Source organism: Sinohyriopsis cumingii, chromosome 9 (genome assembly GCF_028554795.1).
Source record: "Sinohyriopsis cumingii isolate HCF-2022 chromosome 9, ASM2855479v2, whole genome shotgun sequence".
NCBI classification, from domain to species: domain Eukaryota; kingdom Metazoa; phylum Mollusca; class Bivalvia; order Unionida; family Unionidae; genus Sinohyriopsis; species Sinohyriopsis cumingii.
Window position 1 is genome coordinate 102,292,902 of NC_142969.1, and position 144,179 is coordinate 102,437,080.

General features: G+C 36.9%; 1 protein-coding gene across 1 annotated transcript; it reads left to right on the top strand.

The window, feature by feature from the left end:
• The first annotated feature begins 8,164 nt into the window (after positions 1 to 8,164).
• On the top strand, positions 8,165 to 113,605 carry LOC149792355 (von Willebrand factor D and EGF domain-containing protein-like). Its single transcript, XM_089969563.1, has 25 exons — positions 8,165 to 8,204; positions 8,695 to 8,814; positions 19,529 to 19,648; positions 30,362 to 30,481; positions 41,195 to 41,314; positions 63,243 to 63,362; positions 74,093 to 74,212; positions 80,671 to 80,790; positions 81,435 to 81,554; positions 86,464 to 86,583; positions 88,578 to 88,831; positions 90,660 to 90,731; positions 91,251 to 91,604; positions 92,286 to 92,371; positions 93,137 to 93,200; positions 93,789 to 93,980; positions 94,360 to 94,559; positions 95,089 to 95,368; positions 96,630 to 96,779; positions 97,120 to 97,369; positions 99,190 to 99,380; positions 103,098 to 103,367; positions 105,169 to 105,235; positions 105,630 to 105,729; positions 112,611 to 113,605. The coding sequence occupies exons 1-25, from the start codon at positions 8,165 to 8,167 to the stop codon at positions 112,975 to 112,977; spliced, it is 4,017 nt and encodes a 1,338-aa protein (XP_089825689.1). The 3' UTR covers positions 112,978 to 113,605.
• The last annotated feature ends 30,574 nt before the right edge of the window (positions 113,606 to 144,179 follow it).

Consider the following 144,179-nt stretch of genomic DNA (forward strand, 5'->3'; position numbering starts at 1 on the left):
AATTTGTCGTTTCCTGTCAAGAAGAAAAGACTGTTCGTTAGTTCCCGCTCATTAGTTATGAATATGATATATTTTTGTATTCTTACAGGTGTTAATCGTGTTACCATTAATTAATTAAACGACGATAACATATTCCGGATACGTATATGCGTGTATTCTCGTATTTTATTAAGCTTTGTAACTCGGACAATATGAATATGGATAATTAAAGCAGAACCTTTATGTTACATAAGCCGAATAACATGTACATTTACTTCAGTTATTTTTACACTTAATATTTCATTGACCGTTCATATATGCCTTAAATTGTATTAAAACATAGTCTTGTAAGGCGGTTGGCCTTTATCTGTCAAGAAAAAAGTTTGTTCATCTTTATCTTCTCAATGTGCTATTAAAATGACAAAGTTTTATATTTCTAGATTATGGTCAGATAAAGGTGTGACTTGATTTCCATCTCCTTTGAACCTTTTGTACACATTGAGGATTTAAAAACACTGCTATATATTTAAAACCTTGTAAGATAATGTACAGTTAGGCTTAAGCGAAATCTAAATTGCATGGCGGCATGTTGAAATTATTTAAAGTAAGAATCAGATGCTATATTAATCTTCCTTCTGTCTCCAACATGCAACTGTGTGGTATATTGTAGGGAGATGGGGGTGAAGCGGAACCCACAGAGGATTGTTTTAAAATTATTATTCTTAGTCAAAGCCAAGCTGTAGAACTGATTGATTGATTGATTGATTTTATTTTTAACGGCGCATCAGCACTGTAAGGCTATTTAGCGCCAAACAAAATGTTATATGTATAATCTTTTAAAAATTTTGATAAGTCTCATATCGACCAGCGATATTAAAACACAAATAGTTGAAATTAAAACGGTAAGATGGTAACGGTGAAAAATAAAGCTTCCCGATCAACGGGGGATGTAAATGCTGTATGTTAATGAAAAATGATGAAACGGTATTAAAAAGGGACGGTATATATATTGCATAAAACTGCACAAGGTGACATCATAAAAGTTAAAGTTTAGAGTAAATATTTACTACTTTCAGGAACTCTATAATACGAGTGATATTTATAGTATCAAAAAGTTCTTTCATGTCATGCACTATGTAATAACGATCGCGCGTAGGTTGCAGATCAAAACACTCTATCATAAAGTGCTTGACTGATTGATTGATTGATTGTTTTTTAACGGCGCATCAGCACTTTTAGGCTATTTAGCGCCAAACAAAGTGTTATTTGTATAATCTTTTAAAACTTATAAAAGGTCCTATATCGACCAGCGATATAAAAGAACAAATGGTTGAAATTAAAAACGGTAAGATGATAACGGTGCAAAATAAAGAATCCCGATCAACGGGAGATGTAAAAAAGATGAATAGGTATTAAAATGGGACGGTATATATATTGCATAAAACTGCACAAGGTGATAGCATAAAAGTCAGAGTTTAGAGTAAATATTTACGGCTTTCAAGAACTCTATAATACGAGTGATGTTTATATTATCAAAAAGTTCTTTCATGTCATGCACAATGTAATAACGATCGCGCGTAGGTTGTAGGTCAAAGCACTCTATCATAAAGTGCTTGACAGTGAATGGTTCATTGCAAGAAACGCACTCTGGTGGGTCTTCACCTTTTAGTATGTGGGTGTGGGTGATATAAGTATGACCAATTCGGATTCTTGCAATGACTACCTCCTCCCTACGAATGCTTCTGTAGGAAGGAGTCCATTCTCCTAGAGTTGGCTTGATTGCATGAAGTTTGTTATTTACAGCATCATTCCATGATGCCTGCCACTTCTGACGTAAGAACTTTCTGATACAAGGTTTAAAATCAGTATATGGTATTTTAAAATCAGATGGTTCTTGAGAAAGGGCCATTTTAGCAGCGCGATCTGCTTTTTCGTTACCTTTAATACCAATGTGGCTAGGTAACCAACAGTATATTATATTGTGGGAGACACTCAGCTCGGTATATTTGACGAGTATGTTTTTCAATAATGGGTTCTCCAGTTTTCGATTGTGTAGTGACTGGAGTACTGATAGCGAGTCGGAGAAGATGATACAGTTTAAAATACAGTTCTTTTCTATATGTTGCAGAACAAGGTTTATTGCTCTGATTTCGGCTGTAAAAATTGATGCTCCATTTGGTAAGCGAACTTGCGTTGTGTGATTTCCACAAACAAAGGCTGCAGCAGCCTTTTCCTCATCCTTTGATCCATCAGTGTAAATTCTGGTGTAGTTTTTAAATTCGGTGAGGAGTTCATGGTAAGAGTTGTGGAAGATAGAAGGGTTTGTTTCGGATTTTTTTCCATCGTGTAGCGTAAAACGTACTTTTGGTTGTTTAATTAGCCAGGGTGGTGTTTCGGAGATGGATGTTTTCTGAATTTTAGAAAGATCTATATTTGTATTGTGAAGGCTGGATGATATTCTAATGCCAAAGGAAAGTATGACGTTTGGTTTATTTTCGTATAATGTTTTGTATTTGGGTTGAAAAACAGCCGAAAAAGCAGGATTCAGAGGGTTTGATTTTAATTTCAGAGCATACTGTGCGGAAAGCATTTCTCTACGATGCGATAACGGTGGTTCATTCGCCTCAGCTAGAATGCTTTCACACGGGGATGTTTTAAATGCTCCCAGAGCCAGTCTCATTCCCTGATGATGAATTGGATCAAGCATTTTAAGATACGATTTTCTGGCAGAACCATACACAACGCAACCATAGTCTAGTTTGGAGCGAATAAACGTTCTGTATAAATTTAGGATGACTTTTCTATCAGCACCCCAGTCAGTGTGCGCTACTACTTTAAGTAGGTTAAGTGCTTTTAAGCATTTAGCTTTTAAGTTCTTTAGGTGTGGAATAAAGGTCAGTTTTCTGTCAAAGATTATACCTAAAAATTTGGTTTCCTCAACAACTGGAATAAGTGTTCCATCCAGTGTGAGGTTCGGTTCATCGTGATGTTTTCGTAACTGACAGAAATGCATGCATACCGTTTTTGATTTCGAGAATTTGAAACCGTTTGCATTGGCCCAATTTTGAATTTTGTTTATATTTTGCTGCAGTTGTCTTTCAATTGTATGCATGTGCTTTGACCGATAACATATTAGAAAATCATCAACGTATAACGAGCAATCCACACCAGGAGTCAAACACTTGGTGATGCTATTAATTTTAATGTTAAAGAGCGTCACAGATAAAATACTGCCATGGGGCACACCCATCTCTTGCTCGTGCAGATCTGAGAGGGTAGAGCCGACTCTTACTTTGAATTCTCTGTCGGAGAGAAAGTTGGATATGAAAGAGGGCAGACGGCCTTTTAGACCTAGATCGTTCAGGTCATTTAGTATCCCGTACTTCCATGTCGTGTCATAGGCCTTTTCTAAATCAAAGAAAACCGCTACTAAATGTTCTTTCTTAATAAATGCATCGCGAATAAATGTTTCCAGTCTAACCAGATGATCACTGGTGCTCCGGCCATATCGAAAGCCACTTTGGGAAGGAGATATTAAATTGTTAGTTTCCAAATACCAGACAAGCCGAGAATTGATCATTCGTTCCATTGTTTTGCACACACAGCTTGTGAGTGCAATTGGTCGATAGCTGTTGGGGTCTTCGCTATCTTTACCGGGTTTGGGGACTGGTATTACAGTTGCCTCTTTCCAGATTTTTGGTACATTACCAGTAATCCATAAATCATTGAAGAGTTTCAAAAGAGATGTTAATGATGATTCTGGAAGGTGTTTCAGAAACTGGTAATGTCTCTCGTCAGGCCCAGCGGATGTATCATGGGCCTTATCTAAAGCCTCCCTAAGCTCCGATAGTGAGAACAATTGATTATAACTTTCCGAGTTGTTGGATGTGAATTTTAAACATGACTTTTCTTTTTGAGTTTTAAGTTTTCGGAAGGCTTCTGAATAATTAGATGATGAGGAATTTTTCGAGAAACTGTCAGCAAGAATATTTGCAATGTCACGTTTTGAACTAAAGTTGTTATTGTTCAGTGTCAGATGTCGGAGAGGGTTTTGCTTTCTCTTTCCGTTTATTTTGCGTATAGTGTCCCAAACTTTCTTAACAGAGGAACGAGAGTTTAAAGAAGAAACATACTTCTTCCATGATGCTCTTTTACTTTCTTTGATTATGCGGCGAGCTTTGGCCCGGGCAATGCGATATATATTTAAGTTTTCGGGCGTCGGTTGATTATTAAATTTCCTTAATGCTTCTCGGCGTAGTTTAATGGCTTCCTTACATTCCTTAGTGACCCAAGGTTTTTGGGTTCTTTTACAATATGGCGAGGACTTGGGAACGGATTCTTCTGCAATCTCTATTAAAATAGATGTAAAATGCTGAATGGTGTCGTCAACATTGAAAACTGTATCCTCATTCAGCCTAGTTTTACACAGTGTTTCAAACTTGGCCCAGTCGGCCTTCTTTAAATTCCATTGTGGAATTACTTCATCGACTGTAGAGTTAAGATTTACAAGAAAGATTGGGAAGTGATCGCTGCTGTGAAGGTCATCAGCGACCTTCCATTCATAGTCCAAAAGCAGAGAAGGAGAACAAATTGTCAAATCGATGCTTGTGTATGTACCCGTGCCTGGGTGTAAATATGTAGGGGTTTTGGTATTATATAGACACAGATCGTGTCTAGAAATAAAGTCTTCAACTTTGTGACCTCTGTCACTTATATGATTTGATCCCCATAAAATGTTATGGGCATTAAAATCCCCGAGTAAAACAAAGGGTGCGGGAAGCTGTTGAACAAGATTGTCGAGTTCGTTTGGTACTAGGTTAGTGTTTGGTGGTAAATAAATAGAGCAAAATGTAATCACTCGATGTAGAGTGACGCTTACAGCAATGGCTTGTAAATTGGTGTTTAAATGAATGAAGCTATGAGGAGCTCTGTTGTTTACAATAACAGAAACTCCTCCTGATGCCCTATCAACATTTGGAGAGCAGGTGTTAAACAGGGAGTAGTTTTTAAATGTGATATTGTCCGTATCTTTCAAGAATGTTTCTTGAAGGCATAGTACCGCAGGATCATGTTCGTTTAAAAGCAGGAGAATATCATTGTAATTTGCTTTAAGTCCTCGACAATTCCATTGTATGATAGTGTTTTTCATTATAAATTGAAATTAAAGATTGTGGAGCTAGGTTAGACCTTTCGCAGAGGGAATTTGTTTTGTTATTTCTCTGGAGGAAGTACGGGGGTGAATTTTTTGTTTGTAGGTCTGGAGTTCCCTTGGGCGCATGGAGCAGATTCTTCTGCATCCATGCTCTCGATGTCTCCAAACCTGTTATAAAGTTTGATGGGGTCATCTGACCCCTTTTGTTGCCTGTTTCCGTGAGATTTTTTACTCTTTGGTGATTTAGGTTGTTGGGTATTATTAAATGTAGTCTGAGTAGATGCCGTGTTTTTCTGTGCTTGGTAATGGGGGGTGTTTGAATTTGGTGTTGAATCGGGTGCTTCTGTTTGTGTTTGAGCGTCCTTCGTTGTTTTAGGATTGCTCTTCACTACAGTGGAGAAGGATGGGCCAGGATGGGCTGTTTTTGCCTGTACAATTTTTCTGGCTTCTGGATAGGGAATATTATTTGTGTATTTTACCCTCTGAATTTCCTTCTCCTGTTTCCAGGTATCGCAATCCTTGGAATTTGCGTGGTGCTCTTTTCCGCACTTGACACAATGCGGAGTTGCTCTACAATCAGATTCCTGATGAGCATTGTCTCCGCATCGGCCACATATTTGGCTCTTGGAGCAGCGGTCTTCGTGATGGCCGTATTTTTGACACTTATAACATCGAAGGGGGTTGGGAATGTAAATCTCTACCTTTACATGCAAAAAGCCAACTTTTACCACTTTGGGTACAGTTGGCCTGTTGAAGGTGAGTACAATGGTGTTGGTGTCCTGCAGATTGTTATTACGTTTAATACGTATTCGTCGGACTGCAGTGACACCTTCACCTTTCATTCCTTCGATGATGTCAGCATCGGTGACTCCAGCCAAGTCACGGCAGCGAATCACGCCTTTGGACGTATTCAGTGTGGTGTGAGCGAATGAGGTTACTGGGATATCAAAGAACGTTTTCATTTTCCTGATATTGTCTGATTGACCTCGTCGCTCACACTCAATAAGAAGACAACCCGATTTCAACTTTTTAACACTTTTGGGTGTGCCAATCGATCCTGTGATAGTCTTTTCGATGACAAATGGAGATAGTGCGGCAAGCGGTTTCGTGGCATCTTTTGACTGTATTACCATGAAGCGTGGAAATGACTCCACACTACATGGTTCATCGTCAGACTCTGATAAGGGTTTCGATCTTTTATTTTGAATTTTTTTTGGAATTATCCATGATGGCTAGATTAAAAATTCAGCACCCGTGCTCCCCACCCACCAAGGAGCCCAACAAGGGGACACTTTTCAAGTGCCAGGGATACACAAATGCCATGCTCAGTTGATAAAATTACCTTTGATTGATCAGTGAAGTCGCCAGTTTCTAAGGTCGGTAAAATTACCCCCCGATTGACCCGTTAAGCCACCGCCTTCTAGGAAGCCTTCTAAGACTTGGAAAAGGGAAATATAAAGGAATAGAATATAGGGGCAACGGTGGTATCAAGAGAGATACAAGGAGAAAGAGAAAGAAGGTGAGAAAGTTAATAAAGACCTCCTAGGGCTCGGCGTGACCAGCCGATTTGTCGGAACCGGGCCCATCCCGACCACCCGTCTAAGAGAAGTAGAGGCCAAAGTAGTGTATTGCAGGGAAAGCCTCTGCTCAACTACCAGGATCCTTTCCTCCCCCGACACGGGACGCAACCCACGGCAAACAGGTTGCCTCTACTTAGTCGCCTTTTACGACACGTAGCGAGGCACGTCGGGCCAATTCTACAACCCCGGACCCGCAGGGGGAAGCGATATGACTGAAAAATTGTTAAAGCTACGTTAAAAATCCTAATCACACACACACACACACACACACACACATTCCTTTCCAATTATTCGCGTGTACTGAATTCAACTTTTGCCTCAGATAAAGGTAGACTCTATGAAGCTTGCTTTCAATAATTAAAGTTCAAGACAGTGTTATCCATATTGTAAATCTAACTTTGAAATTGTAATGTAACATTGTTTGCTGGACTTGACCTTGTCCAAAATTGAGTTCATTTCTCCTTGACCTGATTGACTTGTTTCATTTTGTGTTTCATTTATGTAAACAACTAATAATAACCTCATTATTCTCTATGTGTATGAGCTTATTAACCGAATTATTATTTAGGTAAACATGTTAATATGAGTCAGCGTTTTGGTGATTCCAAATTGAATTTTATAGGCTATTGTGTTTTAAGTAAACAAGGTTCATTAGACCATTCTAGCTGATCATTTTCCATCAGGTAATGGTTGTGTTTAGAAAATGCTAATTTGTGACCTGAGGTCGAGCAGAGAACTATATTATCTTGTTAATGTGAGGACTGTATCATTCTCAAAAGATATGGTCTTTGAGAAACATATTTTTACAAAGATATATTGAGGATTCTTTAATTGCTTTTGAAGGATACAATAAGACGCAGAACATCAGTTTGGTGATGGAATTGCTTTTTTATATTTCAACCGAGTTAAGAAGTAACGTCTATGACATATAAAAAAGGTGGTACACATATTTATATCTATAATGACTTCCCTCACTAAATAAATACACACTTGTATTGTCAGTTAACCTTACACCTACCTCGCCTTCTACTTGGATGTACATTTTCGACACTGAAAATGAGCGTACCATTGCATGCGTAATTTGGAATGCATCATATTCATCCGCTTTAAGATGTTTGGAATAAAATATTATTTAATTGGAACGACTTGGTTATCTCCCATTGCATACCCCAACTTGTGATGAACCAACAATGGGAAATGAGGCGACATCTACTTTAACTGATCGCATTTGCAAAACACACCCGTAGTCCATACCCGAAACCGTTATACCCGAGAACGTTCTATGAGGACACTATCCTGTCTGCGTTTCGCGGAAATAAAATTGTCAGACCACGCTGAAATATTCATACAAATTGTATTCACAGATCATTCAATTAATTTGATAATAATGTGTTTCTTTATTAAATATACTCAGCATTCAAGATTCCATCATTCATATCACTCGATCGGGACCATGCGATTAATGCTTGGTCTGAGATGTCTTTTATCCTCACGTAATAAACATGCTCCACTTAAATCCAAACGGGTTTAGCTACACTAGGCCGAAATAGTCCACTTTCGATATAATAATAGCTATTAAATGGTCTGCCTTCTTTCATTAAATCAAGGATTAGTAGTATTAAACAACTTGGCGCAAAAGTATGATCTTTTTCATCAAGCAATGAAACAAACGTTTAAATGGAATCATTTTAAAGGCATTAGGATTTTGAATACTGTTGCAAGAAAGTACATTTTATTGGTTCTATCGTTAATTAATATGTATATTGTGCACAGTTCCCTCAATGAAGTCTTAATCAAGCCTGTGCGTATTGGGCTCACTGAAAAGTTTGCAATTTGATGGAAACTGAATAACCACATCTTCTGATCCAACGAATGAATGTGCGCATGTTTAATATACATAGATTTATCGATTTCAGTATATTGCATTCGGTCTAACGGCAAGGTTTGTAAACATAAACTTACTTAATGACTCATTTTCTTTAGACATCGATGAATGCAGTGTCCCAGATATTTGCCACGTCAATGCCGAGTGTCGTAACACAGCTGGCAGCTATAACTGTACCTGTAAAAATGGACTTGTTGGAAATGGAACTACCTGTACAGGTAAATATTTGGACCAGTATTTTAACTGCCACAGTTGAGTGATATTTGCCCAGACTATAATTGACTGAATGTTCTTAAATTGCTGTAGTTTTGTGTCGAACATGTTAAACACTGCTATCGCCAAATACACTGAGTAATGTAATCAGTAAGCAGATGTGAATTAAATGGCAGCATACTAAAATTAGTAAAGCTGAGAATTACATTGGAATTAGTTTACACCTCCGGTCAAGTTCATTTTCTGACGATCGTAATTATATAGTTTAAATTAATGTTTCCTTGGTGAGTGGGTGTGAGTGTACAAGGGGAACTCCACAAATACTGTTATACAATTATTTGAGTCTTTCCAAACTTGTAGAAGACGTATAATGGATGGAACATACATACAACATCACCTTCAAGATTTGTTTTATCTAGCTCGGAAATGTTGATCTGAATAGAGAAATACTACAAGTTTTTGTAACAGAGATGTTAGTAACAGACATTCAAATAAAGTACAACTCATACAGAGTTCAAATTATACAATTAATGATAGCAATGATATATTGACTGACAGGTGGTACGCCTGAGTTAATCAAGCTAAATCACATATCATGAACGGAAACGAGTCATAAAGCTTTCATTCTGAGTTTATATATGGTTGCCATGGTCTTGACTCACTCATGCACATTAATGCAGGTTAACAATGTATGTGCATGCATTGTATCCTATTCGAATGCACCGACTGTTTTACATCCACACGAAATCTAAAAAAATGATATTCTCCCTCTGTAAAACCATTCTTTACATTCTGCCTTTCAACTTCTGCCCCTGTAAGAAATATATTAAAAGGTTGCCGCGGATACATGTACACTCTATTAATCTCTCTCTTGATAGCTAAAGATCAAGATAATGTTTTCCATATGATAAGTCTAAATAGTATGATAGTCATCTTTGTCTTAAATACTGTAATTCCGATATATTAGTTGGTGATACAGGTAGCTCTACATCGGATATGAAGTATCATCTTAAGCTCGATAATAAATCATTTCAGGGGCGGTGCACGCAAAATATGATGCAAATATATCTATCAAAAACTTGTCTGAAGTCGGAAGTTCCCGCTTTCATACTTATACTCAATGACTTTGAACTTGCCTCTGAATTCTTGCTAAAATATTATATATCTTCATTGATAACACTTCATTGGGAAACAAAAGTTAATCAACTCATTTTTTTATGAGTAAACAGACTATATTTATGCAAATTATATAAAATTATACACATGCAAATATTCTTAACCTATATTATAATAACTATATTTACCAAATCTGAGATTATGATAGCAACAGTATAGTACCGGTTAACTGAACATATTACTAAATTTCAAATACAAGATGCTCGAATAACGAGTAAAACTGACATTTGCACACAATCGTCTGAAGTTTTTTTTGTGTTAAATTGGTTGTGATTTTTGTGAATGTGCTAAGTTGTACAAAGGCTGCGTGAAGTATAAAACAATCAATGGCCTTGGTTCTGATTATTTAAAAGTATCCTACCATATCTCTCTATCGGTAATGCTAAACATGATTAAATAATCCTTATTATTGTTATTATGATTATTATTATTGAAACTTTTGACACGCAACTATGCCATTGATGGGCAATGTTTAATGATCATGTTGTATAGTGTATTATGTTTGTAACACGTAATTATTCCATACTGGTTTGACATTCTGCTTTTCAGAGGGATAGTATCCGTTTGATCGTTGAAATAAATTACTCTTTACAATATTTTATTGTTGATAATGATAGTACGTTTGCGTTTGTTTCTAATGTAACTGTTGTAAAGTTGTGTTTATTCGTGTTGTCTTTGTCTACAGTGGTAACTTCATTCATTGATATATTATATCACCCATTCATTCATTTAATCATCCAGTACGCGTACTATAAACATTTTTATATAGTTCATGCAATCCAAAAACCTGCCAAACAGGCATTATTCGCTCCCAAATAGCACGTGCAAACTTTACCTGCATCACAATTTGTCGTTTCCTGTCAAGAAGAAAAGACTGTTCGTTAGTTCCCGCTCATTAGTTATGAATATGATATATTTTTGTATTCTTACAGGTGTTAATCGTGTTACCATTAATTAATTAAACGACGATAACATATTCCGGATACGTATATGCGTGTATTCTCGTATTTTATTAAGCTTTGTAACTCGGACAATATGAATATGGATAATTAAAGCAGAACCTTTATGTTACATAAGCCGAATAACATGTACATTTACTTCAGTTATTTTTACACTTAATATTTCATTGACCGTTCATATATGCCTTAAATTGTATTAAAACATAGTCTTGTAAGGCGGTTGGCCTTTATCTGTCAAGAAAAAAGTTTGTTCATCTTTATCTTCTCAATGTGCTATTAAAATGACAAAGTTTTATATTTCTAGATTATGGTCAGATAAAGGTGTGACTTGATTTCCATCTCCTTTGAACCTTTTGTACACATTGAGGATTTAAAAACACTGCTATATATTTAAAACCTTGTAAGATAATGTACAGTTAGGCTTAAGCGAAATCTAAATTGCATGGCGGCATGTTGAAATTATTTAAAGTAAGAATCAGATGCTATATTAATCTTCCTTCTGTCTCCAACATGCAACTGTGTGGTATATTGTAGGGAGATGGGGGTGAAGCGGAACCCACAGAGGATTGTTTTAAAATTATTATTCTTAGTCAAAGCCAAGCTGTAGAACTGATTGATTGATTGATTGATTGATTTTATTTTTAACGGCGCATCAGCACTGTAAGGCTATTTAGCGCCAAACAAAATGTTATATGTATAATCTTTTAAAAATTTTGATAAGTCTCATATCGACCAGCGATATTAAAACACAAATAGTTGAAATTAAAACGGTAAGATGGTAACGGTGAAAAATAAAGCTTCCCGATCAACGGGGGATGTAAATGCTGTATGTTAATGAAAAATGATGAAACGGTATTAAAAAGGGACGGTATATATATTGCATAAAACTGCACAAGGTGACATCATAAAAGTTAAAGTTTAGAGTAAATATTTACTACTTTCAGGAACTCTATAATACGAGTGATATTTATAGTATCAAAAAGTTCTTTCATGTCATGCACTATGTAATAACGATCGCGCGTAGGTTGCAGATCAAAACACTCTATCATAAAGTGCTTGACTGATTGATTGATTGATTGTTTTTTAACGGCGCATCAGCACTTTTAGGCTATTTAGCGCCAAACAAAGTGTTATTTGTATAATCTTTTAAAACTTATAAAAGGTCCTATATCGACCAGCGATATAAAAGAACAAATGGTTGAAATTAAAAACGGTAAGATGATAACGGTGCAAAATAAAGAATCCCGATCAACGGGAGATGTAAAAAAGATGAATAGGTATTAAAATGGGACGGTATATATATTGCATAAAACTGCACAAGGTGATAGCATAAAAGTCAGAGTTTAGAGTAAATATTTACGGCTTTCAAGAACTCTATAATACGAGTGATGTTTATATTATCAAAAAGTTCTTTCATGTCATGCACAATGTAATAACGATCGCGCGTAGGTTGTAGGTCAAAGCACTCTATCATAAAGTGCTTGACAGTGAATGGTTCATTGCAAGAAACGCACTCTGGTGGGTCTTCACCTTTTAGTATGTGGGTGTGGGTGATATAAGTATGACCAATTCGGATTCTTGCAATGACTACCTCCTCCCTACGAATGCTTCTGTAGGAAGGAGTCCATTCTCCTAGAGTTGGCTTGATTGCATGAAGTTTGTTATTTACAGCATCATTCCATGATGCCTGCCACTTCTGACGTAAGAACTTTCTGATACAAGGTTTAAAATCAGTATATGGTATTTTAAAATCAGATGGTTCTTGAGAAAGGGCCATTTTAGCAGCGCGATCTGCTTTTTCGTTACCTTTAATACCAATGTGGCTAGGTAACCAACAGTATATTATATTGTGGGAGACACTCAGCTCGGTATATTTGACGAGTATGTTTTTCAATAATGGGTTCTCCAGTTTTCGATTGTGTAGTGACTGGAGTACTGATAGCGAGTCGGAGAAGATGATACAGTTTAAAATACAGTTCTTTTCTATATGTTGCAGAACAAGGTTTATTGCTCTGATTTCGGCTGTAAAAATTGATGCTCCATTTGGTAAGCGAACTTGCGTTGTGTGATTTCCACAAACAAAGGCTGCAGCAGCCTTTTCCTCATCCTTTGATCCATCAGTGTAAATTCTGGTGTAGTTTTTAAATTCGGTGAGGAGTTCATGGTAAGAGTTGTGGAAGATAGAAGGGTTTGTTTCGGATTTTTTTCCATCGTGTAGCGTAAAACGTACTTTTGGTTGTTTAATTAGCCAGGGTGGTGTTTCGGAGATGGATGTTTTCTGAATTTTAGAAAGATCTATATTTGTATTGTGAAGGCTGGATGATATTCTAATGCCAAAGGAAAGTATGACGTTTGGTTTATTTTCGTATAATGTTTTGTATTTGGGTTGAAAAACAGCCGAAAAAGCAGGATTCAGAGGGTTTGATTTTAATTTCAGAGCATACTGTGCGGAAAGCATTTCTCTACGATGCGATAACGGTGGTTCATTCGCCTCAGCTAGAATGCTTTCACACGGGGATGTTTTAAATGCTCCCAGAGCCAGTCTCATTCCCTGATGATGAATTGGATCAAGCATTTTAAGATACGATTTTCTGGCAGAACCATACACAACGCAACCATAGTCTAGTTTGGAGCGAATAAACGTTCTGTATAAATTTAGGATGACTTTTCTATCAGCACCCCAGTCAGTGTGCGCTACTACTTTAAGTAGGTTAAGTGCTTTTAAGCATTTAGCTTTTAAGTTCTTTAGGTGTGGAATAAAGGTCAGTTTTCTGTCAAAGATTATACCTAAAAATTTGGTTTCCTCAACAACTGGAATAAGTGTTCCATCCAGTGTGAGGTTCGGTTCATCGTGATGTTTTCGTAGCTGACAGAAATGCATGCATACCGTTTTTGATTTCGAGAATTTGAAACCGTTTGCATTGGCCCAATTTTGAATTTTGTTTATATTTTGCTGCAGTTGTCTTTCAATTGTATGCATGTGCTTTGACCGATAACATATTAGAAAATCATCAACGTATAACGAGCAATCCACACCAGGAGTCAAACACTTGGTGATGCTATTAATTTTAATGTTAAAGAGCGTCACAGATAAAATACTGCCATGGGGCACACCCATCTCTTGCTCGTGCAGATCTGAGAGGGTAGAGCCGACTCTTACTTTGAATTCTCTGTCGGAGAGAAAGTTGGATATGAAAGAGGGCAGACGGCCTTTTAGACCTAGATCGTTCAGGTCATTTAGTATCCCGTACTTCCATGTCGTGTCATAGGCCTTTTCTAAATCAAAGAAAACCGCTACTAAATGTTCTTTCTTAATAAATGCATCGCGAATAAATGTTTCCAGTCTAACCAGATGATCACTGGTGCTCCGGCCATATCGAAAGCCACTTTGGGAAGGAGATATTAAATTGTTAGTTTCCAAATACCAGACAAGCCGAGAATTGATCATTCGTTCCATTGTTTTGCACACACAGCTTGTGAGTGCAATTGGTCGATAGCTGTTGGGGTCTTCGCTATCTTTACCGGGTTTGGGGACTGGTATTACAGTTGCCTCTTTCCAGATTTTTGGTACATTACCAGTAATCCATAAATCATTGAAGAGTTTCAAAAGAGATGTTAATGATGATTCTGGAAGGTGTTTCAGAAACTGGTAATGTCTCTCGTCAGGCCCAGCGGATGTATCATGGGCCTTATCTAAAGCCTCCCTAAGCTCCGATAGTGAGAACAATTGATTATAACTTTCCGAGTTGTTGGATGTGAATTTTAAACATGACTTTTCTTTTTGAGTTTTAAGTTTTCGGAAGGCTTCTGAATAATTAGATGATGAGGAATTTTTCGAGAAACTGTCAGCAAGAATATTTGCAATGTCACGTTTTGAACTAAAGTTGTTATTGTTCAGTGTCAGATGTCGGAGAGGGTTTTGCTTTCTCTTTCCGTTTATTTTGCGTATAGTGTCCCAAACTTTCTTAACAGAGGAACGAGAGTTTAAAGAAGAAACATACTTCTTCCATGATGCTCTTTTACTTTCTTTGATTATGCGGCGAGCTTTGGCCCGGGCAATGCGATATATATTTAAGTTTTCGGGCGTCGGTTGATTATTAAATTTCCTTAATGCTTCTCGGCGTAGTTTAATGGCTTCCTTACATTCCTTAGTGACCCAAGGTTTTTGGGTTCTTTTACAATATGGCGAGGACTTGGGAACGGATTCTTCTGCAATCTCTATTAAAATAGATGTAAAATGCTGAATGGTGTCGTCAACATTGAAAACTGTATCCTCATTCAGCCTAGTTTTACACAGTGTTTCAAACTTGGCCCAGTCGGCCTTCTTTAAATTCCATTGTGGAATTACTTCATCGACTGTAGAGTTAAGATTTACAAGAAAGATTGGGAAGTGATCGCTGCTGTGAAGGTCATCAGCGACCTTCCATTCATAGTCCAAAAGCAGAGAAGGAGAACAAATTGTCAAATCGATGCTTGTGTATGTACCCGTGCCTGGGTGTAAATATGTAGGGGTTTTGGTATTATATAGACACAGATCGTGTCTAGAAATAAAGTCTTCAACTTTGTGACCTCTGTCACTTATATGATTTGATCCCCATAAAATGTTATGGGCATTAAAATCCCCGAGTAAAACAAAGGGTGCGGGAAGCTGTTGAACAAGATTGTCGAGTTCGTTTGGTACTAGGTTAGTGTTTGGTGGTAAATAAATAGAGCAAAATGTAATCACTCGATGTAGAGTGACGCTTACAGCAATGGCTTGTAAATTGGTGTTTAAATGAATGAAGCTATGAGGAGCTCTGTTGTTTACAATAACAGAAACTCCTCCTGATGCCCTATCAACATTTGGAGAGCAGGTGTTAAACAGGGAGTAGTTTTTAAATGTGATATTGTCCGTATCTTTCAAGAATGTTTCTTGAAGGCATAGTACCGCAGGATCATGTTCGTTTAAAAGCAGGAGAATATCATTGTAATTTGCTTTAAGTCCTCGACAATTCCATTGTATGATAGTGTTTTTCATTATAAATTGAAATTAAAGATTGTGGAGCTAGGTTAGACCTTTCGCAGAGGGAATTTGTTTTGTTATTTCTCTGGAGGAAGTACGGGGGTGAATTTTTTGTTTGTAGGTCTGGAGTTCCCTTGGGCGCATGGAGCAGATTCTTCTGCATCCATGCTCTCGATGTCTCCAAACCTGTTATAAAGTTTGATGGGGTCATCTGACCCCTTTTGTTGCCTGTTTCCGTGAGATTTTTTACTCTTTGGTGATTTAGGTTGTTGGGTATTATTAAATGTAGTCTGAGTAGATGCCGTGTTTTTCTGTGCTTGGTAATGGGGGGGTGTTTGAATTTGGTGTTGAATCGGGTGCTTCTGTTTGTGTTTGAGCGTCCTTCGTTGTTTTAGGATTGCTCTTCACTACAGTGGAGAAGGATGGGCCAGGATGGGCTGTTTTTGCCTGTACAATTTTTCTGGCTTCTGGATAGGGAATATTATTTGTGTATTTTACCCTCTGAATTTCCTTCTCCTGTTTCCAGGTATCGCAATCCTTGGAATTTGCGTGGTGCTCTTTTCCGCACTTGACACAATGCGGAGTTGCTCTACAATCAGATTCCTGATGAGCATTGTCTCCGCATCGGCCACATATTTGGCTCTTGGAGCAGCGGTCTTCGTGATGGCCGTATTTTTGACACTTATAACATCGAAGGGGGTTGGGAATGTAAATCTCTACCTTTACATGCAAAAAGCCAACTTTTACCACTTTGGGTACAGTTGGCCTGTTGAAGGTGAGTACAATGGTGTTGGTGTCCTGCAGATTGTTATTACGTTTAATACGTATTCGTCGGACTGCAGTGACACCTTCACCTTTCATTCCTTCGATGATGTCAGCATCGGTGACTCCAGCCAAGTCACGGCAGCGAATCACGCCTTTGGACGTATTCAGTGTGGTGTGAGCGAATGAGGTTACTGGGATATCAAAGAACGTTTTCATTTTCCTGATATTGTCTGATTGACCTCGTCGCTCACACTCAATAAGAAGACAACCCGATTTCAACTTTTTAACACTTTTGGGTGTGCCAATCGATCCTGTGATAGTCTTTTCGATGACAAATGGAGATAGTGCGGCAAGCGGTTTCGTGGCATCTTTTGACTGTATTACCATGAAGCGTGGAAATGACTCCACACTACATGGTTCATCGTCAGACTCTAATAAGGGTTTCGATCTTTTATTTTGAATTTTTTTTGGAATTATCCATGATGGCTAGATTAAAAATTCAGCACCCGTGCTCCCCACCCACCAAGGAGCCCAACAAGGGGACACTTTTCAAGTGCCAGGGATACACAAATGCCATGCTCAGTTGATAAAATTACCTTTGATTGATCAGTGAAGTCGCCAGTTTCTAAGGTCGGTAAAATTACCCCCCGATTGACCCGTTAAGCCACCGCCTTCTAGGAAGCCTTCTAAGACTTGGAAAAGGGAAATATAAAGGAATAGAATATAGGGGCAACGGTGGTATCAAGAGAGATACAAGGAGAAAGAGAAAGAAGGTGAGAAAGTTAATAAAGACCTCCTAGGGCTCGGCGTGACCAGCCGATTTGTCGGAACCGGGCCCATCCCGACCACCCGTCTAAGAGAAGTAGAGGCCAAAGTAGTGTATTGCAGGGAAAGCCTCTGCTCAACTACCAGGATCCTTTCCTCCCCCGACACGGGACGCAACCCACGGCAAACAGGTTGCCTCTACTTAGTCGCCTTTTACGACACGTAGCGAGGCACGTCGGGCCAATTCTACAACCCCGGACCCGCAGGGGGAAGCGATATGACTGAAAAATTGTTAAAGCTACGTTAAAAATCCTAATCACACACACACACACACACACACACACATTCCTTTCCAATTATTCGCGTGTACTGAATTCAACTTTTGCCTCAGATAAAGGTAGACTCTATGAAGCTTGCTTTCAATAATTAAAGTTCAAGACAGTGTTATCCATATTGTAAATCTAACTTTGAAATTGTAATGTAACATTGTTTGCTGGACTTGACCTTGTCCAAAATTGAGTTCATTTCTCCTTGACCTGATTGACTTGTTTCATTTTGTGTTTCATTTATGTAAACAACTAATAATAACCTCATTATTCTCTATGTGTATGAGCTTATTAACCGAATTATTATTTAGGTAAACATGTTAATATGAGTCAGCGTTTTGGTGATTCCAAATTGAATTTTATAGGCTATTGTGTTTTAAGTAAACAAGGTTCATTAGACCATTCTAGCTGATCATTTTCCATCAGGTAATGGTTGTGTTTAGAAAATGCTAATTTGTGACCTGAGGTCGAGCAGAGAACTATATTATCTTGTTAATGTGAGGACTGTATCATTCTCAAAAGATATGGTCTTTGAGAAACATATTTTTACAAAGATATATTGAGGATTCTTTAATTGCTTTTGAAGGATACAATAAGACGCAGAACATCAGTTTGGTGATGGAATTGCTTTTTTATATTTCAACCGAGTTAAGAAGTAACGTCTATGACATATAAAAAAGGTGGTACACATATTTATATCTATAATGACTTCCCTCACTAAATAAATACACACTTGTATTGTCAGTTAACCTTACACCTACCTCGCCTTCTACTTGGATGTACATTTTCGACACTGAAAATGAGCGTACCATTGCATGCGTAATTTGGAATGCATCATATTCATCCGCTTTAAGATGTTTGGAATAAAATATTATTTAATTGGAACGACTTGGTTATCTCCCATTGCATACCCCAACTTGTGATGAACCAACAATGGGAAATGAGGCGACATCTACTTTAACTGATCGCATTTGCAAAACACACCCGTAGTCCATACCCGAAACCGTTATACCCGAGAACGTTCTATGAGGACACTATCCTGTCTGCGTTTCGCGGAAATAAAATTGTCAGACCACGCTGAAATATTCATACAAATTGTATTCACAGATCATTCAATTAATTTGATAATAATGTGTTTCTTTATTAAATATACTCAGCATTCAAGATTCCATCATTCATATCACTCGATCGGGACCATGCGATTAATGCTTGGTCTGAGATGTCTTTTATCCTCACGTAATAAACATGCTCCACTTAAATCCAAACGGGTTTAGCTACACTAGGCCGAAATAGTCCACTTTCGATATAATAATAGCTATTAAATGGTCTGCCTTCTTTCATTAAATCAAGGATTAGTAGTATTAAACAACTTGGCGCAAAAGTATGATCTTTTTCATCAAGCAATGAAACAAACGTTTAAATGGAATCATTTTAAAGGCATTAGGATTTTGAATACTGTTGCAAGAAAGTACATTTTATTGGTTCTATCGTTAATTAATATGTATATTGTGCACAGTTCCCTCAATGAAGTCTTAATCAAGCCTGTGCGTATTGGGCTCACTGAAAAGTTTGCAATTTGATGGAAACTGAATAACCACATCTTCTGATCCAACGAATGAATGTGCGCATGTTTAATATACATAGATTTATCGATTTCAGTATATTGCATTCGGTCTAACGGCAAGGTTTGTAAACATAAACTTACTTAATGACTCATTTTCTTTAGACATCGATGAATGCAGTGTCCCAGATATTTGCCACGTCAATGCCGAGTGTCGTAACACAGCTGGCAGCTATAACTGTACCTGTAAAAATGGACTTGTTGGAAATGGAACTACCTGTACAGGTAAATATTTGGACCAGTATTTTAACTGCCACAGTTGAGTGATATTTGCCCAGACTATAATTGACTGAATGTTCTTAAATTGCTGTAGTTTTGTGTCGAACATGTTAAACACTGCTATCGCCAAATACACTGAGTAATGTAATCAGTAAGCAGATGTGAATTAAATGGCAGCATACTAAAATTAGTAAAGCTGAGAATTACATTGGAATTAGTTTACACCTCCGGTCAAGTTCATTTTCTGACGATCGTAATTATATAGTTTAAATTAATGTTTCCTTGGTGAGTGGGTGTGAGTGTACAAGGGGAACTCCACAAATACTGTTATACAATTATTTGAGTCTTTCCAAACTTGTAGAAGACGTATAATGGATGGAACATACATACAACATCACCTTCAAGATTTGTTTTATCTAGCTCGGAAATGTTGATCTGAATAGAGAAATACTACAAGTTTTTGTAACAGAGATGTTAGTAACAGACATTCAAATAAAGTACAACTCATACAGAGTTCAAATTATACAATTAATGATAGCAATGATATATTGACTGACAGGTGGTACGCCTGAGTTAATCAAGCTAAATCACATATCATGAACGGAAACGAGTCATAAAGCTTTCATTCTGAGTTTATATATGGTTGCCATGGTCTTGACTCACTCATGCACATTAATGCAGGTTAACAATGTATGTGCATGCATTGTATCCTATTCGAATGCACCGACTGTTTTACATCCACACGAAATCTAAAAAAATGATATTCTCCCTCTGTAAAACCATTCTTTACATTCTGCCTTTCAACTTCTGCCCCTGTAAGAAATATATTAAAAGGTTGCCGCGGATACATGTACACTCTATTAATCTCTCTCTTGATAGCTAAAGATCAAGATAATGTTTTCCATATGACAAGTCTAAATAGTATGGTAGTCATCTTTGTCTTAAATACTGTAATTCCGATATATTAGTTGGTGATACAGGTAGCTCTACATCGGATATGAAGTATCATCTTAAGCTCGATAATAAATCATTTCAGGGGCGGTGCACGCAAAATATGATGCAAATATATCTATCAAAAACTTGTCTGAAGTCGGAAGTTCCCGCTTTCATACTTATACTTAATGACTTTGAACTTACCTCTGAATTCTTGCCAAAATATTATATATCTTCATTGATAACACTTCATTGGGAAACAAAAGTTAATCAACTCATTTTTTTTAATGAGTAAACAGACTATATTTATGCAAATTATATAAAATTATACACATGCAAATATTCTTAACCTATATTATAATAACTATATTTACCAAATCTGAGATTATGATAGCAACAGTATAGTACCGGTTAACTGAACATATTACTAAATTTCAAATACAAGATGCTCGAATAATGAGTAAAACTGACATTTGCACACAATCGTCTGAAGTTTTTTTTATGTTAAATTGGTTGTGATTTTTGTGAATGTGCTAAGTTGTACAAAGGCTGCGTGAAGTATAAAACAATCAATGGCCTTGGTTCTGATTATTTAAAAGTATCCTACCATATCTCTCTATCGGTAATGCTAAACATGATTAAATAATCCTTATTATTGTTATTATGATTATTATTATTGAAACTTTTGACACGCAACTATGCCATTGATGGGCAATGTTTAATGATCATGTTGTATAGTGTATTATGTTTGTAACACGTAATTATTCCATACTAGTTTGACATTCTGCTTTTCAGAGGGATAGTATCCGTTTGATCGTTGAAACAAATTACTCTTTACAATATTTTATTGTTGATAATGATAGTACGTTTGCGTTTGTTTCTAATGTAACTGTTGTAAAGTTGTGTTTATTCGTGTTGTCTTTGTCTACAGTGGTAACTTCATTCATTGATATATTATATCACCCATTCATTCATTTAATCATCCAGTACGCGTACTATAAACATTTTTATATAGTTCATGCAATCCAAAAACCTGCCAAACAGGCATTATTCGCTCCCAAATAGCACGTGCAAACTTTACCTGCATCACAATTTGTCGTTTCCTGTCAAGAAGAAAAGACTGTTCGTTAGTTCCCGCTCATTAGTTATGAATATGATATATTTTTGTATTCTTACAGGTGTTAATCGTGTTACCATTAATTAATTAAACGACGATAACATATTCCGGATACGTATATGCGTGTATTCTCGTATTTTATTAAGCTTTGTAACTCGGACAATATGAATATGGATAATTAAAGCAGAACCTTTATGTTACATAAGCCGAATAACATGTACATTTACTTCAGTTATTTTTACACTTAATATTTCATTGACCGTTCATATATGCCTTAAATTGTATTAAAACATAGTCTTGTAAGGCGGTTGGCCTTTATCTGTCAAGAAAAAAGTTTGTTCATCTTTATCTTCTCAATGTGCTATTAAAATGACAAAGTTTTATATTTCTAGATTATGGTCAGATAAAGGTGTGACTTGATTTCCATCTCCTTTGAACCTTTTGTACACATTGAGGATTTAAAAACACTGCCATATATTTAAAACCTTGTAAGATAATGTACAGTTAGGCTTAAGCGAAATCTAAATTGCATGGCGGCATGTTGAAATTATTTAAAGTAAGAATCAGATGCTATATTAATCTTCCTTCTGTCTCCAACATGCAACTGTGTGGTATATTGTAGGGAGATGGGGGTGAAGCGGAACCCACAGAGGATTGTTTTAAAATTATTATTCTTAGTCAAAGCCAAGCTGTAGAACTGATTGATTGATTGATTGATTGATTTTATTTTTAACGGCGCATCAGCACTGTAAGGCTATTTAGCGCCAAACAAAATGTTATATGTATAATCTTTTAAAAATTTTGATAAGTCTCATATCGACCAGCGATATTAAAACACAAATAGTTGAAATTAAAACGGTAAGATGGTAACGGTGAAAAATAAAGCTTCCCGATCAACGGGGGATGTAAATGCTGTATGTTAATGAAAAATGATGAAACGGTATTAAAAAGGGACGGTATATATATTGCATAAAACTGCACAAGGTGACATCATAAAAGTTAAAGTTTAGAGTAAATATTTACTACTTTCAGGAACTCTATAATACGAGTGATATTTATAGTATCAAAAAGTTCTTTCATGTCATGCACTATGTAATAACGATCGCGCGTAGGTTGCAGATCAAAACACTCTATCATAAAGTGCTTGACTGATTGATTGATTGATTGTTTTTTAACGGCGCATCAGCACTTTTAGGCTATTTAGCGCCAAACAAAGTGTTATTTGTATAATCTTTTAAAACTTATAAAAGGTCCTATATCGACCAGCGATATAAAAGAACAAATGGTTGAAATTAAAAACGGTAAGATGATAACGGTGCAAAATAAAGAATCCCGATCAACGGGAGATGTAAAAAAGATGAATAGGTATTAAAATGGGACGGTATATATATTGCATAAAACTGCACAAGGTGATAGCATAAAAGTCAGAGTTTAGAGTAAATATTTACGGCTTTCAAGAACTCTATAATACGAGTGATGTTTATATTATCAAAAAGTTCTTTCATGTCATGCACAATGTAATAACGATCGCGCGTAGGTTGTAGGTCAAAGCACTCTATCATAAAGTGCTTGACAGTGAATGGTTCATTGCAAGAAACGCACTCTGGTGGGTCTTCACCTTTTAGTATGTGGGTGTGGGTGATATAAGTATGACCAATTCGGATTCTTGCAATGACTACCTCCTCCCTACGAATGCTTCTGTAGGAAGGAGTCCATTCTCCTAGAGTTGGCTTGATTGCATGAAGTTTGTTATTTACAGCATCATTCCATGATGCCTGCCACTTCTGACGTAAGAACTTTCTGATACAAGGTTTAAAATCAGTATATGGTATTTTAAAATCAGATGGTTCTTGAGAAAGGGCCATTTTAGCAGCGCGATCTGCTTTTTCGTTACCTTTAATACCAATGTGGCTAGGTAACCAACAGTATATTATATTGTGGGAGACACTCAGCTCGGTATATTTGACGAGTATGTTTTTCAATAATGGGTTCTCCAGTTTTCGATTGTGTAGTGACTGGAGTACTGATAGCGAGTCGGAGAAGATGATACAGTTTAAAATACAGTTCTTTTCTATATGTTGCAGAACAAGGTTTATTGCTCTGATTTCGGCTGTAAAAATTGATGCTCCATTTGGTAAGCGAACTTGCGTTGTGTGATTTCCACAAACAAAGGCTGCAGCAGCCTTTTCCTCATCCTTTGATCCATCAGTGTAAATTCTGGTGTAGTTTTTAAATTCGGTGAGGAGTTCATGGTAAGAGTTGTGGAAGATAGAAGGGTTTGTTTCGGATTTTTTTCCATCGTGTAGCGTAAAACGTACTTTTGGTTGTTTAATTAGCCAGGGTGGTGTTTCGGAGATGGATGTTTTCTGAATTTTAGAAAGATCTATATTTGTATTGTGAAGGCTGGATGATATTCTAATGCCAAAGGAAAGTATGACGTTTGGTTTATTTTCGTATAATGTTTTGTATTTGGGTTGAAAAACAGCCGAAAAAGCAGGATTCAGAGGGTTTGATTTTAATTTCAGAGCATACTGTGCGGAAAGCATTTCTCTACGATGCGATAACGGTGGTTCATTCGCCTCAGCTAGAATGCTTTCACACGGGGATGTTTTAAATGCTCCCAGAGCCAGTCTCATTCCCTGATGATGAATTGGATCAAGCATTTTAAGATACGATTTTCTGGCAGAACCATACACAACGCAACCATAGTCTAGTTTGGAGCGAATAAACGTTCTGTATAAATTTAGGATGACTTTTCTATCAGCACCCCAGTCAGTGTGCGCTACTACTTTAAGTAGGTTAAGTGCTTTTAAGCATTTAGCTTTTAAGTTCTTTAGGTGTGGAATAAAGGTCAGTTTTCTGTCAAAGATTATACCTAAAAATTTGGTTTCCTCAACAACTGGAATAAGTGTTCCATCCAGTGTGAGGTTCGGTTCATCGTGATGTTTTCGTAACTGACAGAAATGCATGCATACCGTTTTTGATTTCGAGAATTTGAAACCGTTTGCATTGGCCCAATTTTGAATTTTGTTTATATTTTGCTGCAGTTGTCTTTCAATTGTATGCATGTGCTTTGACCGATAACATATTAGAAAATCATCAACGTATAACGAGCAATCCACACCAGGAGTCAAACACTTGGTGATGCTATTAATTTTAATGTTAAAGAGTGTCACAGATAAAATACTGCCATGGGGCACACCCATCTCTTGCTCGTGCAGATCTGAGAGGGTAGAGCCGACTCTTACTTTGAATTCTCTGTCGGAGAGAAAGTTGGATATGAAAGAGGGCAGACGGCCTTTTAGACCTAGATCGTTCAGGTCATTTAGTATCCCGTACTTCCATGTCGTGTCATAGGCCTTTTCTAAATCAAAGAAAACCGCTACTAAATGTTCTTTCTTAATAAATGCATCGCGAATAAATGTTTCCAGTCTAACCAGATGATCACTGGTGCTCCGGCCATATCGAAAGCCACTTTGGGAAGGAGATATTAAATTGTTAGTTTCCAAATACCAGACAAGCCGAGAATTGATCATTCGTTCCATTGTTTTGCACACACAGCTTGTGAGTGCAATTGGTCGATAGCTGTTGGGGTCTTCGCTATCTTTACCGGGTTTGGGGACTGGTATTACAGTTGCTTCTTTCCAGATTTTTGGTACATTACCAGTAATCCATAAATCATTGAAGAGTTTCAAAAGAGATGTTAATGATGATTCTGGAAGGTGTTTCAGAAACTGGTAATGTCTCTCGTCAGGCCCAGCGGATGTATCATGGGCCTTATCTAAAGCCTCCCTAAGCTCCGATAGTGAGAACAATTGATTATAACTTTCCGAGTTGTTGGATGTGAATTTTAAACATGACTTTTCTTTTTGAGTTTTAAGTTTTCGGAAGGCTTCTGAATAATTAGATGATGAGGAATTTTTCGAGAAACTGTCAGCAAGAATATTTGCAATGTCACGTTTTGAACTAAAGTTGTTATTGTTCAGTGTCAGATGTCGGAGAGGGTTTTGCTTTCTCTTTCCGTTTATTTTGCGTATAGTGTCCCAAACTTTCTTAACAGAGGAACGAGAGTTTAAAGAAGAAACATACTTCTTCCATGATGCTCTTTTACTTTCTTTGATTATGCGGCGAGCTTTGGCCCGGGCAATGCGATATATATTTAAGTTTTCGGGCGTCGGTTGATTATTAAATTTCCTTAATGCTTCTCGGCGTAGTTTAATGGCTTCCTTACATTCCTTAGTGACCCAAGGTTTTTGGGTTCTTTTACAATATGGCGAGGACTTGGGAACGGATTCTTCTGCAATCTCTATTAAAATAGATGTAAAATGCTGAATGGTGTCGTCAACATTGAAAACTATCCTCATTCAGCCTAGTTTTACACAGTGTTTCAAACTTGGCCCAGTCGGCCTTCTTTAAATTCCATTGTGGAATTACTTCATCGACTGTAGAGTTAAGATTTACAAGAAAGATTGGGAAGTGATCGCTGCTGTGAAGGTCATCAGCGACCTTCCATTCATAGTCCAAAAGCAGAGAAGGAGAACAAATTGTCAAATCGATGCTTGTGTATGTACCCGTGCCTGGGTGTAAATATGTAGGGGTTTTGGTATTATATAGACACAGATCGTGTCTAGAAATAAAGTCTTCAACTTTGTGACCTCTGTCACTTATATGATTTGATCCCCATAAAATGTTATGGGCATTAAAATCCCCGAGTAAAACAAAGGGTGCGGGAAGCTGTTGAACAAGATTGTCGAGTTCGTTTGGTACTAGGTTAGTGTTTGGTGGTAAATAAATAGAGCAAAATGTAATCACTCGATGTAGAGTGACGCTTACAGCAATGGCTTGTAAATTGGTGTTTAAATGAATGAAGCTATGAGGAGCTCTGTTGTTTACAATAACAGAAACTCCTCCTGATGCCCTATCAACATTTGGAGAGCAGGTGTTAAACAGGGAGTAGTTTTTAAATGTGATATTGTCCGTATCTTTCAAGAATGTTTCTTGAAGGCATAGTACCGCAGGATCATGTTCGTTTAAAAGCAGGAGAATATCATTGTAATTTGCTTTAAGTCCTCGACAATTCCATTGTATGATAGTGTTTTTCATTATAAATTGAAATTAAAGATTGTGGAGCTAGGTTAGACCTTTCGCAGAGGGAATTTGTTTTGTTATTTCTCTGGAGGAAGTACGGGGGTGAATTTTTTGTTTGTAGGTCTGGAGTTCCCTTGGGCGCATGGAGCAGATTCTTCTGCATCCATGCTCTCGATGTCTCCAAACCTGTTATAAAGTTTGATGGGGTCATCTGACCCCTTTTGTTGCCTGTTTCCGTGAGATTTTTTACTCTTTGGTGATTTAGGTTGTTGGGTATTATTAAATGTAGTCTGAGTAGATGCCGTGTTTTTCTGTGCTTGGTAATGGGGGGTGTTTGAATTTGGTGTTGAATCGGGTGCTTCTGTTTGTGTTTGAGCGTCCTTCGTTGTTTTAGGATTGCTCTTCACTACAGTGGAGAAGGATGGGCCAGGATGGGCTGTTTTTGCCTGTACAATTTTTCTGGCTTCTGGATAGGGAATATTATTTGTGTATTTTACCCTCTGAATTTCCTTCTCCTGTTTCCAGGTATCGCAATCCTTGGAATTTGCGTGGTGCTCTTTTCCGCACTTGACACAATGCGGAGTTGCTCTACAATCAGATTCCTGATGAGCATTGTCTCCGCATCGGCCACATATTTGGCTCTTGGAGCAGCGGTCTTCGTGATGGCCGTATTTTTGACACTTATAACATCGAAGGGGGTTGGGAATGTAAATCTCTACCTTTACATGCAAAAAGCCAACTTTTACCACTTTGGGTACAGTTGGCCTGTTGAAGGTGAGTACAATGGTGTTGGTGTCCTGCAGATTGTTATTACGTTTAATACGTATTCGTCGGACTGCAGTGACACCTTCACCTTTCATTCCTTCGATGATGTCAGCATCGGTGACTCCAGCCAAGTCACGGCAGCGAATCACGCCTTTGGACGTATTCAGTGTGGTGTGAGCGAATGAGGTTACTGGGATATCAAAGAACGTTTTCATTTTCCTGATATTGTCTGATTGACCTCGTCGCTCACACTCAATAAGAAGACAACCCGATTTCAACTTTTTAACACTTTTGGGTGTGCCAATCGATCCTGTGATAGTCTTTTCGATGACAAATGGAGATAGTGCGGCAAGCGGTTTCGTGGCATCTTTTGACTGTATTACCATGAAGCGTGGAAATGACTCCACACTACATGGTTCATCGTCAGACTCTGATAAGGGTTTCGATCTTTTATTTTGAATTTTTTTTGGAATTATCCATGATGGCTAGATTAAAAATTCAGCACCCGTGCTCCCCACCCACCAAGGAGCCCAACAAGGGGACACTTTTCAAGTGCCAGGGATACACAAATGCCATGCTCAGTTGATAAAATTACCTTTGATTGATCAGTGAAGTCGCCAGTTTCTAAGGTCGGTAAAATTACCCCCCGATTGACCCGTTAAGCCACCGCCTTCTAGGAAGCCTTCTAAGACTTGGAAAAGGGAAATATAAAGGAATAGAATATAGGGGCAACGGTGGTATCAAGAGAGATACAAGGAGAAAGAGAAAGAAGGTGAGAAAGTTAATAAAGACCTCCTAGGGCTCGGCGTGACCAGCCGATTTGTCGGAACCGGGCCCATCCCGACCACCCGTCTAAGAGAAGTAGAGGCCAAAGTAGTGTATTGCAGGGAAAGCCTCTGCTCAACTACCAGGATCCTTTCCTCCCCCGACACGGGACGCAACCCACGGCAAACAGGTTGCCTCTACTTAGTCGCCTTTTACGACACGTAGCGAGGCACGTCGGGCCAATTCTACAACCCCGGACCCGCAGGGGGAAGCGATATGACTGAAAAATTGTTAAAGCTACGTTAAAAATCCTAATCACACACACACACACACACACACACACATTCCTTTCCAATTATTCGCGTGTACTGAATTCAACTTTTGCCTCAGATAAAGGTAGACTCTATGAAGCTTGCTTTCAATAATTAAAGTTCAAGACAGTGTTATCCATATTGTAAATCTAACTTTGAAATTGTAATGTAACATTGTTTGCTGGACTTGACCTTGTCCAAAATTGAGTTCATTTCTCCTTGACCTGATTGACTTGTTTCATTTTGTGTTTCATTTATGTAAACAACTAATAATAACCTCATTATTCTCTATGTGTATGAGCTTATTAACCGAATTATTATTTAGGTAAACATGTTAATATGAGTCAGCGTTTTGGTGATTCCAAATTGAATTTTATAGGCTATTGTGTTTTAAGTAAACAAGGTTCATTAGACCATTCTAGCTGATCATTTTCCATCAGGTAATGGTTGTGTTTAGAAAATGCTAATTTGTGACCTGAGGTCGAGCAGAGAACTATATTATCTTGTTAATGTGAGGACTGTATCATTCTCAAAAGATATGGTCTTTGAGAAACATATTTTTACAAAGATATATTGAGGATTCTTTAATTGCTTTTGAAGGATACAATAAGACGCAGAACATCAGTTTGGTGATGGAATTGCTTTTTTATATTTCAACCGAGTTAAGAAGTAACGTCTATGACATATAAAAAAGGTGGTACACATATTTATATCTATAATGACTTCCCTCACTAAATAAATACACACTTGTATTGTCAGTTAACCTTACACCTACCTCGCCTTCTACTTGGATGTACATTTTCGACACTGAAAATGAGCGTACCATTGCATGCGTAATTTGGAATGCATCATATTCATCCGCTTTAAGATGTTTGGAATAAAATATTATTTAATTGGAACGACTTGGTTATCTCCCATTGCATACCCCAACTTGTGATGAACCAACAATGGGAAATGAGGCGACATCTACTTTAACTGATCGCATTTGCAAAACACACCCGTAGTCCATACCCGAAACCGTTATACCCGAGAACGTTCTATGAGGACACTATCCTGTCTGCGTTTCGCGGAAATAAAATTGTCAGACCACGCTGAAATATTCATACAAATTGTATTCACAGATCATTCAATTAATTTGATAATAATGTGTTTCTTTATTAAATATACTCAGCATTCAAGATTCCATCATTCATATCACTCGATCGGGACCATGCGATTAATGCTTGGTCTGAGATGTCTTTTATCCTCACGTAATAAACATGCTCCACTTAAATCCAAACGGGTTTAGCTACACTAGGCCGAAATAGTCCACTTTCGATATAATAATAGCTATTAAATGGTCTGCCTTCTTTCATTAAATCAAGGATTAGTAGTATTAAACAACTTGGCGCAAAAGTATGATCTTTTTCATCAAGCAATGAAACAAACGTTTAAATGGAATCATTTTAAAGGCATTAGGATTTTGAATACTGTTGCAAGAAAGTACATTTTATTGGTTCTATCGTTAATTAATATGTATATTGTGCACAGTTCCCTCAATGAAGTCTTAATCAAGCCTGTGCGTATTGGGCTCACTGAAAAGTTTGCAATTTGATGGAAACTGAATAACCACATCTTCTGATCCAACGAATGAATGTGCGCATGTTTAATATACATAGATTTATCGATTTCAGTATATTGCATTCGGTCTAACGGCAAGGTTTGTAAACATAAACTTACTTAATGACTCATTTTCTTTAGACATCGATGAATGCAGTGTCCCAGATATTTGCCACGTCAATGCCGAGTGTCGTAACACAGCTGGCAGCTATAACTGTACCTGTAAAAATGGACTTGTTGGAAATGGAACTACCTGTACAGGTAAATATTTGGACCAGTATTTTAACTGCCACAGTTGAGTGATATTTGCCCAGACTATAATTGACTGAATGTTCTTAAATTGCTGTAGTTTTGTGTCGAACATGTTAAACACTGCTATCGCCAAATACACTGAGTAATGTAATCAGTAAGCAGATGTGAATTAAATGGCAGCATACTAAAATTAGTAAAGCTGAGAATTACATTGGAATTAGTTTACACCTCCGGTCAAGTTCATTTTCTGACGATCGTAATTATATAGTTTAAATTAATGTTTCCTTGGTGAGTGGGTGTGAGTGTACAAGGGGAACTCCACAAATACTGTTATACAATTATTTGAGTCTTTCCAAACTTGTAGAAGACGTATAATGGATGGAACATACATACAACATCACCTTCAAGATTTGTTTTATCTAGCTCGGAAATGTTGATCTGAATAGAGAAATACTACAAGTTTTTGTAACAGAGATGTTAGTAACAGACATTCAAATAAAGTACAACTCATACAGAGTTCAAATTATACAATTAATGATAGCAATGATATATTGACTGACAGGTGGTACGCCTGAGTTAATCAAGCTAAATCACATATCATGAACGGAAACGAGTCATAAAGCTTTCATTCTGAGTTTATATATGGTTGCCATGGTCTTGACTCACTCATGCACATTAATGCAGGTTAACAATGTATGTGCATGCATTGTATCCTATTCGAATGCACCGACTGTTTTACATCCACACGAAATCTAAAAAAATGATATTCTCCCTCTGTAAAACCATTCTTTACATTCTGCCTTTCAACTTCTGCCCCTGTAAGAAATATATTAAAAGGTTGCCGCGGATACATGTACACTCTATTAATCTCTCTCTTGATAGCTAAAGATCAAGATAATGTTTTCCATATGATAAGTCTAAATAGTATGATAGTCATCTTTGTCTTAAATACTGTAATTCCGATATATTAGTTGGTGATACAGGTAGCTCTACATCGGATATGAAGTATCATCTTAAGCTCGATAATAAATCATTTCAGGGGCGGTGCACGCAAAATATGATGCAAATATATCTATCAAAAACTTGTCTGAAGTCGGAAGTTCCCGCTTTCATACTTATACTCAATGACTTTGAACTTGCCTCTGAATTCTTGCTAAAATATTATATATCTTCATTGATAACACTTCATTGGGAAACAAAAGTTAATCAACTCATTTTTTTATGAGTAAACAGACTATATTTATGCAAATTATATAAAATTATACACATGCAAATATTCTTAACCTATATTATAATAACTATATTTACCAAATCTGAGATTATGATAGCAACAGTATAGTACCGGTTAACTGAACATATTACTAAATTTCAAATACAAGATGCTCGAATAATGAGTAAAACTGACATTTGCACACAATCGTCTGAAGTTTTTTTTGTGTTAAATTGGTTGTGATTTTTGTGAATGTGCTAAGTTGTACAAAGGCTGCGTGAAGTATAAAACAATCAATGGCCTTGGTTCTGATTATTTAAAAGTATCCTACCATATCTCTCTATCGGTAATGCTAAACATGATTAAATAATCCTTATTATTGTTATTATGATTATTATTATTGAAACTTTTGACACGCAACTATGCCATTGATGGGCAATGTTTAATGATCATGTTGTATAGTGTATTATGTTTGTAACACGTAATTATTCCATACTGGTTTGACATTCTGCTTTTCAGAGGGATAGTATCCGTTTGATCGTTGAAATAAATTACTCTTTACAATATTTTATTGTTGATAATGATAGTACGTTTGCGTTTGTTTCTAATGTAACTGTTGTAAAGTTGTGTTTATTCGTGTTGTCTTTGTCTACAGTGGTAACTTCATTCATTGATATATTATATCACCCATTCATTCATTTAATCATCCAGTACGCGTACTATAAACATTTTTATATAGTTCATGCAATCCAAAAACCTGCCAAACAGGCATTATTCGCTCCCAAATAGCACGTGCAAACTTTACCTGCATCACAATTTGTCGTTTCCTGTCAAGAAGAAAAGACTGTTCGTTAGTTCCCGCTCATTAGTTATGAATATGATATATTTTTGTATTCTTACAGGTGTTAATCGTGTTACCATTAATTAATTAAACGACGATAACATATTCCGGATACGTATATGCGTGTATTCTCGTATTTTATTAAGCTTTGTAACTCGGACAATATGAATATGGATAATTAAAGCAGAACCTTTATGTTACATAAGCCGAATAACATGTACATTTACTTCAGTTATTTTTACACTTAATATTTCATTGACCGTTCATATATGCCTTAAATTGTATTAAAACATAGTCTTGTAAGGCGGTTGGCCTTTATCTGTCAAGAAAAAAGTTTGTTCATCTTTATCTTCTCAATGTGCTATTAAAATGACAAAGTTTTATATTTCTAGATTATGGTCAGATAAAGGTGTGACTTGATTTCCATCTCCTTTGAACCTTTTGTACACATTGAGGATTTAAAAACACTGCTATATATTTAAAACCTTGTAAGATAATGTACAGTTAGGCTTAAGCGAAATCTAAATTGCATGGCGGCATGTTGAAATTATTTAAAGTAAGAATCAGATGCTATATTAATCTTCCTTCTGTCTCCAACATGCAACTGTGTGGTATATTGTAGGGAGATGGGGGTGAAGCGGAACCCACAGAGGATTGTTTTAAAATTATTATTCTTAGTCAAAGCCAAGCTGTAGAACTGATTGATTGATTGATTGATTTTATTTTTAACGGCGCATCAGCACTGTAAGGCTATTTAGCGCCAAACAAAATGTTATATGTATAATCTTTTAAAAATTTTGATAAGTCTCATATCGACCAGCGATATTAAAACACAAATAGTTGAAATTAAAACGGTAAGATGGTAACGGTGAAAAATAAAGCTTCCCGATCAACGGGGGATGTAAATGCTGTATGTTAATGAAAAATGATGAAACGGTATTAAAAAGGGACGGTATATATATTGCATAAAACTGCACAAGGTGACATCATAAAAGTTAAAGTTTAGAGTAAATATTTACTACTTTCAGGAACTCTATAATACGAGTGATATTTATAGTATCAAAAAGTTCTTTCATGTCATGCACTATGTAATAACGATCGCGCGTAGGTTGCAGATCAAAACACTCTATCATAAAGTGCTTGACTGATTGATTGATTGATTGTTTTTTAACGGCGCATCAGCACTTTTAGGCTATTTAGCGCCAAACAAAGTGTTATTTGTATAATCTTTTAAAACTTATAAAAGGTCCTATATCGACCAGCGATATAAAAGAACAAATGGTTGAAATTAAAAACGGTAAGATGATAACGGTGCAAAATAAAGAATCCCGATCAACGGGAGATGTAAAAAAGATGAATAGGTATTAAAATGGGACGGTATATATATTGCATAAAACTGCACAAGGTGATAGCATAAAAGTCAGAGTTTAGAGTAAATATTTACGGCTTTCAAGAACTCTATAATACGAGTGATGTTTATATTATCAAAAAGTTCTTTCATGTCATGCACAATGTAATAACGATCGCGCGTAGGTTGTAGGTCAAAGCACTCTATCATAAAGTGCTTGACAGTGAATGGTTCATTGCAAGAAACGCACTCTGGTGGGTCTTCACCTTTTAGTATGTGGGTGTGGGTGATATAAGTATGACCAATTCGGATTCTTGCAATGACTACCTCCTCCCTACGAATGCTTCTGTAGGAAGGAGTCCATTCTCCTAGAGTTGGCTTGATTGCATGAAGTTTGTTATTTACAGCATCATTCCATGATGCCTGCCACTTCTGACGTAAGAACTTTCTGATACAAGGTTTAAAATCAGTATATGGTATTTTAAAATCAGATGGTTCTTGAGAAAGGGCCATTTTAGCAGCGCGATCTGCTTTTTCGTTACCTTTAATACCAATGTGGCTAGGTAACCAACAGTATATTATATTGTGGGAGACACTCAGCTCGGTATATTTGACGAGTATGTTTTTCAAGAATGGGTTCTCCAGTTTTCGATTGTGTAGTGACTGGAGTACTGATAGCGAGTCGGAGAAGATGATACAGTTTAAAATACAGTTCTTTTCTATATGTTGCAGAACAAGGTTTATTGCTCTGATTTCGGCTGTAAAAATTGATGCTCCATTTGGTAAGCGAACTTGCGTTGTGTGATTTCCACAAACAAAGGCTGCAGCAGCCTTTTCCTCATCCTTTGATCCATCAGTGTAAATTCTGGTGTAGTTTTTAAATTCGGTGAGGAGTTCATGGTAAGAGTTGTGGAAGATAGAAGGGTTTGTTTCGGATTTTTTTCCATCGTGTAGCGTAAAACGTACTTTTGGTTGTTTAATTAGCCAGGGTGGTGTTTCGGAGATGGATGTTTTCTGAATTTTAGAAAGATCTATATTTGTATTGTGAAGGCTGGATGATATTCTAATGCCAAAGGAAAGTATGACGTTTGGTTTATTTTCGTATAATGTTTTGTATTTGGGTTGAAAAACAGCCGAAAAAGCAGGATTCAGAGGGTTTGATTTTAATTTCAGAGCATACTGTGCGGAAAGCATTTCTCTACGATGCGATAACGGTGGTTCATTCGCCTCAGCTAGAATGCTTTCACACGGGGATGTTTTAAATGCTCCCAGAGCCAGTCTCATTCCCTGATGATGAATTGGATCAAGCATTTTAAGATACGATTTTCTGGCAGAACCATACACAACGCAACCATAGTCTAGTTTGGAGCGAATAAACGTTCTGTATAAATTTAGGATGACTTTTCTATCAGCACCCCAGTCAGTGTGCGCTACTACTTTAAGTAGGTTAAGTGCTTTTAAGCATTTAGCTTTTAAGTTCTTTAGGTGTGGAATAAAGGTCAGTTTTCTGTCAAAGATTATACCTAAAAATTTGGTTTCCTCAACAACTGGAATAAGTGTTCCATCCAGTGTGAGGTTCGGTTCATCGTGATGTTTTCGTAACTGACAGAAATGCATGCATACCGTTTTTGATTTCGAGAATTTGAAACCGTTTGCATTGGCCCAATTTTGAATTTTGTTTATATTTTGCTGCAGTTGTCTTTCAATTGTATGCATGTGCTTTGACCGATAACATATTAGAAAATCATCAACGTATAACGAGCAATCCACACCAGGAGTCAAACACTTGGTGATGCTATTAATTTTAATGTTAAAGAGCGTCACAGATAAAATACTGCCATGGGGCACACCCATCTCTTGCTCGTGCAGATCTGAGAGGGTAGAGCCGACTCTTACTTTGAATTCTCTGTCGGAGAGAAAGTTGGATATGAAAGAGGGCAGACGGCCTTTTAGACCTAGATCGTTCAGGTCATTTAGTATCCCGTACTTCCATGTCGTGTCATAGGCCTTTTCTAAATCAAAGAAAACCGCTACTAAATGTTCTTTCTTAATAAATGCATCGCGAATAAATGTTTCCAGTCTAACCAGATGATCACTGGTGCTCCGGCCATATCGAAAGCCACTTTGGGAAGGAGATATTAAATTGTTAGTTTCCAAATACCAGACAAGCCGAGAATTGATCATTCGTTCCATTGTTTTGCACACACAGCTTGTGAGTGCAATTGGTCGATAGCTGTTGGGGTCTTCGCTATCTTTACCGGGTTTGGGGACTGGTATTACAGTTGCTTCTTTCCAGATTTTTGGTACATTACCAGTAATCCATAAATCATTGAAGAGTTTCAAAAGAGATGTTAATGATGATTCTGGAAGGTGTTTCAGAAACTGGTAATGTCTCTCGTCAGGCCCAGCGGATGTATCATGGGCCTTATCTAAAGCCTCCCTAAGCTCCGATAGTGAGAACAATTGATTATAACTTTCCGAGTTGTTGGATGTGAATTTTAAACATGACTTTTCTTTTTGAGTTTTAAGTTTTCGGAAGGCTTCTGAATAATTAGATGATGAGGAATTTTTCGAGAAACTGTCAGCAAGAATATTTGCAATGTCACGTTTTGAACTAAAGTTGTTATTGTTCAGTGTCAGATGTCGGAGAGGGTTTTGCTTTCTCTTTCCGTTTATTTTGCGTATAGTGTCCCAAACTTTCTTAACAGAGGAACGAGAGTTTAAAGAAGAAACATACTTCTTCCATGATGCTCTTTTACTTTCTTTGATTATGCGGCGAGCTTTGGCCCGGGCAATGCGATATATATTTAAGTTTTCGGGCGTCGGTTGATTATTAAATTTCCTTAATGCTTCTCGGCGTAGTTTAATGGCTTCCTTACATTCCTTAGTGACCCAAGGTTTTTGGGTTCTTTTACAATATGGCGAGGACTTGGGAACGGATTCTTCTGCAATCTCTATTAAAATAGATGTAAAATGCTGAATGGTGTCGTCAACATTGAAAACTGTATCCTCATTCAGCCTAGTTTTACACAGTGTTTCAAACTTGGCCCAGTCGGCCTTCTTTAAATTCCATTGTGGAATTACTTCATCGACTGTAGAGTTAAGATTTACAAGAAAGATTGGGAAGTGATCGCTGCTGTGAAGGTCATCAGCGACCTTCCATTCATAGTCCAAAAGCAGAGAAGGAGAACAAATTGTCAAATCGATGCTTGTGTATGTACCCGTGCCTGGGTGTAAATATGTAGGGGTTTTGGTATTATATAGACACAGATCGTGTCTAGAAATAAAGTCTTCAACTTTGTGACCTCTGTCACTTATATGATTTGATCCCCATAAAATGTTATGGGCATTAAAATCCCCGAGTAAAACAAAGGGTGCGGGAAGCTGTTGAACAAGATTGTCGAGTTCGTTTGGTACTAGGTTAGTGTTTGGTGGTAAATAAATAGAGCAAAATGTAATCACTCGATGTAGAGTGACGCTTACAGCAATGGCTTGTAAATTGGTGTTTAAATGAATGAAGCTATGAGGAGCTCTGTTGTTTACAATAACAGAAACTCCTCCTGATGCCCTATCAACATTTGGAGAGCAGGTGTTAAACAGGGAGTAGTTTTTAAATGTGATATTGTCCGTATCTTTCAAGAATGTTTCTTGAAGGCATAGTACCGCAGGATCATGTTCGTTTAAAAGCAGGAGAATATCATTGTAATTTGCTTTAAGTCCTCGACAATTCCATTGTATGATAGTGTTTTTCATTATAAATTGAAATTAAAGATTGTGGAGCTAGGTTAGACCTTTCGCAGAGGGAATTTGTTTTGTTATTTCTCTGGAGGAAGTACGGGGGTGAATTTTTTGTTTGTAGGTCTGGAGTTCCCTTGGGCGCATGGAGCAGATTCTTCTGCATCCATGCTCTCGATGTCTCCAAACCTGTTATAAAGTTTGATGGGGTCATCTGACCCCTTTTGTTGCCTGTTTCCGTGAGATTTTTTACTCTTTGGTGATTTAGGTTGTTGGGTATTATTAAATGTAGTCTGAGTAGATGCCGTGTTTTTCTGTGCTTGGTAATGGGGGGTGTTTGAATTTGGTGTTGAATCGGGTGCTTCTGTTTGTGTTTGAGCGTCCTTCGTTGTTTTAGGATTGCTCTTCACTACAGTGGAGAAGGATGGGCCAGGATGGGCTGTTTTTGCCTGTACAATTTTTCTGGCTTCTGGATAGGGAATATTATTTGTGTATTTTACCCTCTGAATTTCCTTCTCCTGTTTCCAGGTATCGCAATCCTTGGAATTTGCGTGGTGCTCTTTTCCGCACTTGACACAATGCGGAGTTGCTCTACAATCAGATTCCTGATGAGCATTGTCTCCGCATCGGCCACATATTTGGCTCTTGGAGCAGCGGTCTTCGTGATGGCCGTATTTTTGACACTTATAACATCGAAGGGGGTTGGGAATGTAAATCTCTACCTTTACATGCAAAAAGCCAACTTTTACCACTTTGGGTACAGTTGGCCTGTTGAAGGTGAGTACAATGGTGTTGGTGTCCTGCAGATTGTTATTACGTTTAATACGTATTCGTCGGACTGCAGTGACACCTTCACCTTTCATTCCTTCGATGATGTCAGCATCGGTGACTCCAGCCAAGTCACGGCAGCGAATCACGCCTTTGGACGTATTCAGTGTGGTGTGAGCGAATGAGGTTACTGGGATATCAAAGAACGTTTTCATTTTCCTGATATTGTCTGATTGACCTCGTCGCCCACACTCAATAAGAAGACAACCCGATTTCAACTTTTTAACACTTTTGGGTGTGCCAATCGATCCTGTGATAGTCTTTTCGATGACAAATGGAGATAGTGCGGCAAGCGGTTTCGTGGCATCTTTTGACTGTATTACCATGAAGCGTGGAAATGACTCCACACTACATGGTTCATCGTCAGACTCTGATAAGGGTTTCGATCTTTTATTTTGAATTTTTTTTGGAATTATCCATGATGGCTAGATTAAAAATTCAGCACCCGTGCTCCCCACCCACCAAGGAGCCCAACAAGGGGACACTTTTCAAGTGCCAGGGATACACAAATGCCATGCTCAGTTGATAAAATTACCTTTGATTGATCAGTGAAGTCGCCAGTTTCTAAGGTCGGTAAAATTACCCCCCGATTGACCCGTTAAGCCACCGCCTTCTAGGAAGCCTTCTAAGACTTGGAAAAGGGAAATATAAAGGAATAGAATATAGGGGCAACGGTGGTATCAAGAGAGATACAAGGAGAAAGAGAAAGAAGGTGAGAAAGTTAATAAAGACCTCCTAGGGCTCGGCGTGACCAGCCGATTTGTCGGAACCGGGCCCATCCCGACCACCCGTCTAAGAGAAGTAGAGGCCAAAGTAGTGTATTGCAGGGAAAGCCTCTGCTCAACTACCAGGATCCTTTCCTCCCCCGACACGGGACGCAACCCACGGCAAACAGGTTGCCTCTACTTAGTCGCCTTTTACGACACGTAGCGAGGCACGTCGGGCCAATTCTACAACCCCGGACCCGCAGGGGGAAGCGATATGACTGAAAAATTGTTAAAGCTACGTTAAAAATCCTAATCACACACACACACACACACACACACACACACATTCCTTTCCAATTATTCGCGTGTACTGAATTCAACTTTTGCCTCAGATAAAGGTAGACTCTATGAAGCTTGCTTTCAATAATTAAAGTTCAAGACAGTGTTATCCATATTGTAAATCTAACTTTGAAATTGTAATGTAACATTGTTTGCTGGACTTGACCTTGTCCAAAATTGAGTTCATTTCTCCTTGACCTGATTGACTTGTTTCATTTTGTGTTTCATTTATGTAAACAACTAATAATAACCTCATTATTCTCTATGTGTATGAGCTTATTAACCGAATTATTATTTAGGTAAACATGTTAATATGAGTCAGCGTTTTGGTGATTCCAAATTGAATTTTATAGGCTATTGTGTTTTAAGTAAACAAGGTTCATTAGACCATTCTAGCTGATCATTTTCCATCAGGTAATGGTTGTGTTTAGAAAATGCTAATTTGTGACCTGAGGTCGAGCAGAGAACTATATTATCTTGTTAATGTGAGGACTGTATCATTCTCAAAAGATATGGTCTTTGAGAAACATATTTTTACAAAGATATATTGAGGATTCTTTAATTGCTTTTGAAGGATACAATAAGACGCAGAACATCAGTTTGGTGATGGAATTGCTTTTTTATATTTCAACCGAGTTAAGAAGTAACGTCTATGACATATAAAAAAGGTGGTACACATATTTATATCTATAATGACTTCCCTCACTAAATAAATACACACTTGTATTGTCAGTTAACCTTACACCTACCTCGCCTTCTACTTGGATGTACATTTTCGACACTGAAAATGAGCGTACCATTGCATGCGTAATTTGGAATGCATCATATTCATCCGCTTTAAGATGTTTGGAATAAAATATTATTTAATTGGAACGACTTGGTTATCTCCCATTGCATACCCCAACTTGTGATGAACCAACAATGGGAAATGAGGCGACATCTACTTTAACTGATCGCATTTGCAAAACACACCCGTAGTCCATACCCGAAACCGTTATACCCGAGAACGTTCTATGAGGACACTATCCTGTCTGCGTTTCGCGGAAATAAAATTGTCAGACCACGCTGAAATATTCATACAAATTGTATTCACAGATCATTCAATTAATTTGATAATAATGTGTTTCTTTATTAAATATACTCAGCATTCAAGATTCCATCATTCATATCACTCGATCGGGACCATGCGATTAATGCTTGGTCTGAGATGTCTTTTATCCTCACGTAATAAACATGCTCCACTTAAATCCAAACGGGTTTAGCTACACTAGGCCGAAATAGTCCACTTTCGATATAATAATAGCTATTAAATGGTCTGCCTTCTTTCATTAAATCAAGGATTAGTAGTATTAAACAACTTGGCGCAAAAGTATGATCTTTTTCATCAAGCAATGAAACAAACGTTTAAATGGAATCATTTTAAAGGCATTAGGATTTTGAATACTGTTGCAAGAAAGTACATTTTATTGGTTCTATCGTTAATTAATATGTATATTGTGCACAGTTCCCTCAATGAAGTCTTAATCAAGCCTGTGCGTATTGGGCTCACTGAAAAGTTTGCAATTTGATGGAAACTGAATAACCACATCTTCTGATCCAACGAATGAATGTGCGCATGTTTAATATACATAGATTTATCGATTTCAGTATATTGCATTCGGTCTAACGGCAAGGTTTGTAAACATAAACTTACTTAATGACTCATTTTCTTTAGACATCGATGAATGCAGTGTCCCAGATATTTGCCACGTCAATGCCGAGTGTCGTAACACAGCTGGCAGCTATAACTGTACCTGTAAAAATGGACTTGTTGGAAATGGAACTACCTGTACAGGTAAATATTTGGACCAGTATTTTAACTGCCACAGTTGAGTGATATTTGCCCAGACTATAATTGACTGAATGTTCTTAAATTGCTGTAGTTTTGTGTCGAACATGTTAAACACTGCTATCGCCAAATACACTGAGTAATGTAATCAGTAAGCAGATGTGAATTAAATGGCAGCATACTAAAATTAGTAAAGCTGAGAATTACATTGGAATTAGTTTACACCTCCGGTCAAGTTCATTTTCTGACGATCGTAATTATATAGTTTAAATTAATGTTTCCTTGGTGAGTGGGTGTGAGTGTACAAGGGGAACTCCACAAATACTGTTATACAATTATTTGAGTCTTTCCAAACTTGTAGAAGACGTATAATGGATGGAACATACATACAACATCACCTTCAAGATTTGTTTTATCTAGCTCGGAAATGTTGATCTGAATAGAGAAATACTACAAGTTTTTGTAACAGAGATGTTAGTAACAGACATTCAAATAAAGTACAACTCATACAGAGTTCAAATTATACAATTAATGATAGCAATGATATATTGACTGACAGGTGGTACGCCTGAGTTAATCAAGCTAAATCACATATCATGAACGGAAACGAGTCATAAAGCTTTCATTCTGAGTTTATATATGGTTGCCATGGTCTTGACTCACTCATGCACATTAATGCAGGTTAACAATGTATGTGCATGCATTGTATCCTATTCGAATGCACCGACTGTTTTACATCCACACGAAATCTAAAAAAATGATATTCTCCCTCTGTAAAACCATTCTTTACATTCTGCCTTTCAACTTCTGCCCCTGTAAGAAATATATTAAAAGGTTGCCGCGGATACATGTACACTCTATTAATCTCTCTCTTGATAGCTAAAGATCAAGATAATGTTTTCCATATGATAAGTCTAAATAGTATGATAGTCATCTTTGTCTTAAATACTGTAATTCCGATATATTAGTTGGTGATACAGGTAGCTCTACATCGGATATGAAGTATCATCTTAAGCTCGATAATAAATCATTTCAGGGGCGGTGCACGCAAAATATGATGCAAATATATCTATCAAAAACTTGTCTGAAGTCGGAAGTTCCCGCTTTCATACTTATACTCAATGACTTTGAACTTGCCTCTGAATTCTTGCTAAAATATTATATATCTTCATTGATAACACTTCATTGGGAAACAAAAGTTAATCAACTCATTTTTTTATGAGTAAACAGACTATATTTATGCAAATTATATAAAATTATACACATGCAAATATTCTTAACCTATATTATAATAACTATATTTACCAAATCTGAGATTATGATAGCAACAGTATAGTACCGGTTAACTGAACATATTACTAAATTTCAAATACAAGATGCTCGAATAATGAGTAAAACTGACATTTGCACACAATCGTCTGAAGTTTTTTTTGTGTTAAATTGGTTGTGATTTTTGTGAATGTGCTAAGTTGTACAAAGGCTGCGTGAAGTATAAAACAATCAATGGCCTTGGTTCTGATTATTTAAAAGTATCCTACCATATCTCTCTATCGGTAATGCTAAACATGATTAAATAATCCTTATTATTGTTATTATGATTATTATTATTGAAACTTTTGACACGCAACTATGCCATTGATGGGCAATGTTTAATGATCATGTTGTATAGTGTATTATGTTTGTAACACGTAATTATTCCATACTGGTTTGACATTCTGCTTTTCAGAGGGATAGTATCCGTTTGATCGTTGAAATAAATTACTCTTTACAATATTTTATTGTTGATAATGATAGTACGTTTGCGTTTGTTTCTAATGTAACTGTTGTAAAGTTGTGTTTATTCGTGTTGTCTTTGTCTACAGTGGTAACTTCATTCATTGATATATTATATCACCCATTCATTCATTTAATCATCCAGTACGCGTACTATAAACATTTTTATATAGTTCATGCAATCCAAAAACCTGCCAAACAGGCATTATTCGCTCCCAAATAGCACGTGCAAACTTTACCTGCATCACAATTTGTCGTTTCCTGTCAAGAAGAAAAGACTGTTCGTTAGTTCCCGCTCATTAGTTATGAATATGATATATTTTTGTATTCTTACAGGTGTTAATCGTGTTACCATTAATTAATTAAACGACGATAACATATTCCGGATACGTATATGCGTGTATTCTCGTATTTTATTAAGCTTTGTAACTCGGACAATATGAATATGGATAATTAAAGCAGAACCTTTATGTTACATAAGCCGAATAACATGTACATTTACTTCAGTTATTTTTACACTTAATATTTCATTGACCGTTCATATATGCCTTAAATTGTATTAAAACATAGTCTTGTAAGGCGGTTGGCCTTTATCTGTCAAGAAAAAAGTTTGTTCATCTTTATCTTCTCAATGTGCTATTAAAATGACAAAGTTTTATATTTCTAGATTATGGTCAGATAAAGGTGTGACTTGATTTCCATCTCCTTTGAACCTTTTGTACACATTGAGGATTTAAAAACACTGCTATATATTTAAAACCTTGTAAGATAATGTACAGTTAGGCTTAAGCGAAATCTAAATTGCATGGCGGCATGTTGAAATTATTTAAAGTAAGAATCAGATGCTATATTAATCTTCCTTCTGTCTCCAACATGCAACTGTGTGGTATATTGTAGGGAGATGGGGGTGAAGCGGAACCCACAGAGGATTGTTTTAAAATTATTATTCTTAGTCAAAGCCAAGCTGTAGAACTGATTGATTGATTGATTGATTTTATTTTTAACGGCGCATCAGCACTGTAAGGCTATTTAGCGCCAAACAAAATGTTATATGTATAATCTTTTAAAAATTTTGATAAGTCTCATATCGACCAGCGATATTAAAACACAAATAGTTGAAATTAAAACGGTAAGATGGTAACGGTGAAAAATAAAGCTTCCCGATCAACGGGGGATGTAAATGCTGTATGTTAATGAAAAATGATGAAACGGTATTAAAAAGGGACGGTATATATATTGCATAAAACTGCACAAGGTGACATCATAAAAGTTAAAGTTTAGAGTAAATATTTACTACTTTCAGGAACTCTATAATACGAGTGATATTTATAGTATCAAAAAGTTCTTTCATGTCATGCACTATGTAATAACGATCGCGCGTAGGTTGCAGATCAAAACACTCTATCATAAAGTGCTTGACTGATTGATTGATTGATTGTTTTTTAACGGCGCATCAGCACTTTTAGGCTATTTAGCGCCAAACAAAGTGTTATTTGTATAATCTTTTAAAACTTATAAAAGGTCCTATATCGACCAGCGATATAAAAGAACAAATGGTTGAAATTAAAAACGGTAAGATGATAACGGTGCAAAATAAAGAATCCCGATCAACGGGAGATGTAAAAAAGATGAATAGGTATTAAAATGGGACGGTATATATATTGCATAAAACTGCACAAGGTGATAGCATAAAAGTCAGAGTTTAGAGTAAATATTTACGGCTTTCAAGAACTCTATAATACGAGTGATGTTTATATTATCAAAAAGTTCTTTCATGTCATGCACAATGTAATAACGATCGCGCGTAGGTTGTAGGTCAAAGCACTCTATCATAAAGTGCTTGACAGTGAATGGTTCATTGCAAGAAACGCACTCTGGTGGGTCTTCACCTTTTAGTATGTGGGTGTGGGTGATATAAGTATGACCAATTCGGATTCTTGCAATGACTACCTCCTCCCTACGAATGCTTCTGTAGGAAGGAGTCCATTCTCCTAGAGTTGGCTTGATTGCATGAAGTTTGTTATTTACAGCATCATTCCATGATGCCTGCCACTTCTGACGTAAGAACTTTCTGATACAAGGTTTAAAATCAGTATATGGTATTTTAAAATCAGATGGTTCTTGAGAAAGGGCCATTTTAGCAGCGCGATCTGCTTTTTCGTTACCTTTAATACCAATGTGGCTAGGTAACCAACAGTATATTATATTGTGGGAGACACTCAGCTCGGTATATTTGACGAGTATGTTTTTCAAGAATGGGTTCTCCAGTTTTCGATTGTGTAGTGACTGGAGTACTGATAGCGAGTCGGAGAAGATGATACAGTTTAAAATACAGTTCTTTTCTATATGTTGCAGAACAAGGTTTATTGCTCTGATTTCGGCTGTAAAAATTGATGCTCCATTTGGTAAGCGAACTTGCGTTGTGTGATTTCCACAAACAAAGGCTGCAGCAGCCTTTTCCTCATCCTTTGATCCATCAGTGTAAATTCTGGTGTAGTTTTTAAATTCGGTGAGGAGTTCATGGTAAGAGTTGTGGAAGATAGAAGGGTTTGTTTCGGATTTTTTTCCATCGTGTAGCGTAAAACGTACTTTTGGTTGTTTAATTAGCCAGGGTGGTGTTTCGGAGATGGATGTTTTCTGAATTTTAGAAAGATCTATATTTGTATTGTGAAGGCTGGATGATATTCTAATGCCAAAGGAAAGTATGACGTTTGGTTTATTTTCGTATAATGTTTTGTATTTGGGTTGAAAAACAGCCGAAAAAGCAGGATTCAGAGGGTTTGATTTTAATTTCAGAGCATACTGTGCGGAAAGCATTTCTCTACGATGCGATAACGGTGGTTCATTCGCCTCAGCTAGAATGCTTTCACACGGGGATGTTTTAAATGCTCCCAGAGCCAGTCTCATTCCCTGATGATGAATTGGATCAAGCATTTTAAGATACGATTTTCTGGCAGAACCATACACAACGCAACCATAGTCTAGTTTGGAGCGAATAAACGTTCTGTATAAATTTAGAATGACTTTTCTATCAGCACCCCAGTCAGTGTGCGCTACTACTTTAAGTAGGTTAAGTGCTTTTAAGCATTTAGCTTTTAAGTTCTTTAGGTGTGGAATAAAGGTCAGTTTTCTGTCAAAGATTACACCTAAAACTTTGGTTTCCTCAACAACTGGAATAGGTGTTCCATCCAGTGTGAGGTTCGGTTCATCGTGATGTTTTCGTAACTGACAGAAATGCATGCATACCGTTTTTGATTTCGAGAATTTGAAACCGTTTGCATTGGCCCAATTTTGAATTTTGTTTATATTTTGCTGCAGTTGTCTTTCAATTGTATGCATGTGCTTTGACCGATAACATATTAGAAAATCATCAACGTATAACGAGCAATCCACACCAGGAGTCAAACACTTGGTGATGCTATTAATTTTAATGTTAAAGAGCGTCACAGATAAAATACTGCCCTGGGGCACACCCATCTCTTGCTCGTGCAGATCTGAGAGGGTAGAGCCCACTCGTACTTTGAATTCTCTGTCGGAGAGAAAGTTGGATATGAAAGAGGGCAGACGGCCTTTTAGACCTAGATCGTTCAGGTCATTTAGTATCCCGTACTTCCATGTCGTGTCATAGGCCTTTTCTAAATCAAAGAAAACCGCTACTAAATGTTCTTTCTTAATAAATGCATCGCGAATAAATGTTTCTAGTCTAACCAGATGATCACTGGTGCTCCGGCCATATCGAAAGCCACTTTGGAAAGGAGATATTAAATTGTTAGTTTCCAAATACCAGACAAGCCGAGAATTGATCATTCGTTCCATTGTTTTGCACACACAGCTTGTGAGTGCAATTGGTCGATAGCTGTTGGGGTCTTCGCTATCTTTACCGGGTTTGGGGACTGGTATTACAGTTGCTTCTTTCCAGATTTTTGGTACATTACCAGTAATCCATAAATCATTGAAGAGTTTCAAAAGAGATGTTAATGATGATTCTGGAAGGTGTTTCAGAAACTGGTAATGTATCTCGTCAGGCCCAGCGGATGTATCATGGGCCTTATCTAAAGCCTCCCTAAGCTCCGATAGTGAGAACAATTGATTATAACTTTCCGAGTTGTTGGATGTGAATTTTAAACGTGACTTTTCTTTCTGAGTTTTAAGTTTTCGGAAGGCTTCTGAATAATTAGATGATGAGGAATTTTTGGAGAAACTGTCAGCAAGAATATTTGCAATGTCACGTTTTGAACTAAAGTTGTTATTGTTCAGTGTCAGATGTCGGAGAGGGTTTTGCTTTCTCTTTCCGTTTATTTTGCGTATAGTGTCCCAAACTTTTTTAACAGAGGAACGAGAGTTTAAAGAAGAAACATACTTCTTCCATGATGCTCTTTTACTTTCTTTGATGATGCGGCGAGCTTTGGCCCGGGCAATGCGATATATATTTAAGCTTTCGGGCGTCGGTTGATTATTAAATTTCCTTAATGCTTCTCGGCGTAGTTTAATGGCTTCCTTACATTCCTTAGTGACCCAAGGTTTTTGGGTTCTTTTACAATATGGCGAGGACTTGGGAACGGATTCTTCTGCAATCTCTATTAAAATAGATGTAAAATGCTGAATGGTGTCGTCAACATTGAAAACTGTATCCTCATTCAGCCTAGTTTTACACAGTGTTTCAAACTTGGCCCAGTCGGCCTTCTTTAAATTCCATTGTGGAATTACTTCATCGACTGTAGAGTTAAGATTTACAAGAAAGATTGGGAAGTGATCGCTGCTGTGAAGGTCATCAGCGACCTTCCATTCATAGTCCAAAAGCAGAGAAGGAGAACAAATTGTCAAATCGATGCTTGTGTATGTACCCGTGCCAGGGTGTAAATATGTAGGTGTTTTGGTATTATATAGACACAGATGGTGTCTAGAAATAAAGTCTTCAACTTTGTGACCTCTGTCACTTATATGATTTGATCCCCATAAAATGTTATGGGCATTAAAATCCCCGAGTAAAACAAAGGGTGCAGGAAGCTGTTGAACAAGATTGTCGAGTTCGTTTGGTACTAGGTTAGTGTTTGGTGGTAAATAAATATAACAAAATGTAATCACTCGATGTAGAGTGACGCTTACAGCAATGGCTTGTAAATTGGTGTTTAAATGAATGAAGCTATGAGGAGCTCTGTTGTTTACAATAACAGAAACTCCTCCTGATGCCCTATCAACATTTGGAGAGCAGGTGTTAAACAGGGAGTAGTTTTTAAATGTGATATTGTCTGTATCTTTCAAGAATGTTTCTTGAAGGCATAGTACCGCAGGATCATGTTCGTTTAAAGGCAGGAGAATATCATTGTAATTTGCTTTAAGTCCTCGACAATTCCATTGTATGATAGTGTTTTTCATTATAAATTGAAATTAAAGATTGTGGAGCTAGGTTAGACCTTTCGCAGACGGAATTTGTTTTGTTATTTTTCTGGAGGAAGTACGGGGGTGAATTTTTTGTTTGTAGGTCTGGAGTTCCCTTGGGCGCATGGAGCAGATTCTTCTGCATCCATGCTCTCGATGTCTCCAAACCTGTTATAAAGTTTGATGGGGTCATCTGACCCCTTTTGTTGCCTGTTTCCGTGAGATTTTTTACTCTTTGGTGATTTAGTTTGTTGGGTATTATTAAATGTAGTCTGAGTAGATGCCGTGTTTCTCTGTGCTTGGTAATGGGGGGTGTTTGAATTTGGTGTTGAATCGAGTGCTTCTGTTTGTGTTTGAGCGTCCTTCGTTGTTTTAGGATTGCTCTTCACTACAGTGGAGAAGGATGGGCCAGGATTGCCTGTACAATTTTTCTGGCTTCTGGATAGGGAATATTATTTGTGTATTTTACCCTCTGAATTTCCTTCTCCTGTTTCCAGGTATCGCAATCCTTGGAATTTGCGTGGTGCTCTTTTCCGCACTTGACACAATGCGGAGTTGCTCTACAATCAGATTCCTGATGAGCATTGTCTCCGCATCGGCCACATATTTGGCTCTTGGAGCAGCGGTCTTCGTGATGGCCGTATTTTTGACACTTATAACATCGAAGAGGGTTGGGAATGTAAATCTCTACCTTTACATGCAAAAAGCCAACTTTTACCACTTTGGGTACAGTTGGCCTGTTGAAGGTGAGTACAATGGTGTTGGTGTCCTGCAGATTGTTATTACGTTTAATACGTATTCGTCGGACTGCAGTGACACCTTCACCTTTCATTCCTTCGATGATGTCAGCATCGGTGACTCCAGCCAAGTCACGGCAGCGAATCACGCCTTTGGACGTATTCAGTGTGGTGTGAGCGAATGAGGTTACTGGGATATCAAAGAACGTTTTCATTTTCCTGATATTGTCTGATTGACCTCGTCGCTCACACTCAATAAGAAGACAACCCGATTTCAACTTTTTAACACTTTTGGGTGTGCCAGTCGATCCTGTGATAGTCTTTTCGATGACAAATGGAGATAGTGCGGCAAGCGGTTTCGTGGCATCTTTTCACTGTATGACCATGAAGCGTGGAAATGACTCCACACTACATGGTTCATCGTCAGACTCTGATAAGGGTTTCGATCTTTTATTTTGATTTTTTTTGGAATTATCCATGATGGCTAGATTAAAAATTCAGCACCCGTGCTCCCCACCCACCAAGGAGCCCAACAAGGGGACACTCTTCAAGTGCCAGGGATACACAAATGCCATACTCAGTTGATAAAATTACCTTTGATTGACCTTGAAGTCGCCAGTTTCTAAGGTCGGTAAAATTACCCCCCGATTGACCCGTTAAGCCACCGCCTTCTAGGAAGCCTTCTAAGACTTGGAAAAGGGAAATATAAAGGAATAGAATATAGGAGCAACGGTGGTATCAAGAGAGATACAAGGAGAAAGAGAAAGAAGGTGAGAAAGTTAATAAAGACCTCCTAGGGCTCGGCGTGACCAACCGATTTGTCGGAACCGGGCCCATCCCGACCACCCGTCTAAGAGAAGTAGAGGCCAAAGTAGAGTATTGCAGGGAAAGCCTCTGCTCAACTACCAGGATCCTTTCCTCCCCCGACACGGGACGCAACCCACGGCAAACAGGTTGCCTCTACTTAGTCGCCTTTTACGACACGTAGCGAGGCACGTCGGGCCAATTCTACAACCCCGGACCCGCAGGGGGAAGCGATATGACTGAAAAATTGTTAAAGCTACGTTAAAAATCCTAATCGCACACACACACACACACACACACACACACACACATTCCTTTCCAATTATTCGCGTGTACTGAATTCAACGTTTGCCTCAGATAAAGGTAGAATCTATGAAGCTTGCTTTCAATAATTAAAGTTCAAGTTAGTGTTATCCATATTGTAAATCTAACTTTGAAATTGTAATGTAACATTGTTTGCTGGACTTGACCTTGTCCAAAATTGAGTTCATTTCTCCTTGACCTGATTGACTTGTTTCATTTTGTGTTTCATTTATGTAAACAACTAATAATAACCTCATTATTCTCTATGTGTATGAGCTTATTAACCGAATTATTATTTAGGTAAACATGTTAATATGGGTCAGGGTTTTGGAGATTCCAAATTGAATTTTATAGGCTATTGTGTTTTAAGTAAACAAGGTTCATTAGACCATTCTAGCTGATCATTTTTCATTAGGTAATGGTTGTGTTTAGAAAATGCTAATTTGTGACCTGAGGTCGAGCAGAGAACTATATTATCTTGTTAATGTGAGGATTCTATCATTCTCAAAAGATATGGTCTTTGAGAAACATATTTTTACAAAGATATATTGAGGATTCTTTAATTGCTTTTGAAGAATACAATAAGACGCAGAGCATCAGTTTGGTGATGGAATTGCTTTTTTATATTTCAACCGAGTTAAGAAGTAACGTCTATGACATATAAAAAAGGTGGTACACATATTTATATCTATAATGACTTCCCTCACTAAATAAATACACACTTGTATTGTCAGTTAACCTTACACCTACCTCGCCTTCTACTTGGATGTACATTTTCGACACTGAAAATGAGCGTACCATTGCATGCGTAATTTGGAATGCATCATATTTATCCGCTTTAAGATGTTTGGTTGATTGATTGATTGATTGTTTGTTTTTTAACGGCGCATCAGCACTTTTAGGCTTTTTAGCGCCAAACAAAGTGTTACTTGTATAATCTTTTAAAACTTATAAAAGGTTCTATATCGACCAGCGATATAAAAGAACAAATGGTTGAAATTAAAAACGGTAAGATGGTAACGGTGCAAAATAAAGCTTCCCGATCAACGGGAGATGCAAAAAAGATGAATAGGTATTAAAATGGGACGGTATATATATTGCATAAAACTGCACAAGGTGATAGCATAAAAGTCAGAGTTTAGAGTAAATATTTACGGCTTTCAAGAACTCGATAATACGAGTGATGTTTATATTATCAAAAAGTTCTTTCATGTCATGTACAACGTAATAACGATCGCGCGTAGGTTGTAGGTCAAAGCACTCTATCATAAAGTGCTTGACAGTGAATGGTTCATTGCAAGAAACGCACTCTGGTGGGTCTTCACCTTTTAGTATGTGGGTGTGGGTGATATAAGTATGACCAATTCGGATTCTTGCAATGACTACCTCCTCCCTACGAATGCTTCTGTAGGAAGGAGTCCATTCTCCTAGAGTTGGCTTGATTGCATGAAGTTTGTTATTTACAGCATCATTCCATGATGCCTGCCACTTCTGACGTAAGAACTTTCTGATACAAGGTTTAAAATCAGTATATGGTATTTTAAAATCAGATGGTTCTTGAGAAAGGGGCATTTTAGCAGAGCGATCTGCTTTTTCGTTACCTTTAATACCAATGTGGCTAGGTAACCAACAGTATATTATATTGTGGGAGACACTCAGCTCCGTATTTTTTACGAGTATGCTTTTCAATAATGGGTTCTCCAGTTTTCTATTGTGTAGTGACTGGAGTACTGATAGCGAGTCGGAGAAGATAATACTGTTTAAAATACAGTTCTTTTCTATATGTTGCAGAGCAAGGTCTATTGCTCTGATTTCGGCTGTAAAAATTGATGCTCCATTTGGTAAGCGAACTTGCGTTGTGTGATTTCCACAAACAAAGGCTGCAGCAGCCTTTTCCTCATCCTTTGATCCATCAGTGTAAATTCTGGTATAGTTTTTAAATTCGGTGAGGAGTTCATGGTAAGAGTTGTGGAAGATAGAAGGGTTTGTTTCGGACTTTTTCCCATCGTGTAGCGTAAAACGTACTTTTGCTTGTTTAATTAGCCAGGGTGGTGTTTCGGAGATGGATGTTTTCTGAATTTTTGAAAGATCTATATTTGCAGTGTCAAGGCTGGATGATATTCTAATGCCAAAGGAAGGTATGGCGTTTGGTTTATTTTCGTATAAAGTTTTGTATTTGGGTTGAAAAACAGCCGAAAAAGCAGGATTCAGAGGGTTTGATTTTAATTTGAGAGCATACTGTGCGGAAAGCATTTCTCTACGATGCGATAACGGTGGTTCATTCGCCTCAGTTAGAAGGCTTTCACAGGGGGATGTTTTAAATGCTCCCAGAGCCAGTCTTATTCCCTGATGATGAATTGGATCAAGCATTTTAAGATACGATTTTCTGGCAGAACCATACACAACGCAACCATAGTCTAGTTTGGAGCGAATAAACGTTCTGTATAAATTTAGGATGACTTTTCTATCAGCACCCCAGTCAGTGTGCGCTACTACTTTAAGTAGGTTAAGTGCTTTTAAGCATTTAGCTTTTAAGTTCTTTAGGTGTGGAATAAAGGTCAGTTTTCTGTCAAAGATTATACCTAAAAATTTGGTTTCCTCAACAACTGGAATAGGTGTTCCATCCAGTGTGAGGTTCGGTTCATCGTGATGTTTTCGTAACTGACAGAAATGCGTGCATACCGTTTTTGATTTCGAGAATTTGAAACCGTTTGCATTGGCCCAATTTTGAATTTTGTTTATATTTTGCTGCAGTTGTCTTTCAATTGTATGCATGTGCTTTGACCGATAACATATTAGAAAATCATCAACGTATAACGAACAATCCACACCAGGAGTCAAACACTTGGTGATGCTATTAATTTTGATGTTAAAGAGCGTCACAGATAAAATACTGCCCTGGGGCACACCCATCTCTTGCTCGTGCAAATCTGAGAGGGTAGAGCCCACTCGTACTTTGAATTCTCTGTCGGAGAGAAAGTTGGATATGAAAGAGGGCAGACGGCCTTTTAGACCTAGATCGTTCAGGTCATTTAGTATCCCGTACTTCCATGTCGTGTCATAGGCCTTTTCTAAATCAAAGAAAACCGCTACTAAATGTTCTTTCTTAATAAATGCATCGCGAATGAATGTTTCTAGTCTAACCAGATGATCATTGGTGTTCCGGCCATATCGAAAGCCACTTTGGAAAGGAGATATTAAATTGTTAGTTTCCAAATACCAGACAAGCCGAGAATTGATCATTCGTTCCATTGTTTTGCACACACAGCTTGTGAGTGCAATTGGTCGATAGCTGTTGGGGTCTTCGCTATCTTTACCGGGTTTGGGGACTGGTATTACAGTTGCTTCTTTCCAGATTTTTGGTACATTACCAGTAATCCATAAATCATTGAAGAGTTCCAAAAGAGATGTTAATGATGATTCTGGAAGGTGTTTCAGAAACTGGTAATGTATCTCGTCAGGCCCAGCGGATGTATCATGGGCCTTATCTAAAGCCTCCCTAAGCTCCGATAGTGAGAACAATTGATTATAACTTTCCGAGTTGTTGGATGTGAATTTTAAACGAGACTTTTCTTTTTGAGTTTTAAGTTTTTGGAAGGCTTCTGAATAATTAGATGATGAGGAAGTTTTCGAGAAACTGTCAGCAAGAATATTTGCAATGTCACGTTTCGAACTAAAGTTCTTATTGTTCAGTGTCAGATGTCGGAGAGGGTTTTGCTTTCTCTTTCCGTTTATTTTGCGTATAGTGTCCCAAACTTTTTTAACAGAGGAACGAGAGTTTAAAGAAGAAACATACTTCTTCCATGATGCTCTTTTACTTTCTTTGATTATGCGGCGAGCTTTGGCCCGGGTAATGCGATATATATTTAAGTTTTCGGGCGTCGGTTGATTATTAAATTTCCTTAATGCTTCTCGGCGTAGTTTAATGGCTTCCTTACATTCCTTAGTGACCCAAGGTTTTTGGGTTCTTTTACAATATGGCGAGGACTTGGGAACGGATTCTTCTGCAATCTCTATTAAAATAGATGTAAAATGCTGAATGGTGTCGTCAACATTGAAAACTGTATCCTCATTCAGCCTAGTTTTACACAGTGTTTCAAACTTGGCCCAGTCGGCCTTCTTTAGATTCCAATGTGGAATTACTTCATCGACTGTAGAGTTAAGATTTACAAGAAAGATTGGGAAGTGATCGCTGCTGTGAAGGTCATCAGCGACCTTCCATTCATAGTCCAAAAGCAGAGAAGGAGAACAAATTGTCAAATCGATGCTTGTGTATGTACCCGTGCCTGGGTGTAAATATGTAGGTGTTTTGGTATGATATAGACACAGATCGTGTCTAGAAATAAAGTCTTCAACTTTGTGACCTCTGTCACTTATATGATTTGATCCCCATAAAATGTTATGGGCATTAAAATCCCCGAGTAAAACAAAGGGTGCGGGAAGCTGTTGAACAAGATTGTCGAGTTCGTTTGGTACTAGGTTAGTGTTTGGTGGTAAATAAATAGAGCAAAATGTAACCACTCGATGTAGAGTGACGCTTACAGCAATGGCTTGTAAATTGGTGTTTAAATGAATGAAGCTATGAGAAGCTCTGTTGTTTACAATAACAGAAACTCCTCCTGATGCCCTATCAACATTTGGAGAGCAGGTGTTAAACAGGGAGTAGTTTTTAAATGTGATATTGTCTGTATCTTTCAAGAATGTTTCTTGAAGGCATAGTACCGCAGGATCATGTTCGTTTAAAAGCAGGAGAATATCATTGTAATTTGCTTTAAGTCCTCGACAATTCCATTGTATGATAGTGTTTTTCATTATAAATTGAAATTAAAGATTGTGGAGCTAGGTTAGACCTTTCGCAGACGGAATTTGTTTTGTTATTTCTCTGGAGGAAGTACGGGGGTGAATTTTTTGTTTGTAGGTCTGGAGTTCCCTTGTGCGCATGGAGCAGATTCTTCTGCATCCATGCTCTCGATGTCTCCAAACCTGTTATAAAGTTTGATGGGGTCATCTGACCCCTTTTGTTGCCTGTTTCCGTGAGATTTTTTATTCTTTGGTGATTTAGTTTGTTGGGTATTATTAAATGTAGTCTGAGTAGATGCCGTGTTTTTCTGTGCTTGATAATGGGGGGTGTTTGAATTTGGTGTTGAATCGGGTGCTTCTGTTTGTGTTTGAGCGTCCTTCGTTGTTTTAGGATTGCTCTTCACTACAGTGGAGAAGGATGGGCCAGGATTGCCTGTACAATTTTTCTGGCTTCTGGATAGGGAATATTATTTGTGTATTTTACCCTCTGAATTTCCTTCTCCTGTTTCCAGGTATCGCAATCCTTGGAATTTGCGTGGTGCTCTTTTCCGCACTTGACACAATGCGGAGTTGCTCTACAATCAGATTCCTGATGAGCATTGTCTCCGCATCGGCCACATATTTGGCTCTTGGAGCAGCGGTCTTCGTGATGGCCGTATTTTTGACACTTATAACATCGAAGAGGGTTGGGAATGTAAATCTCTACCTTTACATGCAAAAAGCCAACTTTTACCACTTTGGGTACAGTTGGCTTGTTGAAGGTGAGTACAATGGTGTTGGTGTCCTGCAGATTGTTATTACGTTTAATACGTATTCGTCGGACTGCAGTGACACCTTCACCTTTCATTCCTTCGATGATGTCAGCATCGGTGACTCCAGCCAAGTCACGGCAGCGAATCACGCCTTTGGACGTATTCAGTGTGGTGTGAGCGAATGAGGTTACTGGGATATCAAAGAACGTTTTCATTTTCCTGATATTGTCTGATTGACCTCGTCGCTCACACTCAATAAGAAGACAACCCGATTTCAACTTTTTAACACTTTTGGGTGTGCCAGTCGATCCTGTGATAGTCTTTTCGATGACAAATGGAGATAGTGCGGCAAGCGGTTTCGTGGCATCTTTTGACTGTATGACCATGAAGCGTGGAAATGACTCCACACTACATGGTTCATCGTCAGACTCTGATAAGGGTTTCGATCTTTTATTTTGATTTTTTTTGGAATTATCCATGAAGGCTAGATTAAAAATTCAGCACCCGTGCTCCCCACCCACCAAGGGGACACTTTTCAAGTGCCAGGGATACACAAATGCCATACTCAGTTGATAAAATTACCTTTGATTGACCTTGAAGTCGCCAGTTTCTAAGGTCGGTAAAATTACCCCCCGATTGACCCGTTAAGCCACCGCCTTCTAAGACTTGGAAAAGGGAAATATAAAGGAATAGAATATAGGGGCAACGATGGTATCAAGAGAGATACAAGGAGAAAGAGAAAGAAGGTGAGAAAGTTAATAAAGACCTCCTAGGGCTCGGCGTGACCAGCCGATTTGTCGGAACCGGGCCCATCCCGACCACCCGTCTAAGAGAAGTAGAGGCCAAAGTAGAGTATTGCAGGGAATGCCTCTGCTCAACTACCAGGACCCTTTCCTCCCCCGACACGGGACGCAACCCACGGCAAACAGGTTGCCTCTACTTAGTCGCCTTTTACGACACGTAGCGAGGCACGTCGGGCCAATTCTACAACGCAGGACCCGCAGGGGGAAGCGATATGACTGAAAAATTGTTAAAGCTACGTTAAAAATCCTAATCGCACACACACACACACACACACACACACACACACATTCCTTTCCAATGATTCGCGTGTACTGAATTCAACTTTTGCCTCAGATAAAAGTAGAATCTATGAAGCTTGCTTTCAATAATTAAAGTTCAAGTTAGTGTTATCCATATTGTAAATCTAACTTTGAAATTGTAATGTAACATTGTTTGCTGGACTTGACCTTGTCCAAAATTGAGTTCATTTCTCCTTGACCTGATTGACTTGTTTCATTTTGTGTTTCATTTATGTAAACAACTAATAATAACCTCATTATTCTCTATGTGTATGAGCTTATTAACCGAATTATTGATTGATTGATTGATTGATTGATTGTTTTTTTTTTAACGGCGCATCAGCACTCTTAGGCTATTTAGCGCCAAACAAAGTGTTACTTGTATAATCTTTTAAAACTTATAAAAGGTTCTACATCGACCAGCGATATAAAAGAACAAATGGTTGAAATTAAAAACGGTAAGATGGTAACGGTGCAAAATAAAGCTTCCCGATCAACGGGAGATGTAAAAAAGATGAATAGGTATTAAAATGGGACGGAATGTATATTGCATAAAACTGCACAAGGTGATAGCATAAAAGTCAGAGTTTAGAGTAAATATTTACGGCTTTCAAGAACTCGATAATACGAGTGATGTTTATATTATCAAAAAGTTCTTTCATATCATGCACAACGTAATAACGATCGCGCGTAGGTTGTAGGTCAAAGCACTCTATCATAAAGTGCTTGACAGTGAATGGTTCATTGCAAGAAACGCACTCTGGTGGGTCTTCACCTTTTAGTATGTGGGTGTGGGTGATATAAGTATGACCAATTCGGATTCTTGCAATGACTACCTCCTCCCTACGAATGGTTCTGTAGGAAGGAGTCCATTCTCCTAGAGTTGGTTTGATTGCATGAAGTTTGTTATTTACAGCATCATTCCATGATGCCTGCCACTTCTGACGTAAGAACTTTCTGATACAAGGTTTAAAATCTGTATATGGTATTTTAAAATCAGATGGTTCTTGAGAAAGGGCCATTTTAGCAGCGCGATCTGCTTTTTCGTTACCTTTAATACCAATGTGGCTAGGTAACCAACAGTATATTATATTGTGGGAGACACTCAGCTCGGTATTTTTGACGAGTATGTTTTTCAATAATGGGTTCTCCAGTTTTCTATTGTGTAGTGACTGAAGTACTGATAGCGAGTCGGAGAAGATGATACAGTTTGAAATACGATTCTTTTCTATATGTTGCAGAGCAAGGTCTATTGCTCTGATTTCGGCTGTAAAAATTGATGCTCCATTTGGTAAGCGAACTTGCGTTGTGTGATTTCCACAAACAAAGGCTGCAGCAGCCTTTTCCTCATCCTTTGATCCATCAGTGTAAATTCTCGTGTAGTTTTTAAATTCGGTGAGGAGTTCATGGTAAGAGTTGTGGAAGATAGAAGGGTTTGTTTCGGATTTTTTTCCATCGTGTAGCGTAAAACGTACTTTTGGTTGTTTAATTAGCCAAGGTGGTGTTTCGGAGATGGATGTTTTCTGAATTTTTGAAAGATCTATATTTGTAGTGTCAAGGCTGGATGATATTCTAATGCCAAAGGAAGGTATGGCGTTTGGTTTATTTTCGTATAAAGTTTTGTATTTGGGTTGAAAAACAGCCGAAAAAGCAGGATTCAGAGGGTTTGATTTTAATTTGAGAGCATACTGTGCTGAAAGCATTTCTCTACGATGCGATAACGGTGGTTCATTCGCCTCAGCTAGAAGGCTTTCACACGGGGATGTTTTAAATGCTCCCAGAGCCAGTCTTATTCCCTGATGATGAATTGGATCAAGCATTTTAAGATACGATTTTCTGGCAGAACCATACACAACGCAACCATAGTCTAGTTTGGAGCGAATAAACGTTCTATATAAATTCAGGATGACTTTTCTATCAGCACCCCAGTCAGTGTGTGCTACTACTTTAAGTAGGTCAAGTGCTTTTAAGCATTTGGCTTTCAAGTTTTTTAGGTGTGGAATAAAGGTCAGTTTTCTGTCAAAGATAATACCCAAAAATTTTGTTTCCTCAACAACTGGAATAGGTGTTCCGTCCAGCGTGAGGTGAGGTTCATCGTGGTGTCGTCGTAATTGACAGAAATGCATACATACCGTTTTTGATTTCGAGAATTTGAAACCGTTCGTATTAGCCCAATTTTGAATCTTGTTGATATTTTGCTGTAGTTGTCTTTCAATTGTATGCATGTGCTTTGACCGATAACATATGAGAAAATCATCAACATATAGTGAGCAATCCACACCAGGAGTCAAACACTTGGTGATGTTATTAATTTTGATATTGAAAAGTGTCACAGATAAAATACTGCCCTGGGGCACACCCATCTCTTGCTCGTGCAAATCTGAGAGAGTACATCCCACTCGTACCTTGAATTCTCTGTCGGAGAGGAAGTTGGATATGAAAGAGGGCAGACGGCCTTTTAGACCTAGATCGTGCAGGTCTTTTAGTATCCCGTACTTCCATGTTGTGTCATAGGCCTTTTCTAAATCAAAGAAAACCGCTACTAAATGTTCTTTCTTGATAAATGCATCGCGAATGAATGTTTCTAGTCTAACCAGATGATCGTTGGTGCTCCGTCCATAACGAAAGCCACTTTGGAAAGGAGATATTAAATTGTTAGTTTCCAGGTACCATACAAGCCGAGAATTGATCATTCGTTCCATTGTTTTGCACATGCAGCTTGTGAGTGCAATAGGTCGATAGTTGGTAGGATCTTCACTATCTTTACCGGGTTTGGGAACTGGTATTACTGTTGCTTCTTTCCATATTTTAGGTAGGTTACCAGTAATCCATAAATCATTGAAGAGTTTTAAAAGAGATGTTAAAGATGATTCTGGAAGATGTTTTAAAAACTGGTAATGTATTTTGTCAGGCCCAGCGGAAGTATCATGGGCCTTGTCTAAAGCCTCCATAAGTTCTGATAGTGAAAACAGCTGGTTGTAGCTTTCCGAGTTGTTGGATGTGAATTTTAAACGTGACTTTTCTTTTTGAGTTTTCAATTTTTGGAAGGCTTCGGAATAATTAGATGATGACGAATTTTTAGAGAATGTATCAGCAAGAACATTTGCTATGTCACGTTTTGAGCTAAGATTGTTATTGTTCACTTTTAGATGTCGGAAAGAATTGTGTTTTCTCTTTCCGTTTATTTTTCGGATCGTGTCCCAAACTTTCTTAATTGAGGAACGAGAGTTTAAAGAGGAAACATATTTCATCCATGATGCTCGTTTACTTTCTTTGATTGTGCGGCGAGCTTTGGCCCGGAGAATACGATATTTACTTAAATTCTCGGGCGTCGGATGATTGTTAAATTTTTTCAAGGCTTCTCGGCGTTGCCGTATGGCTTCCTTACATTCCTTAGTGAGCCAAGGTTTTAGGGTTCTTTTACAGTTTGCTGAGGACTTGGGGATAGATTCTTCTGCAATGTCGGTTAAAATAGATGTAAAATGCTGAATGGGGTCGTTAACATTGAAAACGGTATCCTCATTCAGCCTGGATTTACAGAGTGTTTCGAATTTGGCCCAGTCGGCCTTCTTTAAATTCCAATGTGGAATTATTTCATCAATTGTAGAGTTATGATTTACAAGGGAGATTGGGAAGTGATCGCTGCTGTGAAGGTCATCAGCGACCTTCCATTCATAGTCCAAAAGCAGCGAAGGAGAACAAATTGTCAAATCGATGCATGTGTATGTACCCGTGCCTGGGTGTAAATATGTAGGTGTTTTGGTATTATATAGACACAGATCGTGTCTAGAAATAAAGTCTTCAACTTTGTGACCTCTGTCACTTACATGATTCGATCCCCATAAAATGTTATGGGCATTAAAATCCCCGAGTAAAACAAAGGGTGCGGGAAGCTGTTGAACAAGATTATCGAGGTCGTTTGGTTCTAGGTTAGTGTTTGGTGGTAAATAAATAGAGCAAAATGTAATCACTCGATGTAGAGTGACGCTTACAGCAATGGCTTGTAAATTGGTGTTTAAAGGAATGAAACTATGAGGAGCTCTGTTGTTCACAATAACAGAAACTCCTCCTGATGCCCTATCAACATTTGGAGAGCAGGTGTTAAACAGGGAGTAGTTTTTAAATGTGATGTTGTCCGTATCTTTCAAGAAGGTTTCTTGAAGGCATAGTACCGCAGGATCATGTTCGTTTAAAAGCAGGAGAATATCATTGTAATTTGCTTTAAGTCCTCGACAATTCCATTGTATGATAGTGTTTTTCATTATAAATTTAAATTAAAGATTGTGGAGCTAGGTTAGACCTTTCGCAGAGGGAATTTGTTTTGTTATTTCTCTGGAGGAAGTACGGGGGTGAATTTTTTGTTTGTAGGTCTGGAGTTCCCTTGAGCGCATGGAGCAGATTCTTCTGCATCCATGCTCTCGATGTCTCCAAACCTGTTATAAAGTTTGATGGGGTCATCTGACCCCTTCTGTTGCCTGTTTCCATGAGATTTATTTTTGTTTTTTGGTGATTTAGTTTGTTGGGTATTGCTGAATGTAGTTTGTGTAGATGCCGTGTTTCTCTGTGATTGGTAATGAGGGGTGTTTGAGCTTGGTGTTGAATCGGGTGCTTCTGTTTGTGTTTGAGCGTCCTTCGTTGTTTTAGGATTGCTCTTCACTACAGTGGAGAAGGATGGGCCAGGATGGGCTGTTTTTGCCTGTACAATTTTTCTGGCTTCTGGATAGGGAATATTATTTGTGTATTTTACCCTCTGAATTTCCTTCTCCTGTTTCCAGGTATCGCAATCCTTGGAATTTGCGTGGTGCTCTTTTCCGCACTTGACACAATGCGGAGTTGCTCTACAATCAGATTCCTGATGAGCATTGTCTCCGAACCGAATTATTATTTAGGTAAACATGTTAATATGGGTCAGGGTTTTGGAGATTCCAAATTGAATTTTATAGGCTATTGTGTTTTAAGTAAACAAGGTTCATTAGACCATTCTAGCTGATCATTTTCCATTAGGTAATGGTTGTGTTTAGAAAATGCTAATTTGTGACCTGAGGTCGAGCAGAGAACTATATTATCTTGTTAATGTGAGGATTGTATCATTCTCAAAAGATATGGTCTTTGAGAAACATATTTTTACAAAGATATATTGAGGATTCTTTAATTGCTTTTGAAGAATACAATAAGACGCAGAACATCAGTTTGGTGATGGAATTGCTTTTTTATATTTCAACCGAGTTAAGAAGTAACGTCTATGACATATAAAAAAGGTGGTACACATATTTATATCTATAATGACTTCCCTCACTAAATAAATACACACTTGTATTGTCAGTTAACCTTACACCTACCTCGCCTTCTACTTGGATGTACATTTTCGACACTGAAAATGAGCGTACCATTGCATGCGTAATTTGGAATGCATCATATTTATCCGCTTTAAGATGTTTGGAATAAAATATTATTTAATTGGAACGACTTGGTTATCTCCCATTGCATACCCCAACTTGTGATGAACCAACAATGGGAAATGAGGCGACATCTACTTTAACTGATCGCATTTGCAAAACACACCCGTAGTCCATACCCGAAACCGTTATACCCGAGAACGTTCTATGAGGACACTATCCTGTCTGCGTTTCGCGGAAATAAAATTGTCAGACCACGCTGAAATATTCATACAAATTGTATTCACAGATCATTCAATTAATTTGATAATAATGTGTTTCTTTATTAAATATACTCAGCATTCAAGATTCCATCATTCATATCACTCGATCGGGACCATGCGATTAATGCTTGGTCTGAGATGTCTTTTATCCTCACGTAATAAGCATGCTCCACTTAAATCCAAACGGGTTTAGCTACACTAGGCCGAAATAGTCCACTTTCGATATAATAATAGCTATTAAATGGTCTGCCTTCTTTCATTAAATCAAGGATTAGCAGTATTAAACAACTTGGCACAAAAGTATGATCTTTTTCATCAAGCAATGAAACAAACGTTTAAATGGAATCATTTTAAAGACATTAGGATTTTGAATACTGTTGCAAGAAAGTACATTTTATTGGTTCTATCGTTAATTAATATGTATATTATGCACAGTTCCCTCAGTGAAGCCTTAATCAAGCCTGTGCGTATTGGGCTCACTGAAAAGTTTGCAATTTGATGGAAACTGAATAACCACATCTTCTGATCCAACGAATGAATGTGCGCATGTTTAATATACATAGATTTATCGATTTCAGTATATTGCATTCGGTCTAACGGCAAGGTTTGTAAACATAAACTTACTTAATGACTCATTTTCTTTAGACATCGATGAATGCAATGTCCCAGATATTTGCCACGTCAATGCCGAGTGTCGTAACACAGCTGGCAGCTATAACTGTACCTGTAAAAATGGACTTGTTGGAAATGGAACTACCTGTACAGGTAAATATTTGGACCAGTATTTTAACTGCCACAGTTGAGTGATATTTGCCCAGACTATAATTGACTGAATGTTCTTAAATTGCTGTAGTTTTGTGTCGAACATGTCAAACACTGCTATCGCCAAATACACTGAGTAATGTAATCAGTAAGCAGATGTGAATTAAATGGCAGCATACTAAAATTAGTAAAGCTGAGAATTACATTGGAATTAGTTTACACCTCCGGTCAAGTTCATTTTCTGACGATCGTAATTATATAGTTTAAATTAATGTTTCCTTGGTGAGTGGGTGTGAGTGTACAAGGGGAACTCCACAAATACTGTTATACAATTATTTGAGTCATTCCAAACTTGTAGAAGACGTATAATGGATGGAACATACATACAACATCACCTTCAAGATTTGTTTTATCTAGCTCGGAAATGTTGATCTGAATAGAGAAATACTACAAGTTTTTGTAACAGAGATGTTAGTAACAGACATTCAAATAAAGTACAACTCATACAGAGTTCAAATTATACAATTAATGATAGCAATGATATATTGACTGACAGGTGGTACGCCTGAGTTAATCAAGCTAAATCACATATCATGAACGGAAACGAGTCATAAAGCTTTCATTCTGAGTTTATATATGGTTGCCATGGTCTTGACTCACTCATGCACATTAATGCAGGTTAACAATGTATGTGCATGCATTGTATCCTATTCGAATGCACCGACTGTTTTACATCCACACGAAATCTAAAAAAATGATATTCTCCCTCTGTAAAACCATTCTTTACATTCTGCCTTTCAACTTCTGCCCCTGTAAGAAATATATTAAAATGTTGCCGCGGATACATGTACACTCTATTAATCTCTCTCTTGATAGCTAAAGATCAAGATAATGTTTTCCATATGATAAGTCTAAATAGTATGGTAGTCATCTTTGTCTTAAATACTGTAATTCCGATATATTAGTTGGTGATACAGGTAGCTCTACATCGGATATGAAGTATCATCTTAAGCTCGATAATAAATCATTTCAGGGGCGGTGCACGCAAAATATGATGCAAATATATCTATCAAAAACTTGTCTGAAGTCGGAAGTTCCCGCTTTCATACTTATACTCAATGACTTTGAACTTGCCTCTGAATTCTTGCTAAAATATTATATATCTTCATTGATAACACTTCATTGGGAAACAAAAGTTAATCAACTCATTTTTTTTAATGAGTAAACAGACTATATTTATGCAAATTATATAAAATTATACACATGCAAATATTCTTAACCTATATTATAATAACTATATTTACCAAATCTGAGATTATGATAGCAACAGTATAGTACCGGTTAACTGAACATATTACTAAATTTCAAATACAAGATGCTCGAATAATGAGTAAAACTGACATTTGCACACAATCGTCTGAAGTTTTTTTTTATGTTAAATTGGTTGTGATTTTTGTGAATGTGCTAAGTTGTACAAAGGCTGCGTGAAGTATAAAACAATCAATGGCCTTGGTTCTGATTATTTAAAAGTATCCTACCATATCTCTCTATCGGTAATGCTAAACATGATTAAATAATCCTTATTATTGTTATTATGATTATTATTATTGAAACTTTTGACACGCAACTATGCCATTGATGGGCAATGTTTAATGATCATGTTGTATAGTGTATTATGTTTGTAACACGTAATTATTCCATACTAGTTTGACATTCTGCTTTTCAGAGGGATAGTATCCGTTTGATCGTTGAAACAAATTACTCTTTACAATATTTTATTGTTGATAATGATAGTACGTTTGCGTTTGTTTCTAATGTAACTGTTGTAAAGTTGTGTTTATTCGTGTTGTCTTTGTCTACAGTGGTAACTTCATTCATTGATATATTATATCACCCATTCATTCATTTAATCATCCAGTACGCGTACTATAAACATTTTTATATAGTTCATGCAATCCAAAAACCTGCCAAACAGGCATTATTCGCTCCCAAATAGCACGTGCAAACTTTACCTGCATCACAATTTGTCGTTTCCTGTCAAGAAGAAAAGACTGTTCGTTAGTTCCCGCTCATTAGTTATGAATATGATATATTTTTGTATTCTTACAGGTGTTAATCGTGTTACCATTAATTAATTAAACGACGATAACATATTCCGGATACGTATATGCGTGTATTCTCGTATTTTATTAAGCTTTGTAACTCGGACAATATAAATATGGATAATTAAAGCAGAACCTTTATGTTACATAAGCCGAATAACATGTACATTTACTTCAGTTATTTTTACACTTAATATTTCATTGACCGTTCATATATGCCTTAAATTGTATTAAAACATAGTCTTGTAAGGCGGTTGGCCTTTATCTGTCAAGAAAAAAGTTTGTTCATCTTTATCTTCTCAATGTGCTATTAAAATGACAAAGTTTTATATTTCTAGATTATGGTCAGATAAAGGTGTGACTTGATTTCCATCTCCTTTGAACCTTTTGTACACATTGAGGATTTGAAAACACTGCCATATATTTAAAACCTTGTAAGATAATGTACAGTTAGGCTTAAGCGAAATCTAAATTGCATGGCGGCATGTTGAAATTATTTAAAGTAAGAATCAGATGCTATATTAATCTTCCTTCTGTCTCCAACATGCAACTGTGTGGTATATTGTAGGGAGATGGGGGTGAAGCGGAACCCACAGAGGATTGTTTTAAAATTATTATTCTTAGTCAAAGCCAAGCTGTAGAACTGATTGATTGATTGATTGATTGATTTTATTTTTAACGGCGCATCAGCACTGTAAGGCTATTTAGCGCCAAACAAAATGTTATATGTATAATCTTTTAAAAATTATGATAAGTCTCATATCGACCAGCGATATTAAAACACAAATAGTTGAAATTAAAACGGTAAGATGGTAACGGTGAAAAATAAAGCTTCCCGATCAACGGGGGATGTAAATGCTGTATGTTAATGAAAAATGATGAAACGGTATTAAAAAGGGACGGTATATATATTGCATAAAACTGCACAAGGTGACATCATAAAAGTTAAAGTTTAGAGTAAATATTTACTACTTTCAGGAACTCTATAATACGAGTGATATTTATAGTATCAAAAAGTTCTTTCATGTCATGCACTATGTAATAACGATCGCGCGTAGGTTGCAGATCAAAACACTCTATCATAAAGTGCTTGACTGATTGATTGATTGATTGATTGATTGTTTTTTAACGGCGCATCAGCACTTTTAGGCTATTTAGCGCCAAACAAAGTGTTATTTGTATAATCTTTTAAAACTTATAAAAGGTCCTATATCGACCAGCGATATAAAAGAACAAATGGTTGAAATTAAAAATGGTAAGATGGTAACGGTGCAAAATAAAGAATCCCAATCAACGGGAGATGTAAAAAAGATGAATAGGTATTAAAATGGGACGGTATATATATTGCATAAAACTGCACAAGGTGATAGCATAAAAGTCAGAGTTTAGAGTAAATATTTACGGCTTTCAAGAACTCTATAATACGAGTGATGTTTATATTATCAAAAAGTTCTTTCATGTCATGCACAATGTAATAACGATCGCGCGTAGGTTGTAGGTCAAAGCACTCTATCATAAAGTGCTTGACAGTGAATGGTTCATTGCAAGAAACGCACTCTGGTGGGTCTTCACCTTTTAGAATGTGGGTGTGGGTGATATAAGTATGACCAATTCGGATTCTTGCAATGACTACCTCCTCCCTACGAATGCTTCTGTAGGAAGGAGTCCATTCTCCTAGAGTTGGCTTGATTGCATGAAGTTTGTTATTTACAGCATCATTCCATGATGCCTGCCACTTCTGACGTAAGAACTTTCTGATACAAGGTTTAAAATCAGTATATGGTATTTTAAAATCAGATGGTTCTTGAGAAAGGGCCATTTTAGCAGCGCGATCTGCTTTTTCGTTACCTTTAATACCAATGTGGCTAGGTAACCAACAGTATATTATATTGTGGGAGACACTCAGCTCGGTATATTTGACGAGTATGTTTTTCAATAATGGGTTCTCCAGTTTTCGATTGTGTAGTGACTGGAGTACTGATAGCGAGTCGGAGAAGATGATACAGTTTAAAATACAGTTCTTTTCTATATGTTGCAGAACAAGGTTTATTGCTCTGATTTCGGCTGTAAAAATTGATGCTCCATTTGGTAAGCGAACTTGCGTTGTGTGATTTCCACAAACAAAGGCTGCAGCAGCCTTTTCCTCATCCTTTGATCCATCAGTGTAAATTCTGGTGTAGTTTTTAAATTCGGTGAGGAGTTCATGGTAAGAGTTGTGGAAGATAGAAGGGTTTGTTTCGGATTTTTTTCCATCGTGTAGCGTAAAACGTACTTTTGGTTGTTTAATTAGCCAGGGTGGTGTTTCGGAGATGGATGTTTTCTGAATTTTAGAAAGATCTATATTTGTATTGTGAAGGCTGGATGATATTCTAATGCCAAAGGAAAGTATGACGTTTGGTTTATTTTCGTATAATGTTTTGTATTTGGGTTGAAAAACAGCCGAAAAAGCAGGATTCAGAGGGTTTGATTTTAATTTCAGAGCATACTGTGCGGAAAGCATTTCTCTACGATGCGATAACGGTGGTTCATTCGCCTCAGCTAGAATGCTTTCACACGGGGATGTTTTAAATGCTCCCAGAGCCAGTCTCATTCCCTGATGATGAATTGGATCAAGCATTTTAAGATACGATTTTCTGGCAGAACCATACACAACGCAACCATAGTCTAGTTTGGAGCGAATAAACGTTCTGTATAAATTTAGGATGACTTTTCTATCAGCACCCCAGTCAGTGTGCGCTACTACTTTAAGTAGGTTAAGTGCTTTTAAGCATTTAGCTTTTAAGTTCTTTAGGTGTGGAATAAAGGTCAGTTTTCTGTCAAAGATTATACCTAAAAATTTGGTTTCCTCAACAACTGGAATAAGTGTTCCATCCAGTGTGAGGTTCGGTTCATCGTGATGTTTTCGTAACTGACAGAAATGCATGCATACCGTTTTTGATTTCGAGAATTTGAAACCGTTTGCATTGGCCCAATTTTGAATTTTGTTTATATTTTGCTGCAGTTGTCTTTCAATTGTATGCATGTGCTTTGACCGATAACATATTAGAAAATCATCAACGTATAACGAGCAATCCACACCAGGAGTCAAACACTTGGTGATGCTATTAATTTTAATGTTAAAGAGCGTCACAGATAAAATACTGCCCTGGGGCACACCCATCTCTTGCTCGTGCAGATCTGAGAGGGTAGAGCCGACTCTTACTTTGAATTCTCTGTCGGAGAGAAAGTTGGATATGAAAGAGGGCAGACGGCCTTTTAGACCTAGATCGTTCAGGTCATTTAGTATCCCGTACTTCCATGTCGTGTCATAGGCCTTTTCTAAATCAAAGAAAACCGCTACTAAATGTTCTTTCTTAATAAATGCATCGCGAATAAATGTTTCCAGTCTAACCAGATGATCACTGGTGCTACGGCCATATCGAAAGCCACTTTGGGAAGGAGATATTAAATTGTTAGTTTCCAAATACCAGACAAGCCGAGAATTGATCATTCGTTCCATTGTTTTGCACACACAGCTTGTGAGTGCAATTGGTCGATAGCTGTTGGGGTCTTCGCTATCTTTACCGGGTTTGGGGACTGGTATTACAGTTGCTTCTTTCCAGATTTTTGGTACATTACCAGTAATCCATAAATCATTGAAGAGTTTCAAAAGAGATGTTAATGATGATTCTGGAAGGTGTTTCAGAAACTGGTAATGTATCTCGTCAGGCCCAGCGGATGTATCATGGGCCTTATCTAAAGCCTCCCTAAGCTCCGATAGTGAGAACAATTGATTATAACTTTCCGAGTTGTTGGATGTGAATTTTAAACGTGACTTTTCTTTTTGAGTTTTAAGTTTTCGGAAGGCTTCTGAATAATTAGATGATGAGGAATTTTTCGAGAAACTGTCAGCAAGAATATTTGCAATGTCACGTTTTGAACTAAAGTTGTTATTGTTCAGTGTCAGATGTCGGAGAGGGTTTTGCTTTCTCTTTCCCTTTATTTTGCGTATAGTGTCCCAAACTTTCTTAACAGAGGAACGAGAGTTTAAAGAAGAAACATACTTCTTCCATGATGCTCTTTTACTTTCTTTGATTATGCGGCGAGCTTTGGCCCGGGCAATGCGATATATATTTAAGTTTTCGGGCGTCGGTTGATTATTAAATTTCCTTAATGCTTCTCGGCGTAGTTTAATGGCTTCCTTACATTCCTTAGTGACCCAAGGTTTTTGGGTTCTTTTACAATATGGCGAGGACTTGGGAACGGATTCTTCTGCAATCTCTATTAAAATAGATGTAAAATGCTGAATGGTGTCGTCAACATTGAAAACTGTATCCTCATTCAGCCTAGTTTTACACAGTGTTTCAAACTTGGCCCAGTCGGCCTTCTTTAAATTCCATTGTGGAATTACTTCATCGACTGTAGAGTTAAGATTTACAAGAAAGATTGGGAAGTGATCGCTGCTGTGAAGGTCATCATCGACCTTCCATTCATAGTCCAAAAGCAGAGAAGGAGAACAAATTGTCAAATCGATGCTTGTGTATGTACCCGTGCCTGGGTGTAAATATGTAGGGGTTTTGGTATTATATAGACACAGATCGTGTCTAGAAATAAAGTCTTCAACTTTGTGACCTCTGTCACTTATATGATTTGATCCCCATAAAATGTTATGGGCATTAAAATCCCCGAGTAAAACAAAGGGTGCGGGAAGCTGTTGAACAAGATTGTCGAGTTCGTTTGGTACTAGGTTAGTGTTTGGTGGTAAATAAATAGAGCAAAATGTAATCACTTGATGTAGAGTGACGCTTACAGCAATGGCTTGTAAATTGGTGTTTAAATGAATGAAGCTATGAGGAGCTCTGTTGTTTACAATAACAGAAACTCCTCCTGATGCCCTATCAACATTTGGAGAGCAGGTGTTAAACAGGGAGTAGTTTTTAAATGTGATATTGTCCGTATCGTTCAAGAATGTTTCTTGAAGGCATAGTACCGCAGGATCATGTTCGTTTAAAAGCAGGAGAATATCATTGTAATTTGCTTTAAGTCCTCGACAATTCCATTGTATGATAGTGTTTTTCATTATAAATTGAAATTAAAGATTGTGGAGCTAGGTTAGACCTTTCGCAGAGGGAATTTGTTTTGTTATTTCTCTGGAGGAAGTACGGGGGTGAATTTTTTGTTTGTAGGTCTGGAGTTCCCTTGGGCGCATGGAGCAGATTCTTCTGCATCCATGCTCTCGATGTCTCCAAACCTGTTATAAAGTTTGATGGGGTCATCTGACCCCTTTTGTTGCCTGTTTCCGTGAGATTTTTTACTCTTTGGTGATTTAGGTTGTTGGGTATTATTAAATGTAGTCTGAGTAGATGCCGTGTTTCTCTGTGCTTGGTAATGGGGGGTGTTTGAATTTGGTGTTGAATCGGGTGCTTCTGTTTGTGTTTGAGCGTCCTTCGTTGTTTTAGGATTGCTCTTCACTACAGTGGAGAAGGATGGGCCAGGATGGGCTGTTTTTGCCTGTACAATTTTTCTGGCTTCTGGATAGGGAATATTATTTGTGTATTTTACCCTCTGAATTTCCTTCTCCTGTTTCCAGGTATCGCAATCCTTGGAATTTGCGTGGTGCTCTTTTCCGCACTTGACACAATGCGGAGTTGCTCTACAATCAGATTCCTGATGAGCATTGTCTCCGCATCGGCCACATATTTGGCTCTTGGAGCAGCGGTCTTCGTGATGGCCGTATTTTTGACACTTATAACATCGAAGGGGGTTGGGAATGTAAATCTCTACCTTTACATGCAAAAAGCCAACTTTTACCACTTTGGGTACAGTTGGCCTGTTGAAGGTGAGTACAATGGTGTTGGTGTCCTGCAGATTGTTATTACGTTTAATACGTATTCGTCGGACTGCAGTGACACCTTCACTTTTCATTCCTTCGATGATGTCAGCATCGGTGACTCCAGCCAAGTCACGGCAGCGAATCACGCCTTTGGACGTATTCAGTGTGGTGTGAGCGAATGAGGTTACTGGGATATCAAAGAACGTTTTCATTTTCCTGATATTGTCTAATTGACCTCGTCGCTCACACTCAATAAGAAGACAACCCGATTTCAACTTTTTAACACTTTTGGGTGTGCCAATCGATCCTGTGATAGTCTTTTCGATGACAAATGGAGATAGTGCGGCAAGCGGTTTCGTGGCATCTTTTGACTGTATGACCATGAAGCGTGGAAATGACTCCACACTACATGGTTCATCGTCAGACTCTGATAAGGGTTTCGATCTTTTATTTTGATTTTTTTTTGGAATTATCCATGATGGCTAGATTAAAAATTCAGCACCCGTGCTCCCCACCCACCAAGGAGCCCAACAAGGGGACACTTTTCAAGTGCCAGGGATACACAAATGCCATGCTCAGTTGATAAAATTACCTTTGATTGATCAGTGAAGTCGCCAGTTTCTAAGGTCGGTAAAATTACCCCCCGATTGACCCGTTAAGCCACCGCCTTCTAGGAAGCCTTCTAAGACTTGGAAAAGGGAAATATAAAGGAATAGAATATAGGGGCAACGGTGGTATCAAGAGAGATACAAGGAGAAAGAGAAAGAAGGTGAGAAAGTTAATAAAGACCTCCTAGGGCTCGGCGTGACCAGCCGATTTGTCGGAACCGGGCCCATCCCGACCACCCGTCTAAGAGAAGTAGAGGCCAAAGTAGAGTATTGCAGGGAAAGCCTCTGCTCAACTACCAGGATCCTTTCCTCCCCCGACACGGGACGCAACCCACGGCAAACAGGTTGCCTCTACTTAGTCGCCTTTTACGACACGTAGCGAGGCACGTCGGGCCAATTCTACAACCCCGGACCCGCAGGGGGAAGCGATATGACTGAAAAATTGTTAAAGCTACGTTAAAAATCCTAATCACACACACACACACACACACACACACACACACATTCCTTTCCAATTATTCGCGTGTACTGAATTCAACTTTTGCCTCAGATAAAGGTAGACTCTATGAAGCTTGCTTTCAATAATTAAAGTTCAAGACAGTGTTATCCATATTGTAAATCTAACTTTGAAATTGTAATGTAACATTGTTTGCTGGACTTGACCTTGTCCAAAATTGAGTTCATTTCTCCTTGACCTGATTGACTTGTTTCATTTTGTGTTTCATTTATGTAAACAACTAATAATAACCTCATTATTCTCTATGTGTATGAGCTTATTAACCGAATTATTATTTAGGTAAACATGTTAATATGGGTCAGGGTTTTGGAGATTCCAAATTGAATTTTATAGGCTATTGTGTTTTAAGTAAACAAGGTTCATTAGACCATTCTAGCTGATCATTTTCCATTAGGTAATGGTTGTGTTTAGAAAATGCTAATTTGTGACCTGAGGTCGAGCAGAGAACTATATTATCTTGTTAATGTGAGGATTGTATCATTCTCAAAAGATATGGTCTTTGAGAAACATATTTTTACAAAGATATATTGAGGATTCTTTAATTGCTTTTGAAGGATACAATAAGACGCAGAACATCAGTTTGGTGATGGAATTGCTTTTTTATATTTCAACCGAGTTAAGAAGTAACGTCTATGACATATAAAAAAGGTGGTACACATATTTATATCTATAATGACTTCCCTCACTAAATAAATACACACTTGTATTGTCAGTTAACCTTACACCTACCTCGCCTTCTACTTGGATGTACATTTTCGACACTGAAAATGAGCGTACCATTGCATGCGTAATTTGGAATGCATCATATTTATCCGCTTTAAGATGTTTGGAATAAAATATTATTTAATTGGAACGACTTGGTTATCTCCCATTGCATACCCCAACTTGTGATGAACCAACAATGGGAAATGAGGCGACATCTACTTTAACTGATCGCATTTGCAAAACACACCCGTAGTCCATACCCGAAACCGTTATACCCGAGAACGTTCTATGAGGACACTATCCTGTCTGCGTTTCGCGGAAATAAAATTGTCAGACCACGCTGAAATATTCATACAAATTGTATTCACAGATCATTCAATTAATTTGATAATAATGTGTTTCTTTATTAAATATACTCAGCATTCAAGATTCCATCATTCATATCACTCGATCGGGACCATGCGATTAATGCTTGGTCTGAGATGTCTTTTATCCTCACGTAATAAACATGCTCCACTTAAATCCAAACGGGTTTAGCTACACTAGGCCGAAATAGTCCACTTTCGATATAATAATAGCTATTAAATGGTCTGCCTTCTTTCATTAAATCAAGGATTAGTAGTATTAAACAACTTGGCGCAAAAGTATGATCTTTTTCATCAAGCAATGAAACAAACGTTTAAATGGAATCATTTTAAAGGCATTAGGATTTTGAATACTGTTGCAAGAAAGTACATTTTATTGGTTCTATCGTTAATTAATATGTATATTGTGCACAGTTCCCTCAATGAAGTCTTAATCAAGCCTGTGCGTATTGGGCTCACTGAAAAGTTTGCAATTTGATGGAAACTGAATAACCACATCTTCTGATCCAACGAATGAATGTGCGCATGTTTAATATACATAGATTTATCGATTTCAGTATATTGCATTCGGTCTAACGGCAAGGTTTGTAAACATAAACTTACTTAATGACTCATTTTCTTTAGACATCGATGAATGCAGTGTCCCAGATATTTGCCACGTCAATGCCGAGTGTCGTAACACAGCTGGCAGCTATAACTGTACCTGTAAAAATGGACTTGTTGGAAATGGAACTACCTGTACAGGTAAATATTTGGACCAGTATTTTAACTGCCACAGTTGAGTGATATTTGCCCAGACTATAATTGACTGAATGTTCTTAAATTGCTGTAGTTTTGTGTCGAACATGTTAAACGCTGCTATCGCCAAATACACTGAGTAATGTAATCAGTAAGCAGATGTGAATTAAATGGCAGCATACTAAAATTAGTAAAGCTGAGAATTACATTGGAATTAGTTTACACCTCCGGTCAAGTTCATTTTCTGACGATCGTAATTATATAGTTTAAATTAATGTTTCCTTGGTGAGTGGGTGTGAGTGTACAAGGGGAACTCTACAAATACTGTTATACAATTATTTGAGTCATTCCAAACTTGTAGAAGACGTATAATGGATGGAACATACATACAACATCACCTTCAAGATTTGTTTTATCTAGCTCGGAAATGTTGATCTGAATAGAGAAATACTACAAGTTTTTGTAACAGAGATGTTAGTAACAGACATTCAAATAAAGTACAACTCATACAGAGTTCAAATTATACAATTAATGATAGCAATGATATATTGACTGACAGGTGGTACGCCTGAGTTAATCAAGCTAAATCACATATCATGAACGGAAACGAGTCATAAAGCTTTCATTCTGAGTTTATATATGGTTGCCATGGTCTTGACTCACTCATGCACATTAATGCAGGTTAACAATGTATGTGCATGCATTGTATCCTATTCGAATGCACCGACTGTTTTACATCCACACGAAATCTAAAAAAATGATATTCTCCCTCTGTAAAACCATTCTTTACATTCTGCCTTTCAACTTCTGCCCCTGTAAGAAATATATTAAAATGTTGCCGCGGATACATGTACACTCTATTAATCTATCTCTTGATAGCTAAAGATCAAGATAATGTTTTCCATATGATAAGTCTAAATAGTATGGTAGTCATCTTTGTCTTAAATACTGTAATTCCGATATATTAGTTGGTGATACAGGTAGCTCTACATCGGATATGAAGTATCATCTTAAGCTCGATAATAAATCATTTCAGGGGCGGTGCACGCAAAATATGATGCAAATATATCTATCAAAAACGTGTCTGAAGTCGGAAGTTCCCGCTTTCATACTTATACTCAATGACTTTGAACTTGCCTCTGAATTCTTGCTAAAATATTATATATCTTCATTGATAACACTTCATTGGGAAACAAAAGTTAATCAACTCATTTTTTTTAATGAGTAAACAGACTATATTTATGCAAATTATATAAAATTATACACATGCAAATATTCTTAACCTATATTATAATAACTATATTTACCAAATCTGAGATTATGATAGCAACAGTATAGTACCGGTTAACTGAACATATTACTAAATTTCAAATACAAGATGCTCGAATAATGAGTAAAACTGACATTTGCACACAATCGTCTGAAGTTTTTTTTTAATGTTAAATTGGTTGTGATTTTTGTGAATGTGCTAAGTTGTACAAAGGCTGCGTGAAGTATAAAACAATCAATGGCCTTGGTTCTGATTATTTAAAAGTATCCTACCATATCTCTCTATCGGTAATGCTAAACATGATTAAATAATCCTTATTATTATTATTATGATTATTATTATTGAAACTTTTGACACGCAACTATGCCATTGATGGGCAATGTTTAATGATCATGTTGTACAGTGTATTGTGTTTGTAACACGTAATTATTCCATACTAGTTTGACATTCTGCTTTTCAGAGGGATAGTATCCGTTTGATCGTTGAAACAAATTACTCTTTACAATATTTTATTGTTGATAATGATAGTACGTTTGCATTTGTTTCTAATGTAACTGTTGTAAAGTTGTGTTTATTCGTGTTGTCTTTGTCTACAGTGGTAACTTCATTCATTTATATATTATATCACCCATTCATTCATTTAATCATCCAGTACGCGTACTATAAACATTTTTATATAGTTCATGCAATCCAAAAACCTGCCAAACAGGTATTATTCGCTCCCAAATAGCACGTGCAAACTTTACCTCCATCACAATTGGTCGTTTCCTGTCAAGAAGAAAAGACTGTTCGTTAGTTCCCGCTCATTAGTTATGAATATGATATATTTTTGTATTCTTACAGGTGTTAATCGTGTTACCATTAATTAATTAAACGACGATAACATATTCCTGATACGTATATGCATGTATTATCGTATTTTATTAAGCTTTGTAACTCGGACAATATGAATATGGATAATTAAAGCAGAACCTTTATGTTACATAAGCCGAATAACATGTACATTTACTTCAGTTATTTTTACACTTAATATTTCATTGACCGTTCATATATGCCTTAAATTGTATTAAAACATAGTCTTGTAAGGCGGTTGGCCTTTATCTGTCAAGAAAAAAGTTTCTTCATCTTTATCTTCTCAATGTGCTATTAAAATGACAAAGTTTTTTATTTCTAGACTATGGTCAGACAAAGGTGTGACTTGATTTCCATCTCCTTTGAACCTTTTGTACACATTGAGGATTTAAAAACACTGCTATATATTTAAAACCTTGTAAGATAATGTACAGTTAGGCTTAAGCGAAATCTAAATTGCATGGCGGCATGTTGAAATTATTTAAAGTAAGAATCAGATGCTATATTAATCTTCCTTCTGTCTCCAACATGCAACTGTGTGGCATATTGTAGGGAGATGGGGGTGAAGCGGAACCCACAGAGGATTGTTTTAAAATTATTATTCTTAGTCAAATCCAAGCTGTAGAACTGATTGATTGATTTTTATTTTTAACGGCGCATCAGCACTGTAAGGCTATTTAGCGCCAAACAAAATGTTATATGTATAATCTTTTAAAAATTATGATAAGTCTCATATCGACCAGCGATATTAAAACACAAATAGTTGAAATTAAAACGGTAAGATGGTAAAGGTGAAAAATAAAGCTTCCCGATCAACGGGGGATGTAAATGCTGTATGTTAATGAAAACTGATGAAAAGGTATTAAAAAGGGACGGTATATATATTGCATAAAACTGCACAAGGTGACATCATAAATGTTAAAGTTTAGAGTAAATATTTACTGCTTTCAGGAACTCTATAATACGAGTGATATTTATAGTATCAGAAAGTTCTTTCATGTCATGCACAATGTAATAACGATCGCGCGTAGGTTGCAGATCAAAACACTCTATCATAAAGTGCTTGACAGTTTATGGTTCATTGCAAGAAATGCACTCTGGTGGGTCTTCACCTTTTAGTAAATTGGAGTGGGTGATGTAAGTATGACCAATTCGGACTCTTGCAATGACTACCTCCTCCCTACGCATGGTTCTGTAGGAAGGAGTCCATTCTCCTAGAGTTGGCTTGATTGCATGAAGTTTATTATTCACGGCATGATTCCATGATGCCTGCCACTTCTGACGAAAGAACTTTCTGATACAAGGTTTAAAATCAGTATACGGTATTTTAAAATCAGATGGTTCTTGAGTAAGGGCCATTTTAGCAGCGCGATCTGCGTTTTCGTTACCTTTAATACCAATATGGCTAGGTAACCAACAGTATATTATATTGTGGGAGACACTCAGCTCGGTATTTTTGAAGAGTATGTTTTTTAATAATGGGTTCTCCAGTTTTCTATTGTGTAGTGACTGGAGTACAGAGAGCGAGGCGGCGAAGATGATACTGTTTAAAATATATTTCTTTTCTATATGTTGCAGAACAAGGTCTATTGCTCTCATTTCGGCTGTAAAAACTGATGTTCCATTTGGTAAGCGAACTTGCGTTGTGTGATCTCCACAAACAAAGGCTGCAGCAGCCTTTTCCTCATCCTTTGATCCGTCGGTATAAATTCTTGTGTAGTTTTCATATTCGGTGAGAAGTTCTTGATAAGAGTTGTGGAGGACGGAAGGGTTTGTCTCCGATTTTTTCCATCGTGTAGCGTAAAAAGTACTTTTGGTTGTTTAAGTAGCCAGGGTGGTGTTTCGGAGATGAACGTTTTCTGAATTGTAGAAAGATCAATTTTTGAACTGTCAAAGTTGGATGATATTCTAATGCCAAAGGAAGGTATGGCGTTTGGTTTGTTTTCGTATAAGGTTTTGTATTTGGGTTGAAAAACAGCCGAAAAAGCAGGATTCTGAGGGTTTGATTTTAATTTGAGAGCATACTGTGCGGAAAACATTTCTCTACGATGCGATAACGGTGGTTCAGCTAGTAGGCTTTCACAAGGGGATGTTTTAAATGCTCACAGAGCCAGTCTTATTCCCTATGATGAATTGGGTCAAGCATTTTCAAATATGATTTTCTGGCTGAACTATACACAACGCAACCATAGTCCAGTTTGGACCGTATAAACGTTCTATATAAACTGAGTATGACTTTTCTATCAGCACCCCAGTCAGTGTGCGCTACTACTTTAAGTAGGTCAAGTGCTTTTAAGCATTTAGCTTTCAAGTTCTTTAGGTGTGGAATAAAGGTCAGTTTTCTGTCAAAGATTATACCTAAAAATTTGGTTTCCTCAAGAACTGGAATAGGTGTTCCATCCAGTGTGAGGTTCGGTTCATCGTGATGTTTTCGTAACTGACAGAAATGCATGCATACCGTTTTTGATTTCGAGAATTTGAAACCGTTTGCATTGGCCCAATTTTGAATTTTGTTTATATTTTGCTGCAGTTGTCTTTCAATTGTATGCATGTGCTTTGACCGATAACATATTAGAAAATCATCAACGTATAACGAGCAATCCACACCAGGAGTCAAACACTTGGTGATGCTATTAATTTTAATGTTAAAGAGCGTCACAGATAAAATACTGCCCTGGGGCACACCCATCTCTTGCTCGTGCAGATCTGAGAGGGTAGAGCCGACTCTTACTTTGAATTCTCTGTCGGAGAGAAAGTTGGATATGAAAGAGGGCAGACGGCCTTTTATACCTAGATCGTTCAGGTCATTTAGTATCCCGTACTTCCATGTAGTGTCATAGGCCTTTTCTAAATCAAAGAAAACCTCTACTAAATGTATTTTCTTAATAAATGCATCGCGAATAAATGTTTCCAGTCTAACCAGATGATCATTGGTGCTACGGCCATATCGAAAGCCACTTTGGAAAGGAGATATTAAATTGTTAGTTTCCAAGTACCAGACAAGCCGAGAATTGATCATTCGTTCCATTGTTTTGCACACACAGCTTGTGAGTGCAATTGGTCGATAGCTGTTGGGGTCTTCGCTATCTTTACCGGGTTTGGGGACTGGTATTACAGTTGCTTCTTTCCAGATTTTTGGTACATTACCAGTAATCCATAAATCATTGAAGAGTTTCAAAAGAGATGTTAATGATGATTCTGGCAGGTGTTTCAAAAACTGGTAATGTATTTCGTCAGGCCCAGCGGATGTATCACGGGCCTTATCTAAAGCCTCCCTTAGCTCCGATAGTGAGAACAATTGATTATAACCAAGCTGTAGAAGAAACATATTGAATGTAGCATATATTGTAAAACCAACATCTTCCTGACTTTGTGATTCAGATCTGGGAATGCTCGCTTGCCTTTAGCAGTCTGAAAATGCAAGTCAAATATTTATTATACGAGACTGCAATTGTTCATGCAGATGCAAAATAGTTTCGTGAAGTGTTGCAAATGACTTTATTTTCAGTTCCAAGTGAAACACCGTTACGTTTAAAAAATTGCAGAATTAGATCATATTGAAATTCCAAGTTAATATTTTAGTTCAAGTAATAGCTTTGTTTACATGTTAGTGGAATCTGCCATTGAAATGATTACTTTTTGATAACATTCCATTGTGTCGTGGACCAAGTAGTACTGTCTATATATATATAGCTGACTCGGTAAGCAAATAAATCATTCCTATCTTAAAATCCGTCTCTGGAAGCCATATCTTGACAGAGGTAACAGTTGTGTTCAGTTATAATTCAAGAGTGAAATATTTATTTAAATCAATCATTGGAATGGATTGAAATTTAGATTTATACTTTATTTCGGAATTAATTAGAACTCTTTCAACGAAATTCTGGACTGTATCATGGTTTTACTTCAGGACAATCAGGACTATGGTATATCAGAACATTCAAGATTATGATACATCGGAACCTAACGTGTATCGAAAGTCATTCAGAACATTGTACACTTATGAACTTGTGATAGGATATTTATAATTATTCGGAATGTAGTTAACAACATCGTGTCTCTTAAATTTTCACTTAGTAACTCATAGAAATAAATTAATTGTTTAATGTTTTAAACTTGTTGTTTCTTTCTTTTACATGGTTTAAGTCCTCAAGTCGTAATACTCGTCGTGTGTGTGTGTGAAAAATTATGACAAACAATAAAGTGTGACATAAATTTGATCTTTGCAGATACCTGCCGCTTCATCTAAACAATTAAGATTTCCTATTGTACTATATAGCATTCATATCTAAATATAAGGTTCGGTTATAACATAACTTATTTAATGTCTCGTTTACTTCAGACATCGACGAATGTAATGACATAAAACGTTGTGATGTTAATGGTGATTGTCATAACATATTTGGCAGCTTTTATTGTGTATGCAAGGATGGATTTACGGGAAGTGGAACTACATGTGCAGGTAAATAATGTGTCGAGCACGTAAAACTGTCATTGCTTAGCGAAATTTTACCAGCTTACACAAATTACTATACTGCTTCTTATAATGCCATTTGGTGGTAATAATATAGACACATATCCTCATTAAATCACTTAATGAACATCCAGTCTTCGCAATGCACGTGAAATGTCAAACTCAATCAAAATTACAGGTTATATTCTATATCCAATGTATTCTTCTACTTGTATAATGATGACACTTTTTGCGTCTTTGCCAGTGTGGGGTATGTGTATGTATGTATGTATGTATGTATGTATGTATGTATGTGTGTATGTTGGTAGGAATATGTATGTACATCTAGTTTTGTACAATTGTATAATTGCATGTATGAGTGTACATGGAAGTGTGGGTTTGTATGCGTAAGTATATCTCTTTAGTATTTATTTCATACATGTACATGCGATAGATTTATTTCACAAAAGTGTCACCAATAATTTCTTTAGCAAAAGTGTCACCAATAATTTCTTTAGCAAACGTAACTGTGTATGTAAATACTTGCTAATGGCCAATCGGCTAAAGGTACATAACAAGATCATGCCGTGCAGGGTTAAGGTCTTCCTATTAGGTTTGGGCATCGTAAACTGATTTAGTGTATTTTTCTTAAGACATCGACGAATGCTATGACTTACAAGGATGTGACATCTATGCCGAGTGTCATAACACAGCCGGAAGCTATAACTGTACCTGTATGGATGGATTTACTGGAAACGGAATTACATGTGAAGGTAAACAATCGGTCGACTGCTTTAAACAGCAATTGATGCGCAATATTTAAACGCGGCATAGACTACCGAATGATTATTATAGTAAAGTGTATTTTTCTGTTCAGTACTAAAACACTAGTATGTACTGAACCGAACAGTACATAATCTTTATTAATGAAAGTAAATCTCAGGCCACATATAAGTGTCATATCTGCATATCACAAATGGAAACATTTTATAAGGTGGCGTTTCTAATCTACACAGACAACCATCACTAGTCAGCATTTCCAATCACAACAAGAATATTAAACACGCGGAGGTAACATGACAACATATAAGTAAATAAGTAAGACATTGCTAGAGCAGACGACAGTATATATCCTGGAATGTACAAAGGTTGTAAAAGGGAAATTTGTTTACGTCATTAAGGAGTATAAAATATTTCCAATTTCGCAAATAGCTCAAAGTGTATGGATCTAACACCTTGCATAACTTAATCAAATGGCAGATTTGAGCAAGATCTTGCATAACTTAATCAAATGGCTGATTGAACAAGATCTAAATTAAAGGCAAGAATTTGAAGCTATTTCAGCTTAAAATGTTTGTTTTTTTTTAATTAAAGAACTTAAATTGAAAAATCGCATTTATCTTCCGATGACATTCGAACGTAATGTCCGGTTTCAATTTTATTTTATTTTTCTGGGGAAAGGGAGAATCCACAAAATATTCTTGAAATTATTATTGCTACTTATGGGCATAATATATGGGAAATGTTATGTATGGAACATGGATAATACAACAGCAACTTGATGACATTGCGATCCAGATCTAGAAACGATCATTTAACTTGTATCAATATTCACTAGGATCAATGTGAAAACAATTGTGACATGTGAGAGACGAGGCAGGAAATTCTCGTTTTTAAATCTTTATGTCATTGAATTATTTCCGTGCATTAATGAAACACTTCATTTGCAGCACATGTGTTACATTGACAAAAACAATGACAATCTTGTCCAAAATATTTCCAGCAGTATTTTAGTCTCTTAGCTTTGCTTGTCATAAGATTCAGTAAACGTCATCACTAGTATTTAAACCGTAAAAGACAACCAGTTGTAATTAAAACGAATATAACATGTAGCGGCTTATTTCATTTCTATGATCAAATTCGCTGTCAATATTCTGAATAAACTCTTCAATGAACTAGCTTGAAGTGCAAACCATAGAGTCGTACGACAAAAAAAGAAATGTATGTCGTTATCGTTTCTGAATACAACACGTACATTCGTCTTTTACATATATTTTGAATGGATAAAATAAGATATCTAAGTCCTCCGACTCCTCTTCCGTATAGGATGTTCAGATTAGACATGAAGTGAGAATATGGCAAGAAAAAGGTGTACTTTATTATGACGGAAACGGAGGCACTGGACAGATTTTGATACGTCATGTGCATCCAGTGCAGATTCCTACGTCGTTCAATATTACCACACGTACAAAGATCATTTTTCAGCTGATATGAATGTTTATTTTAATGTTGCTTCGCTTAACATGTGAATATTATCACGTATATAAAGATCATTTTTGTCTGACAAATCTTAAAGAAAATATTTAAAAAATGTGATGGTTTGGTTTAAACTTAATTCTTTAAAAAAATTAAAGCATATTCGTTTCCGAATATTTAACGTACTTCACAATTTGGCTGATGCTGTTAAAGACGCACTCCTTTTTTGAGGAAATGAAATTATTCATCTTTTACAGCTACATCAAACAGGCTCTATGATTTAGGTCGATACAGAAACTCAATACTATATCCTAATTTGATTTGATACAAACGGCTAAATCAATATGAAATGGGGATGGTTAAGGCTAATATTTCACCTGAAATGTACTGACAAGTATGTTCAATGTTGGCTGCTAAGGAAATCAGACATTCGATATTTGAATCCTTTTGAAAGATACTATTCAGAGCACGTAACACTAGGACGATTCTCGATACTTCTGTAATCTTTAAGAAACAGATCGTCTTGACCCAACACAGTCCAAGACTGACCTTAGTTTACGAATGTTCAGTTTACTTGACAATTTCCTTGATGCTGTTAGATAAACAAAGACACATGCGCTCAGACTCACACATTAGATGTATGTCTTTCTCTCGCAATTGATGGATTGAGATAAATTACTTTGACAGTCTAATTTAGATTGCCGTGTACATTTGCTCATAAAAAAACTCCTTATTAAAATAAATATACAGAAGACATTCAAGGCTTGAAAACTGATTACAGTTGACCTTTCCCTAGAATAGGATGAATTAGGGAAAGCATTTAAAGAGAAATTTGGAATATCAGAGGAAATTGTGTTAATGAGAATGCCCTTTATTTTCGTTTAACGAATAATGAATTTTGCCACTTACGTAAGCAGAAATGAACGTATGTCTTTATTTTCCAACCAAACTTGCTTATAGAAGACTGTCTTCGTGGATGTGGTTATTATTTTAAGGAAATCAATTGGCTTTAGGGCTTCTTAAATGTCTTCGATTATCATAGATGATTAATATGAAGACAACATTCTTACGCGATAAATTTTTAAGGTTCAGACAATTAAGAAAGAAGAAAAAAAAACAGAAATAAAGACAGAAGCAAATTTGTCCAGGGTTCTAATTATAAGAGTTCAATGTTTTTTTCTTTGCGTTTATCGTGGCATTAATTGTCATCTGCCAAATCAAACAGCTTATAATGTTACGATCTATGGTCTTCAACTAAGTAACAACAATGTAATTTCAAAAAATAATTTCTTTCAGACAAAACTTAAACAACACTACTAATGATTCCTCATTCTGATCTTACGATATGAATGAATATAAGTAGAACCCGTTACTTGATCTAAGACACAAAAACGGCTATCGGTAATTTGAAATTGAAGATTTCGTCAATTTGTAACCATGATCACTTCTAGAACATTCTAACTTCGTAAATACGGTTAGGTCTTGAACTGCATTTCAAGTAAACATCTCTAAAATCTGAGAACAATCAGGTAGGTCAAACCTCTACCCTCAATTACAGGCAGTGGTCAATTCATTCAATGCAAATTATATATATATATATATATATATATATATATATATATATATATATATATATATATATATATATATATATATATATAACACCATAACACGCGAAGTATTTTTGTTGTATCATTTAGTACCTATTAGTTTATATAACGTATAAAGGGGCATTATGGAACCTGTGTGATTAAGGATCTATATGTGAACAGGATATACAGTTATAATTCGCATTAATCTTAGGTATGCTGCAAGTAACAGTACATGTCTTATATTTATCATATATGCTAAAGATTGTTTATATTTTAAGAAACATCTGCCCAAATTTGAATTCATTTCATGTCATTTCTGAAACGAAGACTCACATCCGTTGCGTGGTTTTGCGATTCTTTTAATTGCCGAAAAGCAACATAAAATTGTATAAACATTCAATTTGGTTGTTGTTCTTGTTCTAGGGTTTAACGCCATTTTCTTTCAATTTGGAAACTATTTTATAGCATAAAAGTTGCTCAGTGAATGTTTCTTTCAAAGTTAAAAGATCAGAGAGTAGTTGTTATTATTTCTCAACTCTTCGTTTAGAATCATAATTAACACCGACATCGTCATAGTGCCAAATAGAGGTGTTATTTGTAATAATTTAACTAAGTGGATATACCTGGAAAGAGATATTCAATAGAAATTGGATATATATATATATATATATATATATATATATATATATATATATATATATATTAGTGTTTTTCTGACTAGATCTTATTTTTTCTTGTTGCAAAGCATATTTGTTAGTGGTTAACGGAACTTTAGCAAAACATTTTGAAGATAAAATGATAATGGTACCATTGAATGAAATTGAAATGAATTACATTAAATGTTAAGTCGCAATCCGACACAAAATGAAAAAGTCCAAGTCTCTTTACCTGCCATTTGAAAGGCTCTTTTTTTTTCAAAACTCGATCCTGAGTTCCTTTTCTTTACATCATAGATGAAACAAATCCATGTCTAAAGGTATGGAAATGAGTGTCTTTTCCACAATGTGAAATAAATTATAAAATAGTAATGTAAAAATAGAATTACTCGGCCATAATATTATTATTATCATTATTATTATTATTATTGTAACTTCATTTAATCCGGATACTTTGTTTTAGAGTCCAGAAATTTCATAAATGATTTTGACAAAAGCAGCACTCTGCTTCTTTCTTTGATTCATACTGTCTGCTTCCCTGCATATCCACGAGATTCAGTCGCTTGTGTTATTATTGATGATCATGAATCTCGATCTTTCAATAAGACGCGGACAGTTTGATCAGATCTAACTGATTTAAGTCTCAAAACAATATAAATGACCAAAGAAAACACCATAATAAGCAACAGCAAACACGTGGCAGGTTCTTGTGACACTGAATTTATTTAATACAATTACCTTAAGTAAAGTACATAGACAAATGACGAACATTGAAATGAGCAAATTTCCTTAAAATGTAACGAGGACCAAGATGTCAGAGGTACAGATGACTAAAACTGAGTTTACACGTTGGAGAATGTGGACTGTTGTAAGAAGTTATATGATTCTTAAATAAGACAAATGACATCAGTGATAGCAACGTGCGTTAACTTCATTATTCCTTGACTTTTCTAGCAAGAAAACTATACTCGAGTCTACGTAGTCTGACATTCTTCCTCCTTCCTAACAATAATGTAAAAGAAACTCAGAATTGTTCGGGATCATCATTTTAGTATCGTGCTGTTTTTATATAGATGTAAGTTTCTGCGTCACGGTATTTAGTTTACAAACAATAGTACAAGTTAAATCGCTAAAAATGATCACATTATAAGTATGGTTTAGTATCTGTTTTACTTCAGACGTCGACGAATGCAAAGGCGGAGCTAGCTGTGACGTGAATTCTGAGTGTCATAACACGCTTGGTAGCTATATCTGTAACTGTAAGAATGGATTTACTGGAAGTGGAACAACATGTGCAGGTAAATAAATGGTCGAATACATTGAACTGCCATTGATGAGTAACATTTATGCAGATGATATTTTACTGAATAACACTTAAGCCCAATGGCATTAGGTGATAAGTGCTGACACTCTCTAGACATTTCATTTTGTTGTAAACAAGTACAAAAATTCCCACAAGTACAAAAGAGGCTTCTGACCGCATATTTTTTCTGGCTTACCCTGTGAAGTTAAATAGTCTCTTCCATCCTTGAAATGCCGCTTTGTTATTAGTAGTCTTCATAAAATGTAACCACCATACGAGATAAATAAATTAAACAATAAACACCAGGTTACAAGCTTCTCATTTTAAAAATATCCAACCACCCTCAAATAATAAAACGGATCAATAAAAAGATCATCCGTCGAAAGCAAAAACAAAACTTAAAAACTCCCTAAACCACCAAACCTCCAAATTTATATAACACACCCTCTCTCCAAGTTAAAACACTCTTTTCCTCCAAATTGTGAAAACTAATTACTATCACGTATACTTTTCCTGTAGAAATTCATCATCTGCTTTTTTAAGTGAGAATCATTCTTCGTCTTGCAATAATGTGCTGGTTTCCTATCGAATATACTCGCACGTTCATTAAGCCAGAGCCGCTATGTACATTAGCAATTAATCCCATACAGAATCGGTAATTTGAAACAAGCACCTTGTATGTATTATTTTCCATCATAATAAAAACCTTTTGTAAGTGAGTTTTATCAAAGTTACATTAAAATATTAATTCGTATGTAATATAACTCAATTTTCAAATCAAACTAGACCTATCACACAATCGTTTTAACACCATTTCAAAATACTTGTTTGAGCAATTAATGTTATGGCTCAGATGGAAAACAGTATAATCCCATTTAAGAAATGCATTCAGATATAGACCTCAGACTATCTGTGTTACTGGTGGTGATGGTATATGTGTGTTACGATGTTAAAGTGTGATGAAAATGGCTAGCACAGTCAGGAATGATACTGTATTTTCACTCGTGTTGGTTTTATTAGAAATTTACAAACGATATCAGATGATTTTTTTATAGACACGAATACTTAAATAAATCACCATGTTGTAAAGGATATAATACGAAATTAAAGAGTCTGCAAGAGTTTGTAAAAAAATAATTACAAATTAGATAGAAGAAACCAAGATAAGGTTAGTATCAATTATGTAGAAAAAACGTATGAAAGACTTCTAAACATGACGGTCGTACAAATAATCACAAAAGAATCTACCTACAATCGAAACGACAAGATCTATAAGCAAGACACCTATAACCACAGATAAAAAACCTCTTGCTTTTAAACACTTATGTCATGAAGCATATAAACAAGCAGTTGCTAAATTAATTTAAGTTTTAAGTAAAGAAATAAGCTAGTGGAATCGTTATCTTCATACTAATCTAGAAACTCTTTTCGTTTCAACGTTTTTATTCGTCCCTCTCAATCCTTCGGCACAGTTGCAAAGAGCTATCCCATTAATGCAAGATAAACAAAAAAATGGCATTATCAGCAAACAAATAAATAACTTTCCCCTAATGTAAAATATCCTGATACTAAACTACAAATTATAACAGGTAATGGTGATATTTGTTTTTCTTGGCGGACAAATGACGTTTCAAATAACGCTCATACCTCTTTTAAAAGTATCATTGAATAAAGCATAACCACAACCACAATCGCTAATACCATCATCCATACCACATCCTTCGAGTGCCAACATTAAACTATGGTTGCAAATGTATGTTTCGTGATACTTATTTATATTAGTTGAATGCCCGCTTGTCCACTTCCGGTATAATAACATGAATTTATCTTAAATTGGTTCCAATAAAGGTTTAGTTTTCTTTCTGATGAGAAAAGAAAAAGTCCAACGAAACATCATTTGCAAACGTTAGGTGTTTATGACTTATAGAAAAAAACGTTTCTTCATGAAAAAGTCCAGAACAGTATAGTAGGATAATCTACCTATTCCAGTGACAAGAAATATGTCTAGACCAGTGGTACGGTCTGAGATCCAGCGATCTGAAATCCATGGAAATCAACTGGTCTTCCTCTGTGACTTTGATCCATCAACCGACCCCTTAATGCTGTACCAAGTGACGTGGTATAGAGATAGATTAAGAGCAGAGTACATACTGATGTCCTCTGGTAATACTTTATATTCCTCCAGGGAAACATTTAGATCCTTAACGTACCTGTCTGAGGCGAAAATTACACTTGGAATGACGGTAAATATTAACTTAATTAATAGATAAAGTAGCTTGAAATGCAATGACGTTTGCAGGTATTTAATACAATAAAGAAGTTTACTCTCATATATTTGGATCGTACCAATAATGCTTCAGATTGTGTATTTTATCAAATTAATGTTTTAATACAAAAAAGAAGAGTTTTTTTCAAAAATGTTTGTTAACACATTTCTTCCTCTGGTTAACGTCATTAAGCAAGAGATTTAAATGATTATGAGTTTATTTGTAAACTTTTTGGTCTCTACATTTGTTTATTTTTGCATTTAGATGTTTATACATGCTTGTAAGCTCGAAGTCTATTTTAAAAACCATCTGCACACAAATTGCGATTATCGATTAGTTGTAGTTTGCAATCGACATTAATCAGTGCATGATTTCTATATCGCCTTCAGGCATGATTGTGAATGTGACTACAGTCTAATATGCAACTCGAACAGTGTTATGTATATGTAACCGAGAGGATAGTTTTCATAAACACTTGTATGTAAGATAATGTATGGGTTAATAAGATTATCGAGTAGCAACAAAACATATAAAGTCAATCACTGACAATATTCATGACTCATGTGAAACTTATTTAGGAAAAGTTAATACTTGTAGCTTAATTCTTGCTTTTTGGGATTCATTTTTATGCATCCTTGAAAGGGTCTTCTCATCGATTACATATGTGCACCTCAGAGGGTCAATATTCTTTGCGCATTATAAGACATATTTGACCAGATGGGGCGGGGGAGAGACAAGAAAAGAACTAGAAAATAAAACAGATTTAATTTTTTTAAAATTCAACTTATTCATATGTTCTTATATAATATACATGATCTATACCGACATAAATTTAGTTCAATCGCTTATTTTCTTTCTTTTTTATTGGCTAGCTATTATATACCATACCATATACATTTTACATTCTATAATAAACTCTTAGCAATATCATTTTACCCTGGTATTGTATCCCGTCCAAACTCCAAGATCATACTTGAATTCAGTTCCGTTTAATCAGCGTTAAATTGTAGCAGCTCTGGTTTCAGTGTCAACATACCAAGCAAGTGTACTTTGTATTTCTAGACCAACAGAGTGGACAGCATGCTAAATGTATTTCATCCTTTTGTTTCAAAATACAGCCTTTAAACGGCCTTGTAAAATATATAGCTTATTTCAAAATAGTTTGTATTCGTAACAATGTAGCAAGACATGTAGTACAGTTTTCAAGTTAGGTAAATAGTTAGTACCATGGATAGGGCGAGGACTTGACTTTCCTGTCATGTACTATTTGTCAATAACCATATTTGTATTTCTTGTTTGGCGTTTAGTAGGTGGCTCTTGGGTATAAAGATTATGTAGAACGGAGTGCATGAACAAGGTAAACGATTAACTATGCGATCTGTACCAGCTCGTAGATTTAACATCGAGGAAAATCGGTATTATGGTACTGGTTATCTCCCCTGCAAACATTTTCTACTAACAATATTATAAATAAAACGACTGAATGCCGTTACAAATATATTATATCCATATAAAACGTTTAAAAACTTCAAACGTTGATATTATCAAGTATCCTTAAGACAAGGACATCATTGTCCTAATAGCCGTTCGCATTCTTTAAACTTATACTTTTTGAAGGAGAGAATTTAAGTGCCAAACAATACCAGAAATCTTGACATTCCGCTTCAATATTCTTTAAAGTTATAACCAATTGCATGTCATTCATACCATCGACATACAAATGACGCAGTTTTTTTATGCAAACAGTAGTGTTTAGTCAGTTAGTAAAGCAAAGTTGAAAGTGTGTTCTTTTGTGTCGTTTCAGATATTGTGTACGGTATCTGCCATACAACAAAACATTACATTTCCAAGTGAAAGATATTTTGTTGGATTTGAGGTATTTTTGTTACTTTATTTCTAGGTAAACAATGAGTTATATGAACTATTCTATTGTTTTATTTTCATTATTAATTCAATATACACCATTGACGTTAACAAATATACATGAGATCAAAATATAACTTGTATATTAGGAACATGTCAATTATGGACAATTGTAGGGCATTCCATTCTTCATTTAAGATGTTATGTGTTTTTTACAGAAGTAAATTATGGATGTGAAAAAAGATCTGAGTAAGGTAAACATTGTCTTCTTATCTCAATACCAAAATGCTGATTAGAAAGAAGACGTTGCTATTAAATAAATTTTAAAAATGTATTTATATACAAAAAAAACGGGTTCATTGCGTTATTATTTCATTTCTTTATTTTCCAAACCATTTGTATTTAGATGAAATAAGAAACAATTCCACTTCAAAGCGCGTGATTCCACAATCATGTTAGTTAATCTTGAAATCGCTGACAAGAAAGAAAGAATATATCTTTATCACATTGTATTCACGTTTCAAAATTACAGGTGATATCTAAGGACTTTTTGAGACTGCAAGATTTAGAAGAAACACTGGTAAAAATTCGATTAACAGTACCTTTCGGATGTCAGAGTCAAATTGAAGAGTGTTTTCTGGATGTAAATATGTTCTACACGGAGACAGAGGCGGATCAGTGCTTAGTTCCGACGGCAGCGGCACTGTCAAACTGCGGAGTTCGGATTAGTTCGTGGAAATGGAATCAGTCATATCCTCTCAGAATTGCCATCAAGCACGGGCAAAATCTCATTAGTATAACCGGAACATATACCATCAAATTTAGGACAGACGAAAATTTTCACCATGCCTTCTTTCGCAATTACACCCTGCCCAAGGAAACTCGGGTAACAAAATGATAATGCGTTCAATGTGACATCTTTGAATTATTTTATCACTTTGTTTGCCTTTGATAGTCATACGTTTATCAGGTCGTAATAGATTTACCTCATAAATATTAAAAGTCCTTTTAGAATTATTTTCGTAAGAATTGAATTTTTCATTTATAACTTATCAGAAGCATTGTATTTTTCGGTATATGGCAATGCATTTTTAAGACTAAGAAGGTAAAAACGAAGTCAATTCATACATTCCACGAACGACATCTGTTTTCAATATAAAAAAGCTGAAGTTGGTAATGTCAGCCTTGTATTATAAATATTTTAGCAGGATAACATTAATGAAATTGTGTCTTGATCTTTTCTTACTCTTGAAAATATAATCAATCTTCCCGTTTTGTATAAGTGCCGTTAAGAGCATCGATTATTCAAAACAGTTCTCATTTATATTTTGCACTAGGTAGAACTGTATGTATTTTTGAAACAGTGACAGTGTGTGAAAAAGTCACAAGATACCTCATGACGCTGCGAAAGCAAAAGCGTCTTATGACGCTACGAAAGCGATATTATCCTGCGATTACTCATATATTTCTCTGCATTTTCTGGTGTATAGCTCTGCATGATATTAAAACTTACCTTTGTAATTTACTTCGTTCACGTTCGAACTAATTGACATTTCAATCGTATTAGGCTGAAGTAATTACAGATACCTCCAATTTGAACGGAAAAGAATGTCATGCTATCTGTGATCCTCATATGCAAACATTCGATGGCCGGTACGTACAAGCTATTATTATTATTATTATTATTATTAACAGCTACATTCCTTAGAAATAACGTTAAAAACTGCATAAGCATCGTCATCAACTAAGTGGTAGTGGTAGTAGTAGCAGTAGTAGTATAGTATAGTACTTTCATAAATTAGGATATGCTAAATCTGTTACTATCATTTATAATGTAGCTTTAATAACTTTTAATTAGTACATGGTTTTAATTGATGGGAAAGCTAAATGTATATTAATCCATCCACTGATGAAATTTACATTGATATCATTTAGTTCATTATATGGATCTTCTCTATGCAACATTTTAGAATTTATTGGTATAGAATAAACCTTTTATCAAACATAATAAGGATTTAGATAGATCTGATATCTAGCTCTTTTTGAACATGACTGGGTCAATGCTTTTGTGAACATGTGTTTAGTTTAAACAATGGACTGAATTACATTCGCGTGTTTAATACTAAATTAAATACTGAATAAATTTAATAACGTATACATGAAAATACTAGCAATTTTTACTATTGCTAGATTTACACAACACTACATGAGGTTTTTTGCTCAACATTTGAATGCATTCGTTGCACATATATAAATGCTCACCATTTGAATGATTGGGTATTTCGTTTCATATATATTTTCTTTTAGAAAGGGACCAAATAGCAGTCATGGTTGACTATAACTATAAATGTATTGTCATCCCCACATGAACTAATTGATAAACTTAGATCTTTGAATATTATCAAATAATTTTTACAGCTACTATGAAAACCAGAACGAAGGAACATACATACTTTACAAACATCGGACGAGTCCCGTTCAGGTGAGAATCTCTAGAATATTACAAAATCTAGATTCATGAAGGGAATGTTTAAACACACAGCTGTCAGTCTGATTATGATCATTGTATTATTCATCATCTCTTCCCCATGTTACTGCTAAACGTTTCTTAATGAAGAGGGGGCCATTATAAGCCATTTAATACAATGCCGTTGAAGTATGTTCTTTAACTTTTTTATTTTCTTAAATTGCAGATCGACTCTGTTCATCGAAACAAACCATAGCAAATCTTCGTTTCAAATCACACTAATGAAGTTTATTGCATAATTTAGGTATTATGATGGCAACACATATATTATTTCGAAGATTCAGAAGATCATTTAAAATATGCAAAAATAAAAGTTATACTTATGACGTGACGAAAGATACATATTTGTTTCCCCTTTGACACCATGACGCCATTACGGATTCATCAGGTACTATTTTGCGTGTCTATTATTACAAAATATAGTATGGCTTATGAGACAATCACAAACATTAGTTTGTGACAATGCATATTAGATAATTATTCGGGAGTAAACTTAGTTTACGTTCCTGATTTCTAGTTTTAGTACATCTTTTTCTGGCACAGGTTCAAATGAGAACCAACCCGTGCTATGGGTTCAGGGAAGGCCCCCCATTTTGCCCGTGTGGCGTGGCCATCGCTTCTGGAAAAGACGTGTTCGTAGTTGACAGATGTAGCATACCTATCACGATCTACATGCCTCAGTGTGATGACGGAACGTTGAAGGGAAAAATAAAGAGTGATGGTAACTTTTACCAGGTATAGTATCCCAAAATATGTCATGTTAGAAAATGTATTAGGAAACATTCCGTGTAGCACAATATACGTCATAATTTGTTTGCATTAAGGTTTGCTTCTTCACTGAGACAAAACTATTATTAAAATAAGCACTGCGTAGGTTCGAATCTCGGATTCGGCCAATGTGGGTATGTGAAAAAGCTTGCCAGTAGCTTCTCGAGGGTAGGTGGTTCTTTCCGGGGATTTCCCGGGTTCTTCCTCCACCATTAAAACTGGCCGCCATGTACAGCCTATCGTATGCTGAAAATGGGCGTTAAACCCTACAACCACAAAAACAACAACAACAAAATAAATTATTAGTATTTCGATGCGTTTTCAGTTATCAATATTTTCCTTTCAGATATATCTCCCCACTGGGTCATGGGTGAAAATAACCAGTGGAATTTCTTTCAACATTTACATATATCCATCCATATCAGACCGCATGGCTACACTTGGACTCTGTGGCTCTCTAGATAACGACGTGCATAATGACTTTGTACTAAGAAATGGAACAACTATCCCTTACGACAAATTCGAAGTCTTTAACTCAGATTGGCAGTAAGCAACCTTTATATTTCGAGTTTTAACTTTAAGGCGACATATACCCTTGTCAACAAAAGATGAATCTAGGGTAGAATTATTCCATAAATGATTGCAAGTTATATTCATGACATACATGAAACATTAACCTCCGTGTATGCGTCATATATATATATATATATATATATATATATATATATATATATATATATATATATATATATATATATCTGTCTCAATAAAATAGTGCCCTTCATGTTATACAATATGTTCTAAACATAACCGTTTACATATATACACACAATGGCTAAATTGTCTTAAATGTCAATGAAGATCGTTGCAAAATCCAAATTATTTAAATTTATCTGATAATTTTGCCTAAAATGCATGAACTATCTTCAATACACACACACACAGATATATATATATATATATATATATATATATATATATATATATATATATATATATATATATATATATATATAGACTTACATCACATATCTATATTAAATGTTATATTGAATACTACATTATTGCTTTCAAGGGTGTTACCTGAGGAGGATCTGTTTAACACTTCCAACTACAAGACCCTGTTAAGCTGGCCTCGTCAGAACTATCTCTGTGTATGCCGATTAAATCAAGACGGCCATGTTGTTCAGTCAGACAACTGCAGTCCTGATTCACGGAAATTTTGTCTTGAAAATGCTCTGAATGACAGTTTGGCCTCAGATTGTAGCAGAAACCTAGGTACAAAAGCAAATGTATCAATGCAACTGGATCCTAGTGATTTTAATGTCAGTCAGAGCGAGAATGATACAAACACGGTAAGGGGAAACCTATTACAACAAACAAATAAGCACATGTGTCCTGCGGTTGTAATAATTTATACCTTTCAAATTGTAGGAATCATTATCAAGTGCAGATGATTTTGAAAACATATATTGTATTAATGAAGCCTAAAGTAGAGGTTCGTTCTTTTGTATTTAAAATCATAATGCCTGAACGTGTTATTTACAAACTTTGAATAAGTGCTGGTATTGTAAGCCAGAAGTAAAGTAATGCAAGAGATGTATGTGGAAAATATGATACTAAAATATACGACTTTCCAAACAAAGCATCAGATCTTCCAACAAGCAGGTAATCGACAGATACATTTTTATTAAGTTACTGACATATGACTGTATTTGACTACAGGCATATATTATTGTATCAGGTTATTGAATTTTAACTGCATCTGGCAATCGAGAAACATAATTGCATTAGGTTATTGAGCTATAATTGTACTTGGCAACCGACATATATAATAGTAGCAGATTATTGAGCTCTAATTGCATTCGGCAATCGACCTATATAATTGTATAATTTTAATAAGCTATAAATTGCACTTGAATATAATTGTGAAATCTGTTGACATATATGAGTGTCGCTATGTGTTCACAGTAAATAATGTAGCCTACACATAACGGAAAAATGTCATATGACAATAATTGTTTAAATTGTTTAATCTTAGTCTTTTTTATTGTTTTCTTTTCTCGTAAATTACAGAGCAAGTTTGCAGATTTATAAAACTGAAAACTTTTCCTCCATCTTAAGTGAAGGTCAAGCCCGTTATATTTTCAAGTCCAGTTAAAAACCCGATACGCTTGAACCACCATAGATTGTGTTTTGGTGGTGCCCCGAATAGACCCATGGAACGCTTTGATAACTGATCGACTATGTTAATGTCTTTATATATAACTGTATGTACCGCATTTGTTCCGGCTTACGCATAACCTAGGCTATACGCAGTTCCGAACAAGCAAGATGGATAACAAAGTGCGACGCTAGATTTAGCCATTCTTCTTTAACAAGATGGCAAACAGGTCGCCATATTTTTATCTGGACTTGACCCGTTGTTTTACGTGCACGTGGCCGTGCTTCTGAAAAACAAATTCTCATTGGAAGATAAACTTTTGCACATTTACAAGTTTGATGTTAAGAAGATTAGATGGTAGACTTCCTGTAATCAAACCCCATGCTTGCATGATAATGAGATAATGTTAAACTGCATGCGTTGACGTAATTACAGTATTATTCATATTGCAGGAAATCCAGGCGAAGAAAAATTATACCGAAGATAGTGCAAACTACGAATGCTGGTCTTATCTAAACAGTTCTTTGCTATTCGAGAAATGCGCAAAACTCCCCGACATTGATTCTAAATCATTTGCCGCGACGTGCGCAAAGGACGCTCTGGTAAAATGTTGAATAACGAATAAGATATTCTAAATTGTGAATGTACCTCAAATCATGGAGTCCTGTTAATTTCTAAATAAGAATGTCTTTCTTCATCCATTCATTAATTTGTTTCTTTCTGCAAGTATATATCGGTTCCTTTGCTGCGAGGGTGCCTGTATGCCTTTACATTTTTCTCGTTCGATTAGCCTAAATGTTTATTTCTGAAATATCTCTAAAATAATCATTCTAGATTAATTTTTGAAGTTGATACTATATAATTATCAGACAACACTGTATCACAAATTAAATGGCATATAATCATAAGACAACAAATAACTTAATTTTCACCTTGTTGCAGATTACCAAAACAATGTTCTGGGCACCTACCCACCTCGACAACGCGCAGAAGAGATGCATTTACCAGGTTACGGTGAACCAACCACTACCTGAACAAATAATTAAACAATTCAACGTCAGTACGAATTCTGATGTACAAACGAGCAACAAAACAACAAATGTAACTGAAGTATATAGTGCAAACTTGTTACAAGAGCTGAAGGACTTGGCTTGTCCCATGAACTGCACTGATCAAGGAGACTGTATTAAAGGTGCCTTATAGAATACACAATGTTACGATTGCTTGCATATTAGGCTGTGTTAATGCAATTCCGTAACAACGTTTAGCATTTCTATTATTTTATATTTTTCTTGCAAAATTTGGACTGTTACTGTATAATGAGAGCCTAGATCATTTGCTCATTTTCCATCGTGTATTCTGTATGAATATATAAAATGTAAGTTACAATTACTATGAGGAATTGTATTTTAATATATATATATAGTCTTTTGATAATCTCGTATGAGAAATGCATTATCGGTGTAATGGAATGAATATTCCATTACTCTTATCACGTTTGTCTGTCTCTATTTATTTATTACTGATTGACAAAAATCAAACAACTGACAAGAGGTCAAGTGATAATGACAATTAAGGAACGTGCAACCTACTTCATATTAGACATAATCTGACCTCATTCCTTTGTTAGCATTTCTATTTCGTTTGCAAGCACACTGATCTACAATGACACTTAATGGTGAGTGAAACAGTCTCGTCGAAGCATAGTTTTTCAGTCGTATCCGTTGAAATTGCTAATACACGATTAAACTAAACACGGATTGTATACGCACGCTCGGAGAAAGTTTACTTAAAGTTTCCGTATTGTCCTTCGCTAAGTTGTTAAATTTTAAGGAGTTATTCCCAAAAGCATGCGCAGAACTATGACTGGTGCCATGTGCCAATTAATTTAACAGCATTTTCCCTACATCAAAGTGAACGTTGCTTTGTATCATATATGGCATTATCTAGAAAACTTACGTTATAATAAATATTCAAAAGTCGCTTGCTAGGTTTGTGTTTCTCTTGACTGAGAGCTTTATTAAGCTACTTCAAATTTGCTGAACATCAGGGCTTACAATATAACAAATTGTAATATCCTTATCTGCGTTTCACCTACCGACATATCAGTCGCTGTTTTGAACCTGTCAGATAATGTGACCTTTTATGTCTATGACGATCGAAATTAATATATGCTATCTATCGAGCTGGTGATTGTGAGTTAATTGTCAGCTTTGCTAATCTTCAGTTTAAATCCATTTTATAAGCAGGCAATAGTGCTCTCATTTTGTGTTACAAGAAGGTGATCATCTTGCATATTAAATAGATTACAAGAGACTAAGTTTGTCTTTCTGGTAAAATGTAACCAGTCGAATCTCTCTTGAAATCTGGACACATACAAGCTGACATTGACGATGAGTACATAGTCAGGCATTGGAATCCACATAATCATTCCAGGCTGGATTAAGGGTATTCCGCTACATATGGATTACTGTAAAAGAATAAATCACATTAAAATGTCATATATGATTTCATTTTGAAATGAGGACTCCTCTCTTAAATTGTATATTCGGATCTGTTTTTTATTTAAAAATGTAACAGTGTAAAGAGTAATGAATTGTTATCGTATCATTAACAACATCACAGCTAATGTATGTTCACTCAGGGTAAAATCAAATGGCTAGATTATCTAAGCTGTATGAAGTTTAAAACATTCAGTGGTGTTATATTTTCATCACTCGTGAACTTAGTCATAATATAAGCAGTTTCCTCCTAGAAGTTAAAATTACATTTTGAACACGAACAAACACAAATCATCTTTATGTATTATATATTCGTAACAATAAATTAATCCTTATATCATGTTAATAGACAATCGCTGAATTTATGTACTATAAAATGTAATATATACGGCCCTGCATAGGTGTCAAACAGTAATGCGGTATAGGGAAGAGGGAGAAATGGAGCCAAAAGTTACAGAGACAACATGACATAACATAAATGATGCTGTTTATTCTATTTTCTAATGGACAGGTCAATGCCATTGCTACAAAGGATATGGCGGTAATGATTGTTCCGTCGACCTGAACAAGGCACCTGATGTGTACGGCATTCCAAACAGAGGAGTCTGCGATCTACACGAAACGAGCTGTGACCGCATCTCTGTCCTTGGAGATAATTTCGCAGATTCCAAAAATCTATCTTGTCGTCTATCACTTTTTCAGGTGAAACCAAATTTTTGAGGATCTATGTTACAATCATATTCGGAGCGTCTCACAATCGTGTAGTTGTTGATTTAGCTATAATAACAGCGAACTGTATTCTTAATGCACACTGGAAAGAAATTCTTATTCCGTTTAAGATTATGGTGACTCTCCGTCAAATCTAATATCACAATAACAAAATGTACGTTGTACAATTTATTAGGAAAAAAGAATCAAACGTGCAATTGAGCCAGAGAGAAACCGCTAACGGAATCGTACTTGGAATAAGTACCATTATGAAATCGGTTTTGCGTTAAATATGAGAAATTGTAAAATATTTGGCAGTCGCAAACCAATGTCTTCCGTGAATATGGCTCACACATTCAGAATATATTTCTTATTTGGATTTATTCGCTTTTGAAATTCTCTCTTATAAATAATATTTATACAATGTGACCAGCTGTTACATACATTAAGTTTTGCTTCCCGAGTCAACGTTTCAAACGTTTTAAGGACTTTTGTATTATTTATCGTGTATACAGCACACTATTTAGCTCGAAAATAGTCGTTGTTGGCATATTTACGAAGCCGAAACCATATTAACTCCTTCACTACCTGATAGGATGCAACCAAAAGGAACTGGTCCAATCAGATCATTCGATATGTTTAGATTGGAAATTAGTTGAAAACAGTTATAGCGGTTCCCGAAAAAACTAATTTTTAAAATGTCAGTCCGATCGCTATCAGCCTTTTGAAGATCAATATTTCCAGCTCAGTTTCCTAATATATAACTAACATTATTGCTCTCTCCGTCTCTGCCTATATATATATATATATATATATATATATATATATATATATATATATATACAATAAACTGACAACGAACAGTGCGAAACTAGTATCTACAGCGTGAGCGCTTTCAACTCTTTAATGAGTCTTTTTCAAAGGCAAATACAAAACATAGACAAGACAAACAAATAAAACAGAACAACGGTTATGTTTGCGAAAATTTACATGGCTATTTCTACAGGAATTCAACCTTCAAACTTGAATACGTTTCAAGTAGTTTGTTTCAGCTTGTTTCTCATGCTGGAATATATTTGTATTGACCTAGAAATTGCAGAGCCTTAACGACATCTGTTATTTTATATAAATTTATGTAAGCGCAAATTATATCCCGGATATTTTATTATTGTAGTAATCTTAGGCGGCTATAAACCAAATTTAGAGAAGTATTTAAAAGAAAATGTGTCGACTGCAAAAGATAATTTTACTTGTGCATGTTTATCTTTTTCTAGTCTCCTTGGTTTAAACCGCTTGGTTTCAATGTTTTAAGCGGCGTATCCAGTAAGATCGCTTTTTATTCCTGGTTTGGGAACTCTAGTTCGGGTGGTGAGCGCTTGCAGTAAGTGTTATATCACTGAAAATGTGGCATGGGGAGAAGTATTCTGCGACAGGGCTTCTGTATAGCTTCTTTGTCATCCAATCAGATCTATAAAGGTTGATCGTTTTGCGTAGCTTTTCAGTTTCTCCGACATACGGAAGGCTACAGATCTTATATCTGATGAGATACATGAGATTCCCTGTTTTGCTCGTTTTGTTTGGACCATGTATGTTTAGTTTTCTCTAGTCATTGTGCTAGTAAATGTCCTGGTCTCTATCATATGTTGACAGATTTTGCACATTTTATAGCCATAGGAGCCAGATTGACTAGGGTGGTTTTGATTAGTAATTGGCATTAGCTTTGCCCTGACTAGGATGTCCTTGAGGATTTTGGGTCTCCGGTAGGTTACTACATGTTTGTTAGGGAGGATTAACTTTAATAGGAGTTGGACTAGGAAGTGTGTGGTTGGATTGTCCTCAGTTCTAGTTTCCCATGCTTCTCTACACGCCTGTATCCCTTCGTTGTGTGGTATGTTAGTATACAAAAGATGTGGCGTCAAATGAAACAAGCAACGAATCTGGCAGTAATGGTTCGCTTGTTTTGCTTTTTATGCGGTAATCTGTCGTGTCCAGAAGATATGATGGTAATTTGTTCACATGTGGTCTCATAAAATGATCCAAATATTCTGATATCCCTTCTGTGGGATGCCAGTTACCGGAGATTATAGGTCTGCCCGGGTTTCCTTATTTGTAGATTTTAGGTAGAAGATAAAATATGCCTACCCTTGTGTTTTCTTGGCTCAAGTAGTTTCTCGTTTGCTGCTATATGTGCCCGATTTGGTACACCTCGTCAATACTATTAGTAATGGTTTTTGCATATTCCCGTGTTGCATCATAATCTAGGTTTTGGTAGAACCTACCGTTACTAAGTTGTCTACTTGATTCACTAATGTAGATTTCCCTATTCATAACGACCACAGCGGAACCCTTATCTGCATACTTAATTATGATGTATGGTCTGCTTTTCAGTGAGTGTATGGCATATATTTCTTCTTTTGTCAAATTAGAGTATCTGTTAGTATGGTTGATGTGTCTGGAAGTGTCGTTTTCAACTGAGTTGATAAAGGCTTCTAGATTTGGAATTGAACATTTTGGTGGGGTCCAATTACTTTTCTTTCTGAATACGGGTTGGTCGCAGCTGATATTTTCCTCTGATTTATTTATTGGCTGCAAGGCAAAATGTGCCTTGAGTCTTAATCGGCGGCTAAACTCTTCGGTGTCCTTTCTCAGCTTCCCTCTGTTATATGCGTTTGGCCGAGGACAGAAACTCAAACCGTTCAATAAAAGTTTTATTTCTGTCTTCGTAAGTTCTAACTTTGAGATACTGACCACTGAGTTAGTAACCGTTGAATTAGATTTTGCTATAGAGTGTATACTAGTCTTCCTTTAACGGCGATCTTTCTTCGTTTCTGTTGTTATTCGTTATATATATATATATATATATATATATATATATATATATATATATATATATATATATATATATATATATATATATATAATCTTCTTGTTTGGGGTTTAAAGTCATGTCCCCGAGCAGGATAGGCTGTATACAAGGCGGCCATTATAATTGGTGGATGAAAAAGCCGGCCAACAAAATTTCTGTAAGAGATACAAAACGTCGGTAAAAGCTACCGACCCACTTGAGGCTACTGGAAGCTTTCACAGATGCAAATCCTTATAAAACCCTAGAATTGAACACAAGCGAACAGATGTGATAGATATGGCAGTGACAGGTAAAGGCAAACGCTTTAGACCCCTCGACCCCCCCCCCATATATATATATATATATATATATATATATATATATATATATATATATATATATATATATATATATATATATATATATATATATATATATGTGTGTGTGTGTGTGTGTGTGTGTGTGTGTTCAATAAACGGATGATATGAGGAATTTTTTTTACGTCCAATATGAGACTTTTCAATCATCATCAATGTTCGGATCGTCTTAAAATCGTCAAGAATAACGGAAAAGATTGTACTGTGCCTCCTGTTGTTTGTAACACTCAGGTCAGGCATGAAATCTTTACTCACGTTTATACTGTACATTTCCTACATGAGTTTAATGTTTGTAATTAAGGCACGCTATACATTGATATTTTTCCACTGTATTAGTTTAGGTTGCAAATACCATTCAAGTAATGTATTCGTGCGTGCAAGATGTATTTTTGCAGAAGCGCGCGTCTTTGAAACGGCTGAGGGGTCTATTCATCAATGCCAGTTTTTGAAATTTATATATGTATAAAGTGTTGCATTGTCCAATTTCAGGTAAAAGTAAATGAGACAATATTCGATGACAAAGCCATGGTACTTAAAGGACAGTGGATCAGTTTTGCCGAAATATCCTGTCCTATAGTAGATGTCAGATCCAAGCGGTCGGTACAGTTTCCTGATGATCTTGACACACTTGCCATAGGATATAAGGTTGCCGTTGGTAATACCAGAGAGATATTTGGACGTGACATCAGCTTGTTAATAGTCGACTCCTTGTGTGTAGATTGTATTAAAGCAGGATTCAACATAACGTGTGCGTTGAAGGTGTGTAATTGTACGAATGCCACACGTCGTTTAAACTTTATATCATTTTAAAACAGTCAATATTTTATAATGCCGTCATTATTAAGACGTCAGTAACGATTTGGAGCAAATGGAATATGATTTAGATCCTAACATAACACTGCATCCTACTATTTCTGATTCGGTCCGTTTAACGAAATTATTAATTTCTTCTCTGTGACCGCGTTATACGAGTGATATTCATGCATCCATGTGAGCGTTATGTACGCATCCATCCATCCATCCACCCACCCACCCACCCACGCACCCACCCATCCATCCATCCATCCATCCATACAGACTTCTTTTCAGTGGGACACATATGAACATTAATAATAATAATAATATTTTACGGATGATTTTAAGCTAGAATCCCATTTAAACTCTAAACTTACTAATCAGCTGACATATACTGATACAGATTAATATACTACTAGTATTCAACAAGTTCCTCATATTAGTGTGTTGTCCAAGAACGTTTTTTGTTAGGTAACCAAATGTCAAATCGTTTTTTTAAATGTACTTACAACGAACTTATGCATATTGTCTCCGTCTGATCATCCTAAATATTAAACACCAGTTTGTGTTCATATTGTGGTATGCTGTTTATACTCTGGAAAACTACACTTACAAAGATATCGTCTGCGGCTCAGAAAACATTGATAAGGAGATCCGAATAAAACATTAGTTGCAACGAACTCGGGGCTGGATGCAGGATTTAGTAAAGTTTGGATGATTTCCTTCTGAAGCACGTCTGCCACAACGGCGGATGTTTGCGCCGGTACGTTGTAATGAAGTAGATAGATGTATCCGGTACCGGGTCTCTTACTGGTAGAATTTTAGAGCTTTGTGCAGCAACACTAGCAGGGACGGAAACATGTTGCTGGATGAATGGGCATTTTGTACTGCAAAAGTCTTCTTGAAAAACTCTCTTGACAGTCCAAATACTTGCAGCTATTTGTGATGTCAGCTCGTTTACTCAGATCCAAAGTTTGCTATATTCTGTTCGGTACGATTCAGATCAGTAAATCCATTTATCATCACCTGTGACAATTTGATCAATAAATCGGAAATGATATCAACTTGAATAATCCGATTTAAACATGAAGTGTCACTCTTTATCTGGCGAGTACCTGTTTTGCGATTTCAATCGGAGACTGTGCTTGATTATCTGTCACCAAGTGTGGTATCCAGACATAGCAATAACATTTCTGAGCTTCAAATGATTCTGCAACATATGAAAAAGCAACTGACGAATCAGTGTCCCTGATAATAGCAATATCTATCACTGTGCATAGATCATCTTCATCAGCTGCCTCTTCTGGTCTTCTACTGCTCGTTCACCAATCGTCTTTCATGGATTCACACCCATGTTTGCCACGACGAAACCACCTCATAATGATAGGATATGACAAGGAATGTTATCCGTAAACAAGACCCAAGTCGGCCTTCATATCTGTTAGAGAGTAGCCTAAGATCGCCTGGATTTTACAGTGTGATTTGTGCACAATATCAAACTTTTTCTCTTCCGACATGTGTACGTAACTGCCATTTTTTAGGTTTTGCAAATATTTTAATACGTACTGTACGTGTAGATAAGGATAGTTTTTTAAATAACGCTTTATCTATCTATTGGCATTAAATGTATTGACAATTACCAATAAACACTAAACCACTATTAAAATACCCCTCTTAATGATGCATCATTCCTTCAAAATATCGAACTAAGTGACACAAAATCTACTAAGCGTGAAGAGATACATTTCCTTGTTTCAAATTTCAGGACGGATTTGACCTTATTAATAGACGATGTAGCAAGAAGATATCTCCAGTGCAACAAGTCTCGTCAGGTTATTATCTAAAATGTTCTTTAAAACTCTCCTAATTTGTGTCTGATGTCAGCTGATTCTCGAACACTTTCTTCTTGTTTATCTAAATAATAGTCTAACGTGTGAAATTAATTATCGTCGTTACTTAAATCTCATATATTTGCCACTTACAAAATCCTACAGTAACTATAACGATAATTGCAATAACTATCTTCGATTTTTGCTTGTACAAAACATAAAAATACTATTATTCCGAACCTTTACACAATACACTATGGGTGTAATGCGAATGTCAATTAAACATTGCACGTAATGCATAAAATACATCATGGTAGCTGGAAAGAAAACATTTTAGCTTCATGATTTAAGCACAGACATAATCTGATATGCAGTTTTTTCCCTTTATTCCTTTCAGAATCGACAGTCTTGATAATTTCCTCAGTCGTGGGTTCAGTACTGGTTGTAATTGTGGTGGGCGTCCTTTTGCATTACTGTCTCGTAGTTCGAACTAGAAGGTAAATGTGCATCATACGCTGATTTCGCACACGATTAGTTTCCTGGTAACAAATTACATAGTCTTTAGACCATAAGCTGATTTCGCACACGATTAGTTTCCTGGTAACAAATTACATAGTCTTTAGACTACAATGCATTGATCCTTTTTCCTAGTATTTAATGTCTAATGGAACTTTTATATTTTTGTCTTATATATTAAGGGCGGATTAATGTGTGTTTATTTATGTACGTTTGTATGTGTGCGCGTACATGCGCATGCATACGCTGTATATTAGTATTAGTACTACTATTACTAGTAGGAGTAGCGATACCCCTTATGATAACACTGGACAACAAATTTTTACAAAAGTCATGTTACTGAAATAAAATTAGTCAATTCTTATCAATTTTTATGTGCTGAACACGAATATGACAGTCAAATTGCAAAATTGGCTCTAGTTTTTTTGTAATCTGCAAGAAATTAATGTTTACATAACGAAATGCATTCCAATAGTAAAAGGTCAACTGTAATAGCCTACCTATAAAAAATCAAGTCATTGACTACATCTTAGATTTCTTCGCCTGTCTCTTGTACAGCTGTTCGGGAGCATCTCTGAGGAGTGTCCAGCAGTAGTCAGCCAGCATTGTAGTGGACCATTTTCCCTGGTATCTTTGTTCCATTGTTGCGATATCTTGATGAAAACGTTCGCCGTGTTCATCACTAACAATACCACAGTTGCTAGGAAAGAAATCCAAATGGGAATGAAGGAAGTGAATCTTTAGAGACATATTGCAGCCAAGTTTCTTATACTTCATCAACATGTCTTCTACTAGTTCCTTATAGTTTTCTGCCCTAACATTTCCGAGGAAGTTTGTAGAAACTAGGCGAAAAGCATTCCATGCTTGTTTCGCGTCACCTTCCAGCAAGTTGTTGAACCGGTCATCTTTGAAAAACTCTCGAATCTGAGGACCCACAAAAACTCCCTCTTTAATCTTTGCTTCGCTGAGTCGAGGGAATTTTTCATGCAGGTATCGGAATGCTGGCAAAGTCCGGTCAATGGCTTTCACGAAGTTCTTCATCAAACCTAGTTTGATGTGAAGGGGTGGTAGCAAGATTTTCTGAGCCTCAACCAGAGCTGGGTGTTGGATATTCTTCTCTCCAATGGCTACATTCTGCCTGTGAGTCCATTCCTTTCTCATGTAGTGCATTTCCCTTGCTCGGCTATCCCACTCGCATAAGAAACACATGTATTTTGTATATCCTTGCTGCAGTCCCATTAAAAGGGCAACTACCTTCAAATCACCACAGAGGTGCCAGCTGTACTTGTTATACTCAATGGAATTCAGTAGCTGCCTTAAGTTATCGTATGTCTCTTTCATGTGGACAGCATACGCTACTGGAATAGATGGAAGAATGTTTCCATTGTGCAAAAGCACAGCCTTGAGACTCAGTTTCGAAGAGTCCACAAATAGTCTCCATTCTTGTGGGTCATGAGTGATTTTTAAAGCATTCATGAGGCCCTCAATATCGGAACAGAATATCAGATTACTTTCCTTTCTGAAGAAAGGCTCCAATTGCTGGTGGCGCTTTCGATATGCAGTAATTGTGACATCTTCTTCTAGAAGATTCCATTGTTGGAGTCTTGATCCTAGCAATTCTGCCTTGTTCTTTGATAAGTCCAAATCACGAATCAGGTCATTTAGTTCTTCCTGTGTTATTCTGTGTGGGGTTGATGATGCACCACAGTGAAAATCTGGATCACTGCATGCTGATGGACCAGGAGAAGAACAGGTCGACTCACCTTTGTCTTCGTCAGATGAATCAAGAGAATATTCTGCTGGAGGTTCTGGAATAGGAAGTCCCTCACCATGTGGAACTGGTCTCAATGCAGACGGAATGTTTGGGTAGACTATTCTCGACTTCTTTCGCTTCGTTATTCCGCCGGAAAGAGGAGGAACCAAGCAGAAGTAACAGTCATTTAGGTGGTTGCTTGGCTCTCTCCACACCATTGGGACTGCAAACGGCATTGATGACCTTTTGCAATTCAACCACTGTGAAAGCTGTGTTGTACATGTAGCACAGCATATATGCGGAGCCCAAGGCTTGTCTTGGTCACCAACCTTGCATCCGAAGTAAAGATGATATGCCTTCTTCACTTGAGAATTGATACTTTTCTTCTGGTTGGCAAATGTCACTTCCCCACAAATATAGCAAAAATTGTCCGCGGTATTAACACACTTTCGAGGCATTACTGTTCTTTATTGTACGTAAATGGATAAAATAATAAGTTTTATGTAACAGTAGCTTGAACTGTCTCGCACAACGTCTAAAATATTTTAAATGCTGAACCTATCTGATTGGGCTTTATATAGTACACTGCTTACGTCAGCTTCAGCAGCCGCCTGGCATTAGTATAATAGGCCTACACATGTATAGTACACTGCTGACGTCAACTTACTTCAGCAGCCGCATGGCATTAGTATTGCATTGCATCAGAAAATGATGCAATCAACTGTGGATGATGTGAGCATGATGGTATTATGCAATGTTACATCATTATTCCGGATGTTGCTGCAGTCCTACTGGAGAAATTTACACAGTGAAACATAGAAAATGAGGTATATGAATATCTTCAAAACGAGAGCCAATACAAATTTTTCACGGTTATATTCGTGTTCGGCACACCAAAATACTACAGATTAGGGCCTTTTCAAGTCAGTAATGATTTCACTGTTGACCAGTGTAATTGACATTCTATATTCCTGTCTGCATCGATTAACGGATATGTGTGAGTAGGCAAATACAATTATCGTAATCCAGTTAAAATTGCATATAAAAAACAAGGAAAATTGATTCTTTAACGACATGTGCTCTTTGTAGTAATGTTAATATAAATCAGCATAATTACAAACAAGTGACACAAAAGTGGAATTTCTTTATGAAGATGTGTCCTGAATATGAAAGTGACTCTTAAGGTAGGAGTTAATTTATTAAAATCAATCGAATTTCAGGGAAACATTCTTTAGTTCCTTAAAAAAATTGTAGAGCTTGTGTTTATTGAGCTTTTGCATAAGTCAAACATTTAATTATATAAAAAATGGCGAGAATTGAGAAAATCGAGAGGAATACTAAACGGCTTCAATTCAGTAATGTTCGATTAGATAACTTTTGTATAAGCGACCCTCAAACCTTTCAACCAATACCCAAATTAACCTTTACCTGTTTTTGTCCTCTTGAACAATTTCTCATAATATTGTTTTTAAAGACTACTTAGATATATGGGTCGCAATATGATATATTCTTGAATATATGTTCATAGAAAATTCAGAGTAAGTTGAAATATGATATCACATGGTTCACTTAGTAATTTTTTTCCCACACACTGGCTATGTATTTCAATTTCTGTATAATACATGGTAATGTATGTGATGCGGGACGAATGTTTAAACTTTCATAAATTTGAAGAAGGTATGATGTTTTTAACAAAGTTTTGGTTTACTCATTCCTTTTTATTACGCTGGATGCTTTGTTCCGCAGGAAATCGTTCGCATGGAGTTTTTTTTTAAAAAAAATACTGATGATTGAGCATCATCTGCAAGAATAGCTAGTTTCTTCCTTTTCCAAGTTGAAACTGCACATTGAACAATTTTTCTCAGTAGCATAGTTAATGTTGAGAACATGTGCTTTAACGAATATGCTCTAAAACCTAACCGTTTCAACACGTTCGACTCTGAACGACGTAATATTTAGTGGAAATCATGTATGAATCACCCTTTGAACCGTGTGTTTATTCTACTCAAAGATGTTTTACGTTTCCCCGAAAACTTATTTTGGTTTATCTCTTTTATGGAAATCAAGAGATTAACATTTTTTGTAACACTATTATTCTATTTCTATGTTGTAACCTCTTCCATAACAAGGGAACATACAAAAAAAAACATTAGCAATGAATTTCAATATTACTATTTCCAAAGGAATCGTGATACTTGTAACAAATCGAAATGTAATATAGTATAATCCGATCCCAATATTTAATATTTTCGTGCATAAAAATCAGATATTTGGAACAAACCGTTTTTGCTTAGACTTTCGTCAAGTAAATAAAATAACCAAAACCTTTGTCGGATATCGAGACCTTGTTTTCAGAACTGGCAGGTCACCTATATATTACAAAATTAGATTTGACCAACGGGTGCTAGAGTGTGGCTATCGCTGATGATACGCATGCGTTAAAGAAATCGGTGTAAACTAAAGTTCTCTATCAGTGTAATGTCTTACGTTCGTCTAATGTGCAAATTGCGAAAAGGCATGGAAAACGTTGATAGTTTCGACAAATATATTTGTGTGTACCACTACATGTGATGACGATAGTACCGTATTAGCCATTTTGTTCTACAAGTGTAGTCTAGCTTGGGAAGCTGATGCCATCTAATACGTGGTTCGGGATAATTAAAATAGCCATGGCAAGACTTAAGCGACGAGAGACGTTCTGGACCTGAATAAGGAAACAGATTCGATAGTTTCTTGGGTTAGCAGGGTTTTACAGGAAATTCCTACCAAATTTTGCTAACGGGATTGACAAGAAAAGGTCAACCTAATAAAGGTTATCGGGGCTCATGCCAGGGAAGAACTGTTAACGCTCGTAATGGAACATTTATTACTGCACCAATCCATCACCTGGTTGCCAGAGTTGAATAAATCACATGGTTATGAGCAGATTTGATACAGGAGAAAGACGGGGTAAAGTTACAGTAGCTTATGCAAGTATGAAATAACTGTCTCTGGAGCATTACATACTAAGTGTCAGAAAGGGAATCTTTGTCAGTAATGTGGTGAATAGGAACATTTTACATAACATTTCGGAAGGTAAATTTCCTTGAAACGGACCACCGACCACTCATGCATTTAAACAAAGCAAAAGTCGAAAAAGAAAGGTTGATGCGTTGGGCTTTGACTTTTCAGCGGTATCGCTTCCAGTTCGAAGGAAACAGAGTGTCGGAAATATAGGGGCTGATATCTTGAAATGAGTGTGATTTGCAGATATTTTTGACGTCATGTCCTGATTCTGTTTGCAATTTAGGTTCACATTCTATGATTGTCAAAAATGTTTCCACTTTTTCAAGTGGGAGGTATTGTCTCCAAATTGTGAGTACTAAAATAGCATTGTATAATGATTGAATGGTAATATATTTGGGTTTCTTTGCCGAGTACAGCGTTGTTCGGGGTGCATAATGTCAGCTTTAGTTGTTTTAAAATGCCGAGTTCGGGTCTTCCTCACGTAGAATCTGCTGGTGACTGAGAGAAACAAGATTACCTCAAGTTCTTTTGCTGTGGATTTGTCTACAGCTAGGGTATATAAGAGGTCTAAATTTTATCAGTATAATCTCAATGCAGATGAGTTTGGTCCGGAAGTTGTCTACTTCACGTACGCAATCGTCATATGTGTTATTGAATTCTAAGTTTTGTATAACTCTCGTGTTGTGATTGACATTGGTTCGTTGGACTCGTCTGGTTTTGTCAGTGTGAGGCGCCAAAGGTTTTGGACCAGTGGGTTTGAGGGAAAGGGAGTTTTTTTTCAGGGATCCTTCAGTAGGAACGGTTTTTGTGAGGCTGTTCATTCACCACTGGAAGCAAATGCTGAATCAGAAATCTCTTATGTTTTCAACTGGATGCAATGCGATGAATAACATCATACTTTTCTCTTTTAAATCAAATCAAATGTAATATCTCATTTTGTTTTCAAAGTTTATTAAATATCATTACTTGTGTAAAAATTGTATTCAATGCCGCTCTTTGTAAAAATCAGTTATACGCCCATTATACTTGGCGATGAACCGTATATGATTCTACTTGCTTATCAATTTGATACAGTGATCACATCATGCCGATAAATTCACGTCTCAACCATATTTATTTGTAATTCCATATATTAATCAGATCTCGTGAAAATTCTATACTCTGTTCTTATCCTCTCATATAAGGGGACATTAGACTTTATTTAGTTTAAAGTCCATGCCTTGATCGGTTCAGTTTAAGAACAATTTATTTTTTATATCCATTGTTGAGCTTTATGCAGATCATTTTATAACATCCACCTCTGAACGTGATATCCATCAGTAATGTCAGATTCAATCACTATGCACACGCAATGTGAAAAATATCTCATTCTTGTAATTGTATTAAGTGTTCTCGATAGATCCTTTCCTACTAGACTTCAGTCCTGTTACAAACGCACATGTAATTGTATTAAGTGTTCTCGCTAGACCCCTTCCTACCAGACTTCAGTCCTGTTACACACATATGTACTCTTAACTGAAGATTTGATTCTCAAGCTGTCTGTTTGTGGTAGTAATTCGAATGTTTCTAAATTTTGACTCCCACTATAATATTGCATTCACGGAGATGAGACAAACTTATTGCTGTGTGGTTATCCTTTGTCTTTATTTAGATTTGTGTATGTGACGTCACTACCTGCAGGAATACAGAAAACATCAAAAGAAACAAAGAATACCGAACTGAAAAGAATGATAAAAGAATGAGTCACATTGTTTACAAAGCTATACTGGATGGTTATATAATTTTCGATTTTCCATTTTACATTAGCACAACTGCGTTATTCAAAATCACTCTTTGGTAAACATATAAGTCGTATCAAAAATACGTTATACAACAGCCGAATAGTTAGTATGATTCATGACAAATGCCTATTTGAAACTTATACTCCAGAGAAAAGGTAAATGCGTCTGCAATTTGACAACGACCATCTCCTGTACCATTCCCTGTAGACAAATCTAAGCGTGTATCACGTTTATTGAAAGCTCAAGAGTATTTCTGTTATTTCTTGTTTGTGACATTCAACTGATGACAGTCCACTATAAAACATTCTATCTGTAATTTCAGAGCTAAGTACGAAAAGGAGAATAGAGAAAGATCTTACATAGAACTGCAAGAAATAGAGAAAAGAAAGGACTACTATGGAACTATAGAAGAAGTTTACGATGAAATTAAAGATTCTCCTGACGATTATTCAACCATTCGGGACATTGTCCCCACCGAAGACAGCGTTGGGAGTTATATAAAACTTACTAACTTTCAAAAGAATGAGGCCGAAGGATATTCCTATCTAAACAAACTCGCAACTTATGAATATGAGTCAATCGGCAGAAAACATGACACGAATGAAAAAGGAGCTCCCGCTGTAGAGACAAAACTTCGTTACCAAAAGCGCCCCCTACCAGCTGAAATTCACGAAGATGTACATCTTTAAATAATCTTTGATTTCCTGACTTGAGTTGCCTTCTCTAAATTGTATAGTTTTTACTGATTAACAAACAATATGGGGTACTATTTTATGATTAAATATACAGAATTCAGATACGTGTTCCTAAATATTATATAACTCTTATTTTACACTTGATCTGAATATTTTGCTGCTATCAAATGTTAGGAATGTTTTCAAAGAAAATTGTACATTGAAAATCAGTCATTAAATGGTATAATTTTGTAAGTACTGGATAACTGCGAAAGGTCAACCTCTTGTTGAAATTGAAACCTTTAGAATTGCATCCTTATTTGTTTTCTCGTTTACAGAATGCAAGCAAGATTTGGACAGATAATACGTTTCTTACATATCGAGACGAATATATACATTGTAACCTGGTCTTTACAATATTCTAATACCTTTGAAACGTTTTAGTCTACAACGTAAATTCAACGAAATTAGTTTGTTACTTTACCTTAAATTAAGTAGACTAACTAATTAAACGTCATGCATCGAACTCAATGGACTGTCTTAAACCAGCAGAATTGTTCTATTCTAAGCAAGAATAAATCACCCAAGTATCAATTTATTACAATTTGCAATAATTTATTTGGATCATAAGATATGTTATTCCTACATGTTTTCGTTATTTGCATATGAATTGGATCTTATGCATATCCTCTTCATATTATATTCTATTCATTTATATTATATTATATTATATTATATTATATTATGTTGTATTGTATCGTATCGTATAGTATCATATCATATCATATCATATTATATTATATTATATTATATTATATTATATTATATTATATTATATTATATTATATTATATTTTAAATTAACAGGTAGTCAAATGTATGGTATTTAACATAGCAAAGGGTAGTCAAACATATATAAAAAATCAACGTAAAGTCAAACGTTTTACATTAATAAATCATTAGCTAGTCATCCTTATTATATTAATATACAACAAATGGTGTTCAAACATATTATAGCAATAAACCAACAAGAAGTGATACTTATTATATCAATAAATCAAAAGGAAGTCAAACATATATCAGTATTATCAACAAATCTAGAGGCGGTCAAAATTATTATATAACAAAATCAATATGAAGTGATAATACTATTTCAATAAATCAACAGGTAGTCAAAATAGTCAAAATATTATATCATTTGTCTATGGAATAAGTAACCAACTGAATGAGTTAAAGCAGATGCTTCGTGGACTGCCACATACGAGCTGCTTTGCCACATTTCGCGTTAACTTGTTTGATACAGTGTTTCGGATTTAGGCTAGCTATAGACGCCAGACAGGGTCTTTCAAATAACATGCAAGTTTCAAGGCATAAACTGTCTTCTTTAGCTGGTAATAATAATGGCAAACACTATACTTACAGTTTTACATGCTGCATTTCCTTAAAATATACTTTCTTAGTTCGGCAAATCTGAATTACATGAGCTATGTCATGTGTTCTCAAGCTTGATTGTACTGCAATTTCGACTATATTCCAATTGCAATTACATCCACATTACTGCACTCAAAGTGAAATGAACATTATATTCCATAGCGTCTTTTTGATAATTGAAATTGAAAGACTTCATGTTTTTTCAACATTATGATTTTAAATATTCAATGACAGAACAGAAACACACATGCAGATGTGAACACGCTTTTGAAATCCGATGTACTTCATATAGAATTGGCACAGATAAATCCAGTCTATAATCATAAAATTTCGTAGAATCGACAAAAAAAATAATCTATTCATTCCGGATCAAATGGAAAAGTTGTTGCAATGCTCATTCATTCACATTATGACTCCAAATTTTAATTTTAAGTGGACCAAAACGCCATTTTCTTTTGAAAATTATGTCTGGCGCGTGACTAAGTTCAAATTTTATCTGGGCGGACTTATGGGCGCTTTAATAATGTTGTTGTTGTATAATGATAAATCTGCCATTGTGTATTTAGTTTGGAATACGGAATTCATTTGATTACATTGTTTCGTGTAGTGTATTTTTGTTTATATAATGAAGGCTTATGTAGAATAAGAAAATAAACATATAATAAAAAAGTTACTGCATTTGTATGGGAAAATATGAACTCGCCTTGTCTGATGGATATGCTGCACTCCCAAGGTCGTGCAGTATATCATCCGAAACACTCGTTCATATTTTCCCCATAGTGTTCGTTGGAACCAAGAGTGCGTGGAGTGTTTGATTGGAATAAGTATTGTAATTGTTATATGCAAGCATTAATTTATAGTCTATAAATCACAAACAATCACCACAAAACTCAACAAAACTATTTTGCATGAAGGTTCCAAACTCTTTGACTTGTTTCGCAGAGAGTGGATACACAACTTTTGAATTACAATTATTTCAATTGGGATTTAGCACTAATTGACACTTTGCAACACAAATATATTTTACAATCCACATTGGAGATGAATGTAGTAGTTGTACAAGGTCTCGAATGCCGGATAGAAAAGGAAATACAAATACAAAAGGTGAAAAGTGTGTGTAAATACAGGGGCTTATTACACTGTAAAACATGAAACTTACCGAGAGGGAAGAAAAAGAAAAGACATATAGGTATAGAGCAACAAAAATTAGAGGCACACAAAAAACAATTCCACATTGTTTTAATGAAAGACTGTATATATCCATGGGAATATGTCGAGGACCAATCTATACCTTTATAACGTCGATGGTAAAACAATTTTTCACATGATCTGATAAACACGGAATTCAAAAACATCTTGAAACGGTACTGGTACACGTTTTGTATTGATGATGACAAAGTGCATGGGTGAAGATAAATACTGGTGACAGTTTGCCAAGGAATCTATTAGGTGGACTGATTGATGGGACCTGACCAGCAAAAAGACGAAGACCAGTTTTCAATTTGACACAATTATTACAACATATATATATATATATATATATATATATATATATATATATATATATATATATATATATATATATATATATATATGCAAGCGTACTCTGGCTTAGCTACACAATCAAATTTTTATTTAATACACAATTATAGCTATAACTATACCCTGAATACTAAATGAAGTATGACTAAGTTTCTCATCTATTATTGCTGGATATATATATATATATATATATATATAGATATAGATATATATATATATATATATATATATATATATATATATATATATATATATATATATATATATATATATATATATATGGAGTGGCTACAACAATACACATTATCTTATTCTCATATAAAACATATTGTTATAATGGTATAACCCTCGTTTAACAAACATGTGTATTTTTGGAGTATTAAAACAATTGTAGCCTTTTGCCATAAATCATCACTTTCTGCGGTAAAAAAAAATATATATATTTTGTGGTTATAATCCACGCGAAAAAATGTCAATATATGTTCCAAGGAGCTTGTCTCAAGTTTTCCATGATCACCTCATAATCATATAAAAGTGTTATTTCAGAGAGACGGAAGAAACTAAATTACCGATATACGTTTAGGTAAAGTCGAGATTTGACGACAAGGTGGTCGATTGTATTAAGGACTTCTGTAGTTTAAATCATAGTACAAAGAAAGCAGGAGGTTTAAACTTAAAAATTCCGTATTTCCATAACAACACTTAAATATAAACTATAGTTTGGAGAACCTGACCTCCAGTCATGAATCGTCGCAATTTGGTGATCATTCAAATCATTTTTATTCATATATTTAAATTCCTTTTTTATTTGTTGATTTGTTTATTTATTTATTTATAATGATAAGTTTAGATTACGAAGTTGACGGTCGTTAATTTTAATATCAGAAATGACAAGAAAATCACAAGAGACATGTTAAATACATTTGAGAGCTCTCAGTAGTTAAGTGGGCCACTATATGTACAATGGAAATTAGCATTACGGAGACCCCTGGGCGAATATACGTACAATGGAAATTTAACATGGCGAAAAATCGTGGGTTAATATACGTACAAGGGGAATTAACATGGGAAAAAAAATTGTGGGCCGATATACGTACAAGGGGAATTTAACATGGGGAATAGAGTTTGGGGGTTGTTTAGGGACAAAGGGGAATTGAATATGGGATTTTTTTTTTTTTTAAAAATTTTTTTTTAAAAAGGGGTAGGCAATGGAAAGGTTATCTCTTTTCGAGAAATATGGCTGACCCTGAAAAGGGCCTTTGGGTTTATGTTAATGTATTCATTAACATAAAGGGTACCGCATTGGTCTTCTTCTTGTCCTTAGGCTACGTCTCACTGTTGGTCCGTAAATCAGCACTCTTTTCAGGCATCCTTGTCTTTCAACATAGATCCTACGTATCCACAGGCTGGTGTTTGTCCTGTGGACAACGGTCCACTTGGATCGGACATACATGAGCATGTCCGTCCGGAACATCATGGAAGACACAAGCGTAGAAGATTGCACATCGGTCCACATCTTGAAGCGACGAGAACAAGTGAATCAATGCAGTGAACTGCGCTTATTTATAGGTACAGGAAGGATTGAAACGAATTGAGTTCATTCACCAATCCGAACACGCGTTACAAAATTCAGTCGGCCCGCATCCAATCCGAAGAGAGTAGTCTGTGACGTCAGTTGGTCTATATAGATTCGCTAGCGCTTGTGTGCAGTCAATCTATGCGACAGTGATTCAACATGACGGAAACTCAGAAAACGATCCATTGGGGTGCACCAGCAGGGGAGACTGCCCAAGGGAACCCGGACTTACTTTCAGAAGAGGTACATTGGGATTTTGTGGATTTTCTTACCTCGCAAGAATTTGTTCCGGAACCTTCGTTACCTTCTTCATTACCGCAAGTGGAGAATTTTAGACAGAGACAGAAAGAAGAATTGGAGAAATTTATGCAACGACAAAAGGAAGCGGAACAAGCTTTTCTCCTACAGCAACAGCAACAGCAACAAGAAGAGGTAAGAAAAAAACAACAGCAACAACAGCAAGAAGAAGTAGCAGCAAAGAAACAAGAGGGTGAAAATCAAACGGCTACGGTACTGTTGGACATTTTAGCGGAGTTAAGAAGTCTGAAACAAATGTATCAGACGTCTTTATCACGACCGAAGAGAATACGACCTTCCCGAGCTAAACACGCCAACCCTGTGACTAAGCCTGTCGTACCACCCTTAGTGATTTCAACCCAATCATCAGAAGTAGGCCTTGGCCGTGGCAAAGGCTTAAGGCAGTTAAAGTTGATTGGTTAAACTCACCCCTACACCAAAATAAAAAAAGGCCCTTTTCAGGGCCACCCACATTTCTCGAAAAGAAATACAATTTCAATTTGCCAATAACTCAAAAATAAACCCCACCCATTTTACCCTTATAGTACGTGTCTGTGTATGAGTGCGTGAGTGTAGCTTCTTATTTTAAAATCGAAACTCAAAGACACTTACCTTATATCATTCATGTATTCTTTTATCCACTTTTTTACAATCCAATTCACAATTCACCACAGAACACTTTAATTAAAAGTTCATTGACTTCTTCTTTCTCCTTGTTTAGTCTCTCTGTTTTTTGAATTTCTTCACCGTTTTTTCCTCATTTTCTTCCCTTCTTCTTTTCTTCTCCTGTTTCTTTGCTTCTTTTAAATAGAATTGTCTTCTTTCTTCCTCTTCTTCCTCTGAAGAATCCCTCTCTTCTTCCGAAGAATCCCTCTCTTCTTCTGAAGAATCCTTCTTTTCTTCTGACTCCTCTTGTTTCTTTTTTGGGCAATCTGGATACCAATGTCCTTTTTCTTTACAATAATAACAGGTATCTTGACTTTTGTCTCTTTTAGTCCCTGTTTTTGTTCTTTTTTGACGGTCTGGACACTCTGAAGACCAATGCCCTTTCTTCTGACAGATATAGCAAGTATCTTGACTTTTATCTCGAAAGGAAGGAGAGTAGTCCGTCGGCTGGTCTGAAGAGAATTTTCTAATGACCCCTCGCAAAGCTCTGACGAAACGTTCCATCTGGGTAGTCTCTTCCATCGTTGTGCTCGGCTTGAGAGTGAAATGAATAGTGAAAGGACAAGACACACACCCTTTTTATATGCGCTGGTTTGCCAAGACTATAAATTAGTCTATGGTGTTTAAACTTGAGTCATTTGACGTTTTGCACTCAAGATGAAACGATCCCATTCATTCGAGAAGAAAGAAGAAGAAGAAAGTAAGAGGCAGAAAGGTGATCTATCGCCTCGTACCAGGGCTGAAATCTTGGCACAAATTCATGCCAGTGATTTTGAAGAGGACATGAGTGAACCAGAATTTGAAACCTCTAAACCAAGTTCGTCACCCTTAGTCAACCCTGAAAAATACTATTCCATTCGAGAGACGGAAAAGCGCTCCTCTAGAAAATTTAGAACCACGGCTTACACCTACACGGTGAAGTTTAAAGATTTCAAGGCCGACGTACCCTTGGAGAAAGCAGAAGGGTTCATCACCGAGATGTGGGATTCTTTGCTCACCGCACTCAAGCGACAATGTCAAGCCAAAGAAGACGATCGCTTGACACTATCCATAGATCACGACGGTTTGAAATCCCCTGTTTGGATCGAGTTTAGCAGACCTGCAGAACTAACCCCTTCCAAAATCATGGACAAGATTCAACACGTACAACAATCTAATGACCAGTTTGACATCACCGATGGTAAAGCCACACTGAAAATGGTCCACGTCTCTCTTCCTCAAGGGACAGGACGCAAAAAGATGTTATTGGTGAACGAGCTTCGCAGCATTAAGCGTAGTCTTGTCCAAATTCACAATCCTCATGACCAGATGTGTTTAGCCCGTGCCATCGTGGTGGGACGAACCTATGCCAACAAGAACGACACGACAGAATGGAAAAGAACATGGAACACTATTCAACGATCCGATCGAGCCAAACAACGAAACGAAGCAGAACTCCTGTTGCAACAAGCTGGCCTGTCCAAAGACACACCCTGTGGCATTCCTGAGATGCAAAAATTGCAAGATGCCCTAGCTCCACGCTACACCTTGAAAGTGCACCCTCAAGAAATGCGCGGGTCTCTGTTGTTTCGAGGCCAAGACTTTAAGGACGGAAAATACATTCATGTTTATCATCACGATGACCATTTCGATACCATTACCAGTATCACCGGATTCCTGGGATACAGATATTACTGTGAGAAATGTGACTATGGTTATAATAATCGAGAGCAACACAAGCATTGTGGATGGAAATGCCCAGGATGTTTGGCCTCTCCACCCTGTCTGAGCGAAGAACCAGTGCCTTGTTCGACTTGTCTGCGCACGTTTGTCAGACCTACCTGTTACCAACAACATTTGAAAACACAAGGTTCACAGAAGAAATGTGCTTGTCAACTCCTCAGATTGTGCCCTACGTGTAGACAAGGCATACGTACCAACAATGCCAAGGCACACGTATGTTCAGGAAAGAAAAAATGTCGCATTTGTCACCACATCGTGGACTTGGAACACCAATGCTACGTGCAAAAATACCAACCCCCACCAGAGAAAGAGGACGGTCACAAGAAGAAAGGCAATTTCATCTTTTTCGATTTCGAATGCATGCAAGAGACCGGCATTCACATTCCTAATTTCTGCGTGGCTCATCGAGCGTGCGAGAAGTGCATTCAAGAACCTATCTTCAGTCATTGCCCTCACTGCAGCAAGATTCCTGGAGGACGTGAAAAAATCTTTCGGGGACCGAACACGTTCGCCGATTTTGCCCGATGGGTCTTAGACCCCATCGACAAGACGTGGAGCCAAGAGGACATCGAACGTTACGGAGATTGTCATCGTCATGCCACGGTGATGGCTCACAATTTCTCCGGATACGATGGACAGTTTCTTCTCAGATACTATACGGAACATGGCACCGAACGTCCTAAAGTGATTTTGAACGGAGCCAAAATCATTTTCATGCAAGTGGGACAAGTGCAGTTTAAAGATTCGATGAGTTACTTGGCCATGCCTTTGAGTCGAATGCCTAAAACGTTTGGAATGACAGAAATGGCTAAAGGGTACTTTCCACACTTTTTCAATACGGAAGCCAATCAACATGCCGTTCTACCCCATTTGCCTGAGGCTCACTATTACGATCCCGACAACATGCGTACCGAACAACGAGAAGCTTTCTACGCTTGGTACCAGGCTCATGCCTCTGACCCCTTCGACTTTCAGGAAGAAATGTTAAAGTATTGTCGTTCCGACATGGACATTTTACGGCGTTGCTGTGGAAAATTTCGAGAACTGTTCATGGAACACGGAGGGGTCGATCCTTTGAAAGAAGCTTGCACCATTGCCAAAGCGTGTTCCTTAGTGTACCGACAACGATTCATGCCTGAAAACACCGTGGCTGTCATCAGTCCTCAAACGACCCACTATGTCAAGCGTCAATACTCGGTCAAAGCCCTACGTTGGTTACATTACTTGTGCGACAAGGAAGACAAATGGATTCAGCATGCCCGCAACGGTGGAGGCGAAAAGACCATCGGAACGTATTCGGTCGATGGCTGGGACTTAGAAAACCCCAAGATCGTGTACGAGTTTAACGGTTGCTTATTTCACGGATGTCCCGTCTGCTACCCTGACCGTGACACTAAAAATCAGTTTTTGCAACGAACCATGGAAGACTTGTACCAGGACACTTGTCAGCGACGCCTAAAGTTAGAACAGCAAGGATACCAAGTGGTGGAAATGTGGGAACACGAGTACGATCACCGTTTGAAAACCGATCCCGAGTTTAAACGCCTCGTGGAAAGTTACCAGTTCATGGACCCGCTGAACCCGAGGGATAGTTTGTACGGAGGAAGGACCAATGCCACCTGTTTGCTGTACCAAGCCGACGAAGAGAAAGGAGAAGAAATCAAATACTTGGACGTGTGTTCGCTGTATCCCTACGTGTGCAAATATTGTCGCTTTCCTGTAAGGCACCCGCAATTGTTGACGGAACACATCGACCTGAAAAACATTCGACAATACGAAGGCTTGATCAAGTGTAAAGTTTTGCCTCCCACGAACCTATACCATCCCGTCTTACCTCACCATTGTCAAGGCAAACTGATGTTTCCCTTGTGCCGTACTTGTGCCGAAACGTTCAACCAGGACCAACCTTGCCATCACAGCCAGGAAGAACGGGCCTTGACGGGAACCTGGGTCAGCGTGGAATTGTTCAAAGCTCTGGACATGGGATACCAACTGTTAGAAGTGTACGAAATTTGCCACTTTCCCAAGACACAACAGTACCACAAGGGTGACCCTACTCAGAAAGGCATTTTCGCCGACTACGTGGATGCCTTTTTGAAACTGAAACAAGAAGCTAGCGGCTATCCTTCCTGGTGTCACACTCCCGAAGACCAAATACAATTCAAAGAGAAATACTATGCACAAGAAGGCATCTCTTTAGACCACATCGAAAAAAACGAAGGCAGGCGATCGTTTGCCAAAGTGATGTTAAATTGCTTGTGGGGTAAAATGGCACAACGACCGTGTTTACCCAAGACGGAATATTTGACAGAACCTTCCCGCTACTTCCAGATGATTCACGACAAAACCAAATACATGAAACACGTGGACGTCGTTCGAGAGGATTTGATCTTGGTCAATTACGAAGAAGATCTGGACTTTGTACAAGACGACCCTTTTGGAAATGTCATCATTGCGGCTTACGTGACAGCTCATGCTCGCTTAAAATTGTACGAAGCTTTAGAACTGTTAGAAGAACGCGTCCTGTACTTTGACACGGACAGTTGCATTTACATCCATCACCCGATTCAACAGCACCCTGACATCGAAGGAGACCGTTTAGGAGCTTGGACAGACGAGCATCCCGACGACAAGATTCTAAGTTTCTTCAGTGGTGGTCCCAAACATTACGGCTACGAATACCGGGACAAACAAGGAGAAGTGCACACGACGTGCAAAGTGAAAGGACTGACTCTGAATCATCGTACCAGTCGAGTGGTCAACTTTGGGGTATTGAAAGAAGCCTTGCAATCGGGAGAGGATGGAAACTTTAAAGTGACCACCTATCAACCGAACAAGATTGTACGTTTACCCACTCACCACATCGTCAGTCGACCCTTGGAAAAAGTCTATCAAATTGTATACCAGAAGCGGGTGCGACTTCCCAATCACTTCACCTTACCGTACGGTCACGTCGGTATTGGTCTGTATATAAAAAGGAACCCTAGGCAAGATCGATAGTTCATTGTTCATTGAAGTAACTTACCATGTCGTTGACGAAGAAGAAACCAGATTGGTTAGGAGTCAAATGTTGGACATCACCGAGACCAGGGTTTTGAGGCTTGGACACAAGAGGTGGCCCAGTATGCACGAGAGTTATTCAAGGAAAAAAGTTACTTTTCAACCTGTGTTAGTGACGGTGCCAGAAGAACCCGTCACCCAGGACAGGACTGTCGTGGACAGGCCTGAAAGACCCTTTCGGGAGGACACTTGTGTGACCTTACCCTACTATAGAACTGGTTAGAACTTTACCCAAAACATGTTGTACAGACACGTGTGTTTATTCCACGTTCATGGTTATCATGTGCCTTTTATTCTTGTACTTAAGCCTTTGGCTTTTATGTATTTTTGTCTTTCGTATTCATGTTTGAAAAAAACATTCAATAAACGTGTTCTGAAAAAGTATATAAACTCTTGTCTTGTTTGTTTTTCGTGTCACAAGTGACATTTCTCACACCATGGCTACCTCTGCTGTCTCTGCTCCCTCTTCCTCTATTGTCAAAGTCATCGACGAACACTTAGATCGTGCCAGTTGGGAGGCTTTGTATCTTCGCCATCCCTTTAACATGCTCATTGCTGGACCTAGCGGTTCAGGCAAAACCGAATTCGTCAAACGTTTGATCGAACATAAACATCATTTGATCGATCGACCCCCTCAACGGAGATGTGTGGTGTTACAAAGAGTGGCAATCGGCGTACAGCCTCTTGCGAGAAAGTCAAGGCGATTCCATCGTGTTTGTGGAAGACATTCCTAAAGAAGACGATGGCATCGTCTCTGACTCCCGTCTAACCCATTTGGTCATTTTCGACGACATGTTAGGAGAAGACGAAGAAGAAATTAAACTGTGGTTCACGCGCAAAGGGCATCACCGTAATGCCAGTGTCGTTTACATCACCCAAAATTTGTTTCAACAAAGTAAAGCCCATCGCACCATCAGTCTCAATGCGCATTACGTGGTCTTGTTTAAAAGCCCTCGAGATAAATCGCAAGTGCAAGTCTTAGCCAAACAGTTAGGAACGCCTTGGCTGACTCAGGCGTACGACGATGCCACTCAAACTCCACACGCCTATTTACTCGTCGATTTGAAACCTACGACTCCCGAGGATTTGCGATTTCGTACCCACTTGTTTCACCACTGGTGCCAAGACGGAGGGCCTGTCCTGTACACGTCTCCGTCCTCAACTTCATTTCACTCCACATAAAAAAATCTATAAAAACCTCAGACCCTTTTTCGTCTGTCTCACTCTCAGTGCGAACATGACGTCCCTTCAGTCGCATCTTCCCGTCAAATTGATTCGTGCCTTGTATGGCATCAGTCGAGAAAAAGATCCACAAACACGAGCTCGTGTCTTAGAAGCTAGTCTCAAAGAAGTCTTACGATGGTTCACGGTGACGGCACGTCAAATACTCCAAGGAATCATTCAGATTCCTCATCAAACCAAACGCTTTTTCGATCGAAACAAAGTCGCTATCGTCCAACTGGCCGATCCCCGCATCGACACTCAAACCAAAAAATAAATCATTTTGAAACCTGGAGGGAGCGGTACTCTAGGAGGGGTCATCATTCGCTCACTCTTAAGATGGGATCCTAATGCCCCCAAAGTTATACCCAAGACAAAAGTCCAACGAAGCCCCAAGAAGAAAAAGACCAGGTCCCCAAGGAGAACTTCTCCAGTGGCAGGACCCTCCTCTGACCAGACACCACCACCACCCCGGAAAAAGAAAAGAAGCCCCCAGAAAAAGAAAAGTCCACAGAAAACTAGTCGCAAGAGAGGCACTTCGGCCAGGATACAACCTTACACTCGCAAACCACGACCTGCCACGGCGGTGACTGCGTGTCCGCAGCTTCACGTTTGTCCACTTCTCCGTTAATGACACCCAGAACTGAAGAGTACTTGGAGACGTTGATCACACCAAGAACTTCTCCGTTGATGACCCCCAAAAGAACTTCCCCAGTGGCAGGACCTTCCAATTTAGTGGCAGTGGCTGCTGCTCACAAAGTACCTTCTCCCAAAATCAAAGTTCAAGAAAGATCGGGCATGTTACAAAGTTTACTGGATTTGTCCAAGCAAGAACTGGCTCGATTTAGTCCGTTACGTACCCCTGCACTACGTGTCATGCCTGTCCTCAAACTAATACGACGTGAAGACAATCAGTGGCGACGCGTTCCAGTATAAAAAAGGCCTGTGACCAAGTCGGGTATCAGTGTTTTTTGGTGCTCCTGAAGACTCAAAGATGCCACCCTCCAGAAAACCCCAAGGAAAGAAAAGGAAAGGACTGCCACCACGTTTAGCCAAACATGGGGACATGTTATCTGTCCTGTCCAAAGCTTCTCCACCTCTACGAAAAAAACTCATTCAAACAGCCTCCAAAGAGGTCATCGATACCGTGTGCGAATGTTGTTTGAACGTTTTGAAAGGCACGATCCCTTTGTCCAAACACCAGAAACAATGCTTAGGCAAACATCGTCACGTTCTTCGCCAAATGGTTCAAAAGAAAATTCCCATTCGTCAAAAAAAAGAAGATGTTAGTGCAACGTGGAGGTATTTTACCTCTCTTGTTAGGCCCCATACTGAAAGGAGTCTTGGGAACCATGTTGGGAGGACTGGTGGGAGCAAGATAAAAAGGCCTCGGAAGTTCCAAGATCTCAGAATCGACCGCTGACAACCCCATGGAAGGACGAAAACTAGCTTTAGTGCCTTACAAACGATGGATGGAATACCATCGGTGGCAAGAACAACACACCCCGCATTTACCTCCCAATCCCCATTTGAGCGAGATGTCCCAGTTACAACACGAACTGCAGTCCTTGATGGATCGCCAAGATTTGTCCGAAACAGAAAAATTGCAAAAGTACGGTCAACTCTTGCAACGACTGCAACTCTTTCACCAGAAAGCTTTAGACGAAACAGTTCTACCCACTCTGAAAGATTTTAAGACCTTGATGAAAAGTCCAGCACCATCACCAGTACCAGTACCAGTACCACCACTACCAGTGACCAAGACAGAAAAAGGAGAAGAAGAAGAAGAAGGGTTTCAAACTCCACCAGAAAAAGTACGCAAGTTAACAACACCACCTACCTCCAGAATTGGATGGATTAAAAAGATGATGACCACCCCTTCTTCATCACAAGAGAAAAAGAAAGTGAAGACAGAAGTGAAGACAGAAGTGAAACAAGAACCGATATCCCCCGCTCAGACATCCTCCTCCTCTTCAACACCTATTGCCGGTCGCACACGCAAAGCATTGCAATCCAAGAAAATACCCCAAGAGAAAAAGAGTATCATCCTCCAAGAGTGGGTGCCTTATTAACACACCAACCAACACAAAAAATGGAAAAAGTCTTAGCCAGCATTTACTACGATCCCTCCCATCCTGCAGGTTACGCAGGAGTTCAAAAATTGTATCGTGCTGCCAAAACTCGACTGAAAAGTCTCCGTTTACCTCAAGTGCAACGATGGTTACAAGAACATGCTACCTACACTTTACACAAACCCATTCGACGCAAGTTTGCCAGAAGTCGCACCCGAGTGGAAGGCATCGATCATCAATGGCAAGCCGATTTAGCCGATGTCTCTCATTTGGCCAGCTACAATCGTGGCTACAAATATTTGTTTTGTGTCATCGACGTCTTTTCCAAATTTACCTGGGTCGTGCCCTTGACTTCCAAATCGAGCAGCGAGTTAGTGCGAGCCCTGCAACGAGTGTTGAAACAAAGCGGTCGTCACCCTCTTCGATGGCAAACGAACAAAGGCACCGAATTTCTGAACCAAGCTTTCCAAAAAGAATTAAAGAAACGTGACATTCATTTTTTTACCACCGAGAATCCCGAAACCAAAGCCAGCATCGTGGAACGTTTTCAACGCACTTTGAAAGAACGCATGTGGAAATATTTTACGCATCACCACACTCTGAAGTACATCGACATCTTACCGCACCTGGTGCAAGCGTACAACCAATCTTACCATCGAAGCATCGGACGTGCCCCGCAAGACGTGACTCCCGACAACGAAGTGCTGGTGTTTGAGCGTCTGTTTGGTACGTCCCCGACGAGGGCTGTCCCCAAGAAAAGTGGAATGTTGGCCGTAGGAGATTGGGTGCGCATTGGCAAAACCAAACGCACTTTTGACAAAGGTTACTTACCTAACTGGACGACCGAATTGTTTCGCGTCACTGGACGAGTGCATGGCCGTCATCCTGCCGTCTATAAATTGGAAGACATGAATGGAGAAGTGCTCAAAGGAACGTTTTATTTGCCCGAGTTACAACGTGTCACCAAAAAAGAAGACGACGTGTACGACATCGAAAGCATTCTCGAACGCAGAACCCGTAAAGTGGGCAAACGATGTGTCAAAGAAGTGAAAGTACGTTGGAAAGGATATCCACCCAGTTTTCATTCTTGGATCGACGCTTCGCAAGTCATCGACTATAAAAAAAAGTGATCATCATGCCTTTTCACACAGACGCAGCTACGTCGACCACTCCTCCTTCCCCTAGTTCTTCTGTGCAAGATTTACAAAAACAACCCTTGTGGGTGTGGTGTGGAGAACGTGTGCCTAAAACGCAAATCGTCTTTTTCTGCCAAATCTTCGTGGTGTATTGTGTCATCGGGGCAGCCATTGCCAATTTGAGTTTGCAACAAGGAGACAAACAATTGTGGACCATTTTATTGAGCAGTTGCATCGGTTACCTGCTTCCTAATCCCTCCCTGAAATTCACCTCGAACGGGAACCACAGGAACCTTGTGTCCAGTGCCAGTGCCAGTCACCACTCCAACCACAACCAGAACCCCATTTTGGGCGGAGACACGCCTCTGACGTCCACTAACCCCTAGGACAGCCACAGAACTCTGGAATTATGAGTCACCAAAACCAATTTTACTTAACCTTACCCAGTGACAGTTCCATGGAGGTGTTTCCCAAGAACACGTTGTGCTGTTACACGGCCAAATTACCTCAAGCCATCCCCTTAGATCACGAAGCCCATTGGGAAGTGGCTTTAGTAGAAATGATTCACCCGACCCAAGTCCTCAATGTCCTTCCCAATCAAAATTTTTTTGATGTGGAAGTTCATGACGAACAATTGCAACAGTGGATGGATAGCAATGTCAAATATGACAAGAAAACCCGTACACAAAAGTACACCACCTATCACTTGTTCATTTCCCCAGGCTATTATTTTAGTGGTCAACATTTGGTCAGCACCATAGCCTCCAGGTTTAATGCCGTGTTTCTGAAAGCTTTGGAGCATGTTAACAAAAGTGTCACCATGGAGTACCACAAAACAGCTCGTCGCTTCTTAATGAAATTTGAACGGAGTAAAATCATGTCCATTTTATTTTGTCCTGAATTGTAGGACATGTTGGGCGGAGACATGAACCTGAGAATGAGCATGATGAAGAAAAGCGAATTACCCATCGTTTACGACAACGAGTCTTTTAGCAAGTTATTTCGTGCCCAGGTAGAACTGAACCAAGGACTCAATTTTGATGTTTGTGTACTCCGATGTGGTGGAGTATAACGTGGTGGGACACACCTCCGTACCGTTACTGCGTGTCATTCCTTTCAAAGTGGATTCTGCCACGAACGCTGACGAGGAAGGTGGAAACACTTACCACGTCCACCGCGAATTTGTCCATCCTCACTATTTGCCTGTCAGTAAGTCGTATTTGGACACGGTCAACATTACTATAAAAGGAGATTTGGGACAAAATATTTCATTCACCAAAGGAAAAGTCACGGTGAAACTCCATTTTCGAAAACGGTTTTCTCACGATTCGTAAGTCATGTATCCAGTGTACCGAGGGGTTGCTCGACAGCGAGGACACGGCTTAGGAGATATGTTAAAATCGGCCTTTCGTTCGGTGGCCCCGGTGTTGAAACCGATGGTGACACGCGGATTGCACGCCTTGAAAGATGCGGCACTGACGCAAGGCAAAGAATTTCTCCAAAATGTCATCATCGACAAACAAAACCCTAAAGAAGCCTTCATGAGGGCTGGCAAAAATGTCTTGCTGCAAACGGGCAAAGACATTTTAGGCCAACGAGAAACACCTATAAATGCCCTGCACGCTACCGAGTCAGGCATTCAGCAAGGACAAGGCAGAAAGAGACGACGAAGAAAACACCCTTTCACCAGACTTCAAGCGAGAAAGGCCAAGAAAAGAAGAACCGTTCGAGACTTAGACGTTTTCGATTATTGAGAGAAGAGACAAAAAAATGATGCACCGAGAATCTTGCGCTTGTTCCAAGACGGAACTGGATCTGTTTGCCATGCCCCCTACCATGATGACCATGCAAGAATCCCAGTGGGTGGAATTTCACCCCGTCTCCTCACTGACCGATTCCGCTCCCATCGAGTTTGAAATCAAGGGACAGCCCGAAGATTACATCGATCTGAATAGCAGTTACTTGTACCTGAAAGTCGAAATTCTAGATAAGACTGGAGGTGCTATAGAGGATGAAACAGTAGCTCCCGTCAACAATTTCATGCATTCCTTGTTCAGTGGAGTGGACTTGTACTTGAATAACAAACTGGTCAGTAGCAGCATGGATACTTACCCTTATCGTGCCTACCTGGAAAATCTCTTGACGTACGGAATAGATGCCAAGAACACTCATCTCAATGCCTGTGTGGTATGGGAAGCTGACGAACCTACCAAGTTTGAAATATTGGAAACTGATGAAAAGAAAGACAACAATGATGGATTTGTAGAACGAAGAAAGAGAATCACGGGAGCCGACACAAGTTTAGAACTGATGGATCGTTTGCATTTGGACATGTGGCTGCAAGAAAAGTATTTGCTGAACGGGGTGGATGTCCGCCTGAGACTGAATCGTATCAGTGCCGCTTTCCATTTGATGGCTGATAGTGACGGTTACAAAACCAAAATCCTAGAAGCCAGACTCTACGTACGCCGTGTGGAAGTGTTACCTAAAGTGGGAAACGACATCAGTCAGACGTTGAGCAGAACGACTGCCAAATATCCCATACGACGCGTGGAAGTGAAAACCTTCACCATTCCCAAGGGACAGCGATCCATGATCGAAGATCATCTGTTCCAAGGACAGTTACCCAAACGTTTGATCGTTGGTATCGTCGAGAATACAGCCTTCAACGGAGCTGCCGAAAAAAATCCTTTCTACTTTCAACACTTTGGCGTGTCCAAGATCGAAGTCAGTCGCGATGGCAAGACCTTGTGTACCCGACCTTTCGAACCTGACTTTACCAAGAAGAATTACTTGAGATCGTAATTGTCCCTGTACGAAGCCACCGGACAGTTAGGAACCAATACCAGTCACGGTATTACGTACGAGGATTATGCAGGAGGCTACGCTTTGTGGGCTTTCGATTTCACTCCAGACCAAGGCAGCGACGAGGGACATTTCCACCCTATAAAATCCGGCCAGATTCGTGTGGAAATTCAGTTTAAAGACCGAGACCCTGATGAAACGGTGAACGTCATCCTGTATGCAGAATTCGATAATACCATAGAAATCAACAGTTTGAGAGAAGTCATCCTAGATTACTAGAAACCATGGAAGACTGTTATCCCTCTTTACCTAGTGGAGAAACTTTAAAGATGGAATGTTAGGAGACTGTGGAAAAAATGTTGTGTTTTGAAAAAAATTGTTTGATGTTATGATGTTGGATTATTGTTAAAAATGTTAGAGTTGTTGTTTAGTGTTAAGTGATTTTTGAATAAAAAATGTTGTGTTTTGAAAAAAATTGTTTGATGTTATCATGTTGGATTATTGTTAAAAATGTTAGAGTTGTTGTTTAGTGTTAAGTGATTTTTGAATAAAAAATGTTGTGTTTTAAAAAAAAATGCCTTTGTGGTTTGTTTAGCTATAAGAATGTTGGATTGATGCTCTTTCATTTCTTACTATCCCTCGCATGACACTCACTGAACGTTGCGGGTCGAAAACCGTGTGGGGGATGTTTTCCTTCACGTCCGCGCTTTGACTTTAAGAACCGGGGTTGTTTCCAGTCTAACCATCCATTGTCGACTCATCCTCCTAAGAAGATGTGTTCCAAACTAGCTAAACTCAACGAAGCCTACGTGAATTTGCATAGGGTCAGACACAGTCTGATACCGAAGCCAGAAGAAATAGAGAATGTGAGAATGTTAAAAATCACTGAAGACCTGATAGAAGAGCTCTTCAGAGAATAAATGAACAGGGAGAAAGAAGAATGGACGGAGAAGTACAGACTTCAGAGACAGCAGCAACAGCAGCAACAACAACAACAGCAGCAGCAACCTGAAGCTGACAGAGGCTTTGTCGATTGTCGTATCGACACCAAAGAGTTCTTCTTCTCTTTTCGAAGAAGCAGACCTATCGCCAGAAAGTCTATCCTCAGAGGACATCGCATTCTTAGAAACTAAAAAAGAATGCCATAGCAAACAAAAAAACAGCCCTTTTCAGGGCTACCCAATACTCTAGAAAAGAAATAACAATCCATTTGCCAATGTGTGTAGGTAGAGTAGTGTGAAAATAAACACTAACTCTTTTTTAAAAAAATGTGAGGGTATGTGTTTGTGTGTTTGTGTTTGTAAGTGGTTAAGTAAGTTGGTATGGATAGTAGATTAAAATGATGTCTTTTTTTGATGTTTGAGGTGTAAATTTGGGGTTAGATTGGATTGCTTTGAGTATGTGGATAGTCTATTGAAGTGATTTATAAAAAAATTTTAAAATAGTGATGGGTAGCATAAAAAGTGAGTGAGTGTTTCTTTTAGGTCCGCGCGTTGTTGTTTTTTGGTCATGATGTAGGTAAGATCAATTTTATGTTTTTAGGGGGATGTTTTCCATCAGGTCCGCACTTTCACTATAAATTGAAACTCGTTGGGCAGTCTAGCTACCCTTGTTGATTGTTCAACACAAGAATGAATAGCAGAATAAGCAAACTTCTTGAACTCCAGATACATCTGGAATATGTCAGGCGCCTGTTAAATGAACTGGCCGCGGAGGCTATAGTAGAAGAGGAAAGAATGAAGAACGAAGAGGAGGAGAGAAGACAGAGGGAAGAGGAGGAAAAGAAACTAGAAGAGAGGATGTCGTACAATATTCCCGAGACAGAGGATTGGGGTGTTGAAGCGAATCATCCTCCCTCTGCGCTCCCCAGAAGAAAGGTGAAAGGAGACTGGGGAAGAAGATGCGTGTGTGGCGCCAGGCCAGGAAGGTGCAACCATTAGATAGGTGCATCTGGAGTTAAAAAAAAACAGCCCTTTTAAGGGCTACCCAATACTCTAGAAAAGAAATAACTATCGATTTGCCAATGTGTGTGTGTGTGTGTGTGTGTGTGTGTAGGTAGAGTAGTGTGATTATAAACACTAACTCTTTTTTCATAGTGCGAGGGTATGTGTTTGTGTGTTTGTGTTTGTAACTGCTCACGTACGATTGTGTGGATAGTAGATTATGGATTTTGTTTATTGTTTCTTAGCGTATGTGGAGAGTATAGTTTGGGTTTTGTAACCGCTCACGTACGATTGTGTGGATAGTAGATTATGGATTTTGTTTATTGTTTCTTAGCGTATGTGTTTGTGTGTTTGTGTTTGTGTGTTTGTGTTTGTACCCGCTCACGTACGATTGTGTGGATAGTAGATTATGGGTTTGTTTATTGTTTCTTAGCGTATGTGGAGAGTATAGTTTGGGTTTTGTAACCGCTCACGTACGATTGTGTGGATAGTAGATTATGGATTTGTTTATTGTTTCTTAGCGTATGTGTTTGTGTGTTTGTGTTTGTGTGTTTGTGTTTGTGTGTTTGTGTTTGTACCCGCTCACGTACGATTGTGTGGATAGTAGATTATGGGTTTGTTTATTGTTTCTTAGCGTATGTGGAGAGTATAGTTTGGGTTTTGTAACCGCTCACGTACGATTGTGTGGATAGTAGATTATGGATTTGTTTATTGTTTCTTAGCGTATGTGTTTGTGTGTTTGTGTTTGTGTGTTTGTGTTTGTGTGTTTGTGTTTGTACCCGCTCATTGAGTCATCCACCCTTGTGTCTTCCATGATGTTTAGGACGGACATGCTCATGTATGTCCGATCCAAGTGGACCGTTGTCCACAGGACAAACACCAGCCTGTGGATACGTAGGATCTACGTTGAAAGACAAGGATGCCTGAAAAGAGTGCTGATTTACGGACCAACAGTGAGACGTAGCCTAAGGACAAGAAGAAGACCAATGCGGTACCATTTATGTTAATGAATACATTAACATAAACCCAAAGGCCCTTTTCAGGGTCAGCCATATTTCTCGAAAAGAGATAGCCTTTCCATTGCCTACCCCTTTTTAAAAAAAATTTAAAAAAAAAAAATCCCATATTCAATTCCCCTTTGTCCCTAAACAACCCCCAAACTCTATTCCCCATGTTAAATTCCCCTTGTACGTATATCGGCCCACAATTTTTTTCCCATGTTAATTCCCCTTGTACGTATATTAACCCACGATTTTTCGCCATGTTAAATTTCCATTGTACGTATATTCGCCCAGGGGTCTCCGTAATGCTAATTTCCATTGTACGTATAGTGGCCCACTTAACTACTGCTCTCTACTTCAATTAGAATATTCACACGATCGAGGAGACTTTGAGAGTTCGATTTCAGGTGACATCACGTGCCCGATCAATAAACTATTCATCGAACGATTCATTGATACAATCATAAACATTCTATGACCTCCAAAGGGTAGCATGTTAGTGTTGCTCATTTTGAAAATTTGGTAATCAATCATAGAGCACAACTATATCTCGTATGATTTTACTAGGGTTTCAGCTTTATAAATCATATATAACTGTTATTCGTAGATAATCAGATATTTCAACACATATTTTCTAATAAAATCTCTTCATGAAACTGCGGATTATTGTATTCTCTTTCTTCCTTCCTTTTTTCGGTAAAGAAGATGAAAATGTTTGCAGGCCCATATTTACGTAAATTAATTTTCTGCCCGTTTTTAATGGTTCGGATTGAGCATGTGTAAACTAACTACTGCATTTAAGAAGCACCCGAAATTATAATGTTTGAACACAGTACATAACTAAAACGTACATGGTTTTAAAAGTTGAAACCGTCCAGGTTTAGTAGGACATCGCGTTAAATGGCAGCTCTTCACCCATTCTATCCATAATCGGTGCTTTGAAAAGAATATAGTGGTTCGGAGCGTCTATTTGAAACTAAATATCAGTCTATTTTCTTATGAGCAAGATTAGACAAACATATAAACCTCCACCAAAACTAACCCAAAGATATGCCTTCAATATAATCTCCTTTTCTCCACTAGCCAGATGTACATCCTCAATTTTTTCATATCTTTTCGACACTTGGACTTAATTATTGGGCATGAAGTAGAATAATGATTTTTAGGATTATTTTAACTGTTCTCACCAAACTATTTCTCAGTCTGAAAAAGGAAAAAAGGAAAGAAATGGATCGCTAAACATTACATAGCAATCCTTCTATCGACCCAACATACGCTTGGACGCTACATTTGTTCGTTATACCCACACTTCGACCAATTCTTCGAGAGGGGGATTATATATATATATATATATATATATATATATATATATATATATATATATATATATATATATATATATATATATACAGTAGCCTATCCTTCTATATTCTCTACATTTTTTACCTTTTCCCCCTTATTAATCATTAGCAATGTAATAAAATAACGAAAAATATATTAATAATCCCCGTATCCTAAATGAATTAAACATGGTGCAAATTTTCATCGAAATCCTCTCTCTCTCTCTCTCTCTCTCTCTCTCTCATGCACACGAAATAATACGGGGTAATATGTAGAGTGAGAGAAAACGAGATATACTGAAATTGCACCAAATAACCTGCAATAACCTGGGACTTATTAACGGTTAGGTGTATAAGTTCCATGGGATTTTAACACAGTGTTCACAATACCAATGACAATGAGTTGCAATAGCCTGTCAAGCCTGCTAAGGTACATTTATTTGTAAGGAGGGATGTATATACTGTTATGTATTCAATGCTTTGCTTATTTTTATTTATCATTTCTAGTCTTATAAAACCTATTAATTATGAATCTAAAAATATATTATTTAATATTAAAATCTCCTAACGTCGATATAACCTTTCTCTATCATTGCGTTTATGGTAACCCACTAACACACACACTCTCTCTCTCTCTCTCTCTCTCTCTCTCTCTCTCTCTCTCTGGAACTTCGTAGAAAGATACCAGAGTAAATCCGTTACAAATGAGGATCGCGAATTTACTCCTATGTCATGTGCCGATGTCTCTGGAACTATCCATAATGGGAAAATGTAGTCCAGCTAAGCAGCAGAAAGGGGATAGTTATACACGGAGGATATCAACAATTGTATGGTGGGTAGCAATGTTAGATAAATCATAGGACTGACTGTGAACTGTTAATACATTTAAATGTGTGATTTACCTCTTGCTGGTTCCTCATTTCTCTTAGTTTATCTTTCCAACTAGTTTAAATATGCTAGTTGGTATGCGAAGGTCAGCTCATTCATTGTTCAAGCAGTTAACCACGCTGTGTTTGTAGTGCTCTGCTTTCTTCATTTAAACCATCTTTCATGAATAAAACATGAGTGTGTTTTATATTTATTTAATCAATATGAATGAAAATAGACGTTCAAAAACTAAAATAAGCAAGTAATCGATTTCACAAGGTCACGAACTATATTTTGTAGAGGACACAATGTACAAAGCCGTGCAGACTTTATTTATTCCGTCACCACGAACTTGCTTGTAGTCAATCTTAACTGCGTTGAAGATAAAAGAATGTGTATTTGTATAATATAGAATATGTATAGTATGTACGCTCTATGTTCATATATGACGCGTTCTTTAATATTTCATTAAAAGGAAACCTGACTAGCCTCTTTTTCATTTATATATAACTAAAGTGGTATATCATTGGTACAACGTACACTAGATATATATATATATATATATATATATATATATATATATATATATATATATATATATATATATATATATATATATATATATATCTATATATATATATATATATATATATATATATATATATATATATATATATATATATATATATATATATATATATATATATATATATTGGCTTGTATGTACCCTACTCGGCATCTATATAAGAAACTGATATTGGATCAAAGCGTTTACAGGGTCAAAACAAGAAACGAGAAATCATTGCTCACGATCGACGTCTTTACTTTACTCCATTTTCAGCCAGAAATGTTTTGACTAGAAACGGTCGGACGGGCCTACAGAATAATAATTAACTTTATTTCTAATAATTAAGTCCCAGATGTTCTAAAATATTGCTCTCAAAGTTGAGAGGACTAGAAATTAGAAATGTTACTTCTTTGTTAAGGAAGAGTAACTTTTTTTGCACAGTGGCGCAATAATGTATTCGGCATTGTATGTACCGATGATACTGCATTCGTGATATCGTAAAAATGTATGTCGCCAAACCAAACCAAAACTTACCGATGACTGCCTAGGCAGTGTGTTAAGAGCTGGGTTCACAACTTGAGTGTATTTTTATCTTAAGGCAGTTTGTTACCATTAGAAGTGTACAGATGCATTGAAATCTTACTCTATATGCCCGATTTGCACCATTATATTTTACATTTGTAATATTAGTCCTACAACATAAGGACTCGGCCCTGATAGTCAGGCTTCATTTTTGAATTGTTTCAAACATTAAAGGTGCACACCTTGTGCTCTTTTACGAACAGTGTCCAGTAGCAAAACGCATAGTTCACGTACGTTTTATACACTTTAAACTACCGATAGGTTTTCAGCAACCTTACTTAGTATCTAATTATTTACAGCATAAATCAATATCTGCTGATCTATACAACTAATAAATATAAAAATAAAAAGGATAAACTTCAATAATTTATATTATTGGACACACAAGATGCACGTATGAATGAAACAAAGGATCATATGTACTTTATGACTATTTGAAAGTCATTGTTGATTCTGATGCATAAGTCAATGTTAGTTCTCCATTATCCCCGCTTTCAATTTATGTAAAGTATTTTTACCAAACCAAGCTTGGAATTTTTAAACTTATTCATACATCTACCTAGACAGCAGGTAAAGATGCACAAAGGAACATGGAGATTCCATTACTACAATTCCTTTAAAACCGACCTTTTCGATCTCAGGTTTTTTAAGGTAAACCACATTTACTTCAAGTTGAACAACCACGTCTATCTTTATTTCTAATGCAATTTCTTATATAGGTGACGTATTACTGATTCTCTTTTGCCTTGTATCGTCCACCGCACAGTCCAGCTGGAATTTAAACCAGTCAGCGTAATTTGTTTTAAACATTTCTACTTTTAGTCTACTTTAACAAATTATTCCGTTCTTTCTTATGTTGATTCGTCCATACGTCTGTCCACGATCAAACCTGGAACCCCTCCAGCATCCTTTTCTTTTTGGATCCATTCAACACCATCTGCTGCATAAGTATAAGAAAGAAACAAGAGCACACCGAACTTACATTTCATATTATTCTAACATTTGACCGACATAAAATCGACAACTAAATGCCTTGAGAATAATTGATCATTCATCTCATCTGTTTATTGATTGATTGCACCTAAATTGAAGTAAAACTGCAACCAATCACAGATGTAGATGCACTCGATACTCACAAGCCTTTGATCATCTTTCTCTAGCTGTGGCCTCTATTTGTCTGCAATTACACGTTTCCTTTGCATAACATGGTGAAGTCATTCTCGACTTCATCAGATGCTATTATAGGTGTGTAATATTGCAAAACAGTATTATAGGTTATGGGACATATGTAATTAACTAGTCTTTAGAATAGTTTTAAATTATGATTACTAATACGAATAGCCATTCTTCTGACACATGTCAAAGTGAAAACGAATTCTTGCTATGGGTCCCGGCAGACGGTCCTTTCTGCCCTTGTGGAGTAGCCATCGCTTCTGGAAGAGACATGTTCGTAGTAGACAGACGCAGTAAACCTATTAAGATATACATGCCTCAGTGTGATGACGGAAACCTGAAGGGAAAGATAAAGAGTGCTGGTAATTTTTACCAGGTATAATATCCAAAACCTTTCTTCAGATTGGCAAATATTCCATGTGTCTTGCACTTTATTTAGTATTGGGTGTTACTTTCTCTTAAATACGATAATGGTATTTGAAAGAAAACATGGCATTTTGATACATTTTCACTTTATCATTATTTCTTCTTAGATATATCTCCCGACTGGATCATGGGTGAAAATTACCAGTGGAATTTCTTTCAACATTTATATATACCCACTTATCTCAGACCGCAAGTCTACATCTGGGCTCTGTGGCTATCTAGACGGCGATGCACAGAACGATTTTGTGCTAAGAAATGACACAACTGTTCCAAAGGCCAATTTCGAAGATTTTACCACACATTGATTGTAATAGACTTCTTATTATCCTAATTTAACTTTAAACGACGCACGTCCTTGTCAGCCAAAGATGCATTTAGAGGTAAATTATTTAATAGACATGATTTCAGATTATATTCATGTATGGCATTAACTCTCTCTCTCTCTCTCTCTCTGTGTGTGTGGGAGAGAGAGAGAGAGTGGTTTTATAACTGCTACGATGTCAGTCTATACAGCCACAGCTTAATGTTAACAAGATATTTCGAATTTAAATATTTAACGGTAAAAAAGTGGATCTACAAAGACGATGGGGTTAAAGAAACTTAATCAGTCATTTCGGGAATTTATGCAATTTACAATGAATGGATTGAGACGAATTCCTAATTTATACTATCAATTTTGAATTATCTTCAGCAAATAATATATATTTTGTCCTCGACTTACATCGCATGGGTACATTGAATGTCATATTAAATGCTTACATTATTGCCTTAAAGAGTGAAGCCTGAAGAGGATTTGTTTAATAATTCCAACTACAAGTATCTGCCACGCTGGCCCCGTGAGGACTACCTCTGCATCTGTGGACAATATCAAGAAGATGATATTGTCCAGTCTGGTAGCTGCAGTCCTGACTCACGGAAATTCTGTCCTAAAATTACTCTGAATGATAGTTTGGCCGCAGATTGCAAAATAAATAAAAGAATAAAAGCAAATGCAGCATTAGAACTGGATCCTAGTGATATTAATATCAGTCAAAACGAAAATGATACATGAAAGGTAAGGAAAAAAAAAACACAACAATAATTAGCAGGAAATGTTTACTGCTTTATGTTACTTTACATCTTTTGAAATTGTAAGAACCTTTAATAATTGCTAATAATTTTAAATGAGAGCAAAATGTTTAAATTGAATTTCAATATATGTGTATGAAATAAGTCTGTAATATAAGTTAGTTTTTTCTTAATAAAATCCAAATATCCAAACTTATCACGTACAAACATTTAATACATGCTGCAATTAGACACTAAACATGAAGTAATGAAAGACATGTCTGTGGAAGATAGTTTCATACTCGCGTATATGTCTTTACGAAACCAAAACCTTGGATCATCCAACCAATAGGAATTTGGAGTATCGACCAAATTATATTATAGACACAATTTTTTATCCACTAAGTGGGGATTATGCTTTGACCACCCTTCAAACCATCTTATGTGAACTTGTTTTCATTCTCCTCAAAGAATTTCTCCCTCTCCATTCTAATTGTATAGCAATATTTACCACTTGTCATGACCTTAACAAGTTAACTCTTTTTATTACACTAATGTTATATACCTGTATTGTAATAACCTCTGAAGAAAGGGATCAAATCAAAGGATCCTATATGAAAATCACTGTGACTTTTAAAGATCGACACCTGATACAGTTTAATCCCGTCCCAACGTTTAGCATTTTTCTTGCATTTAAATCTGACATAAGCACATATTCATAACTGAAGAATTAATTCTAAAGTTTGTTATTTGAGGTTAGGGTTCCTTTTCAAAATTTCAGACCCAAAAACTAATACCGTATTCAGTTTGTATTGTGTTCTTAACGTGTTCACATGTAAGAAATACAAAACACGTTAAGAGAATGGATCTAATATTTGGTAATGCTTTATCGGATGGTTATATACGTTTTGATTTTCTTTTTCATATTCACAAATTTGCTTTGTCAGTATCACTCTTTAGTAATTATGTCATTTGTTTTGATCCCACTTAACTTAATTCGTGAGATGCCTAATTAACAGTCAGCTACAACACATCCTGCAGTAAAAGAGAATACGACGATTCTATAACGACCAACCAATGAACACAAATCTAACCAAGTACAAAATTCTTGGAATTCTCAGAAATGCTTCTTTATTATTTTATAATGTGATACTAAAATGGTAACACTCCACTCTAAATTGGGATTTGTACTTTTAATTGCAGGGCTCAGTACGAAATGGACATGAGAGAAAGGATCTTATGCAGAATTGCAAAAAATATATATAAAAGATGATTATTATGAAAATATAGAAGAAGTGTATGACGAAATTGCAGATTTGCGAGACGATTATGCAAGCATTTGCGACATTGTCCCACAAATAATGAGTTGAAATAGAGTCTTGTATAATTTGGTGATACGCAGAAGAATCCTTCCAAACGGATATTCCCTGTCTAAATAAACTCGTAACTAATAATGTGAGTCATGCGCTGTTAAACATAAGAATAAGGAAGTTGGAACTTCCACTGGAGAGACCATTATTCGCTACCATTAGCACCTACTTTACTAGCTACAAGAGACGAAGACCGCACAGATAAATATGTACCACTTTTAATATTCTTGACTCGATTTATGTGCCGTTAAGTCATTATCACTTACTAAATTTCAAACAATTAGGCATAAACTACTTACATTGTGCTAAGACCATTTTCAAGGAAGCTAGAGCAATTGAAACGGGTAGTTAAATGACATTGTTTGATTGAATTTTGATAACTGAGAAAGGTATATATCTGATTAAATTAGACTCCTTCATAATTTTCACTTTCATTTATTTTCTCCTTTAACAAAATGTGGACAATATTTTGGCTGTTACTACTATTCTAACTTATTATGGCGATCATCCACATTGTAACTGGAGGTTTCGTGTTTATTGGAATGCTTTCACCGGTATTCTTCCATATGACCTTTGCTCCTAGTCAGGATTTGTACAAGTTATCCAATTGGGATTTAGTCAGTTACATTTATTTAATACAATTCGGTGTTTACATCTTTAACAGTTAGGCAGACTAATTATGCATTCATACACTGAAAATAAATAAGCTGTCTTTGAAAGACTAGAAATGATCGATTTTAAACAATAATACGTCCTCAAATATCAAGTATTTGCAATGATTAATTTTGATATTGTATATGCTTTTATAGTTGCATATAAATTTGAACTAATCGCCTCATGTAAATAACTTCTATTTTATATCCCTCTTTACAGTTTATTTTCATATTTTCAAATGTGTTATGTCAATGAAACAACCGGTGGTTTTGTTATGGTAGCTGCAATATGATATCGTGGAGGTATACAACTCACAAGATTCATGTGAAGAAAGCAAACCACACACATTTACTTGGCAAACTTTTCCCTGATCGTTCAAAAGTGCATATCATTTACTTTATAATTATATTCAAACGTCATAACGAAATGATCCTTAGCTTAGAATTTTCCTATTTGGTGTTATACTGTTTTTGAAGGACATCGTTCTTACTATACATGCATGTGGTTAGAATTTCGTCTTGAAAGATTTTAACTAATATAACACATAAGCAATTTTGTCAGTAAATAAAGTATGTAATATAACATAACGGTAGCTATTAAATCATAATTTCCCTTCTTTGGGGGGTGGGCAGAGAAATACTCATACCATGTTTGTACGATAAAATAGATGTTATGACCAAATTTGAATTTATATTATTATAAAATGTTTATCATTGTCATCTTTTGTTAGATTATTTAAAACCGCTTCGGTGGCCAAATGGTTAGAGCGTCCGCCTCGGATGCTGGAGGTCGTGGGTTCGATTCCTGGCCGAGTCATACCAAAGACTTACAAAAATGGTACTTACAGCTGCTTCGCTTGGCGCTCAGCATAAAGAGGTTAGTGTTCGTACTGGTGGGCCTGGTGTCAGGATAATGTGACTGGGTGGGACATCATGCTACATGCCTGCGGCATGATGCCCCAGTGCTAGACATCACTATAAACTGCCACACTGCAGACATCGTAGCGATATGACTGAAAAATTGTTAAAGCTACGTTAAAAATCCAAGTCACACACACACGCAGATTATTTAAAATTATGTGCATGGTAGGGACATATAATTATCTCCCTTTATATTGTTCCCAACATCATATCGATTTTGGAAAAACAATTGCAAATAATGTTGTAAGGTTTGGAAATTAATCAATGACAGCAATTTTTAAAATGAATCTACAAGTTACTTGCAAGAACAATTGTTATGTGATAAAAAGCATGTTCAGGCAAGGGCAAAATTAGGTCTTTTTCTTCTGTGGGTTGATTTCAATGAACCGAATATTGGTTGTTTTTCAATTTACTTTTGAAAATAAAAAGGCACAAAATATACTAGTAATTTTGTACAAAAGATCTAATTAGTTTACTGTGTAGATTTACCAATGTGATTAGCTAATTTGTTTGCTATCGCATATTATAAAATTTATTTTGCAACCTTTGTCAGTATCATGAATAGATGTATGGGTTATGACGATAATATGTGTTTAATACAGATTCTTTGGGAAAGTATTACCATGTTATGTTATTTAATTGTGTGCATCAAATTAATCAGCAAAGATTTGAAATTTTACTCCATTCACATTTGTTTTCATAAATTAGTACAATTTTACATTATACACTCTCTACTAAAATTAACACCCCTTTAAATGTATTCAACATTTATATCACTATGTACTACGAATAAAAAAAAAGAGTACCAGCATGTATGTGTATATTGTTTCATTAGGTAAATCAAGGCAATCAGCGAAGACCTGAATTGGGATCCATCAATCAATTTATAGATTTTTTTATTGACACAATTATTACCACCGTTTTCTAAGTGGATTCAACATTTATATGACTCTTTGTTGGGAATTTTCGAAAATGATCACTAAAAAGTGTTACGTATATCTGATTTAATATATATTTATTTTAATTTAATTGTTTGTCAGTTTTAAAATTTTTATTCTGTTATATGCTATTATAATGTAAATTTATTCACTGGAGATGATATTTTTCCATAAAATTGGTTGACCTGAATTATTCTTTTCATAAACACCAAGTGTTGATTTAAATTCTGGCCTTGATTCAAAGTTAGTAAACAAAGTTCTATTTTAAAATGATTGGTTGTTTCCAAGGTCATGATGGGATTATATTTAAGATGTAAACAACTTTTTTTATTTTTTTATTTCTTAGAGACAATTATTGTTCTAATCAAGGCCATATTCTGTGTACGTGATATAAACATGATCACGTGACCCCCTTTCTGATTTCGCAACTTGGTGGAATTTCGAAACCGCGTCTTATGATACAACATAACCTTTGTTTTGAGAGAGATTTCTCAGTTTTTGGGCTTTTCCACACTGATGTCAAGTTAGTTTGTTGTAGCCAGATTTTGAGTTAATTATCTTCAGATCATTTGGTTTTCAAAAGGATTAATTCTTTATTCTCTGGAAATATTTGAAGAGTGCTCGCACAGATTTTGGAAGGGTATTGTTTACAAGTTTAATTTGGATTTCCATTATTTGTATTTCTACAAGGAACTGTAGATAAGCACAGTACTGACTACATCATCCGTCATCGTCATCCAGCTTGGATTTTCCATCAGGAATCGAACTTGAAATTATTGGAACATCTATTACTAGGGCTTTTGCAATTAAATTAGTGGATTATTCTTAGATTATCTTTGGATTTGATTCTTGAAAACGTAA

Bases quoted from the DNA above. Each gene is read 5' to 3' on its own strand.
- LOC149792355 (XM_089969563.1), top strand. From the start codon at position 8,165: ATGCGATTAATGCTTGGTCTGAGATGTCTTTTATCCTCAC. The intron at 90,732-91,250 runs GTATTTTTGTTA...TCAAAATTACAG, and splicing joins GATATTTTGTTGGATTTGAG to GTGATATCTAAGGACTTTTT. The intron at 95,369-96,629 runs GTAAGGGGAAAC...TTCATATTGCAG, and splicing joins GCGAGAATGATACAAACACG to GAAATCCAGGCGAAGAAAAA.